Raw genomic sequence first — 141555 nt, 5'->3', positions numbered from 1 at the left:
TTGGGCTCAATAAAAGAAAAGTTTTATATTTTTAATTAATTGATGAATTATTCTAAAAATTGTTTATCAAACTGAATTTAAACTTAATATAAAAATTATATATATATATAGTTGCATAATATTTGAATCATCATTTTGTGAAATATTAATTTTTTTTAATTAACAGACTTACAAACCGTAATTAAATATTTTTTGGTCTAATCTTATACAAATTTATTGTATAGAATACCCCCACTTACATTATGGGGACGATTTAGATTAAATCATTTGTAATGATTATAAAGTGGGTCGTGGTCCAAAACAAACTTTGTATAGGATATCCCACTTACATGTCTCCACATGAACGATTTGGATCAAATGAGTTGTAACGATTATAAAGTGGGCGTGGTCCAGTCTTATACAAACTCATTGTATAGGATACCCCACTTACATGTCTTTACATGAACGATTTAGATCAAATTATGAACGTTATCTATATAAGGTAGACTCTTTATACAGACCATCCTCTTGTATCCTCTTGTATGATATATATATATATATATATATATATATATAGCCAAACTTGATTTAAAGCATCTCATCACGTCTCCAAGAACACCAAACTTGTGGTTACAAAAACATGAGAGCCCATCATTTCCTTCTCGTATGTTTCCCCGTCCATGGCCACATAAACCCATCCCTTGAGCTAGCCCATCGACTCGCGAACTTAGGCCATCACGTCACCTTCGCCACCACCGTCGCCGCAAATCGCCGCCTGACCAACACAACCACCCCGCATCCCTTACTCACCTTCGCCCCTTTCTCCGACGGCTGCGACCACGAAACCCTCAACCCCAACCGCACCTTCCCCCAATTATTCTCCGACTTCAAGCACCACGGCTCCCAATCCCTAACAAAACTCATCACTTCCCACAACGAACAAACCCCCTCGAATCCCTTCACCTTTGTCATCTATTCCCTTTTGTTCCATTGGGTGGCGGATGTCGCCGCCGCTCTCCACATCCCATCGGCGCTTCTCTTCGTCCAACCAGCAACACTCTTAGCTCTGTATTACCATTACTTCCATGGCTATGGCGATACCATTCCGAATCAAAAATTGCCGGGGTTGCCGTTGCTAACCGAGAAGGACATGCCGTCGTTCTTGTCCCCGACAAGCCCTCACTCTGCAATTCTCCCTTTTCTCAAACAACAAATCGAACTCCTCGACCAAAAAAGCCAATCCAAAGTACTCATAAACTCATTTGATGCACTGGAGGAACAAACCGTGAAGGCCATCGATGGGTTGAAAATGATACCAATTGGACCATTGATTTCAATTGGTAAATCAAATGGGAAAAACGGGTCCAACCCATTATTTGTAAGTGAAAATTACATGGAATGGTTGAATTCCAAGGCGAAATCGTCGGTGATTTATGTTTCATTTGGGTCAGTCTCGGTGTTGCAGAGTAAACAAGCAGAGGAAATCATGAAAGCTTTAAGTGGGTATACGTTTTTATGGGTAAAAATTGATGAAGAAGCACAAGAACAGGAGAATGGGAAAATCGTGCGATGGTGTCGTCAAGATGAAGTGTTGAATCATCCCTCGGTGGGTTGTTTTATGAGCCATTGTGGGTGGAATTCGACGATTGAAGGCATGGCGGTGGGGGTGCCGTTGGTGGCTTTTCCGCTGCAAATCGATCAAGCTACTAATGCGAAGCTCGTGGAAGATGTGTGGAAGATTGGGGTGAGAGTGGCGGCTAACTCGGAGGGGTTTGTTGAGGGGGAAGAGATTAGGCGGTGCTTGGACTTGATTATGGGGAGTGAAGCTAATGAACGAAGGGATGAGATTGTGGGAAATGCCAAGAAATGGAAGGATTTGGCTACGAAAGCCATTGCTCAACATGGTTCCTCCACCTTCAATCTCAAAGCTTTTGTTGAAGACATTGATAATAGTGATTGAAATGTCTCCAAATCTCTGTTATTACTATCTTTTTTTTATCATAAATGTTATTGCATAACAAATATTTTGATTTCCCAACTTTATATAGTAAGAAGTTTAATAATTATTCAGTGAAATATGACTAAAGTTTAATCTTTATTAATGTTCATCGTGTAAAAAAAAAAAAGAGAAAATATAAAATAAAATAAAGATTTTTTTTATTAGGTTATTGATATTATTTGTTAATTTAGTGGAAGATTATAAGTTTATGAGTGAGGAATACTATTTCGATCTGTATGAGACCGAAAAGCCCAAAACAAAGCCACCAGAGTTTATGTTTAAAGGAGACAATATCATACCATTATAGAGATCCGTGATTCATGCATATAATTAATTGTGATTTTTTAATAAGCACGAGGAAATATACATTATTGTTCGCTTTTATATTTTAGCATTTTTTTTAATAAAAAAGTTAATCCAATTGAATTATTAAAATTTAATTTCTCCCAACAAAGTATGGACATCTCATTGATGAGATTTGAATGAGGTATTAAATTTAGAGCTACCAATTGGGTCAGGTAGCTTCAAATTTAAGGCTATGGTTGATTATGAAATATGGATGCGTGTGTGGTCAATAATAGTTGAGTACACCAAAGGTCGACCCATGTGGGCCAACCTCATTTTTGCACATGAGGTTCGAGACTTTTTGGGATTAGGCTTTCCTTCGAGTTTTGGCTTTGACTTGGTCTAACAATTGCCCCACTCTCGATCTAAGTTTTACAAATCTAGTGTCGGGTTCTTCAATTAGCTGCTTAATCGTGTTGAGGGTTGTTGGGAGTGAGTCCCACGTTGGTTAATTTAGTGGAAGATCATGCGTTTATAAGTGAGGAATACTATCTCTTGGAGTTTTGGCCTTGATCTGGCCTAACAATTGCCTCACTCTCGATCTAGGTCCTACAAATCTAGTGTCGTATTCTTCAATTAGCTGCTTAATAGTGTTGAGGGTTGTTGGGAGTGAGTCCCACATTTGTTAATTTAGTGGAAGATCATGGGTTTATAAGTAAGGAATACTATCTCTTGGAGTTTTGGCCTAACAATTGTCTCACTCTCGATCTAGGTCCTACAAATCTAGTGTCGTATTCTTCAATTAGCTGCTTAATCGTGTTGAGGGTTGTTAGGAGTGAGTCCCGCGTTGGTTAATTTAGTGGAAGATTATGAGTTTATAAGTGAGGAATACTATCTCTTGGAGTTTTGGCCTTGATCTGGCCCTATCTAGTGTCGTGTTCTTCAATTAGCTGCTTAATCGTATTGAGGATTGTTGGGAGCGAGTCCCACCTTGGTTAATTTAGTGGAAGATCATGAGTTTATAAGTGAATAACACTATCTCCATTGATATGAGATGTTTTGAAAAAATTTAAAACAAAACCCGGAGAGCTTACTCTCAAAGGGAGATTCGTGATTCTTTAACCCAAATCAGTTGGGCTTGAGCACAGGCCTGGATTTCTTTATAAGCCCGGCCCAATAAAGGCATGGATTTATTTATATAGCCCGGCCCAATAACGAGTCATGAATTTCCCGCCAATTAAAGTAACGCAGCGAAGTTTCACCCTAAACTTCCCGCCATTTTCTCTTGTTCCCGCTCTCCCTCCTTCCCTCTCCAGTACGCTATCGTCGCCCATCGATTCCAAGTTTTCTCGGTAGAAACCTCCATGGAATCAAAGCTTCGTGCCATGGCTTCCAAACGTTCCTCCGTTGTTTATCAACCTCGAGCTCTACAAGCTGGATTCCTCCACTTACCTCGCAAAAAACCTAAGATGCTGCCGCTATCGCAGCTGAATGAACTTGCTTCGAAAGATGGGGATGGGGTTTCGGATTTTGTTGCGAAGGATCTACGTTTAAAGCGAGTATTCTCCCCCAATCTAGAGAATCGCTCCTCGGTGACATCCGGAGAGCTGATTAGCGACAAAGAAGGACCGATGACCGCGAATGGAACTTGTCTGAATGAAGATTGTGGAGTCGGTAAAATCTCCGAGATTACAGAGGTTCGGAACGAGAATTTTTGCAAGTCTAATCGGTACGCTGAATGCGATGAGGATCGGAAATGTAATGGGAAGAGTGAAGAACAGATTCATTCGACACCTCCTGATGTGGAGTTTCTAGCTGGGGGTTTTGTGGCGGCTTCTTCAAATGGATGTCCTCGATCAAGTAATGGAGGTGTCATAGGGGATAATTGTGCGAAAGCTGACTGTAGAATTGACTCTGTTACTAGAACTGGATCGGTAAATATCTCGTTAAGTTGAATATTTCACCATTGGCTGGATTTTATTTTCTTGTGCATTGATTTCTTGCAAATGTTGTCCTGTTGTCTCTTTGATAGGTGTCATGGGATTATAATTATAACTGTGTATACTAATGCCACTTGCATACTTATTGATATTCTCTTGTTTATGGTGGTCTAATTTGGGTCTTGTAATTATGAATCAGGTGCTCAAACCATGTTCTAAACGGAAGTTATTCAAAGCACCTGGCTCTATTGCCTACAAAAGAATGCTGCCTTTTTTGCTGGATAGCGATAAATGTAAGTTTTGTGCCCGCTATGTTCTTTACTGTCTATCCAGATTTGTTTTTAGGACTAACTTATTTTTAATGCTAATGTACTACAGTCACCCTACTAAGTGATCCATACTCAAAACGTGAGAACAATTTGGAGAAGAAGGAAAATATTGAATCTAATTTGTGTAATCCTGCCAATGGTTCATCTTTCGTTGATTCAGATACTTGTGTAAAGAATGCGGTTTTTGCCCCCGGGAATGCATGTAAGACTATGAAACTAAATTTACCACCTCCTGATAATGGTGATACTAAAAAGTTTCAGAATGGCAGTGATTTAAACAGTGACCCGACTTTAGTCGAAGAGGGTTCTTGTTTGAAAAAGGATAATGTAGTTTGTGCATCTTTTATTGACGAAAGACCGACAAAGTATGATACAGAGGATCGATCTTCTAAAGAACAATCCAAAACCTCCGGAATGGAGAGGCTTGATGGTGGGAATTATGCTATATCAGAAGCAGAAAACTTTAAGTCCCATGTTTCCGAGAAGTTGTGTAACAATATTTCTGAGGATGTCAATAGAGAAGATCATTTCAATGAAGAACTCAAGATGTCATTACTGGATTCTAACATCGGTTGTAACCCAGTGAAGGAAGAAAGAAGGGATGAAAAAGTGGGATGTACTCGAGGCGCAGACGAAAAACTTGGTAGTTCTACTGTTGGCGAAAACCATTGCAACATTGCTACAGAGAGTGACAAGAAATATGGCACCTATGTTAGAAATAAAATGGTGAGATACATTTAATGGTTTTACTTGTTTGCTCTTCTGCTACCTCTAAAAGTTCTGCATGATTACTTTTGGCGAGTGCACATTATTTATTATGAATGTTCTACAGCTTTGGGGAGTGACATCCAATTTGATCATCCAAATGTGGGGTTGTTTTATATTTTGTGTATTGCTACTAATACAATCAACAACTTATTAGGTTCGCAACCCACTTGTACAACTGAAGTTGAACTACAGCCAAGCTTCTGTTAGCTATCGAAGGATGCTTCCATTCCTTGAGGATCTTTTCAAAGATAATCCAGAGAACTGTACGCATCCACTCCCACCAATGATAATCTTCCTTCCATATAGCCATGCTTCTTGATGATGTTAAAGATTAGTTTTTATTTATTTATTTACATTTTCAGGTGCCTCGGGAAATATCGACTGTCCAAGACCAGAGAAAGAATTGCCAACTATGAATTTGGATCCACCGAGTTCAAATTCTCACAATTCCCAGGATAAATCAGAATTCTTGGTATCTTGCAACATGCCATGCGATGGAAATTCAGATGCTCTCTCAATGCCTCTGTCGAATAGTATTAACGACGTGGTTTGTGAAGCAGATGAAGTTTTAATGCCTGCTGGAGTCAATGATATACTTCTATCACCACCAATATCACCACCAAAATTACTGCTGCACTCTGATCAGGAGATGTTGGAGAAATGTAAATTGAAAATGGACACTCAATTAAATGATCAAGCATTCTCATCATCATATCTTGCTACGAGTTATGAGCCTCTGAGTGGAGAAGGATCCAGAATGACCGCCGAACAATCTCCAAATACTTCAGAAGACTGCACGAATTTTACAGAATATGTTTCTGATGGTACTAAACTCTCTGAGAGGAACAGCTTAAAACCTATAGAAGCATGTATTCTGCCAGAAAATCACATCAACGTTAGAAAGGGAATTCTTAAACGGAACCCACGAGGATGCAGAGGAATCTGCAATTGTTTGAACTGTTCCTCTTTTCGTCTCCATGCTGAAAGAGCATTTGAATTTTCTAGAAATCAACTCCAAGATGCTGAAGAAGTTGCTTCAGATTTGATGAAAGAATTGTTGCTTCTCCGTGGTGTCCTAGAAAAGTATGCTGATATTACAAAAGAAGGGGATGCTGGATATCATTCAAATAAGGTATGTGCATAAACTAGATATTGATCTTTCCTATGCCTTTTCTGTTAAACTTGGCTTGGTTTAAGCTATTTCTGTATGAACTAACCACAAAAAAATAAAAAAAATAAAAATAAAAATAAAAACCTTCTGCCGTGTTTTTGTATTACATGCTAATATTGATGGGCAGTCATTTTATTCCAAACTTCAGTATTTCATTTGAGCAATGGCGTGCTACTTTAATACGCACATTATATTGGCAAATATCATCTTAAGATAATAATTGATTCTATGCTCTATTTCACACTTCTACAGGTGAAAGAAGCTTGTAGGAAAGCATCTGAAGCAGAGCTAATTGCAAAAGACCGCCTTCTACAAATGAACTATGAACTTGGCATTCATTGCAGAATCACGGTACTCCATTTTAAAGTTGGAAGTTTTTCTCTCTTCAATGTCAATCCTTTAAAGATTATCTTTTGCTTTAGTCACTGAAAGCTCATTTATCTTCGACAGTGCTCCCAACGACCAAATGTTAGATTCTCTAGTGAAGTTGAGAGAATAGAGATTGAAGATGGCAAATAGACGAAGACGACGAAGACTCCGAATCTGGTTACCGTGATCATAGTTGCAGCCTTAGCTCTTCCGCTTATGTAAGGCTGGGATTTCATAGATGAAACGGATGGTCTTTCATTCCATTTGTGGGATGCTCAAGGCATTTGCATCACTTGGTGAAAGAGCTTCATTGTAGTCGACCTCGTGGGAAAACGTGGTAAGTTTTTTAGACTCCGAACGGTGTAGGTTATTGGGTGTAGCTGTATATAAACTCAACTTATGGGGATCTTCCCGTCGGCTAAAATGGATTATTATATGTTTGGAAGAGCTTAGTTGAATTGAAGAATGAGGGGTTTAATCATACAATCAGCCACTTCTTATTGAGCTGCAATTTGCTCGTCATGGATTGAACCCAAGATCAGTGCAGGTATCATCAACTGCGGGAGAGTTTGATATTTGGCCTTCATGTTCAAATTCGTTATTGTTCGAAGATGGGAATGGGCATCGGTATTCAATGCTCATGTTTGTTTCAAGGTGTTCTAAAATGATTGGATTTTCTCTTTTTCCTTCCTCTATTAATTTGTTTTTCATTTTTATTTGTAATTTTGTTTTGAATATACTTCATTAATTCAACCATTAATTGATCTTAGTTTACCAAAATTCATATTAATAATTATGTATTAAATATATATTTATTTCAGTTTATTAAATGAATGAATTACTTATTTATTAAAATTATTAATTAATTAGCCTATATAGATATATATATTTATTTATAACTATGTATAGATATTAAATACTATTAAATCAATTAAAAAAATTAAATTAGATTGATAAACGTGTATGATCGAGCCACTCTTTTATTATTAAACTATTAATGAATTATTTAAACTCGATTTATAGTTTAGTCTGGAAGTGTGTGAGAATATGTACTATCAATTTTGTAAAAGAGTCGAGTAAGTTGTAAGTAAATATATATATTTTTTTATTACATTCAACGTGTGGAATGAAAATTCAAACTTTGACTTGAAATTATATACTTTAATCGACAATCGATTAATGAAGAATAAAATAAAAGTAATTATCAAAAATACATTTATTAAAGTCGTAAATTAAAATAAACATTTTTTTTAAGTTTATAAATTGAAGGCATATTTAAATAAAAAATGAATAAATAATCGCAACCATTCAAATGGTTTAGATATCTCTTCGACTTAGTTTAGCCACTAAATTATATTTACGTTGACATATATATATTTTATAAATTGATACAAACTTCGGGTTTAATATTTATATCATAACATTATTTAAAAAAACAAAAATAGGATGAAAATTAATATATATTTTAATGAATAATAAAAATAATATTACAACTTCAAGAACTCTTCATAATTAATTTATTAATTATGACACACAATGAGACCATAGAACATGGGGTGCCCATAAGTTATGGGATTATTTAATATATATATATATATATATATAATTAATGGAAGGCAAATTAGGAAGCTTTTGAACCCAAAAAGAAGGGAACATTTAATTATTTAATTAATTAATTTTATCCCTTTAGAGTTGAAATCTATTTAAAGTAGACCATCAGCAAACCATGTTCCGTTTTTTTTTTCACTTTTAAACTCACTTTAATCTAAGGTTGAATAAGGGAGCCTCTCAGCGCTGCTGATATTCAAACCATCGAATCTAATACTATGCATTCGTGTCATTCGATACCTCTCAAGATTGAAAAACACGTACACTTGGTATTTTCATTCATAGCATCGAGATGCTACGGACAACATCTCGATGCTATTCCATGCTTTTTTAAATTATTCATGCGGCTAAGGGTAGAGTTAAGACACTAACCTTGTCGTCTCAGCACTCACCATCTCATTTGAAGAGATTTTGGGACTCATAAATATGGAGATCTTAACGGGAATGAAAAGCGACATGCAATATTAAATTTTTTTTCTCTTTCTTTTTACGTTATAGATCAGATTTTTCATTAAGTCAAAATTTCGTGGTAGAGTTGCTAGACTTCGTTCTTAGGAGATTAATGTAGCCAATTGACGTTCTAAACGCTGTCACGTATGCTTTTTTATTCTTACATATTAGTTTTCGCATTAGTTTTCATATGATATTTTTATAAAAACTTATAAAAAATAATTCTAAAAAAAATTAAATTTGTCAAAATTTAAGAATATGATTCAAACTTGTCTCAAATTTTAACTAAGAATATTATTTAAAAATATTCATATGAACAAAAATGTTAATGAATTTAATACAATATCAATGTCTTTAACTAATTTTAGAAAAGATATAAATATAACTATACAAAGATTAATAAATTAACGTATAAAAATCTATAACATGATCTTAAAAAGAAATTAAAGTTGTGTCAAATGACCCGACTAATCTAGATTACCCCATCCAAATCATAAACGTTAGATTGTTTAAATTTTTTTTTATTGGTATGAGTAGAATGTTGACATTTTTTTTGTTGAGTCAATTTGATCGGCTTGAAAATAAATTATAACTCAACTCTACTTTTAAGGTTGTTATAAAAAAATCCGGTTCAAATAATCATTTATTTGGTACTTCCGAAGGAGCAGGAACTGCCATTCTAACCCTTCTTGGGAGATTCCATTCGCAAACGCAAAGTTTATGGCTGACTGATATGGCTCATCATCATTTAGCTACCCAACCAAATTTACAATTCAATTCAACTCAAAAAACAGAGAGTTCATTAGATTGTGAACTCTAATGGGTCTGGTAGGGTCACCAACTCATTAACCGGTTTAAATGATCTTTTCATTAAAAAAAAAAAAACGAGCTTCAAATTCTGGAAAATAGTATATATAGCACTTAAAAAAAAGATTATTATAAATTTAAAGATAATTTTTTAGTATAGAAACTTATAAAATATACCCGACTAAATTAATAAAATATTTCTAAATTTAATATTAATATTTTTAATCTTATATATCACCTTCAATTTTTTTTTATAAAAATTAATAGTATGAATATTACTTTTGAAAATTTACCCACTATTCGGTCATATATAATAATAATTTTTTTAAAAGAATTAAAAATATTAATACTTTTTTTGAAAATTTGTATATATTTTTTAACCCGTTGAAAGTGGGGAAGTATTTTTAAAATAAAGTATTAACGGTTTACTTTCCAACTCTAATAATAGAGTTTAAAGGTATTTTTCTATTTTTTATTTTAAATTTAAGAATATATTTTTATTTTTACTTCTAAATTATTTATCTCTTATTAAAAGTAACATATATATATATATATATATATATATATATATATATGAATTGAATTAAAATAAAAAAAAGGGTAAATTATTGAGAATTATTAAAAAATAATATGGTTCACATGGATATGTAATTTGAGGGAAACCCCACAGTTCTCCTCTTTCATCCTTCTGAAACACTCCTTCCCCTCCATTGAATTAACTTCATCTTCAACCTCTCTCTCTCTCTCTCTCTCTCTCCTCTTTCTCTCTCATCCTCCAATGGGTTCTCTCAACCCTATCCTCTCTCTCTTCACCCTTACCCTCCTCCTCTTCGCCGCCGCCGTCGCCGCCGATGATGCCGCCGTCATCCAGAAGCTCGCGGCTGCAGTCTCCCCAACCCCCACCGGCTGGTCCACCAACACCCCATTCTGCAACTGGAAAGAGATACGCTGCGACTCCTCCAACCGTGTCACCTCCATTAACTTAGCCTCCAAGTCGCTCTCCGGCGTGCTCCCTTCCGATCTGAACTCCCTTTCTCAGCTCACTTCTCTATCTCTTCAACGCAACTCTTTCACCGGCCCTATCCCTTCCTTCGCCAATCTCTCTTTCCTCCAATCCCTTTACCTCGACAACAACAATTTCTCCTCTGTTTCTCCTGGCGCCTTCCAGGGCCTTACGAGCTTGCAAAATTTGAGCCTAAACCAGAATGTCGATCTTGCTCCTTGGTCGATTCCGACCGAGTTATCTCAGGCTTCTAGTTTGATCAATTTCTATGCCGGAAACGCCAAAATTGTTGGGTCTTTGCCGGATTTCTTCGATTCGTTCCCTAGTTTGCAGGAGCTTCGTCTTTCTTACAATAATCTTACAGGGGTTTTGCCCAAATCTCTCGGTGGATCTGTGATTACCAGTTTGTGGCTGAACAATCAGGATATTGGGTTGTCGGGTTCTATTGATTTGTTGTCATCCATGACTCAATTAACTCAGGTTTGGCTACAGAAGAACCAATTTACAGGGCAGATTCCGGATCTTTCTAAATGTGAAGGTTTGTTTGATCTTCAACTTCGTGATAATCAGCTTACTGGGGTTGTTCCTCCGTCACTTATGCAGCTTTCTAGCTTGAAAACCGTGAGTTTAGATAACAATATGCTTCAGGGGCCATTGCCTGTGTTTGATTCAAGTGTTGAGGCGGCTTTTAGTAGTGTGAATAGGTTCTGTAGGACTACGCCTGGACCGTGTGAGGCTCAGGTTTCTGTGCTGCTTGCGGTTGCTGGGGCTTTTGGGTACCCAATTTTGTTAGCTAATGCTTGGGAAGGGAATGATGCTTGCCATAATTGGAACTTTGTGGTTTGTACTGAAGGGAAGGTTACCAATGTTAACTTAAGGAAACAGCTCTTGGTGGGTGTGATCTCCCCTGCATTTGCTAACTTAACAAGTTTGAAGGATTTGTATTTGAATGACAATAGATTGACCGGCGAGATACCGGTGAGTTTAACGACGTTGCCGCAGCTTCAGAATCTCGACGTTTCGAACAACAATTTGAGCGGACAGGTACCCAAGTTTGCTGCATCAGTTAAGCTGAACACGAAGGGTAATCCATTGCTTGGGACTATCTTGAGCCCTGGAGGACATGATGGTGGAGCTGGTGGGAAGGTTGATTCCAATGGCACCACCACAGATGGGACAACGTCAGGATCTTCAAATGGTTCCTCTGTTTCAGCTGGTGTCATTGTTGGCGTTGTCGTTGCTGTCGTTGTTTTCGTCGCTGTCTTGTTGTTTGTTGTGTTCAAATGTTATGTAAGCAATAGGCATAAGAAGTTTGGGAAAGTGAATAATCCTGAAAATGGTAAGGAGATTGTGAAGAGTGATGCAGGGAGTGGGTTGAATGGCTATGCTGGTGTTCCAAGTGAGCTGCAAAGCCAGAGTAGCGAGGATTTCAGTAACGACATACACGTTTTCGAGGGGGGAAACGTAGCGATATCGATACAAGTTTTGAGGCAAGTTACAGACAATTTCAATGAGAGCAATGTGTTGGGAAGGGGAGGATTTGGCGTCGTTTACAAAGGCGAGCTGCACGATGGCACGAAAATTGCTGTGAAACGGATGGAATCGGGCGCAATGGGTACGAAAGGAATGACTGAGTTTCAAGCTGAAATTGCTGTGCTTACTAAAGTTAGGCATAGGCATTTGGTTGCCCTTTTGGGCTATTGTATCAATGGCAATGAGAGGCTATTGGTTTATGAGTATATGCCTCAAGGGACATTGACTCAACATTTGTTTGATTGGGAAGAGAATGGCTATCCATCGCTTACTTGGAAGCAGAGAATTACTATTGCATTGGATGTGGCTAGAGGAGTTGAGTATCTACATAGCTTAGCTCAACAAAGCTTCATTCATAGAGATTTGAAGCCTTCTAATATACTTCTTGGTGATGATATGAGAGCTAAGGTTGCTGATTTCGGGTTGGTTAGAAATGCGCCCGATGGGAAGTACTCCGTGGAGACTCGGTTGGCTGGAACGTTTGGCTATCTTGCTCCTGAATATGCAGGTAACTATGACCGTTTTGTTAGGAACCATGACTCTCCTGATTGGTATGATATTGTCCACTTTGAGCATAAGTTCTTATGCCTTTTATACCAACCCCTTAATTAGTCGATATGGGATTCCTCTCCTAACAATCCTCCCCTCGAACAAAGTACACCATAGAGCTTCAACGGAGGCCTATGGAGCCTTCGAACAGTCTCTTCTTAATCGAGACTTGACTCCTTCTTTGGAGCCCTCGAACAAAGTACACCCTTTGTTCGACTCTTTAGTCACTTTTGACTACACCTTCGAGGCTCACAACTTCTTTGTTCGATATTTGAGGATTCTGTTGACATGACTAAGTTAAGGGTATGACTCTGATACCATGTTAGGAACCATGACCTCTGTAATGGTATGATATTGTCTACTTTGAGCATAAGTTCTCGTGACTTTGCTTTTGGTTCCCACAAAAGGACTCGTACTAATAGAGAGGTATTCCTTACTTATAAATCCATGCTCAACCCCTTAATTAGCGGATGTAGCTTAAGATGTTGAGGTGATTTAGCATGGTTTCGACCAAATTGTTGCTACTTAGATTCATATGGTTCATAGGTATTGATGGTTAGTCTGTGTCTGGTAAGGATTTATGTTTCTTTCAATTTTGTCTTAACAGCGACGGGAAGGGTAACGACGAAAGTCGACGTATATGCATTTGGAGTAGTCTTGATGGAGATCATCACAGGTCGAAAAGCGTTAGACGACACAATGCCAGACGAGCAAGCTCATTTGGTGACATGGTTCCGTAGGGTCTTAAACAACAAAGACAACATTCCAAAGGCGATCGATCGAACTCTCAACCCAGACGAGGAGACCATGGAGAGCATATTCAAGGTGGCCGAGTTGGCAGGACATTGCACAGCTCGCGAGCCACACCAACGACCCGACATGGGGCACGCAGTCAACATCCTTGGCCCGCTTGTCGAACAATGGAAACCTACAAGCCAACACGAAGAAGAAACAGACGGGATCGATATGCACATGAGCCTACCTCAAGCGCTTCGAAGATGGCAAGCCAATGAAGGAACATCCACAATGTTCAGTGACATTTCATACTCACAGACCCAGACGAGCATCTCTTCAAAGCCTCCAGGATTTGCAGACACCTTTGACTCCATGAACTGCAGATGAAACAAGAACATGCTACTCATTTGTGTCTTTGTTTGCTTCATTCTTTCATTAATGCCTAACTTTGGAATTTTTGCTGCCTTCTTAAGCCATTTTAATTTGTATGATAACTATATATATATATAAATATACTCACCACTTCAATCAAATCATGAATTTAGTATCCAAATTTAGTGTCCATTCCTTAATTAGTTCTAATTAATAACATTATTAACTAAATGATTACGACTTAGATATTGTCCTAACCGTTGGATTATGTTAGATTTCTTTTTTTGATTTGGAATTTAGTTCAGTTTACGGTAACCTTTTTTGTAATGATTTAATCTTCTTGGAAATCTATGATTCCAGACCAAGACCAATCCATTTATTATGAGAAGTTGGTTCATGGGGCAGTCACACGGGCTTGGTCACTGTGACACCCTTTGTGAGGAGGCACTTCATAGAGTCTTTCTGTCCCGGTACATGTCTCAGTTGGTAGAGCAAATGACTGAAAATTTCAAAAATAGTTACAACCGAACTTCAGATTAAAAATATTTAACTTTGTAACTAACATAAATGTTTGAATTTTATGATATTTTAGTTATTAATATAATATGTCGGGTAAATAAGTTATTTTATTTTAATAAATAATTTAAGAAAACAACCAGACAACCTAACCCAACCCAAGATTAGGTTACATTTCTTTTTTGGTTTGGATTAGGTTGAATTTTTGGGAAGTCGAAAAATTCCGTTCAATTTGCTGTTTAAGATTGGGTAACCTGAAAATAGGGTTAGAATCCAACCCTGCTGTTAAAAAAAGATTAAGAATATTTAGCGTTTTTCACTACTAATGTATCTTATAAATAATTTAAAAAAACGACTGGACAACCTAATCTAACCTAACCCAACTCAAGATTGAGTTGAGTTGTAAACTCTACTCGGGTTGTTCGGATCACCAACAAACCATCTCGAAATTGAAGGAATTTGGACGAATGATTCTTCCAGGCTGTGAAAGATGAGAAAGTGAGGAAAACACTTCACATGTCATTTTCTTTTGTTTTGGGTATTCCAAAAGCTAAGTGTAAAATGAGTTGTAACAAAGCTGGAAGAAAGAGAGGGAATTTTTATAGCTTTTTTTGTATTTGGTGAAGCTTTGTGGGTCTCACTAAAGGGACTTTTAGTTGGATCATAATACTCACTTTTTTTCGCTATCAATTGCACATGGGCTTCTTCTTCTTTTGCAACCCCAACTCATTCGGTTCGATTCCGTCCCTTCTATGTTATACCTCTGTCAGACATGGTGCTGGTGTGCAAGCAAAACGCTATGACAGTTGTCAGTAAAACTCGTTAGGTAATTTAGAGAGGAAAGGACCGACGAATACATGTTTATTTTAAAATACTCTTGAAATTACAAACTCTAAATCGACTCTAATTTTTTTAAAAATAAAATTACGAATTAAAGTATTGTAGAAAAACTATGAAAATATGTAAAAAATTAGATATATGTTGATATTGTTGTGGCTGTATGGACTCTATTTTTTTGCGGATAGAGATGTTTTTGAGGTGGGAGGGATAGGTAGGATTTTTCATTTTTCAATTTTATTTTTCATCCCATAGAATTTCTCATTTATTTTTTTGCGGAAGTTAAGGTAGGAATATCGAGCATCTAACTTTAATTTAAATATTTTTTTTGGTATCTTTTTGCCTTATTCGAGACAGGTTTGTAACTGCCTTGAGCACGACGTTGAACTTTCCCTTTCGGGCTTCCCCTCAACAAAGCTTTAAAACGCATCTACGGGAAAGTTTCCACACCCTTGAGAGTGTTTTGTTCTCCTTCCCAACCAATGTGGGACATCACAATCCATCTCCCTTCGGAGTCTACCGTCATCGCTGGCACTCGTTGCTTTCTTCAATCGATGTGGGACCGCCACCAAATCCACCCCCTTTGGGGCCAGCGTCCTTACTAGGACATTGCCTCGTGTCTACCCCATTTGGGGAACAACCTCCTCACTGGTACATATCCCGGTGTTTGGCTCTGATACTATTTGTAATGGCCCACATCCACCCCTAGCAGATATTGTCATTTTTGAGCTTTCCCTCAAGACTTTAAAACTGGTCTGCTACGGGAAGGTTTCCCCACTTTTACAAAGCTGTTTTGTTCTCCTCCCCAACAAATATGGGACATCACAATTGGCACCTACCTGTTAAATAAACATCTTTAATTACCTAACATTTTTGTATCGAGCTGCCTATGATTTCCCGAACAATTGTTTTAAATATATAATGTTTACAAATATAAGAATTGTTTTAAAATAGGGAGAGAAAAAAAAGAGTAATATATGTTAAAGAATAATTCATTTAGTTCATAATTCAACTGCCACCCTCCATGTGCCCTCCTTTTTTTCTCACAAAATCATTTGATTACACAAAAGTTTGTTTCATTTATTATTATTTTTTTTGTTAACTTTTTTTCGGGCAAACGTCTAATCTAAAAAGGTGATTCGAGCCCATAATTTCTACTAATGGTAACGTTTTACGTTTTAAATTTGGATAAAGGAATATGATCGAGTGTTCTTATGATCTGGGGCTTCCACACCCTTATAACAAATGTTTTATTCCTTTCTTCAACCGCACGATGTCTTGTGGGGCCTATTGTCCTTACTGGCAAACCGCCCGATGTCTAACTCTAATACCATTTGTAACAACCTAAGCTCACCACTGGCATATACTGTCCACTTTGACACATTACGTACCGCCGTTAGCCTCATAATTTTAAAACGCATATGTGGGAGAGAGATTTCTGCACATTTATAAACAATTAAAGAATGTTTCGTTCAACTTTCAATCGACGTGAGATGGATTAAAACTCGAACTTTATCAACATTATTGCAATCTTGGTATGTGTAGGGTTAGTTGAGAGTGGTTGAATAGGCGAATTGGCAACGTGCAAGCAACAACTAAGAACTACTTTATTTATTCTCTTGCTTTCCTCTTTAATTGCCTCCATCAAAATCTCTCTTTTTTGGGATCTTCCTTCAAACTTAAGTCAATCAACCAATTGAGCACGGGCTGTAAAGAGAAACAAAACATTTCTTATAAGGGTATGAAAACTGTGAAGTTGACGGTGATATGTAACGGGTCAAAGTGGACAATGTCTGTTAACGATGGACTTGGGCTGTTACAAATAGTATCAGAGCTAGTCATTGGAAAATGTGAGACATTGGTCGGAGTAGGGCTAGACGCTTTTTAAGACTGTGAGGCTGATGACGATACATAATGGGAAAAAGTAGACAATATATGCTAGCGGTGGGCTTGAGTTGTTACAAATCAGAGCCAAACACCGAGCGGTGAGCCAATGAAGACGCTGGCCTCCAAGAGGGGGTGGATTGTGAGATCTCATATCGTTGGAGAGGGAAACGAAGCATTCCTTATATGGGTGTGGCAACCACTCCCTAGCAGACGCTGATGGTGATACGTAACAGGCCAAAGCAGACAATATGTGTTAGCGGTGGTCTTGGGCTGTTACAAATGTGAGATCACACATCGTTGGAGAGAGGAACGAAACATTCTTTATAAGAGTGTGGAAACCTCTCCCTAGCAGATGCGTTTTACAATCGTGAGACTGACGGTGATATGTAATAGGTCAAAACAGACAATATCTGTTAGCGGTGGGCTTGGACTGCTACAAATAGTATTAGAGTCGGTCACCGGACGATGCAAGGCACTAATCGGAGTAGGGCTAGACCTTTTCTATAGTAGATATGTTTTAAAATCGTGAGGCTAGCGGCGATACGTAACGAGGTAAAAGGGACAATATCTGCTAGTGATAAAATATCATCGACCCAATAATAAAAAAATACGAGGGTGGCCTCAATTTCATGTAGTTTTTATTGGGCCTTATATGGGCTTGGGATTGGTTAACTAACTTGGACCTAACCCTTGGGCTTAACCATATCTCTTTCACTTCTTCACTCCCACAACCTTGCTCCCAATGCAACTATAGGAACGTTGTTTTCCATACCCAAAAAGTTTTCACCATCCTTGTTTCCTACTTGTTCTTGAAAAAAATAATAAATGGCCATCGAGGTCACACTTAGCCACGAGTTTCTAACCGGGAAACCCGACGAGTGGTACCAACCAACCCCCAAGTTCCACCTAGTTTGCTAAACTAGGAAGCTGAAAACTCGAACGTTATGGCAACGGGTATATTATCTATCTTTGGATTCTGTTTATGAGTGTTGTTTGGTTCTCATTCTATGTCTTCGTTCTTATGTGAAAACCCTAAGCAATTGAATCTAAGAACCCTTAGGGATATGCAAACCCTCCCACATCAATATGATTTCGTTTCAGCCCAAATTATATGAAACTCTCGGGAATTTGATTTGACAAGCTTATTGAAGAACATAGCTTTAGATATAAAATATTTAAGAACCCTAAAATAATAAGGAATCACCCAAGTAAAAGTAAGATATTGATGGATAAGAATCACGGTGTTCCAAATGTTCCAACTGGACCTATTACACGATCCAAGGCGAAGAAGATTCAACAAACATTCATTCTTCATCTACAAAATTGGATCGGCTCGGTTCAACCATCATTTCTAAAATTAGAAGCTAACACGATCCAAGGCGAAGAAAATTCAACAAACATTCATTGTTCATCTACAAAATTGGATCGCCTCGGTTCAACCATCATTTCTAAAATTAGAAGCTGATACCATTGACGAAGGACAATTGAATATTTGCACGGTTGAAGTTGGAAAACTTTAAAATGTCAACAACAGGGTTTGAACCTACACGAGTACAAAATTGGATCGGCTCGGTTCAACCATCATTTCTAAATGTCAACAACAGGGTTTGAATCTACACGAGTACAAAATTGGATCGGCTCGGTTCAACTATAATTTCTATTAGAAGCTGATACGATTGATAAAAGACAATTGAATATTTGCACGGTTAAAGTTGGAAAACTTTAAAACGTCTCTTGTCGTGAGACTATAAATACCCACAATATGTTAGGAAAAATCAGATTGGTGAATGAATGAAATTGAGATCTCGAATTGAGACGTTTTCCTTAGAAATTCGATCATCAATTTTGCCATTTCTAAGTTTCAAGCCATTCTTGTGGTAGAATTGCATCTGAGCCATTCAATCAAGCCTTGATCAAGTTAGATTGTGGAGTGACTCAATTTAGAACAAAGTTCCAAATCTTGGTTGTAGATCTTGGAGTAATCTAATTATAGCATTGTCTCTTTGGTTCATCCAAATTTCGTATAAGTAGGTGTTAATTACTTTGATTCAACGATTTTTGCTAAAACAAAAGCTTGGATGGTTGAGCTGAGAATTAAGGTTGTCTTATCACTAATTGCCTTGATAATCAAATAGTTAAGGAACGAAAACTTATTTGATCATCGAAAAAAAAACTTAGCTCTATGCTAAAAGAAAACACAAACTTAAACCTTTTAACTCCGAGACATTAATGATCTCTTACATTCTAAATAAAGAAATTTATTATCTCAAATATTTAATGTTAGATGGGAAGGAAGCATATGTGGTAAAGAGTGTGAAAATCTCTCTCTAGTATACACATTTTAAAACCATGAGGCTGACGACGATACGTAGCGGGCCAAAACGAACATTATCGGCTAGCGGTGAGTTTGAGCTATCATTTAAATTCCAAACCTTTAATTCTCGAGTATTTAACATGTACCCATGAAACAATATCCGACGATACATTTTGAGTTAGGTAGACAAGATATTTGAAATAATGGAATTCTTTAAATAACATTAATCCAAACAACCTCAATTCTCAACAAAAAAAATTGCCAACACAATATGTTTTGCCTTAATTGTCTCATAAAATCTTCCATTTTTTTGGTAATTTTGTAAATATTGTAAATATGATCGAGTTTCAACCGTAAAATTATTGTCCGTAAATTGCTGAATGACATTATAATTAAATTACAAGTTTAGTCCGTGAAAAGATTTTGAAAAAAATTTAAAATTTAAATCTAATAAATTATTAAAATTACGAGGTTAACAAATCATTTAACCTATTCAATTCGGGTTCAGAAATGCTAATCCAACCTATAAGGGTTGGGTTGGTCCGGATTGTCAGGTTGAATGTACACCCTTAGTTTAAACTGAAAAAAATAAGAGTGCGTGGGAAGAGATTTCTCCCTATTTATCACCGCTCCTAAGCTTATCCCGCTCTGTCATAAACGAACACGATTCTCTACAATGTTATGATATTGTCAACTTTGAGCATAAGCTCTCATCGCTTTGCTTTGAGCTTCCCAAGAAGGCCTCGTACCAATGGGTTAGTATTCCTCACTTATAACCATTCCCTAAATTAGTGGAGGTACGACTTCCATCATCCAACAATTATTAGATTTATGAAAGAAAATAGGAATTATCCCTTAATTTTTTTTTTAAAACAAATATTTTTATAGAAAATATATATAAAAAAATAAAAAATATTTTGTTCCAAGAATTGAAATAAGACGACGGAAAAGCTTCCGGCACCCTGAAAAACATGATGTCACGTGAAAGCGACAGCATTTGGATTAACTTCCTTCACCTACCAATGTTCTTCCTACTTCTTCGGAGTCTTCAATGATCCAATTTTCCACAATCTGTTCGTCACCTCTCTCGGTTTTGTTCTCTCTCACTCTGTGTTTCCATATGTTGTTTTAGATATAAACACACCAGAGGAACGATCTCTGTTTTACTTCAATTTATCTTGTTTTCTGTGCCATTTGGATATTGATTATGGCTATGGCGCTTCCCTTTACCTCCAGTCAACTCTCATGGAGATCTCCCGACTGTTCCCAATCTCTCCCTTTCCTCTTCTCTCGTTATCGCCTCACTGGTCCGTATTTGCTTAAAAGTTGCGTTGGGAGTGGAGCTCGGCGTTCAGCAAACCGTGATTGTCGAGTTTTTTGCCAATCTAATGAGGTAATTTGTGAAGTACCTTATGGATGTATGGATTGAGATTTAGGTTAGTGAGAATTAGTTGTGATTGGATAGGTCTTTCCTTGAATTTTAAGCTTCAATTATATTTGTTTTTGGTCGTTGTAGCAAGAAATTTCTTACTCATTTTTCCATTTTTGCGCTATAATTTCCTTTTGTGTGCCTAATTAAAGATCCCATGGGTGTCAGTTCTTATTAATTCTGGTCTCTGTGGTGGGGTTAGTGATACGGGAACGACAAAGAACAAGCTGTATTTATTTCTTGGATTACTGGTAGAAAGGAGATCAATAATGTTCTTTACGGCCAAAAGTTGATTTCTACCTACTTTTGATGGTTTTCCATTTTGCTGAGGATCTTGAGTTGATTTAGGTATAGCAATTGAAAATGGTATTTGGAACGAAATTGCTTTAAATAACTGGCTGGAATAATGTTTATTCTATAATTGTAGTCTTTAAGTAACTTCTTGCAATACGTGTTGTACTCTATTATTCACCTAACCTATTAAGTTTGGTGGGACTTTTGAAGAGGTGTGAGATGTTGTTAGCCTGTTCAAACTAGAAGTCTAAGTTCTGAGGGTGTTTGCTTACACAGTCAATATGATCTTCTTCGCAAGAGGAATAGTGAGACTCAAAGATCATATTTGTATTAGCTTCTCCTTTGCCTCTGTTTTTTGGAATGCCCTTATCCAAGCTTTTGGTATAATTGAACGGGTTGATTTCAAATTTGGCTATCAAATGAAATTCGACATGGTTGTTCAAACAAAATTTTCAAATCGTATTTGAATTTTTTGATGTTTATTTTTCTGGCTTTCTCTCATTTCCTCTTCCCTGTCCTTTTCTCCCTCTCGCTCTGACTTCCCCATTTCAGCTTCTTGGCTTTCTTGTTCCACCTTCCATCCCCCTTCTCCTTCCTTCATCATTCTGATACAAATTTTTAGGTTATTCGTACAAAAACTCCCTTTTGGCAGGACCACCCCCATACCCAATAACATTACCATTAATCTTCACACTATGTTGGTGGTCCACCCTAACCAGAAGCAGGAAATTCCCTTTGGAATAATATGGTCAAAATCTTCCTTTGGATCACATGGCTGGACAGAAATTATCACATCATTGGAAAAGAGAGTATATAATTCTACTTACTTGATCTTATTTTGTCTACAGAAGTCACTTGGTGCAAACTTGGGATTTTTTTTGTAACTACTCTCTTTCTTATATTTTTACCAATTGGAAGGCTTTGTAACCCCAGTTACCCTTTCGCGTTAAGAATGGCATCGAGAAACACCTAATCAATCTTATCAAAGGCTTTTTTCAACATTGAGCTTAATGCCGACCTCTTTCCTCTTTTTCCTTTTCCATTATCAATGAGTTCACTGGCTACGAGAGATGCATCGAGAATTTCTCTGCCAGTAACAAAGCAGACTGATACTCAATGATGGTAGAGGGAAGGACCATCTTGAGTCTCTATGAGAGGACTGTTGGCATGATTTTGTACATACAAGATATAAGGTTAATGAGTTTGTAGCCCCCCACAGATTTTGCTTCCGTTTTCTTGGGTATAAGGAAATATGTATTTCGTTGAGACTTTCTTTGATGATGTCATTACGAAAAAGTCTTGGAAAATTCTTTTGATATCAGGCTTAAGAATGTTTCAAACCTTTTCATAGAACTCTGCCGTGAAGCCGTTCAGACCGGTGTCTTATTAGAGCCCAAATCTTTAACCTCTTGCCAAATTTCCTCTTCCGTGAATTCTTTCTCTAATTCCAATGCCTGTTGGTGGGAAATAGGATTCCAATTGAGAGGGGTAGGTAGGAGTCTGAGACCCATCCTTTTTAGTGTTTAGCTTTTCATAGAATTTGATGAACTCGCTTTCAATCTATTGGTCAGTAAGTACTCTTCTGCCTTATGTATTGAGAATTTCCATAATGGTGTTTTTTTTCCTTCTTCTGGCAGCAACAGTACGGTGGAAGAAACTGGAATTGGTATTCCTTTCATATAACCATTTCATCTTACAACTCTGTTTCCACATGATTTTCTCTTGGATGGTTAAAGTCGTCACTTGAGCCTTGATTGAATTTCTTCGAGTAACTTAAACCGTCTGTATATCCTGTTTCCTCAATCTCATCCAAAGCAGCCAACTCCCTCAGCTACTGTTCTTTCCGTGTAGAGATGGAGCCATTTGTCTTTTTGTTCCATATTTTAATAGTACCTTTTAAGGCTTTTAATTTCTCGATAAATCTGTGTCCAGGCCAGCCTCTTAAAGGAGAGTTGATTGGGATAGTGGTCAGAAGTGTCAAATCTCTTATTAACCCAAAAGTTTAACCTGATGGGTTATGATAAATTTAATGATATGTAAACACTCTATCACTCCTCATTCGTGGGCTGTGATACCATGTTAAATTACTAATTAAACCTAAAAACTTAAGCTGATGGGTTAATGATAAATTTAATATTATGTTTAACACACTAGAAGGAAATTACGTTTTCAAGCCTTTTCACCAATTCATTAGGAAATCTCAAATTGAAGGATTTGGGAGAGGTACTTTAAGTGCTTTTAGGATTTCCAAAATCATTTTTGCTTGTCTGACAATACACTGCAGAAATTTTAGAAGTGCTTTTTTATTGGCTAAAATCATTTTTCGTATCTCCCATTAATATACCTGGATGGACCCTCTGAAGTATAAATGCTTCTTTAAGAAGTTCTTATCGATAAAGTGCTTCACATAAAAAATCACAATTCTTTAAAGTCATTCTAAACTCACTTGCAGTTGATAGAAATCGGCTTCCACGCCCTTAGTGATGGATTATGTATTCGAACTTTCATTTACCAGTTATTGAAACTATTAATTCCCTATATGACATCAAATTTTCATGATGTTTTGCCGGAGGTATCATGAATATCAATGCTTTATCTTAATTCATTCTCCCATTCTTCTTCGCGTGCTAAGATGTTTGCATTTTGATGTTATTATGCTATTTTCTTTAAACTTATTGATTTTTTTTCCTCCATTATAATGTAGACAGAGACATTGCAGTTAAGGAGATATTCTCCACTCCTCGAAAGTTCTTTCGTGCCAGGTAATAGTGCAACAGTATCTGATGACTGGCAAGCAGTTCCTGATATTTGGAGGTCTTCAGCAGAGAGGTATGGCGATCGGGTAGCATTAGTGGATCCATACCATAATCCTGCTTCAAAAATGACTTATAAGGAGGTCAACTTTCTATATTTCATCCATTTTCTTTTTTCTTACGGAAAATATGATCCTAATATTTGTTCCTTCTTACTTATCAGTTAGTTGAACTTGATATCATACTGTGGCTAAAATTTAGGACCTGTTCCATATTTTCAATTCTGCCCCAATAATTTAAATATTATAGTGGATTGTTGCTGGGGACTTAAGTCCTATAGATTGATGGCTGACCATCTCGTAGTTTTCACTGGGATATGAAATTACTTGTACAATAGCCCAAAAACACCTTGGATTTTATTACGTCTGAACCTTTTTCTTTTAACGTCATAAGCAGAATGGAATTTATAGCAATGTTTTGTTTGGATTTGGAAGCTTAAGAAAGATGTTAGATACAGTTTGTCAGTTGGTTAAGCAGGAGTAGAGCATAAATATGAGGATAAATGTTACACCACCTTGGACTTCCTGACTTCTGAACCTTTTTCTTTTAATTATAAATTTGAAAATAATTAATTCTATCACCTTTTATGCAATGAATAAGCGGGTAATTATGGCTATGAGTGAATAATGCATTCATACCCTTTTGTTAGTTATGAATTATTTGCTTGTTATTCAGCAAGTACTAATTAATTTTAAGATAAAGTAATGACGCTGAGTTTATATTTTGTATTATTACTTTAGTGAATCACTTGTGTCATTTATTATTATTATTATTTTGGAGATGACCAATGTGATTTAAATCATGAAATAACCATTTTAGTACTTATTTTCAAGATATTTCAAACTTGAAATTGAATTTGTCTTGTAACCATATTTTTATAGAAGCATAGAATTCTAGCTTCCCCAACATTCCTCACATATACCATGGGTTAAACCCTAAAGTCTGCTTCAGTCAGTGATTATTATTATTTTTGTTTTAGCAGGGAACCAACACGCCATCTTGTTTCTTATATTACTTTTAAATCTAACATGTACAAATATTTTATCGTATTTACATTTTAATTTTTTTAATTTTCAGTTAGAACAAAGTATCTTGAATTTCTCTGAAGGCCTTAGAGCCATTGGAATAAAGCCAGATGAAAAGATTGCACTCTTTGCTGATAATTCATGTCGATGGCTTGTTGCTGATCAAGGTATGTTTTGATTATAAAGAGTTATATTTAATTTTATTGCCTTGATATGTCATTAGCTAGTATACTGTTACCCTTTATTCCTTATTTTCCTTTCATCCTCTAGATTGATATATTATGTTCTTCTCCGGCCAAGGAGATAAGAATTCTCATTGCTACAAGAGGGGACCAAACAGGGATTCATATCCTTGTTATGCAGTAGAAAGAATGTACATTATAAATTTTCATCATGAATAACTGTTCAAGCAAAAATTAGTGTCCTCAAGTTGAAACCAAACTGTTTTTGAAGTAATAATGGGAAACCTAAAATCGTGATTGATTTCAGTTATACTGGTGAGACACTTGATCTGCATTCAGTTGGTATGTATATGCTATTTATGGATTATGGTCCCTCATTAGATTTCTTGTTTCCTTTTAGGCTTAGATTTTGAAGATCTTTTGTAGTAATTCTTTAGGAAGTATTTTGTATTGCTGGAGATCCTTCTTTAATTGGATTTCCTTTTGTGGGCTTGGTTTTTTGTGTGCCCTAGTGTTCTTTTAATTTTCTCAATGAAAGTTGTCATGAATTTTATTTTTTTGAAAAACTCAGAGTAAAATGTGGGCAAAAGTCAAAATTGAAGTTTGTATATGTTTGAAGCGAGCGATAAGTTCATCTAAATTTTGTCAGGGAAGGTCACATTTGTTTCATAGAAAATGTTTCAATCATTTAGGATTTGAAAACTGTCTTATTGGTAGTTTAGCTTCTACACTTTTTCCTTATATTTTTTATCATTTGGATTCAGGTATTATGACAATGGGAGCAATTAATGTTGTTAGAGGTTCAAGATCATCTAGTGAGGAGCTGTTGCAAATATACAATCACTCTGAAAGGTTTGTTTGAAGCCTAATTCAGTCAAGAGTCAGAAGTATTTACATTATTCTATATACAGAGTCTGCTTTAGTTTGATCATTATTTTATATTAAAGACGTGGATGCCACACACATCAATTTCTAAAAAAATAGGGCAATGATACATAAAATTGGTTCCTATTTAGTTTGGTTAATTTTTCCTTTTTTCATTTCTTTACAAATTGCTTTACCATAGTCTTATGTTACTGAGACAGTAACGGTTTTAATGTCAACTATTTTTCCTTATAAACTATATCATATACATTAAATGATTCTACTTTTATTCTTCACAGTGTAGCATTAGTTGTGGACAACCCTGAATTGTTCAATCGAATTGTAGAAACATTCCATTTGAAGGCATCCATGAGATGTGTCATTCTTCTATGGGGAGAAAAATCTAGCCTGGCTCATGAGGGAATGGATGGCATTGCAGTTTTTGATTACAATGACATCGTGGATATGGGACAAAAGTGTCGTAAAGTTATGCTTGATTCTCATGATGCTAGTAAGTTGTTTAGCTTTTTGTCAAGAAATTCGGACTCAGAAATCATAGCAGGTTTTACTGTTTGATCTCTTTGAACTTAGTCCTGTTCATATTTTTAAGAATCTAAGATGACATCCCATCTCTCTATTTTGAGGCCTGAGGGTTTGTAATTTAAAGGTTAACAGACATCAAAAGAAGGGATCCTGGTGTAAACTTGAGCTAAAAGAGTATTATATCTACTTTGCATAAATTGTTTGGATGTCTTTAGAAAGACAAGATCTGGCCATCTTATTGTTCTCATTCTTGAAATCACTAGTTTAAACTTAGTGTTTTAAAATAACTAGGCATTTTTGTCCTTTAAAAACCTTATCAACATTTTGTGTAACTCTTTGGACAATCTAGTGTAGGTTCTAGTTGGCAGGAAAAAATAAATCGTTGGCAACCTATTAATGTTGTATCTTTCGGCCTCTACCTTTCTTTTCATTCAGTCGATCTACCAAGTGAACTTGAAATTTTCCCTCTATTTTTCTTGATAAATAGATTTAGTTTTCATGCCATCCAATCTGTTCAAAGTTGTCTAGGTAACAAGCTTGACAAAAACTTTATTATTTCTGTTTCTTTTTCCTTTCTGCGAAGGCTATCATTTTGCCATAATAAATCTAATCTTGCACATCTAAAATGCTCAAACTTTACTTGGTACTTGGTTACCTCCAAATCCCATTTCTCTATCTTTTAATTTTCTCATGGAACTGATCCACAGAGCAGCATTATACATATGAAGCTATCAGCTTGGATGATATTGCTACACTTGTATATACAAGTGGCACAACTGGAAACCCTAAAGGTGTCATGCTTACCCATCGAAATTTATTGCACCAGGTTTGTTTGATTACTCTCGTTCAGTTGTTTTTGTAGTACGAGGCTACTGGAACCATAATTCTCACTACATATTTGATGCTTTGTATTCATTAATCTGTTTATGAGTTTGGTGTTTATGTTTGATTGCCGCGTATTCTTATGTTTAGGCAGTTATGTCGGGGCTTATTAAAGTTCTAAAAGTCTTATTAAAGAATTTGTTTAATGATCTTTTAATATATTCTTTTTCATTAATCTATCTATGACTTATGTGTGTGTGTGTGAGATATTATATATTATAAAATTTCTGTTCTTTTAAAGTCCAATATTTTCTTACAATTGATTTCACTAAAATGTGATATCTTCTCAATGGCTGCTTTGTATGTCAAAACATTTTTCAGATAAAGAATTTGTGGGATGTAGTGCCTGCTAAAGTTGGGGATAAATTTCTAAGTATGCTTCCACCTTGGCATGCATACGAACGGGCTTGTGAATATTTCATATTTACATTTGGAGTGGAGCAAGCTTACACAACAATAAGAAACTTAAAGGTACCTTTCCACTGCTTAAGATTGTGTAACTGCCCGTGAGCTTTACAATGATCATTCTCTTGGGGATTTTGGTTGTTTAGTGAGAAAATATTGCTAAAAATTTAGATGTTTTGTTCCAGTAGAGGGGTGTTAAAAAGATTGTGGAAGAACTCGATCAACCCAATCTAACCTATACAATGTGGGTTGGGTTAGATTTAAATAAGTTAAAATTTTATGGGTTAGATTGGTTCATGGATTCGTTCAAATGAGTTTTTGTCGAACCGAATCATTCGTTCAAATGAGTTTTGGTTGAACCGAATCAACTCGAACTTGTTATTAACAATAATAAAAATTTCTTACGGCACAATTGTATACATATATTTATTTTAGTCGTTGCGTTTTGGTTCGGTTCTCCCTTTTTCCTTCATATTTTTGGGTTCAGTTTTAGTTTGGCACTCAAAGCACGCTGAATCGAACCAATTACATCCCTAACCATTTGACTTTTTATATTTTATTTTTGAAAATTGTGCTTGTTTCTTTACCATTTCCTTACCATGGTTTCATCTTTTAAGGAAAAATATTAGGATTCATAGTCAAATTCCAAAAACAATCACTTCTTAGAAATTACTTTTTTACTTTTCAATACTTCGGTTGGATTTTGAATCGTCCCTAAAAAGTGGATAACAAAACAAAAAATGCATAGGTGGAAATAATATTTATAAACTTACTTTTCGATACCCAAGAACTAAATGGTTATTATAGGACTTTTTTTGTTTATTTATTTTTATTTTTATTTTATGAGAAACATGCATTCCTTCAATTCATTGAAATGTAAAATTACAATTATACTGGAAATATGATTGTCTTTTTTTTTTAACTCCTCCCATTTGAGTTTGTTAGGACGATCTTCGTCAATATCAACCAGACTACTTGATTTCTGTTCCATTGGTGTACGAAACACTATACAGGTACTTGGGGTCTCTCTGCCTCGTTGATATATTTAATATTATTTTTCTTGGAATTGTAAATTAGAAGTTAAATGATTTTGTTGAATTGCTTGAACTTTTAGGGATCTTTAGTGCATATTCCAAAATAGTTTTAGGTTAAATTACAGCTTCAATCTTTCAAGTATCTAAACTTTCAGTTTGAGATTAATAGGTCCCAAAATATTTAAAATATCTAATAAGTCCCTTAAATTTAAATGTGTTTCAGATTGGGGTACCGGACGTATTTGACATTTGTAAAAATTAGTTGATCTATTAGATATAATTTTTTTTTTAATCTACTGGACCCTAATTAAAATTTTAGGCACCTAGTGGACACTATTGAAAGTTCAAAGACCTATTACACACTCTGCAGAATTCAGAGACTTCTGGGCACAAAATTGAAAGTTTAGACTCCTTTTTAAAGTTTATGGTCAAAATAGACTCAAACTTGAAAGTTCAAGGACTAAACTTATAATTCAACCATACTTTTATTATCTATTTTCCTCCTATTTTTATCATATGGTATTAAATTTCTATAATTAAAGGTGATTAATTTTAAGACATATCACATATATTAGCCCAAACAGATTACATAATCAGGGTTTTCCATACTCCAAATGTAATAGTAAAGAGCATTAATGGCTTTTCCCAAAAATGAAAAGTTTGAAACATCTCCATGAAATTTGTTTAATGACATTCTTTAAGATTTTGTCAGTAATACTGTCAAATGTAGGTGCTTATGAATCTCCCAAACTTTTAATTTCTTTTGATATCTCTTGCTTGTTAAAGCGTCACTTCATCTAGCCGTCTTTTATATACATCAAAGAAATATAATTAGTATTTCCTCTTCCATCTCCTTGTTCTTCACTCTACTAAACCCTTCTTTTATAGCTAACTCCAAAATGTCATTCATTCTTTTTTTTTTTTTTTTTTTTTACTAGACAAGCGAAAAAAGACGAGTTCTTATCTCCTCTTTTTACCCCATTAGGCTCTACTTTTGCACACGTCATATAGTTCTCTTTTTCCACTCTTTCCTTGGTTCTTTCTCCTCTTCTGTTAAAGGTCTCCTTTTCTTCCTTTAGGTCTAAGCTGTTTATATTTTCCTCTAGGCTTCCCTTCAAGAAAGAATACTGCCTTAGTTTTCTTGGCATTATGTTTTAATTTCTCCAAATTTCTTAGCTTTTTTATTAGAATATTTGGTCGAAGTACCCCTCATTTTTACGTTTCATGGAACTTGTTCCAAGTTGTTGGCTGTCTTGGCCATACGGTTATTAACATTCTCTTTCCATATATCCTACCCTTGTTGTCTTAGTTATATGTTCAGATGGCTCTTCATGGTTTTATGATCTCATGATTCTCCCAGCCATATGTCTGTGTGTATATACATGTATATTAATTATACTCTGCCTTTTTCCAGTGGAATTCAGAAGCAAATATCAGCAAGCTCAAATGCACGTAAGCTTCTTGTGCTTGCATTCATGAAGGTCAGCTTAGTTTATATGAAGCTGAAGAGGATCTACGAGGTTTGGGATTGGAACTTCTTTGCCATCAAACTGTTTTTAACTACATTCTTAATTCTTGTTCATACAAATCACTTTGGGAGGGGAAATCCTCTATTCTTTCAGGGGAAACCTTAGATATTCTATTAGGAACTCTCACGCTGACCCTCCGTTAACATTTCTATGAAATTAGCAATATTCCTAGAACTGGACTAAAACGTAAAATCTTGCTCTCATTATCAAATTAATTAGGGATGCATAGCAATTTTTCCAGATTTAAGTTGATTAGTGGTGTATTCACATCAACAAGTACTTGTGTAATCAAGGTTTCCATCTCTAAATTATGAGAACAGCATAATAGTTGGCTTTAGTTTATTTTCCTAATTCATTTCAATGTCAACGACCAGACAGTATGGGATATTCCGTTGTTACTTCTGCAAAATTGGATTTTATTTGCAGTTACTGTTACTTCTTTTTTTTCTTTTTTTTCCCCTTCTTCCTTTAATTTGATTTAGTTTCTTATTAAAAAAAAAAAAAAAAAAAAAAAAAAAAAAAAAAAAAAAAAAAAAANACAATTAAACAAGTGGATGAAGCTTCTCTTCTAGTGATTTTTTCTTTGTCTATTCTGACTAATCAAACTCAGTCTACTTATTACTTTTCCTTTCTATAGTTTCCTTATTGCGTACTAATTGTTCTTTTCACCTACATTTCCTTTTTCTTTTTCCTCTGTGGGTGTTTTCTGACAGTTTTAACGTCTTTATACACTCTTTATTTGGATATTTTTATGACATGATTTTTTTTTTGTCGCACATATTCCATTTATGATATATTTTATTCATAAAGTGATCAATCATGTCAAAAATGAAGAAGAAAACTACCCGTAATTGCTAGCATTCTAATTTACGTGCCTGACATGTCATGGACACAACTTTATGCTTCATAGACAAAATTTTCTTTAGAACAAGTTTTGGATCGACAGACTCAATCTGAGAAGATGGCTTTTTTCAGTTTGTATTATCTTATGAATATTGTCACCAAACATCTTATTTTTATTTGGGTACCTTGGAAACTGTTATANGGGGGGGGGGGGGGGGGGGGTGTTTGGGAACTTGGTGCTAATTTCTCCTCTAGCGACATTTTTTATTACGACCTATGGAGGTCTAATATGTAGTTACAGCACTCAGTTCACTCATGATTTTGACGCACTATATTTGCATGAACGATGTTCCCTCTGAAAAAAGAATTGCTTGAAAGAAATTCCATACAATAAGTGTGCCTAAAACATTTGAAAATCATTTTAATATACATTTAAGGACTGGACGTCTGTCTTTATTTAATACAATTAAACAAGTGGATGAAGCTTCTCTTCTAGTGATTTTTTCTTTGTCTATTCTGACTAATCAAACTCAGTCTACTTATTACTTTTCCTTTCTATAGTTTCCTTATTGCGTACTAATTGTTCTTTTCACTATATATATATATATATATATATATATATATATATATATAGGACATCTTGTCGTATTTCTCATTTTTTTTCTTCTTTCTTTAATTCGATTTAGTTTCTTATTTTAAAAAAAAATATATATATTCATTCTTACTGAGACCTAGTTACATATAATCTACTATTTTATGATTTCATGTTTTTCCCTCAGGGAACCTATCTAACAAGAAGCGAGGTTCAACCTTCTCATATTGTATCTGCATTGGACTGGTTATTTGCAAGAACGGCTGCTGCAATATTGTGGCCAATTCATATGCTGGCAAAAAAATTAGTCTATAGCAAAGTTCAATCTGCAATTGGCATATGGAAGGTCTTCTTCTTTCTTTGATTCAATAAATTCCTTATAACTTGCATGCATAACTTAATCGTTGTGTGTGTGTGTGTGGGGGGGGGNATTCATAAAGTGATCAATCATGTCAAAAATGAAGAAGAAAACTACCCGTAATTGCTAGCATTCTAATTTACGTGCCTGACATGTCATGGACACAACTTTATGCTTCATAGACAAAATTTTCTTTAGAACAAGTTTTGGATCGACAGACTCAATCTGAGAAGATGGCTTTTTTCAGTTTGTATTATCTTATGAATATTGTCACCAAACATCTTATTTTTATTTGGGTACCTTGGAAACTGTTATATTTGTTGACAAGGCTCTTGAGATTTGAAGGATAACTAACCTTCTCTAGAATCTGCAGGCAGGCATAAGTGGAGGGGGCAGTTTACCTTCACATGTTGATCTTTTTTTTGAGGTCAGATGCTTAAATACGTTTGATAATTATTATCAAATTTCTTTGCTTACAATTTATATGATCAAGCATTCTTTCAGGCAATTGGCATTACAGTGCAGAATGGTTATGGTTTAACAGAATGTTCTCCTGTAATTGCTGCTCGACGACCTACCTGCAATGTAAGAAACGTCAAAAAGTCAATCTCTATGGATGGATATCGTACTTCTGCATATTAATTTCATTTTATCTGGAACAATATACATTATAATATTCTAAGTAGCTTTCTAATTGGATGCCATCCTCGTATAAAACATACATATTTTAGTAAAATTTAGAGTGTGATGGCAATAGTTTGACAGAGTAATAACAAATTTTTTCCATGGAAATTTTGAGATTCCATACGAGCATCGTCTAACCGTTATAGATCATCTGCTGCTTGTATCTACTCTTCTTTGTTATGGATATAAATCAGTATCATATTGGGTTGAAGTGATGCCAACCCTTTAATATTAGCAACCATCGGTGGTCATTTCCCCTGTTTCATAGTTGGAAGCTGCCCTTGTAAATTTCAAACTAGCAGCTTTTATTGTTCTGGCTATGAAATGGCTTTAGAACATTGTAATGACCTTTCTACCTGTGGACTAGAATACAACATACAACTCTGATGTCTTTAAATCAATTCTTTAAGAAGGTATATTATGTACTTCTCGACTCCTGTGCTAAGATTAGTTTTGCTATTTGCTTCATTTTGTTTTCGAACTTTTCTACACCTATTGGCAGATTATATGACAATTATGCAGATTTTAACTTTTAAAGGTTCTTGGTTCGGTTGGACATCCAATTCGGCATACAGAGTTTAGGATTGTAGATATGGAAACAGGAGATGTTCTCCCACCTGGATCAAGAGGCATTGTTGAAGTTAAGGGACCTCAAGTGATGAAAGGTTACTATAAGGTATTTTCACGTCTGAATCACCTATAATGAACACTTCAAAATCCTTGTGTTGTAATGTTTTTCATTAATATCAAATTCATCCAATAATTATTAGATCCTACAACTATATATATACCATAAATGATCTCGTAGTTCAAAATTTTGATATTTCTTAAGAACTGTTATGTCGTGCAGCTCTATAGTTGAACTTCTCTTTTATGGAGATCACTTATATGCACATCTGTAATTATTTTTCCAGGAATATATAGGAGTAGGTGCTGTTATCTCCTGTATATGAATTAGTATAGTTTTACTTACTAATTATATTAATTAGTGTAAATATAAAATACAATCCTTAAGGCATTAAATTAACGACAAGAAAGAACTGGATATAATTATTATGTCCAGATTTTATCCGTAGTAAATTGCTAGGTCACATATGCTTTAACCCTCTCCCATCCAAAAATGAAGGGGAAAACACCCTTCCAGTACTGAATTTCCTTCTGTACGTGAAAAATATTGCTCATTAAGTTTTAAATTCACTAGACTAATTATAGTTTTAACAAATAATTTTCATTTGATTTGATATCAGAATTCATCTGCCACACAACAAGTCTTGCACGAAGAGGGTTGGTTTAGCACTGGGGATATCGGGTGGATTGCTCCTCACCATTCGATAGGCCGGAGTCGTCGTTGTGGAGGTGTAATTGTTCTTGATGGGCGGGCAAAAGATACTATAGTTCTCTTAACAGGTAAAAAGCTCATAAAGTGTATTAATCTTTGAGGAAGAAAAAATATTTCAGTTCTTTTGTCCCCTTCATGTATTTCAGAAGTCTAAGAGCTTTCTGTTAAGATATTTTATCTCATTGAAAACTCTGGTCAACAGTTTTATAACCATTTCAAATTTATCTTTCTTGGTGAAAATAGGTGAAAATGTTGAACCAACAGTGCTTGAGGAAGCTGCCATGAGAAGTAGTCTCATACAACAAATTGTGGTTATTGGCCAGGTGGAGTTATAACATCTCATGTCATATATCATATCCGTGTATTGACTAGTCTGCTTTCCTTGACTACTTTTTTTGTGAATTTCTTGTACCATTACTTTACATAATCCAGGATCAACGACGGCTAGGAGCGATTATAGTTCCGAATGAGGAAGAAGTATTATCTGCAGCAAGGAAATTGTCTGTTGCAGATTCAAGTACAGCTGATTTTAGCAATCAAACATTGAAAAATCTGATTTACAGTGAAGTGAGAAAATGGTGAGACTTCATTTCTTCCCTAAGTTATTAACGTTTCCTATTTTCATCTTATACCTGGTTAACAATAGCTACCCAATATTTGTGGGTTTTAAATGTAATGGGTTTGTAACAACTTAAGTCCACCGTTAGCAGATATTGTTCTTTTTAGGCTTTTCCTTTCGGACTTACCCTCCAGGTTTTTAAAACACGTATGCTAGGGAGAGGTTTTCACACCCTTATAAAGAATGCTCCGTTCCCTTTTGCAACTGATGTGGGATCTCACAATTCACCCCCCCTTCAGGACCTAGCGTCCTCATTGGCACTCGTTCATCTCTCTGATCGATGTGAGATCTCACAATTCACCCCCCTTCAAGGCCTAGCATCCTCACTGGCACACCGTCCGGTGTCAGGCTCTGATACCATTTGTAACAGCCCAAGCCCATTGCTAGCATATATTGTTCTCTTTGGGCTTTCCCTCCAAATTTTTAAAACGCGTCTGCTAGGTAAAGGTTTTCGCACCCTTAAAAAGAAGGCTTTGTTCCCCTCTCCAACTGATGTGGGATCTCACTGTGTCTGGAAATATACGTACCCATANAGTAGTCGAGGGGAAGGTTGTTGGTTCTTTTAGGTAGTTGTTCAACATTATATCTCATCATACGTACCCATATTTTTCCGCCGCGTCGTACATTTCATGTCGTTACCTTTTGTCCTATTCGATTTGTCTAGATGTGATCCAAGCAGGTCCAAGTGTTGAAACAACGTCTCCCAATACAAGATTTTAGTAAATAACCAAATATAACATTAACCATTCGCAAGTATATTCCCAATCAGAAGTATATTTGCTAAGAAGCACGTCAATGTAAACCTTATGTTTTTCAATTCCTATTCATATTTGTGATTTTCCCATGTTTATCATTAACCATTGACTAAGTTTTTAGTCTAGTTCTGAGAAGAACGAAAGATCATCGATAGCAATATAATATTTTGATTTCATGCAGGACTTCAGAATGTCCATTTCAAATTGGACCAATCCTCATTGTCAATGAACCATTCACAGTATGAAACTCTTGCTCACCATCATCATCTGATTTTGATATCTAAAAACTTGCACTTTTGCCAATCCTTTCATTGACTTCTAAATGTTTTGTATTGTAGATCGACAACGGTTTAATGACCCCTACAATGAAGGTTCGAAGAGACAAAGTTGCTGGTTATTACAAGAACGAAATTGAGAACCTTTTCAAGTAACTTGGGAGATTTTAAGTTAAGTCAAAGTTATGTTCATTTTCAGGTAAACAAAGCATAATAAATTTACAGGCAATAAGTTCTATTAGTCTCTGGCTTGGACAAAAGCTTTGAGATTATCCTGTTTATGAAACTCTTACCATTTTAACTCTTACATAAATCATTGGATTTCCTTTCTAAGTTTGTCACATGGAAAACGATCGACGAGAGGATGGCTTCTCTCTCACGGATAAATTACTTCTCTGCATTAATATTTTCCCGTAAAACCCGACATGTTCGATTTCCAACCACTTTTAAACGAGAAAAGAGAACTACCCTCTAAGCTTAAGTATTCCTCGATGACTTATAGGATACAAGTAACTCGAGGGACAGGCCAAAAGAATCTTGTTTAGGGGTGAATTAGATAACTCGTGATCTAGTGTTGGTGCTATGATTGCAATTAAGCCTATGGTGTGTTTAGTTTATGATTTGGTAATGTAATGTATTAAGAAACAATAAAAATAATAGATTCTTTTAGAAAAGTGTTTGGTTATGTTTCAATTTTTATTGATAAATGAGAATAAGATAATTGACTTTGTGAGTTTTCTTTCATGGAATTGGTTTTGGACCACCTAATCAACACTTAATTATATGGGTTTTCAAATTAAGTAATGTAATTTAATTTTCTTACAAGATTAGGTGAGGTGTCTAATCTAACCCGAACATTCATGGGAATATATAAATAGACAGTTATGCTTGTAGTTTTACTTCTATTAAAATTATATATATAGTTCATTTTTCATGTTTGTTTCAGTTTGGTTCCGTTCTTGAACTTTCAAGTTTGTGTCTATTTAGTCCTACTTTATAAAATGTTTAGTATGTTTTTAAGTGTTTACTTGTGTATAATAAGTGATACTTGAGGCGGTTCGGAATTTTAAAACGTATAGTTTGAGTTAGGGTTTTGTAAGCATGCCTAAAGTTGAGACGTTTCAAGATTAACCTAGATATTTCTAGTCGAATTAGGTCATCTAATTGACTTCTATTTGGTAAAAATGTTGGGCGCGTGCCAATTTTGTCTTAGACGGACTGATAGTCGTGTCATGTTCTAGGCTTGATTTCACCTACAACATTATTTTCGTCCCATTAAATTTTAATTAATTTTATAATATTAATTATACTACCATGAAATCAATTTTTTTTTAAAATGTTTTTTTGCTTCCACACTTTTTAAAGGTAACAATAATGGGTTGAAAGATGGGGCATTGATGGGAAAAGATATGGCCTTTGATGAACATAAAAGTTATTTTTGTGATTTTTGGGTGTTCAATTATTACCAATTTCTTTCACAAAATTAGAAACAAAATATTTTGTGCTTGAATTTTCAACCCACTACTCATTATAAACTATTGAATAATAACGCTAAAAAATAAAAAAAATAAAAAAAAAACTCATCTTTAAGATTTTGTCATTATCTAATTATTTTCAAATTGATTTATTCAACAATAAAAAAAATAATGATAGCGAAAAAGAAAAAAAAAAAACATATTTAACTATTTTTTTCCACCTAGTTATTGTCGAAATTAAAAAAAATGGTAAAAAAAAAAACATTTTATTCCGTTATATATCTTAAAATATAGAATTAATAATTAGATTAATTAAATTCTTAATTTTTCATAAATATTCTCGAGATTTCATTTTAAAATCAACCATATATAATTTTTCACATTTGTATAAAATTATTTAAATATATAAATTAACGTAATATTAGAAAAAAAATATTAAATTCAAAAAATAAATAGTGAATTTTCATTGAATTCTTATTGTTTTTTTTTTTTTTAATTTTATTTTCTCGACATATTTAGGGAGATTTCTTTTTAAATTACTAAATTCATTTAAGTAATTTAAATAAATGCTTTTTATTTATGTTTTTTTTAATAAAAAAACACTAAATTAAAATTGGTCAACAAAAAGTATTTTTTTTAATTATTAAAAAACAATAACAATAGATGACGTGTCTTAAAATAAATAAAGTCATCAACAACAACTCATCTCGATTGTGTCACGTGTCAGTCCCTGGACAATTGTATTTAATAATCTAAATAATTAGTAGCTTTTAGAGTCATAAATGTCTAAAATATACTTCAATTCTTTACACGTGGTTCACGCATATGCATATGGACTCACTAAACAAACTCATTAACCGACTCTTTAGGCTAGATTATGCACTAGTGCACAGTCATGTTATCGTAATCAACTGAAAGGAAAGGAACGCAAATAACATCGTGATGTACGCGTCTATACATAACTTTTCATTAGTCATCGGCTACGTGAGCTTGTGCTAGCCCATAATCAGACCTAGCGGGTACGTAAGCAAGCCCACCCAGTGATTCTACGAACACGTGCACGAACAACATATATAGAAGTACTATGCATCCAACCATACCTAGAAGCGAACAGTAAAATTCAAGGCTAGTCATAAATTAAGGTCTCGAAGGTCTTTTTGTATATTTTATGTTTTTTTTCTTTTCATTTCACAACTTTAGCAGTGCGGTCATTTACTGAGTATTTTTAAACACTCGTTCTTTTTCTAATAAAGAGAAAGGACCTCTAATCCATAGACGACTTATATTATGGAAACTATGACATTCATTTATACCGTTTTTCCACGTTGAATAATTTTTTCTGATATTTTTAAAACGACATATTAAGTTATTTGATTCATGATTTTTAAGACAGATCTAATTTGAATTTAGATTTACACAGATTGAATTCATCAAATCTTATATTAAAAATAAAACTATTTTTTAATTTGAAAAAGTGACCTTATGAAAATGAAATAAATGGAATGACACTTTAACTTTTATTAATTTGATACATTTTACGATTTTCTATTAAATTTTAAATTATATAAAATAATTTTTTTTTAATTTTTAAAAATTCTAAAATATTATTAAGGTTATATTTAATAATATAAAGTATACCGAATATATATTTACCAATAATATTATAGTGATGAACAAACCGTATAAATTATATATTCATAAATGATTAAATTTATCGAGTATAAACTTTTATTACGAACTATCCCATTTTGATCAATAATAGCCGACACACAGGTCCAATAATAAAAACATGGATGAAAAAACAGGATTTGAAAAAGTAGAAACCACTTTTGCAACTTTTGAGTGTCGATATTCTTATCGGTCTCTTTTAAATAAAAAATCAAATGAATTTTGTGGATTAATTTAATTATTAATTTATAATTTTAAGTGATAGAACTATAAATCAAATTTAAAATTTTTTAAAATAAAAACATAACCATTTTCCTTTAAAATGATAAAAGTAAATATATGATAATGACGTCATTAAAAATAAATAAATAAATAAATAACAGAAAGAATTCTATATTTTGATCAAACTTTATTTGATGTGTAAAGGCAATTAGATAAGTGCTTGAATTTGTGACGTGGCAGTCCAATCATGAGAAGGATTCCATTTAATAATCTAATTAATTATGTTTAAAAAAAAACTAATTTCCCTTTTGAGTTTTTTTCGATGTTTATTTGTTTTTATTTTATTTTATTCTTTGTCTACGTATCTACGAATAATTATTTTTTTATTTTTCTCGAGAAGGTTTCAACTCTCGAGTTAGTATATTTGAAGGAAAAGAAGGCAAATAGATTCATCGTTAAGTTGAAGATTGACGTTTGGGGCTTTTGTAGCTGCCCACATGCATACAAATTAAGTCATCGCTCTACCGATAGTAGAGTGGATAAATAAAGTTATAGGAGGACATAAAGGCACCGCGCTAAGCTAGGCTCCTCGTTTGATTAGAAGAGGAAGTTCGATCTGGTGGACCCAAGCTTAAAAAGATCCTAGCTTGGTCGTGGCTGCCTAAATAAGTTACTAGATAATAGATAGTTGCAACGACATTGTTAGGCACTGGGTGGGATAAACTATGGTAATAAGAAATCAACCCAAGGAAAAGTTCCGATAGCAAATGATAAGGAATCACTAAAAGTGCATACGGGCAAGAACGCTTTTTAGCTTGAATGATTCTAAACGACGTATAATTGCAAAGAAACTTAGCAAAAACAAAAATGCTCTTTTTACTGTATTTTCCAACTCTACTTTACTAGGATAACATACATGGTTTTGAATAATATTGTATAATAACCCAAAATCAATATCTGGAAAATAATGTTAAAGGGTATTAAACCCCGCAAGAGAAAATAGAATATCTGGAAAATGTTAATGGGTATTAAATGGGTTGTATGAAAATAATACTGTAACAAGTATATATAAATATTTCAAGATTTAACTTATGCAAAGACTCTAACGTTCACATGAAGTATAACACATGGATCAATATAAATTAGAGAAATAATTTTGTAGAAGTTCAAACTTGAAACTGATGTCTGGGCTCACATAGGTTGAAACTAACATCAGCCTGAGCTAATCAGGTAAGTGACCTTACTATCGGCATGGTTATATTTGATGTTGACACGTGCCCCGTGGTTCTGCACGTGTCATATATATTGATATGTATGAATTGTCTGTGCATTGATATGCTTCTTATATGTTATGTATATGTTATAATATGTGAATTGTATGATAATAATTACGGTACGATGTGTTCAAGGATATGTTTGAGATAGGATACGGGAAGGATGCACAAAACGAAATGTAACGATAGGAGTAAGATACGTTCATGAAACGTTAAAGTTATGTTACATACCGAAGTGCTATGGATAGGAGAGATTGATGAAAGAATATGGTTAGGATATGAGTAGAAAGGGATAGGTTTGTGATAGATTGATAGAACGATAGCGTTAGTATACGTTATTGTGATGATATGATTAAGGTACGTTCACGTACTGATATGACTGTGATAAGTATAAGAACTGATAAGTTAGGGAACGATATGACCACGAAGTGTTTACGATATAACATGTTTATGATACGATATATTATGATGTAATATGTTATGTTTAGATTGTTTTATGTGACAATTAAGGTATTTGTTGTATGAATTGCACGTTATGAAATGACATGTTAAAAGCATGGAGTGTTATGTTATATTTTCTAAATTGTATGTATACAAAATGTTATAAATGATATGATATCACGATAAATGAAATGAAATATAACCCCATTAGAATTATACATTACATGAGAGTTGAAAAATGAGAAAAGATGTTATATGAATGTAGGACGATAACGGGGTTATATTTAATAATGTCAAAAATGGAAAAATATTGAGAACTCATGCATTATTTTCATCACGATGGGCAGGGGTGCGATCATTTTGTTTTACATAATGTTGCCGTGGCGGTTACTAGTTCTAATGGGTGTGTGTAGAGTATATGATACACATCCAAGTTACCCGTTAGGACAATACCGTAGGAAAATAGATTGAAAGGATAGGTCATTGCATCTGGGATCCTCATAATGGGGTCATTATTGAGTATTTCTTTACATTTAACCCCTAACAGTCGGGTCATTGCAGAGTATTTCTTTACATTTAACCCCCCAACAGTGGGGTATTACTGAGTATTTCTTTACATTTAACCCCTAATAATGGGTCGTATTTCTTTACATTTAACCCCCAAAGTGGGGTTATAAATTAAGTCTTAGTGACAAAGTACATTATCTATCATTGGCCATCGTATTTGGGTATTTTTCAGTTAGCGTTCTCACATTTGCTCATTTCTTGTTAGATGAACACGACTCTCCACAATGGTATGATATTGTCCATTTTGAATATAATCTCTCATGATTTTGCTTTATATTTCTCCCAAAAGGCCTCGTACTAATAGAGATAGCATTCCTGGGTTATAAATCTTTCTAGTGTTTTAATAAAATAAAATTAAAAAAAAAAAATCTTCTATCTATAATTAAGATCAACCTCATCATTTCCGGATTTTTTTATTATTTTTTATAATTTTTTATAATTTATCCTTTTATTTTGGATTATCACGCAATATTTATTAAAAGAAAAATATTATGGATATATATCACCAACCAAATTTGGATCTCTATTATTATTATTATTACTAATATTATTATGTTACTTTTCAAAAAAGAAATTGACTTTCTTTCCTTCACTAAATAATCACATCCATTAAATTTAATTAATTCTTTACTTTATATACAAACTATTTAATAATCTTTATTAAAATCTATATAATTTTTTGTTCGTATTATTTAAGATTTAGAATAGAAAAAAATAAAATAAAAAAGAATGGAGAATAAAATTAATTATAATTTTTTTTATTTCTTTTGTATTAATGTGTAAATAAAAAATTAAATAAATAAAATGTCTTAATAAACTCAATAATATTACCAACATAATTTTTAAAAATTAAAATATAACCTTATTAATATCGAAAATTAGAGATTTGTGATGTGGTGGATTTTATATTTTATTAATAAAGTGATTGAGTTTCAATTATTAATTAATTAATTAATAGGAAGATTGTATATTTTAAGTCTATTAATTAATTAATTAATTATTAATTATATCCTTCCCAGGATTAGACTGCCACGTGATGAATTAAACCTCAAAGTCTGATTGCCTTTATTAATGGTCGCAACCTCATCATCTGATATAGCGATGTGGGAAGAAATTATTAAATAATAAAATAATAATAGGATTGTTCTTTACGACTTTTATTTATTTTGGATCACGGAGTTATCTTTCTCGATAATATATAATAATAATAATAATAATAATAATAATACGTTAAAAAATCATTTAAAAAAACCACCGCCGCATCCTCACAGACTGACACGAGTCATTCCATGATGTTGATGTCACCCAATATAAAGTTACTCCATTCAAACACACTTCTATAATTGAGCTGCCAAAAACGACAGTACACCTTGTTGATATAATTTTTTTTTCAAACTTCCCCTTTATTTCTTGTTGATGTGCGATTATCACTGTCATTCACTGTTGTTTTGGCAAAATTTGAGACTTGAAACGGTGTAATCGTAACTTAGAATAAAAATTTATATTACCACATTGTTTAGGTCATTACCATAGCGTTCAAGGTCCAAATTTAAAGGGTAGTTTTGAAACTTCTATAAAGAGTCAAGGGTAACGTTGGAATTTTCAAAAAAGTTATAGTATTTTTAAAATAATGACAAGATTGAAGGGTATTTTTTTTAGGTATAATTTAGCCTTATTTAATCGTTAAACTAATAAAAATAACCCTAAAGTTTCTATTTTATCTAAAAAAAATATTTCTCCACTTTTAAAAAGTTTAATAATATCCTTAATTTTTCTAGGAAAAGAAAACTATTAATGTTTTATTTAGTTTTAACATTTAATTTTTTTTTTATGAATACTAGGTTTAAAAAATATCCATAAGATTTTAAAAATAACATTAACATTCTTTACCTTTATAAAAAAAAAAAAATCTTACCGTCAATATTACTTATCAAAATTAAATGTTTTAATATTATTTATCAAATTTAATAAATAAAAAAAAAAAAAAAAAANTATATATATATATATATATATATATATATATTTATTTATTTATTTGTCTAAATCAAAAAATAAAAAGAAGAAAAAAACAATTTAAACTGATGAACCATCCAAAAAAGAAAAGGAAAATGCCAAAAATTGTAAGAACAGGGTAAGAAAATTCCACGTTATTATTTCCAAGAAATCGACAGCTCACACGCACGAATTTAGACACGTGTGGATGAGTTCAACCGTCGGATAATATTCAAATAAATTAATTTTAGGGCAAAATTATTGGATGTTTTTTTTTTTGTAAAATTATTTTTCAAAATTTAGAAATTAAAAGGATATGCTTTGGAACTACAAAAATAAAACAGATATCAATTTGAAGAAAAAAAAACAGTATTTTAGTAATAAAAAAAAAAAAAAAAAAGGAAACATCGAATTGNCCCTCCTGGACATATTTGGTTACTGCCATTTTTTGACATGCATATGGACCCAATATGTAATTTTATTCCAAATAAAATCTTAGCAAGAATATTAAATTCTAACCAATAATTACTTTATATATTAAAAAAAAACCAATATGTCCCTGAATATTTTTTTAATTATAAAACATATCTTCCATTTTTAATTTTTTTTTTCAAATTTAAAATATTTTCTATGAACAAATACATATTAACATTTTTATTTAAATATAAAATTACTTGTATATTTTAATTTAATTATATTTAATTATATTTGGAATAAGTTCAATTTTGGTGGGCATGCTTTATTTTTATCTTAAATTTGACTACTTTTAGTTTTTGCTTTTTTTTAGGAAGCATTTAATTATTTAATTTAAAAAGAAAAAATTGATATTTAAATGGAATAAAAAGAAATGTAATATCAAGATTTTCTTAGAAACCCATTTTCATAACCTATTTGATAATAATTTTAGATATTTTTGTTATATACTATTTTAGATTAATTATTATATGATATTTCCTTCAAATAAAAATGTTACTATATTCATATAACATTTCATTAATAGATTATTAAATTCACTGTTTAATATTATTTTTATGTTTTTGTTTCAAATATTATCTTACACTTATTTATTATTATTTTTTTTTTAGATTTCTCCATTTCAGATTTATTTTATTTTTTAAAAAATATAAATTATTCTCAAAATATTGTTAATTTATTCTTAACTATTTTTTTCTAATAATAATATTTAAATAAATAAAGAAAAGCTGTCGTTATTTATAGTGTCCGTTGTGAAGTCTGTGAAATTGCTATTTTATTTGCTATCCATATTTATCTGTGGTAAGAAAGCGATCGATTCTTGAAGGGAAGGAGCTATGGCGGATGAAGCAAGGAACGGGAATGGCCATGCCTGTTGCCGCCATGGACCGGGCTACGCCACTCCTCTCGAAGCCATGTTCGGTCCTCGAGAGACTTTGATCTACGTCACCGCCGTTTACACCGGTAACGTTCATCACCACCACCACTGGACTATCTTCATCTTTTTTTTTTTTTTTTTTTTTTTTTTTTTTTTTTTTTTTTTTTTTTTTTTTTNTTTATCGACAGTTTGATGGAGCTTTGGGAGTGTGTTTCGCCGATTTTGTAGCTTGATTTTGTTTCTTGATGTGTTTATGCAAAATGAGTTAGAGTTGATTCTGGATGAACTGTTTGATATCTGTTTGAGAAATTGTTTGAGTTGTACGAGAGGGAGAGAGATTAGAGAGATAGGAGAACTTTAGTGTTGGATTTTACTTGGATTAATGGTGGAACTATTTTGGATGTTTGTTCTGAATTGTTGTTTGTAAACAGGGACTGGGAGAAACAAGCCTGACTATCTGGCGACGGTGGATGTTGATCCTAATTCTCCTAATTATTCTAAAGTTATCCATCGATTACCTGTACCGTATCTTGGGGATGAATTGCATCATTCTGGGTGGAACTCTTGTAGCTCTTGTCATGGAGATCCTACTGCAGATCGCCGCTATTTGATCCTTCCGTCGCTTGTGTAAGATATCGAAGTTTTCTTTTGAACTTTAAAACGATTTCTCCTTTTATTTACAGACAATTTCTAGAAATTTTGAGACTGTCAAGTGTTTTTAACGAACAAGGATCTTCTAAACTGCTTTATCGCTTGAGTGCATGTGAACTTATTCTGTTTTTCTCATCAAACGTCCAAGTTCACGAGTGATTTTTGGATTGGCCTGGTCTGGGATATACTAGGAATTAGAAATTAAAGCGAGTGAAGAATCCAATTCTACTCTTCAACAACAGTTTAAATGTAATAGCATTTGTCTAGATGGTTTAATTTTCAACGAAGAGTAACTGGGAAGTTCATGATTTCAAAGATTGGCATCAGGTGTTTGTGTAAATTCATTGTTGGTTCTGTTCACTTGCAGATCGGGTCGCATATATGTGATTGACACGAAATCAAATCCCAGCGCTCCATCTTTGCACAAGGTTGTTGAACCTGAAGACATCATACAGAAAACTGGATTAGCTTTCCCTCACACGTCTCACTGCCTTGCTTCTGGTGATATAATGGTGTCATGTTTGGGAGACAAAGATGGAAACGCAGCAGGAAGTGGGTTCCTTCTTCTCGATTCAGAATTTAATGTTAAGGGAAGGTACTTGATATTTTGCTTATCCACAAAGAAATAGCTCTTTTTTGTTGAACCCTTTTTGTGGCTTGATTGATATATTGATGAGCCAATGATTTTCTTTCTTCTGTGTTTCACAATATGGTTAATCTACATGTTAATTTGTAAGTGCGGATAATGAAGATTTTAGGCATTGATGAATTCGAGGATTTCAGGCAACATATTTGATATTGGATCCACTTTGCCATTGCATTTTGGTTCAGTTTGCATAGCGTTTCTTGATCAATTTTTGCTTCACCAATTATAAACCAGGTGGGAAAAACCAGGGAATAGTCCCCTATTTGGATATGACTTTTGGTACCAACCACGGCACAAGACAATGGTTAGCTCATCATGGGGTGCTCCTTCTGCTTTCACAAAAGGTTTCAACCTTCAACACGTTGCCGATGGTCTGTACGGGAAACATCTTCATGTGTATAGTTGGCCCGATGGTGAGCTGAAACAAACATTGGATCTTGGAGACACTGGCCTTATACCCTTGGAAGTGAGTTTGTAATAACCTCTTAGATGCAGCCTCCTTTCTTACTGCTTATAACATTTTTCATTTGTCACTAATTGCTGTTGTGTGTGCCTATGTTTACACCAGACAAGATTCCTGCACGATCCTTCCAAAGATACAGGTTATGTTGGTTGTGCATTAACAAGTAATTTGGTGCGTTTTTACAAGAACCAAGACGATTCGTGGAGTCACGAGGTTTGGACAAAAATGAATTCCGGACCCATCTTTGTGCTTGTTCTACTTAGTTATATTCAAATATCTTCCAACTTCTAGACGACTCTGTTTGATGATTGTTTGGTTTTTACCTGTTCAGGTCTCCATTTCAGTAAAACCATTAAAGGTTCAAAATTGGATACTTCCTGAAATGCCAGGTCTCATTACTGATTTTCTCATCTCTCTTGATGATCGCTTTGTGTACTTTGTGAACTGGCTGCATGGAGATGTGAGACAGTATAACATTGAGGACCCTAAAAGTCCCAAGTTAGTGGGTCAAGTGTGGGTTGGTGGACTGATTCAAAAGGGAAATCCTGTGGTAGCTGAGGCAGAAGATGGAACAATATTCCAGTTTGATGTCCCTCAAATCCAGGTCTGCATTTCTACTATCAACTTATCGGTCTTTATAATTTTGAATATTATGACCAAACTTCGATCCTTCGACTTACTAACTGCTTTAGTGTTTGGGAAAATGCTAAATGAGTAAACCCACCGTTTCTTGTTAACTTAAGCTGTAACAGCCTAAGCTCACCGTTAGCAAATATTGTCCTCTTTGAGCTTTTCCTTTCGAGCTTTCTCTCAAGGTTTTTAAAATGCGTCTGCTAGAGAGAGGTTTCCACACCCTTACAAAGAATGTTTCTTTTCCGTCTCCAATCAATCTGGGATCTCACAATCCACCTCCCTCGAGGTCCAACGTCCTCGCTGGTACTCGTTCCTCTCAGCGTCCGTGGGATCTCACATAAGCTTTTCAATCCGACGAAAACTGAACACAATAAAATATCAAATTTCTTCTCATTACCATGTTAGTAGAGCACATGTGGGTTTCAAAAATCAAAGTAATACCCGAGTCTAAACTCGTTTTATGCATAAACTTCTACTCTAAACTCGTTTTATGCCTAAACTTCTACTCTAAACTCGTTTTATGCGTAAACTTCTACTCACTCTTAGACATGATCTGTGCCATGTCTGATTGAGACGGAAGGTGTTGTTAGTGTTCTTATGATTCATTGTGGGACATCACAAATAGACAAGTAGCTCGGTCCTTAAGACAACTAACGTTGGACGAAGTAGAGCTCATACATAGGACACTTGACATAGACAATTTGTAAGAGTTGTTGATATCTTGTAGCTTCCTTGGAATTTCAGGGACACCGTTTGAGAGGGGGACCTCAAATGATACAATTAAGTTTGGATGGGAAACGTCTTTATGTGACAAATTCCCTTTTCAGCCCATGGGATCGTCAGTTCTATCCTGAAATGGTGCAGAAAGGTTCCCATATGCTGCAGATTGATGTCGATACACACAAAGGTGGGCTCGCTGTTAACCCGAATTTCTTCGTGGACTTCGCGACCGAGCCCGATGGGCCTTCCTTGGCCCATGAGATGAGATATCCTGGAGGTGATTGCACTTCAGACATATGGATTTAACTTGAAGCCATGTCTGTTTAAGAAATTTCTCAATGACCAAAAACTTTGTGCTGGTAGTAGTGTTTCATAATATGGTCATAGTAGTGTTTCATAATATGACTGTAGCAGTCTTTCTATTAGTGATATTAATAAAATGTTGATGATGGAGTCTATATGCCTATATATTTCATATATTTTTAGGGGAACACGACTCTCCACAATAGTATGATATTGTCCCACTTTGAGTATAAGCTCTCGTGGTTTTGCTTTGGGTTTCCCCAAAAGGGTTCATACCAATACCAATGGAGAGAGTATTCCTTCGTTGTAAACCCATGATCATTCCCTAAGTTAGCCGACGTGGGACTTTCATCATCCAACAAAGTGAACTATTTTAGTAGTCCCTAAGTTAGCCGATATGAGACTTTCATCATCCAACAAAGTGAACTATTTTAGTAGACAATCGAAAAACATAAATTTGAAATCAAGGGTTTTAATAAAACGTCTTTAGACGTGTGTTTGTGTGTTGGTAGCAGATTGAAAAACATAAAATCGAAAGTATTATTATTATTATTATTATTTTATCGTAGATGCACTTCTGCCTTCGTAGAGTACATGTTTTACGTTGCATTATTATGGTGAAATGTCTCCAGATGTAATATAGGAAGCCAAGTAGTCATTAAATTTATGTCGTAATCTATTGTTCACATGTTTCCGATTCATGTTTCCGATTCAATTGACTTCTAAAATGTTTTCTTTCAAATGAGCTGCAAATCATTGTTTTCGCAGACATTTTATAAATACATGTTCTCTCAAAACTGACTCGAGGCTCGACCATGCATCAAGGTTCTTTGCAAAGTTCAATTTTTACACGACTGTCTTAGTCTAGGATTAGAACAAGTAGTGCATAATCGGTATCTCCTACCCAAAAGAATGTGATCGTGGCACCGAGTAGCAAAACATAGTGTTATTTGGAGGATTTTTCTTAATTGAAAAAAAAGAGTGCTAGTCTTTGTGGGTAGTGTCAAGCATGAATGTATTTTTCTAAAATTCTAGACTTATGTTTGCTTACGTCATTTTAACATAAACGAACGTTCCAAAAACGTGCATGTCTCAAATTCATATAGTTTTAAGAAAAACAATCAAATTTTATATGGGTACTTTTTTTCAAAAGTCGATCAAAAAATGCATTCTGTTCCATTAGAATATCGGTAAACTTCCATAATAACTTATTCAGTTTATACTTTAATCAAATAATTGTCTAAAAGATCGAGAATAAATAATTAGAGAATGTGGAAGTTAAAATAAAACGTGTCACTGTCTCCCATGACCATAAATTAATTATGTATTGAGAAAAATACCGGTAGGATTTCAATCTTAACCATATTTTTATGTGAATTAGGACCTAATTGAGAAAAATTAATATTTGTAGACACCCTATTCGTATAGGAACGCTACACCAAAGGGCACGCGTCAATCATGTAAGTCACCACACGGTATTTAGAAAGAAATACGGGTAGGATTCACTTGGAATGCATACATGCTTGTGAATTTACCTTAGGTGGTAGCTTTCCATGAATGACTTTAGGTAATTTGATTATTATGAGTACGAATGTAATATATGAAGCATTATGAGAATTATCTGAATGTTACAATTATGCTTTTAAGCTTTCGCTATAAAGGTATATGTTCAATTCATGCTGAAAGGCAGATGAGATTTTGTGAACCTTGCGCTTCGGGAGCTTGATGGATGTTATCGCCCTATTGAGCATGTATGTTTACTTTGCACGAATTACGTATGATAGTTGTGTGCACACTTAATTGATTTTCATGACTCACTGTTATGGTAAGCCTACGCAATTGTGGTTAGAGTGACAAGTCACTAAGTATAGACTTAACCATGATATACGAACTACCTCAGTAGTACTCATAGGGTGCAAGTTGTGTGAATGGTGTCATAGCTTCGTGGGGGACCAAGGGGTTCCTGATCAGGACCCGACTGCTTCTAGTCGTTTTAGCATAGAAAATGTGAGACCCACGTTGTACAGACCATTTAGTTGTATGAGATAAGGGAAGGGTAGCCCCTTCTCGATGAGGGGGACTATTGTGGACCTTTGTGGTTGCAGCTCACCTCTAAGTAAGATACCAAGTAGTCTCAAGAGCCATGTCGAGGTAGCTACTCATAGGTAACCAATCATACACAGTTTGGCAGAAGGGAACTCTTAGGATTTAAATGAAAGGGTGGAGAACCATAATAGCCCCAAGGGGATAAGATCATAACTAGATGTCCTACGACCAATGAGAAGCCCGTGGGTATCGGTTAAGCCTAAAATGCGATAAGAGTCTAAAAGTATGTAGCTTACTGAGTATAATTTTTATACTCATCCCTGTTTTCTTTCATTGTTTTAGGTATCTGAAGGCTCAGTTGAGGTGGAGGAGCGTTTGAGAGCTATGCGGTCACAAAAGGGGTCGTTCCATAGCGTCAATAAGTTTTTAGTAATTTTGGAGTCTTTTGTATTCGGTTTTATATTTGTACTTATGTAATATTTGAAACATTAAACTTCTCTCTCTTTTTGTTTTTATTTAATTTAATTTTTATCTTTTATTCTACCTTTCTTTTAATTTCTTTTTAAATTGCTCTCGCTTTCGTCTTTTTAGTTCCACTGCCTCACGACTACCGTCATCCCACTCCTGCCGTTTCTTTTTTAATTTGAACATAAAATTCAAATGCATATTTTGTCACAATTTAGTGCAACTTATTTTAGTTTGAATTAGTTATGGAATATATGATATTCGTAATCTTCCAGAATATATTAGTTAGGAAATATATTTTAGATATCGTAATCAGTTGAATTTGAATAGTAGTATATTTTATTTTATCATCAGTATTTAGTTAGTTTATATTTTCTTGGTAGATATTATTTAGTATCTTGTATCCTATTTAAAGGTGATGAATATCAATGAAGATTGAACATTCGATCCCAATTCTTTTTCTAATTCTTAAATCTGTATTCTTTCGTTGAGTAATAATATTTTCATATCTATGCACACTTAGGAGGGGTAGATATTGCGTCATATTTATTAGATAACATAAATTATAAAAAAATAATAATAAAAAAAGAATGAATTTGTTAGAAATTTATTAGATAAAAAGTAAACTTAAATAGGTTGGAATTTTAAGGACCTAACTCATGAACAAATGGAGCGTTTGGAGGAAATATGAACACAGATCTTAATTTATGGAGCACAATCCCAAATGAATCGATGGGTTTGATCCAATTTTCACTCCCAAATCTTCATTTCCATTGTTTTCATTGAAATCTCCAACATTTTTCTCAGTCTTTACTGGAGAATGTATACTTAAAGTCATCAGGATCATCAAATCCTTCACCAGGATCTCTCCCCTCCCTAATCTTCCTTCTAACATCTTCAACTCTTTCAAGAATTCCTTTAATGGCTAAATCAAATGCATCCTCAAAATCCCACGAACTCGATCTGGGATCTGCATAAACTATTCTTGGAATCATTCTTATGACCTCTTCTCTCATGGCGGATTCCCTGTCTTTCGAAATCCCTTTCAAAATCCCCTCAATACTCCCACTCCAGATCCTCGCATCCCTCACAGGTATATACACAGAATATGCTGTTTGGTTCTCAGGAAAATGCCATAAATATTGGGAATATGCAGTACCTGGATTGAAGAAAACTGGAATGCTGCATCCACCTAATATCGAATCGAATATTGATCTTCTGGTTTATGAATCTCCTGGAGGTTGCAAGCAGAAGATCGAGCTCTGAAATGCTTTCATGGTGGTGATAGGATCATCACAATTAACACCATTGGAACTGCAATCCATGAATTTACAGAGAGACGATTCTCGACATTGCTTGATTACCGTATCTCGAATGGAGTCTCTGAGACCCGGCCGTGGAGCGCCGATGAGGGTGAATAAATGACGGCGCCGTCTGGCTCTCATGAGATTCTGCAGTTCAACAACTTCACTCCGTTTGGATGGATGAAAATAAGTCGGCTACGGAATCGCAAAATCGTTTCTCCACGAACTCGCTTCAATAGAGAGCATCGTCATATTGTGAGATTCAGGCAAGAATCTGAGTATACTCCCCCAACCAGAAACTTCATCCGTTTTCCTTCTGAAATCCCAAGAAATTCTTCCTGCAACGAAGAAATGGTCCCTCCCAAACATCCTCTTCCACTCAGGTTTTTCAGAAATCAAACCAACAAAATCCCTAGCGGAAGAATCCCTAGCCGAGATATTCGGATTCCATAGGTGACGGCTGATATCGAGGCCAGCGTAAAACGGAATATAAATACCTGACGCCATAGCCGAATCGTTCGTCAAGCATTCGTACTGTTTGATTCTGTTGTGGAAAATGACCTCCAACAGAAACTGATTCGTCTTGAACAAACTACAGTTGAAGAAAACTCCTCGAGAATCTTCGATTTCCGGCCCGAGGCCAGAGTTCTGGAAATACGGACACATATCGGACTTATCGGTTCCTCTTGTAAGAGATTGGCAGTCTCTAATCAAATCGAGATTAAATCGACTCGGAATGTTGTGGATGAAGAAGTAGCGGCCAGAGCAAGGATTCTGGAGTGGTAATTTGTGGTGGAGAAGACAGAGGAAGCGATGAGGACGCCATTGTCGGAGGAAGGGAAAGTGGAGTAATCAAAACAGAGAAAAATCCAGATTAGGGCGAAGGAAGTGAAAATGGCGAAGCAGAAATCGGTGGAGCAAGTGGTTCTGAAGAGCTTCTCCTCCATATGGCTATGGCTGTACAGGGATCAGTGTGGCAGAGGGGTTATTGTAGGAGACGATCTGCATGGAGTACGACGCCATTGATTGGGTGCGAAGGAAAGAAACAAAGGAAATGGAAGTGCATTGATTATTGGGCGATAGATAGGGACGGGAAAATGATATTATGAGCGTTTTAATTTACCAGCGCAGACAAGTATGATTATTGGGTTTATAAGTGAGGAATACTTCATTTGTAATGGTCGAGATCCACCCGTAGCAGATATTGTCCTATTTACCTTTCCCTTTCGAGCTTCCCCTCCTCTTTGTCCTTTCCCTTTCGAGCTTCCCCTCATCTTTGGCCTTTCCCTTTCGAGCTTCCCTTTAGGCTTTAAAACACGTATGGTAGGGGAAGGTTTCCACACCCTTATAAAGGGTGATTTGTTCTCCTCCCCAACCAACGTGGGACATCACAATCCACCCCCCTTCGGGGTCCAGCGTCCGCTGGCACTCATTCCTTTATCCAATCGATGTGGGACCGCCCCCAAATCCACCCCCATTTAGGGCCCGACATCCTTATTAGCACACGCCTCGTGTCCATTGGTATGAGGCCTTTTGGGAAGCCTAAAGCAAAACCATGAAAGCTTATGCTCAAAGTGGACAATATCATATCATTGTGGAGAGTCGTGTTCGTCTAACAATGCTAACATGGTATCTGAGTCATGCGTTTAACTTATTCAGCTATATATAATCATTAATTATTAAACAAAGAAGTTGTGAGCATCGAAAACGTAGTCAAAAGTGACTCAAATAGAAGGAAGTCGAACTTCGATTAAGGGGAGGTTGTTCGAGGCCTCCATAAGGCTCGGAGGAGGCTCTATGGTGTATTTTGTTGAAGGAGAGGATTGTTGTGTTTAGAATCATTCAAACTTGACATATTCGATCTTCTTGTTGAGTGATTCGAATCTCAAACAAGTGTTGTTGCTTTAAGATATTCTATCAATAAATTAATTTGAATCGTACTTTCCCTTGAGACGACTCCTTATCAGATGGTGTCATCAGTAGTGTCAATCAAGCTCGATGGAATATAAGTGAGAGATGATATTGTACTGGTTTCCATGTGTCGGAGGTTTATGCCTCATATATGGTTGAATTATGACTTCATTGACAAAGTCCGCCAAATTGTAGTAGAAGCCAAGTAAATAGCTATAGTGAATTCAAGTGAACTCATTGTATAATTGAATAATTAACACCAAACTCACCATCCCATCGTGAGTTCAAGTGAGTCCAGTAAAACCAAACGTAAGACTCCTGATGACTCAAAGAACCAAACCGAGTCTTATACATGTTGAACAACCTATAACTGAAAAATCTAGATTATTTCGTATATACTAGTTTAATTATTTATGATTATTCCATTCAAGTCAATGAGAAGTCCAACTCAGCCAAGTATTAACCAATCAAAATAATTTACATCAAAATCCACAAAAAAAAAAAAAAAAAAAAAAAAAAAAAAAAAAAAAAAAAAANTCCGGCGAGCAGCAGCTGCCGGAGCTCCTCCACTGCCGGCAATCCCGGATCCGGGTCAGGATCCGCTCAAACTCCGAATACCCACAAGGAAAAGTAATCCCTTTCTTATGTTCAAACCCATATTCATCCTCTGCTTCCCTCAACAACTCAATGAAAAGCCTATGCTTGAAATACACCACCGGCACCAAAACCCGGCTGAATTCTCCTCCGCTTTCACCGACGTACACCGCCAGCTGTCCTTTCGGCACCGGGTTAGGCTTCTCCCGGACCGACTCAGCTCGTCGGAGGAAACTCAGCCGGTGGCTCCAGCTGAGAAGCCTCGACGACAACTTGGGCTCGAGCGATGAGTCCTCCTGGCTTAGCCTATAATATCGAGTCACCGGTCGGATATTTCCCCAGAGCCATCGAGAGAATAAAACGAGCCGCTTTCGAAGCTTGAAGCCTCGGAGCTTTCTCATGGTGAGAGAGAGAAGGAGATGAATTGGTGAAGGATCAAGCATAATGGAGAAGACTAAATACATCATTTAATTAATTAATTAATTTATTATTATTATTATTATTTTTTGTATTGTATTGTTCATAGTATAAATATAATTTTATGTAATATTTAATAATTTTCGAAAGGCCGTAGTACTTATTGTATACGGAATCGATTTATTTATTTATTTATTTTGGGTTGGCGATGACGTGGAAAATAATTTTTTATGCCTGCCATTCAACTCAAATATGAGGATAAGTTAAAAAAAAAAAAAAATAGTATTTTACCAAGTGGATCAAAGGTTTAGTTAGAGTTAGGAAAAGAACGAATTTAAAAATAACTCGAATCGATACTCTTAAATATTTTAATGATCAAAATATTTTAATGATCAAAGAAGACCTATAATTTTAAGTTAGAATATAAAATCTCGTCTCACAATGTCCCAAAATTTAAATATCTCGTCGAAACGAGCTACAATGATCAAATTGTCAAATAAAAAAAGGGACGATAAAGTAATATTATCTTCAATCGTTGAAGAACCTTATGAACTGACTAGAATAGATTAATTTAAACGGCAAAACGAATCAACAAAATTATCATTTGTCGAGAATTATTGGGAGTGAGTCGCACATTGGTTAATTTAGTGGAAGATCGTGGATTTATAAGTGGGGAATACTATCTTCATTGGTACGAGGCCTTTTGGGGAAGTACAATGTAACAACGAGAAAAAGAAAAAAAAGATTTGGAAACCGTCATGATTGAACTACCGAAAATGTGCACCTTTTTGGTATAAGTAGCGATATTTTCCATTCTTTTAAACCTTTCTTAGTCATCTTATCCTTAAAATTTCTCTCATTCAGATGTAGTTTCGGTTCATTCATGTAGTTCTCCTTTACGCGTGATATGAATCCAACAACTGATCACGTGCATGTACCCGAAGGACCGATTACAAGAAGCAAGGTTAAGAAGATTCAAGAGGCCTATACATTGCATCTTCAAAAGCTAGCTAGTGTACCGGTTGAAACAAAGACTTTTGAGCCCAAAAATCTTTATAGCATTAGCATATCAAATCAAGAAGATAATGGAGTGGCTGATATTGGAAAGTAATTAGAAGACTTGCCTTTGGTAGTTGAATTACCAATTAAGGAAATTATTAATGCCTTATTTGCTTCAATTTATATTTAATAGCATTTATTAATAGTTTGTATGAATTGCCTTATATTCTTCAATTTGTATTTAATAGCATTTATTAGCATTTATTAGTGGTTGGTGGCTGAACTTTATTTTGTTAGGGTTATCTTCTGGGCCTATTTAAAGGCATGTAATATTCATGTTTGAGGGATTTTGGTTGAATACAGAAAAAACCTTTGTGTTTTCTTGATACCCTTTTGGTGTTATTCTTTTTCAAATCTTGCTTTAGGTTTGATGTTTAAACCGATTCATTGAATTAGTTTTGATCAAGCTAATTCTGGAGTGAATTGTCTTGGTATCTAAGAGTGACCATCATAGATTCCAAGTTCGATCTAAGAGTCATTCATCTTCTAACCAGCTCTTGGTTGGAATCAATCTGTTAAGTTAGCTTTCTCTGTGAGCGTTTTGCAAGGATTCTAGAAGAACCTCTAGCTTTGCAAATTCCAGCATTGTTGGCGCTTATCAACGCGAGTGTTAGATCTTCGGTTGGCTTGCGTTAACTTAGCCTGGTTGATTCCCTCTTGTGATCAGCTCGTCAGGTTGGTAGCTTTGGCTTGATTGCTCAACCCGTTTTCCTCATCTCAGGCGGCTCGGTTGGAGCCTTGGGAGCACTTGAGTCGTTTTTCTGTAACTCTAACCTATGCCAAACAAGTAATTGATTTTACTGTTGGCTTGGATTAATTACTTGATTGTTGTTTGTACGACGCATGCCATGACAATTTCATTACTTTGAACTCATGACAATATCATGCCAGTAGTAACATCTCTATTTAATTAAAAAAAAAAATAGAATTGTTACAATTCAATAATGAACCGAACAGACTGAAACTATTTACTAATTGTTCTAAAGTATATAGGACAAACAAAGATATTTTAGCTCGTACTATTTAATCCAAGTTGGTAGGCCAAACGACGTATTTATTAATTTATAAGTCCAATGTGACATTATTATCCTAATAAATAAATAAATAAATAAATAAATAACTTCCTTCTTCCTCCTCTCAATAATTTTTTAAAAATATTTTCAACATTACCAATATTAATAATTATTCACTATTTAGTTTTAATAATATGTATATTTTTTTCTAATAACTTCCTAAATTTTATATATATAGAAAAAAAGAATCATAGATTTATTTAACATAAATTGAAACCCGAGAGATCGGTTAAACATTTTGAAAGCTCATGGACAAAATTGACACAAACCTGAAAGTTTAAGAGACTAAACTTGTAATTTAACTAAAAATTATTAAATTTAAGACAAACCAACCTGAGCTCAATGACAAAAGGTTGCTCGATCAGCTCTATATAGTATAAAGTAACGAAGAAAACGTACGGTGATAACTGTAGGGACAAAGAATAAGTAAACGTCCACGACTATATTGTCAAGTTTAATGATTATGGACCCCAAGAAAAGTGAAGTCCAAATTCTCGAACTAAAAATAAATTTATTATTATATTTTTAAACATACTAAACTATATCGAGAAGTTGATTTCTTAGCTTCGATTTTTCTCTTGTTCTATGAGATTTATGTTAAATTTTAACCAAAATTGTTCTATAAACTCGTCTTAAAAGGGGGCGAGAGACCATACAGGTTGACGTAGTAGCTAACCGGCACATGGATTCACTCCCTCAGGCTTAGAGTGACTTTACGACCCTATAGAAGGGTCCGTCATTTATCCTTCCACAGATGATGTTCGGACCAATAGATACCATTGGATATCGTTAAAGTAGCACCTCGATCCAAAACATGGATCATTTACTGTCTAGACAAAGCAAGTTACTTAAGTCAAAGTACAAAAAGGTTAGACAATCTGCACAGACTTCAGACTTCAAAGATAAGAATCAAACGAGAGAACTACTCAAAACTTCAACGTCTCCGAAGATGCTAGATAGCTTTAAAGATTAGGCCCGAACTTTCTAGAGCCCAAACAAAAGTTCCTGATGATCTACTGGGATAAAGCTGGCTCCGTTTTTCATTTCTTTTTCAGATAATTACTATTTTTTAAAATGTAATTAAGCTTTTGATGTCCATCCTTATCTCTTAATCTTGATTAAGAAAGGGTACCAAATGCAAAATTTCAACATTGTCCACATGTATGTTATCTTGTTTGTCGTTTAGCGCTACCCGTACAATTTGGAGCAAAAGTCCAAGCAACTTTGTTCATATGGGTAATGCTCATTACAATCTCCGTAAAAATAAATGAAAAATTTTACTGGGATAAGAATTGAAAAAATTGTCAAAGACAGGGACGAAAAAGGCTTTTCCTTTCACGCCTTACCTCATGACATCTCTATAAGTGATTGATAGCAAAATGAACATCGATTTAGAAACTTTAGTGGGCTCGGTTTAGGCAAAAGCTTTTACGTTAGGTTAGATGAATAGTGAGAAGATGAATCCGAATTGGTCAAATCATGGTAAATAATCATGATACACGTCATACTTCCATTATTATCATTTTTTAACTTCTTTATGAGACAGGTGTATGCATACATGTCGTCATTATTATCATATATAGTTCATCTATATCTTATAGGTATAATTGTGAACATGGCATCATAACATGCATGGCTGACATATTCGAAATACGTGTATCATATATCACTCATATCTTAACACATAGCTATAAATGCGTCGGCTAAAATATGAGTGTTCATATGACCCAATGATTTGAACAATTTAGTATCCAACTCAAAGAGTAATTTTTTTTTTCGAAGTGGGTTGAATTTTTAGAAAATCGAAAATTTTGGTTCGATTTATGAGTTTGACTTTTTTAATTGGACCAACCAACCAATTAAAATTTATAACAGACCCTAATTCTATTATAAGAATATTTAACATTTGTAACTGATGTTATAATTACTTGTGACTTGAGAAGGTTTGATATTTATATTTTATGAGATTTTAGTTATTAATGTGAAATATTTGTAGATATATATGATTTTTTTTAAATAATTTAAAAAAAAAATAAATAACTCAATGACGGGATTCAACCTAACCCTAAAAATAGAGGGTTGGGTTGAGTCATGAACCTTACTCTGGTCATCTCGAGCATGAGCCTGAAATTTTGGGCTAGTCCAATGTTTTTTTCCAACTCAACTTGTGTATACCATACACAAAAGTACTCGTATGAATATATGAGATTCGACATCGGTTGGAGAGGGGAACAAGACATTATTTATAAGGGTGTGGAAACCTCTCCCTAGCACATGCATTTTAAAAACCTTGAGAGGAAGCCCGAAAGAGATAGCTCAAAGAGGACTATATTTGCTAGCATTGGGTTTGGATCATTACAAATTGTATCAAACTCAAACATCGGACTGTGTGTCAGTGAGGATGCTAGACCCCAAAAGAGGTGGATTGCGAGATTCCACCTCTGTTGAAGAGAGGAGAGGACACTATCTACTAATGTCGGGCCGTTACATAACATATGTTTCCATAAAAGACCGAGAAAATTATAAAAGAAAAAAGAAATAGAAAATTGATAAACATGGTTTACTAAGTCCAAACATACTTAATGTTACTAGCTTATGCACGTGTCATGGTCTTTAATTGGGATGTCGTCGTCAACCGTTGTCTTTACATGAAAAATGTTGAGCACACGGCCTACCATAATGGTAAGTTATCCCATCATTCCTAACACAGTATTAGAGTCATGCCCTTAATTTAGTCATGTCAATAAGCCTTCAAATTTTGAACAAAAAAGTTGTAAGTCTCGAACGTGTAGTCAAAACAGATTAGAGATCGAGAAAAGTTCAAAAAACTCAATGAAAAACTTATTGGAAACGTAAAGTTTAGCGATGAATCAATTGTACCAATCCAAGATAAAAGATTTATCTTGTTCCCGTGCAAAAACGACGATTAGCATTTACTGGCCATTATAAAGGCCGGTAATTTGATTACTCTTTGATAACTTTCTAAATATGCTTCAGAAATCAAACATGTCATTTGATGTCTAATTTCTTCCCGAGAGTTTATATTCTTTCATCGTCTTTGTCTATTTGGTTCACGGAAGTAAGGTAGTAGCATTTCCTTGATATCAAGAGGGTTAGCGAGTGTGAAACGATCGAGGAGAACGAGAGTATAATACTGCTAGGATTATTTTATACTAAGCTTAGATATTGAACAAATCTATATTTTATCATTCGAAGTTCCATAAAAGAACGTAACAATCTTCACCCGATATATTGAGTTACTTCTCTCGTTGTCGATTGATTTTGATATAAAACCACATATTTATTTAATATGGAAGCACAGCCCACAAAAATCCAATGGTTCGGAATTTGGATCTGACCCAAGAATGGTAAACTCAAATAGGCCCGTTTTCCGTACTCAGAAGATAAGTAGACCTAAAAATCTTTATATTCTTATTATCCATCCATTACATATTTACAAAAATTGATTAAATCAATTAAAAATACTTTAAAAATATATATCTAACTTCCAAAATTTCAATAATATCATAAATTTTTTATTTAAAAAAAAAAACCTTATTAGTTTCAAAAAAAAAATTAATTAATATATTAATAGTTTTTCTCCCTTTTTAAATATTTTAGTAGATTTTTTTTTAATTAATTTACCTTTATTATTATTATTATGGATTTAAAGTTTTACATATAGTGCGTCAAGTTGCCGACGGGACTGAAAAAGTGGACCCCACACTCGAAGATTAAAAGCCATAAGCGATCGACACAAATTTTCACAGTCCGCTCCGCTCCACATTCTCCGACCACCAGATGGCCCTCCTTTCGCCGGAATGTTCACCTCCATTTCTGAAGGTTTTTGCGCTTCTACTAACCGTTACGGCGGCGGTGGCGGCGGCGCATTCGAAATGCGAAATCGAAGCGATCTTCAACTTCGGAGACTCCAACTCCGACACCGGCGGGTTCTGGGCGGCTTTCCCGGCGCAGTACGGACCTTACGGCATGACCTTCTTTAAGAAGCCCACCGGCCGCGCCACCGACGGAAGGCTCGTCCTCGATTTCTTAGGTAATTTTCTTTTCTTCCACCTCCGATTTTTGGATGTTTATTGTACTTTGTTTGAGCACCGACGATTTCAAATTTTATTTATTTTTTTATTTATTTTTATTGGTTATAGAAAATGACGTTTTAATTTTTTTTTAATAATTATTTAGTGGAATTTAGATGTTTGATTAAAAATGTAGAAATTTAATTTTCTTTTTACTAAATTAAAAAAAAAATACCTTTTATTTTGTCTAAAATAATATAGTTAAACTTTTTAAAAAATTCAAAAATAATTCAAAAATACTCTTTAATTATTAATAATAATTTTTAGAAGTTTCAATAATACATCAAAAAAAAAAAAATTGAAAAGTATTATTACCCTTATTTTTTTTTTAATGGAAATAGTTAATATTTTAATTTATTAATATTCAAAAGTGTATTTTTTTCGTCCTAATATTTTTATTAATTTAATCTTTTTTTTTTTTAATGAAATTGATTGATTTTATAGGTTATTTCAAATTTCTTTAATTTTTTTCAATGCAATTTTTTTTTTTTGTTAACGAACATGTATTTAATTCAACTTTAGATGTTCCACCTTTAGAATATAATATCTTATCTAGTTAGATCTTTTTGAAGGTTGAAATTCGAAATTCCCTGTGGAAATTTGATATGTCTCTTTATTTATCGAGCTTTTATGATGCAGTTAAATCTCTCCAGATGTTCGTTAATTATATCAAATATTAATAAATAAATAAAATTGTAAAAATATATGCAAATCGTAGAACTAAAAATACCAAATTTATTGGTCTATAACAAAATGTAAGGCTGAAGATTTGAATCTCTGACCTCTTTTATCTTATTTATGATATACATTTTACGTTTGCGTGGGTGCAGCTGAGTCAGTTGGAGTGCCATTTATAAGCCCATATCTGAAGTCAATAGGTTCAGATTTCAGACATGGAGCCAACTTTGCAACATTAGCTTCAACGGTGCTATTGCCAAACACCTCCTTGTTCGTCACTGGAATCAGCCCCTTTTCTTTGGCCATTCAGCTCAACCAAATGAAGGAGTTCAAGTTCAGAGTTGATGAACACTACTCTTCTTCCCATTCAAAAGGTCATCAATCTCTTCTAATTTTTTTGTTTCGGTTAACCACGCTATTTAAATGTTGATTAGATTTGACTAATACGAACTGATTTGGCACAACGTAGCACGTTGTCTCATTGTCACATCGTGTCAATTATCATTGTTGGTTTAGTAAGTCTACCACATTTTATTACGTAATAGCTCAACCCTACCGTTAGCAGTCCGCTTTGGCCTGTTACGTATCACTGTTAGCCTTACAGTCTTTCCATACCTTTAAGAAATGTTTTGTCCCCCACTCCATCTGTTGTGGAATCTCACAATCCACCCTCCCTGAAGGCTCAACATTCTAGCTGGCACAGTGTCTGTTGTTCGGCTTTGTTACCATTTGTAACCGCCCAAGCCCACCACTAGTAAATATTGTCCGTTTTGGCTTGTTATGTTTCACAGTTTTAAAACGCGTTTGTTAGGGAGAGATTTCCACACCCTTATAAGAAATGTTTCGTTCCCCTCTCCAACCGATGTGAGATCTCACATAGAATGTATTTTAAAGTTCAAAGACTACATGGATGAACCCGAGACCACATTCGAATGAGACTATAGTTAAGAAATGCTTAAAAGAATTATTAGCTACTACTTCTATGAATGAGATGCACTTTTCTTTTTGGTAGCTCAATCACAAAACCGTCAAAGTTAAAGCATAATTTTTATTATTCTAATACATAGTATGATGTTTGTGGTGTTCAGGATGGACACAACTTCCTCCACCCAAAATATTTGGAAAAGCTTTGTATACATTCTACATTGGTCAAAATGATTTCACCTCCAACTTAAAGGCCATTGGAATAGAAGGGGTTAACCAATATCTTCCTCAAGTTGTCTCCCAAATTGTTTATTCCATCATGGTTAGTATCTCCTTTCTTGTTTTTCGATTCTTTATACAATGCCATACCCTCTTTCCCATCATTTATAACTTATACGGTCCTTAAAACTACGAGAATTCAAATCTCTGACTGATAGGAGAGATTATTGATGTCTTGTTCCGTTTGAGTTGGGTTATAAACTAACGTAGGTTTGTAATTAGGAGCTATACAAGTTGGGAGGAAGGAGGTTTCTAGTGATGAACATGGCTCCGGTGGGGTGCTACCCTGCCCTTTTGGTGGAGCTTCCACACAAAAGCTCAGACCTTGACCAATATGGCTGCTTGATATCATACAACCAAGCTGTTAGAGACTACAATGCCATGCTTAAGAAACAGCTCAAACGGGCAAGAAAGGCTATCCCTAAAGCTTCACTCCTTTACTTTGACACTCACTCTGTCATGCTGCAGCTCTTCCAACGTCCCAAGTCTCATGGTATGTATGCATTGCTATTCCCTTCCTTTTCCCTCCTTACTTTTTGTGTTTTGCATTGGTTTTAGGGCACGTCTCCGTGTAGGATTCTACTTCAGTTGGGGAGGAGAACGAAGTATTATTTATAAGAATGTGGAAACCTCTCTCTAACCGACACGTTTTTAGGGGAAGTCCGAAAGGGAAAGCCTACGAAAGGAAAAGCCTAAAGAGAACATAAGCTTTTCCTTTCGGGATTCTCTAGCATACATTGTTCTCTTTGAACATTCCCTTGCGGGATTCTCCTTAAAGTTTTTAAAACACGTCTACTAGGGAGAGGTTTCCACACCCTTATAAAGAATGTTTCGTTCTCCTCCCCAACCGATAGGGGATCTCATAATCCACCCCTTTCGAGGGCCATCGTTCTCGTTGGTACTCGTTCCCTTTTCCAATCGATGTGGAATCCCCAATCTACCCCTCTTCGAGGTCCAGTGTCCTTGCTGGCACATCGGCTCATGTCCACCTTCTTTAGGGCTCAACCTCTTTGCTGGCACATCACCCGGTGTCTGGCTCTGATACTATTTGTAACCGTCCAAGCTCACCACGGCCAGATATTGTTTTCTTTAGGCTTTCCCTTTTGGAATTCTCATCAAGGTTTTTAAACGGGCTAGTGAGAAATTTCCACACCCTTATAAAAAAAATGTTTCGNCTGCCAGATATTGTTTTCTTTAGGCTTTCCCTTTTGGAATTCTCATCAAGGTTTTTAAACGTGCTAGTGAGAAATTTCCACACCCTTATAAAAAAAATGTTTCGTTCTTCCCAACCGATGTGGCATCTCACAAGTGGGCTTGAGCCATTACATCTCGACTCGTGCACAACATGTAGAGTTGCCGAGCGTTTGAAAAATAGAAGAAAATGACTTAGTACTTCCTTTAAAAGCATCCATTCTTAGAATTTCTCAAACGAGTTTTGATTATCAGAAATTTAAAAAAGTTATTGTAATTGATCCAATTTAAAAGAACTTTTAAGTCATTCACAAACACTTTAAAGTGCATGTCGAACACATACTTTTCGAGCTCGGTGCATATAGTATCATGTTTAATACCAAGGACTTTGCTTTGATTTGAATTGATATCTATCAGGTCTTAAATATGGTACCAAAGCTTGCTGTGGCCATGGTGGAGGGCCCTATAACTTCGACCCAAGACTTATCTGTGGAAATAAGAAGAAGATAAACGAGAAGTACTTAACAGCAACAGCTTGCTCTGATCCATATAACTATGTAAGCTTTGATGGAATCCATGCCACAGAAGCTGCAAACAAACATGTTACTTTGGCAATTCTCAATGGCTCTTATTCTGACCCTCCCTTTTCCCTTCAAAACCTCTGCAATTTCCGACCTCTTGATTGATCCGATCGTTCTTCAATAAAACCGTTCGATGTGAATAAAGATTTCTCTATTCCCATCGATCTCGAAATAAGATTTAACTATATGTAAAACGTTCATGATGTATACGGCTGGTTTCAATTATATCCCTTTTCACATATATCCCTGTTCACTCATCGTTCGTCTATATGAGATATCTAATGTTGGGTTCATGTGGATTACTAGTATTTTTCAATCTTCGTTGTACTCGTTTTTATTATATAGGAGAAGTCGAAAATAGATATGTCCATGGAGCAGGACGGGGGCAAAGAAGTCTTTCCCGTCCCCGTCCCCTCCTATTTCAATTCTCATTCCCCGTAGGGAATTCACGGTGATCGAATGCTCTGCAATGAACTTTTTTCCATCTTTTATATATATTTTTTTCAAATAACGTTAATGTTTAAGAATCATACATAATTGAAACTAGTCGTATACTTCATGGTTCGTTTGAACGTTCTTTATCGCTCTTCCTCATTCGGGTTTCTCTCCTCGTATATTAAAAATAGCAAAATGGGCTTCATGCATTGCCTGCAAAAGTAAGTAAGCTCCAAAACACTCACATCCATAGTTGGAAGCTAACATTTTCTTATGTTTGGCTGATTTCTTTATGCTACTGTCCTTAATTGACTTGACTTAACCTGCTGTGTTCTATCAAACTTTCCAAGTAAATCCACTCTGTTTTATATGATGAATTCAACTTCAACTTCCCAAACCGAAAAGAAATAGCAACCGTTCATCGTTTGAATCGAACACACCTTGATTTTCGATAACGATATGAAGAACATAAAGTCAAACAAATCGGTATAATTTAGTAGCTGAAATGATATGTAGCTATCAACACATCAAGAACAGATATACAAAGATAAAACTCTCCCGAAACGAATAGCTAAGCAACTGTTTATACCGATTCCCTAACCAAAAAGAAATAGCTAAGCAACTGTTCATCGTTCGAATCAAACACACCTCGATTTTCGATAACGATATGAAGAACAAAAATTCGAACAAATTGGTATAATTTAGTAGTTGAAACACTAATATGAATGATCTTATTGAAATGATGTGAAGCTATGAACACATATAAAACTCTCCCAAAACAAATAGCTAAGCAACTGTTTATATCGAGTCCCTAACCAAAAAGAAACAGCTAAGCAACTGTTCGTCGTTCGAATTGAACACACCTCGATTTTCAATACCTTCAGTTGCATCGAAACGATATGAAGAACAAAAAATCGAACAAATCAGTATAACTTAAGAATGATCTTATTGAAACGATGTGAAGCTATGAACACATCTGTTAGAACACATCAAGAACAGATGTACAAACATGAAAGAAATCAAGAATCATAGCTATCTTCAAGAGCAGGTTGTGTTCTTACCATTGAAGCAGAAGGCATTCTACTTTTTCCGATCCAAATAGTATCGAAACTCTCCCCAAATTCAGACTCTTTCTCCATATCCTTAAGGTTTTTCCTCCTCACAAACCTCAAAATTGCTACTAAAGCTAAACCCATCAAAGCTAACACAGCCAACCCACCTCCAAACCCAGCCACCCACCATGCCCACAACATGCCTTTCTTCTTCTTCTTCTCCTTTGGATTTGGAATGACAAGAGAAAAATAGCCATAATCAGTAGCAGAACACAAGCTTGGCCCTGTCATGTTCTTCAATTCAAAAGCCTCACCAGCTCCAAACCTCACACATTGTGGCTTAATCTCACCATTTTCTCCCAATTTTAGTTTAGGAAACATCACCAAAATGGGGTTTGTTCCTGTTATGCGTAGATGGAGCTTTTGGCTGCTAAATGTGCTTGAATTTGAAGAAGAATCATAAACAGTGAACCCAATTACAGGAGCAACAAGAGTATAACCAGGCAGTTTATAGAAATTTGATGACCAATTCCCCAAATTCTCAAAGATTATAGCTATTCTCTTTACACGAGGGATTGAAGTGATTCTTGGAGGAAAAGAAACCCATCTCAAATTTGCTCCTCTAACCCAAAAACTGCGACTCCTTAATCTAATATAAGAAACTTGAATCCCAGAAAAATTTGAAGGCAGAGTGATGTTATATAAAACCCCTGTTCTAGGCTTTGATTCAGAGTTATTGGCATATTTATGAACAAACCCACTAAAAGAATCGGCATCTTCATACGAGACAGAGCACGAAAACAACATCAATAACCAAAAAAACACCACCCAGAAGTTAGAATCATACCAGTTTTTCCTTAGCTCCATCACTGAGAAGAAGAAGCAAAACCCATGAATCAAATAAGGTGTTTCTTGAGAAGCAAGCCAGAATTTCTGGTTTCAACAACAAAAACGATGATGGGGTTGCGATGATTGAGAAACCCAAATAAACAAAAAATCGCCTCAATTGAGATATGGCCGTCGTGAGCCGCCGTGGACGGTGGTGGGTGTTGATTTAAAGAGCGCGGCGAAGGGGAGAACAATGATCAGAAGAGTTAATGATATTAAGAATCAAAACTAAATGGGATTTGAGAAGACCCCTTCGGCTTGTTGGTTGCATACTCTATGATTATGAGTTATGAGAAGAATCCATGTTAGCCTGGCACCCATTGGAAAGAAGAATTACACCTTTTGAGTTGTTTTTATGCTACTCTCTCTCTCTCCCAACTCACTTGGTTTTGGTCGAGCCAAAACAGAGAGGTCGCCCATTTTAAACCATTTTTTTTAAAGATACATTCAAGGGTTATTAAAGAATAGCTACAAATAAGACGGACTTAGAGAATCGTCGGTAGATATTTCGACCTTAATGACATTATCGCTATGTAAACCAAGTATTTTATGTTCAAGTGTATAACGACTTTTTTCGTTCAACAAAATCTAGACCAAAGAATCAAACATTTAATCGACGAATTACGTGTTCATTATCATTGAGTTATGTTAATTTTGACCATATTGATCAATTATTGACTTAAAAAAAATATATAATAAAACTTCCAATAGGGAAATGAAATAATATTTGACTCGAACAAAGTTATCAATGATTAAGTTACAATTATGAGTGGGGTTAGAGTCTTTGAATATAAAAAGAAAGATGGTTATGTCTTTAATATTAAATTAAGCATATTTGGTATAAGTAATTAATATTTTCATATATAAATTAAATAAATCTTAATTATATATATATATATATAAAACATGTTTTTTTTTAGTAAAATAAGTATGTTGAAATCTGAACGTTAAAAATTATTTAAAAAATTGATAGTTACTATTTATACCAACCACGTGCAATTTTTTATTTTATTTTTTATTGAACTCTTAAGAATTTTTCTGTGGGTGAGGACAAAACATGTTAAAATGACACGTGTTGGTCTGGAGAGATAATTTTCACTCTTAAAAATACTAACGTGACCATGTCGTTGAAGAATGTCGGAGTCATTAGATACAGAATATTATATAAATATAGGCGGATAATTAAATATTTGCGATATATATAATTGATTATTGTTTAATTGTTAGGTTTTGCTTTACATCATAAAATTGTTTTATTGAATCAATAAACGACATCAACTAACCCTAAAAACCTATTTATATTCTAATGGCAACCCATTAAATTATTGACATAAATTATCTTTATCTACCTAATAATCTCATTATATATATATATATATATATAAAGAAAATAAATAAATTACCTCATAATATTTTATGGTTGAATTTTCCCATATGGGAAAGTGCTATAAAATAGTATAATTTAAATAAAATACTATAAAAAATAATTATTATTAATCTCATAAAGTAAATTAGTTAATATATTCATATTAATTAACAATTTTATTATCATAAGTTTTATTACAATTTACATTTTTTTTAAAATAATCATTTTAATAATATATGAATATTGTAGAGTTTGTGATTAATGGAAATTCTTTTTTTAATGCGTTCGTTTTTAATAAACAAACTCGAAAGTGTACTTTGCCTCAACTACTACTATCATCGGTTCCTAATCCATTAATTCCTTCCTTTTTAGAGTCATTTAACAGCTTAAGCACACTGTTGTTTGGCCTAGTACGTATTGTCGTCAGCCTCACGGTTTTAAAATGCATATGATAGGGAGAGGTTTTCACAACGGATGTGGGATATCACGATATTAGAGTCCAAGTCCACTGCTAACAGATATTGTTCGTTTTAGCCCGTTATGTATCGTCGTCAACCTCGAGGTTTTAAAACGCATCTGTTAGGGAGAGGTTTCCACACTCTTGTAAAGAACGTTTTGTTCTCCTCTCAACCAATATGGGATCTTACAAGTTGTTTATTGTAAGTGATTTGAACTTGTCCTTCCCCGTTCCATCCTCTTTAAGACATAGTCAAGCGATTTAATCACAGTTCAGATTTCTTGTTGTCATTAATTCTATCGAGACAAGAATAACTCTCATCTATTTAAATTGTCCGATGTGGTTTGAAGCCACATCGTTGACGTATAGGTATTGGGTTAGGTAGATAGTATGACTCAAATAAAACCAAATAAACACCGTCGTTGGGCCGAGCATGCCCAATCAACATTTGATCATCGTGTCGAATCATTAAAAAAAAAACTATAGTGCAATAATAATATAATTTTTTGTATTTAACAATCGTTTAAGGCCCACGAAATAAAATAATGCAACAATTAAGTATGTGTCTTAGTGTTAACAAAGATAGGAGTAGGTACATCAATAATGTTAGAAAAATTTTCATCTTATCATCATATCACGTCATATTTAAAAATTTATATAATGTCAATAACTTCTTAAAATTGTATTCAAAGTTCATTAATTTAATGCTCGAGTAAACAAGAGCTAAATGAATGAATTGAGACCACAGCTCAAAACAATCTTAACAATATAAAATTATCATTAAAAAAGTGTGACATCCGGTGAACTTTTCTAAAAAACATGTGAGTGAAAACAAAACATACTATAAATCGGGTTGGATAGAGTAGATAATATAATCATGATGCTGGAAAGATGTCACCATCAAATACTAAATTGAATCCAGATTTCAAATCTTAACATTGGGACATGGACGTTATATTTAATGCAATTAAAACGTATCAACATTTTTCATCAATAACTCTCAACTTTGTATTTTATTTCAAAAATAACTCTCTCAACTTTCAAAATTTTCATTAATATCCTTAAACTTTAGAAAAAAAAAATAATACCCTTATAAGAAATTATTAGTTCCTCGAACTTTAAAAAAAAATGCTCTTATGGTATAAATACTCTTCCTAGTAGACGCGTGTTTTTTAATTAAAAAAATGTGAGACTAATGACAATACATAACAAGCTCAAGAGAAGTAGATTGTGAGATCCCCATATCAACCCATTATAAGATCTCACAACTGTAGAGGAAAATGAAGCATTCTTTACCCGGGTGTATAAACAAAATAATAAGATCCCATTGAGAGATCCCCATTTCAACTCGTTGTGAGATCACATCTGTAGAGGAAAATGAAGCATTCTTTACGAGGGTGTATAAACGAAATAATTGCAATACGTAACACGCGAAAGCGAACCATATTTACTTTTATAATAGTAATAATAAATAAATAAATAAGGAGGTCAAAGTAAATAAAAATAAAGTGGTATTGGTCAAAATAGTTGGATAATTACACAACTATCAATACCACATGCCACTGTGTTTTATCCCTCTTTTTAACATATAAAAGTGGGGCGAAGCAAAGAAGGGTCTCATACATTACATACATACATACTTCTTTATCCAATTTAGTGAGAACTTTTCTCATTGCTTCACCTTCAAACGTAATAGAATTGAACATAAAAACTGAAACCTAAATTTCTATTCTCCTAACCATAAATAAAACAGCTATAAGAACTACACAGACAGTGTCAGCATGAAGCAAAGGAGGTCATGACTTGATGGTAAGCTCTGCTCTGAGGTGAAGGACGCCATTTATGAAGTAAATGCTATCTTCAGCCGTGAAGGAAGTCCATGGTATACCGAACAAGTTCCGGTACCCGACAGCTTTTCCGCCTGTGAACGTGTAGTTACCCTTATATTTACTGAGGAACTCTTCGCTCGGCTTCGATCTTGCTGAAAACTCGTAGTCCACCGCAAAAGTCACAGACCCTTTCTCCTGCATCCCCAAGAACAATCCAAAACAATGGAAGGAGCTCTGTTGGTCCATGTTGCAATGAGCAGACAAGAAGAATCCTTGCCCTCCCAAATGAAATGCTTGTGAATAAATTCGTCCAGATGGGAACAAGCTTATACATTCTTCTCTTTTCAAGTCCAGAAATATTACACACTGCTGTCGAGGAAGTTCTAATTCGATGATCTTAACTGGCCGATACTTGTAGGTCCTCTCGATGAAGGGATGGCTCGTGGAAGTAGAGTCGTCGGTAATTAAGGCTCGTTGTCTGTGGGGGAAGTCAGCTTTGAAAAAGAGTGCTTCAAGCACGAGTTTGGAAGCAGCCTCGTGATCAAAGTCGATACATGTCAATACCTTCTTAAGCTTCCGGCAGGACATGTAAGGAAAGCGAATGAATCGAGCAAGACGAACACCGAGGACTTCTTGCCGCTCCTCTAACGAAGGATAATGGAACCTCGCCCACTTCAAAACAAAGTCAAATACTGCATCCTCTGATGCTACTAGAAGATCATTACTAGATAATATTGCCTCTATCCCAGAAAGGGGAAACTGCAATATATCTTCTTGGTACCTGACATATGCACATAATGGTGTCATTTTATCCGTTTTCATGCATGTCTTATCCATCTTATTTGATTACCTATGCAGCTCATGAAGCGACTTATTTTAAGTTCTGACAGTAACAACATCAGCTTGTATATTTACCAAAACCCAAAATATTTAGATGCAGGTGCAGCATACATGAAACGTCAAAAGAAGGCATAAAGAATACGGTTTCAAGCTATACTGATAGCCCAACTAATTTAACACCGACTCCTTCAGCATACATGAAAGATCAAAAGAAGGCATAAAGAGTACGATTTCAAGCTATACTGATAGTCCGACTAATTTAACATCGACTCCTTCAGCATACATGAAACATCAAAAGAAGGCATAAAGAGTACGATTTCAAGTTATGTTGATAGCCAGACTAATTTAACATCGACTCCTTCAGCATACATGAAACATCAAAAGAAGGCATAAAGAGTACGATTTCAAGTTATGTTGATAGCCAGACTAATTTAACATCGACTCCTTCAGCATACATGAAACATCAAAAGAAGGCATAAAGAGTACGATTTCAAGTTATGTTGATAGCCAGACTAATTTAACATCGACTCCTTCAGCATACATGAAACATCAAAAGAAGGCATAAAGAGTACGATTTCAAGTTATACTGATAGCCAGACTAATTTAAGATCGACTCTTTAAGCATACATGAAACATCAAAAGAATGTCAAGAATAGAGAGAAAACTAGAAAGATCAGAAGAATTGAGAGAAATCTCACACTCTATTGAAGAATGAAAGTGGTTACGGACTACACTAAAAACAAATCTGGTATGACTCAATCAAATCTAATTTAAATAACTAAATCAAATCTAAATCAAATAACAAAACCTAACAATTCCTCCTTTAAACGGAACACAAATAGCAATCAATTTATATCTACGTCAGAACAGACTTCCAATAGTCTTCTTTCCATTTTACTCCAACCTTCTTTCCACCCTCAGGTAACTCCATCAATTCCCATGTGTCATTTCTGTTTATTGCTTCCATTTCCAGATCCATGGCTTGCCTCCATTTCTCACTTTTCAATGCGTCTTCAAAGTTTACAGGATCAGTAGTGGTAAACATGGCCAAGTGAGCTTCATTATCTTCTTCAGAAAGATCTTCTCCTCTTGCATAGTCTTTCATCCAGACGGGTGGTCTCCTATTCCTCCCCTTATTCGAGCTAGGAGAGTTTGCTTCCGCCGGAGAAGGAGAGCTTGCTTCAGCCAAAGAGCCAGAGGAAATATTTTCCTCTGCAGCATCTATATCAGATTTGCTCCCTTCTTCATTTTCATCAAACACATTTGTTGTCTCCTCTTGATCACCCCATTCCAAATCGCACATAATGGATTCTTCATAGGTCTTATCCCAGTCCCAACTCTTATCTTCCTCGAATACAACATCCCTATTTATTATGATCCTTTGTGAAGTTGGATCATAGGGTCGGTAAGCCTTTGACTCTTCACTAACTCCCAGCAAAACACAACTCAAACTCTTATCATCCTGCTTAGTTATTTTACGGTCAGGCACATGAACATGAGAGATACATCCAAAAAATCTAAAATGTTCAACTAAAGGTTTGACTCCACTCCAAGCTTCTTCTGGAGTTTTATTTTTTACAGCCAATGTTGGACTTCAATTCAGTACATGCACAGTCCAGTTGACTGCTTCAGACCAGAAACTTTTCGGAATTTTCTTTTCTAAAATCATACTACGAACCATATTCATAATAGTTCTATTTTTTCGTTCCACAATTCCGTTCTGTTGTGGTGTGTATGCAGCTGTCAGTTGTCTTTGTATACCATTTACATCACAAAAATTGGTGAATTCTTGTGATGTAAACTCTCTTCCTCGATCCGTTCATAAGGCTTTAATAAATGAGTTGTTTCCTTCTCAACATGAATCTTAAAGTTTTTAAATATAGCAAAGGCTTCTGATTTTTCTATTAAGAAATAAACCCATGTTTTTCTGCTGAAGTCCTCTGTGAAAGTAATCAAGTACCTTTTATTGCTGTTTGAGATGAGTTTGATCGGTCCACAAATATCAGCATGCACCAATTGGAGAATTTGTGAAGCTCGCCATGTGCTCCTTTTTGGAAACGAGTGTCTTTTGTTGTTTATCCAACAGACAATTTTTATACAGTCTCATTGGAGACTTGAGCTGTTGTAAACCATCCACCATCTTCTTTTGCTGAAGAGTCTTTAATCCCTTACAGCTCAAATGTCTGTACCTATAGTGCCAAAGTTGCTCAATATCTTCTGTGATTATATTGAAACAAGTGGATGCACTCTGTGATTATATTGAAACAAGTGGATGCTACAAGCTGAGATATAGCATGCAGTACGAACATTCGATTCAAAGACATCTTTGTCTCCATGATTAAGTCTCTCTCGGGATGAAGCACCTTGCACGTTCCATTTTTATGCATGTTCCATTTTGAAACAAAATGCTAAGCCCCCTTTGCTTGCAATTTCCCAATACTCAGCAGATTGTTCTTNCTGCTTAGTTATTTTACGGTCAGGCACATGAACATGAGAGATACATCCAAAAAATCTAAAATGTTCAACTAAAGGTTTGACTCCACTCCAAGCTTCTTCTGGAGTTTTATTTTTTACAGCCAATGTTGGNCGCTATGGCCCTATTGAAGGTTTGTCTGCCTCGTCCCCTTCCTCTTGCCTCTAAAACTTCCACGACCTTGACTCCTTCCTCCAGATTNAATCTAAAATGTTCAACTAAAGGTTTGACTCCACTCCAAGCTTCTTCTGGAGTTTTATTTTTTACAGCCAATGTTGGACTTCAATTCAGTACATGCACAGTCCAGTTGACTGCTTCANCATCAACATGAGAACTCATGCGTTGTTCATGCACAAACAGGCTGCTTTGCAACTCATCGATGGTTAAGATGGTTGTATCCTTGGACTCCTCAATGGAACACNCACAATTCCGTTCTGTTGTGGTGTGTATGCAGCTGTCAGTTGTCTTTGTATACCATTTACATCACAAAAATTGGTGAATTCTTGTGATGTAAACTCTCTTCCTCGATCCGTTCATAAGGCTTTAATAAATGAGTTGTTTCCTTCTCAACATGAATCTTAAAGTTTTTAAATATAGCAAAGGCTTCTGATTTTTCTATTAAGAAATAAACCCATGTNCGCACCATTTAGTTTCATCTTGTTGGCTATGCTAAGGGTTCGAGCAAAATACTCATTTACAAATTCTCCAGCCTCATGTGAAGCATTTCAAACTCATTCCGAAGAGCTTGCAAATGTGCATGCTTTACCCGTGTCGAACTTTGGTATTTCTGCTTTATAGAATCCCATATGTTCTTTGTTGTATCCTTGTTGAGGATTNCCTCTGTGAAAGTAATCAAGTACCTTTTATTGCTGTTTGAGATGAGTTTGATCGGTCCACAAATATCAGCATGCACCAATTGGAGAATTTGTGAAGCTCGCCATGTGCTCCTTTTTGGAAACGAGTGTCTTTTGTTGTTTATCCAACAGACAATTTTTATACAGTCTCATTGGAGACTTGAGCTGTTGTAAACCATCCACCATCTTCTTTTGCTGAAGAGTCTTTAATCCCTTACAGCTCAAATGTCTGTACCTATAGTGCCAAAGTTGCTCAATATCTTCTGTGATTATATTGAAACAAGTGGATGCACTCTGTGATTATATTGAAACAAGTGGATGCTACAAGCTGAGATATAGCATGCAGTACGAACATTCGATTCAAAGACATCTTTGTCTCCATGATTAAGTCTCTCTCGGGATGAAGCACCTTGCACGTTCCATTTTTATGCATGTTCCATTTTGAAACAAAATGCTAAGCCCCCTTTGCTTGCAATTTCCCAATACTCAGCAGATTGTTCTTCAGCTCTGGCACATAGAACACTCCTGTGATTATCTGTATGATTCCATTCACTTGCAGCCGTACATTACCCTTTCCCATTACAACCATGCTTGAGTTGTTGCCCAGCTTCACTGAATCTCTGAAACTTCCATCAAAATCTGAAAAATATTCCTCTTCCCACACATATGATTGCTACATCCCGAGTCAAGGAACCACATATCTTCTCTGTTGGTCTTATTCATATTCACGTAAGCTATCAGCAACATCTCTTCTTGAGTCTCTGCATAGTTTGCCTCCTTCTCCTTGCTTTGACATTCCCATTGAAAATGTCCTAGCTTGTGACAATTATAGCACTCCGCTATGGCCCTATTGAAGGTTTGTCTGCCTCGTCCCCTTCCTCTTGCCTCTAAAACTTCCACGACCTTGACTCCTTCCTCCAGATTGTTCACCATGAGTGATCTTCAAAGCGTGTTCTTCATCAACATGAGAACTCATGCGTTGTTCATGCACAAACAGGCTGCTTTGCAACTCATCGATGGTTAAGATGGTTGTATCCTTGGACTCCTCAATGGAACACACAATATAATCAAACTTGGGAGTCGTAGATCTCAAAATCTTTTCAACTACTTCAACATCTCCTTTGTTCGCACCATTTAGTTTCATCTTGTTGGCTATGCTAAGGGTTCGAGCAAAATACTCATTTACAAATTCTCCAGCCTCATGTGAAGCATTTCAAACTCATTCCGAAGAGCTTGCAAATGTGCATGCTTTACCCGTGTCGAACTTTGGTATTTCTGCTTTATAGAATCCCATATGTTCTTTGTTGTATCCTTGTTGAGGATTGTCTCCAAGATCGAACGATGTAATGCTTGAAATAGATAATTCTTTGCTTTCAAATCTTTCCTTTTAATCTTCAACGTGCTTCTTCTGAGCATATGTGAAAACGATGTCTTCTGTTGCTACAGAAATCTCATTCTCCACCAAACCCCAGTACTCCTTTGAACGCAAAAAATTTTCCATGAGCATCGCCCAATGATCATAGTACCCATCAAATTTCGGAATTACAGGCTACACAAATGAACTCTCCATCGACATACTTTTATTATGACACAAGTAGAAGACTACTGCTCCTAGTTTTAACTTGGCTAAGTTTAGGGCATGGCTCTGATACCAAATGTTTTAACTTGGCTACGTTTAGGGCATGGCTCTGATACCAAATGTTTTAACTTGGCTACGTTTAGGGCATGGCTCTGATACCAAATGTTTTAACTTGGCTACGTTTAGGGCATGGCTCTGATACCAAATGTTTTAACTTGGCTACGTTTAGGGCATGACTCTAATACCAAATGTTTTAACTCGGCTAAGTTTAGGGCATGGCTCTGATATCAAATGTTAAGAATAGAGAAAACTGAAAAGATCAAAAGAATTGGGAGACACTCAATGAAGTTGGCTATTACACTTAAAACTATTACACATAAAAACAAATTTGGTATGAATAAATCAAATTTAATTCAAATAACTAAATCAAATCTAATCCAAATAACTAAATCAAATCTAAATCAAATAACAAAACACCTAACAAAGAAGGCATAAAGAGTACGGTTTCAAGCTATACTAATAGCTTATCTAATTTAAGATCGACTCCTTCAGCATGCATGAAACTCCCAATGTCTCAAGTTGGCTTCTTCAAATCGACTCCTCTGGTATCCCGACTTATTTAAACATCCGATATAATATTTTAAGTTACATTACAAGATCCGTCTCTAAACTTTCATGTTAGGTTCCTTAAATTTCAGAAGTGTCCAATAGGTCCTACACTTTTAACTTTAAGTCTAATAGATCCGTCTTTCCTTCTATATTCAATCTAAGGCCTACCACGATACACCTGTTTCACAATGTCGGATCTTGAGTGAGGGAAGCCGAAGCATTGGTCAAGAGAGAGAAAGAAGAGAAACTATAAATGCTTTCATTACTTACACTTAACCAGATACACCTTTTTTTTCCTACCAGTTTCACCGTGGTGACCAAGGACAGACAAAACTCATGAATGCTTTCATTACTTACAGATACATCACGAGAGGTCGACCAGGCGTTGGCGGTACTAGGATGGGAGGATTGAATAAAGGTTTCTTCACTTTTCACAAAGTATTAACATTCATTTTTATAAAATAAAATACACAGTTAAAATTTAACATTTTCCAATTCACAAAGAAGACTATAACAAGATCGACCAAAGGAACGTTGAAGTCATAATTTTCATACTTTCTTCCATTCAGATCAAAATAATAGATTATAGAGAATAAAATACGAAGAAAAATACAAAAACTATAATATGTGATCTTCATGAGAAATGTGAACTTACTTGATTAAGTCTTTATAACGACCAGCAAGGTACTGTTTCGCTGCATCGGTCAGTGATTGGACGGCTTCAGCCATTAAAACACTGGAAGGAAGATCCAAATAGAGCAATGCAGACTCAGGTGTCATAGGCAAAAGTCGCAATTCTCTGCTGCAATACCTCATGCATGAAGAAACCTCATATTTATCAGCAGCCATTAGCACGTCCAATAAAGCAGGAGCTTTGGTAACAGACAAGCTATTGCAGTACATAAAGTTCAACAACTCCATCAGAGCAGCTTCCTCTGTTCCAAGTAAAAAGACATCATACAGCAAGTCATCTTTCTCTTTATAACACAACCAAAACATAATCATTCAACGGTTTTCGTTCGGAAAGAAATTTTATAAGTTATTTCTTACCAGAGGCACTGATCCGCAAGGTCACAAGTCGTTGGTCGGATTCTTTCATACCATTTGAGAACAACTAGAAGTTTATAAGATAGTGAGAAAAGGAAATATCTTGGGATTTTTGTGCATGATTGTCATGAAACAAGGTCAATAAAGACGATTAACATTTACCTTATAGAAGAACGGGCTTTTGGCCGCCAAAATAGGAGAGCTAATATGCAAGGTCTTCACCCTCGTCACGGTAGACGAATCCAAATTTAAATCATTGCCATTGGCAGCTTCATCACCTGCAAAAACGCCTCCATGTATCAACAAAACCCTGATCATATCAACTTTTGATTCGACCAAAGAAATTCTTATTAGACTTTCTGTTACCTGATAGTGATTCTTCAATCATTGCCACAGGTCCCTCATCTGGATTCTCTAAGGACAAGACCTCGACCATATCAGGATCATCACAGGTTAAAACTTGCTGCTGTGGGCATTTACCGAGATCGAGAACTAAGTGAAAAAACGTAAAGGAATTACTTATTCTGGTCGATTTTTCCACGCACGAAACAGTCAAAAGAGAAGTTCCACCATCAATGCATCAAGAAAGTAAGTGATCCCACTAACATATTGGAAGAAAATGAAAATGTTCCACACTGAAAGTATAAATTGATCTCTCGATACTCCAATATTTCATACCAAGAAAGAAAATTTGTAGAAAAGCTCCAGATTTACCATACGCAGCTGCAATTCAAGTAACATATTCCCCGAACTTTTTTTATATGTTCTTTCAGGAAAGATCGACCATGATAACCCTTTAACATCAACCTTTTAATATTAGAAACCCTGTATGAAACTTTGTAAAGTATGAACAAAATTAAGAAATAAATTGCTAAAAAATTCCAACATGAGTGTTCTATACACAAGAATATAAAACAGAGAAAATGGAGCTTGGTAGAATCTGGAATCCATCCAAAGTACAGAAGCCTATGATTAAAAATTAAGAACGTAAACTTCAAATCGAACATTTCCCCTTTCGTTTCCTCAGCTTGACGTGCCTTGAAGCAAACTCATACAATCTATTCTGAATTCTAAAAGTAATTTTCTATGAATTCAAGGCCCAGAGACAAAAAGAACATCAGCAAACTCAAGATGGATTTGAGCTAGTAGTAGAAACGGCCCTGAAACCGAAAATTATTTTTGGAAAAGGAAAAAAAATCTTCGAATTCTGTCAGGTTCTTCGTAAACCAGAATCGCTGATGAAGCTAGCTACACTAATCCAACAAAAAAATCTAACTCGTCTAAATGTAGAAAGAAGAAGAAAAGAATGATTCTGAGAAACGAAAAGGAGAAAAAACACAGTTGAGTAGAACTCACAATTTTCCGTTTTCCTTTCTTCTTTCCTCCTCTTTCGGCGAGCCCAATCAAGGACGCTACTACGGCCAGCAAAATCCGGCTCAGTTTCATCGGAGCCTCCAACGATCTCAATCCTTAGCAAGCGATCAGAAAAGTTACTGTCGTCAAAAGCGAAACCAAAATCAGAATCCGGCGACGAAGTGGAAGCAGCGAGCACATAATCCGAGTCAATCGCGGCTCTGGGATCGAACAAATCAGTGTTGAAATCTTTCATATTTGGGAACAGAAACACAGCTGCAATTGAAGAAAGATCTTGGTGTTGAAGCCCCTAAAACCCTCAGCAAATCGGCCAAAAAGGTAAAAAGAAAATCAGAAATTAAGGTAGAAGATGGAGAATTTATAGATTGCAAGAGAAGAAGAAGATTGTTGGTTGGATTCAAAATCAAAATCAAAATCAAAATCAAAATCGAAATCGAAATCAAAATCAAAATCAAAATCAAAATCCTTCGTTTCCATATCTGCAGAATTGAGTTGGTTAATTTTGTCTTTATACTCGTCAATCATACTAACAAAATCTTAGCTCATTAACTTAAACTATATATTTAAATGGTCAATTTTTATTCTTTTTCAATATTATTCTTTTTATTTTTTAATTGTTAAATTCAAATGAACTCAAATAATTTAAATTGTTCTTCAAATAATAACCCTACAAATTTGCAAATTCTAGTGAAGAAAATGTATTTCATCTCTTTCTCAAAATTATAGTTTATTTTCGAAATTTTCATTATTTTTTTAATATATAGATTTTTTTTTTTCTTTACAAAAAAAAATATATATATATATGAGATAAAATTAAACATACTTTCTAAAATTCAAATCATTTCCTCACCGTTGTTCGTATAAAAATTCTCTACCCACTCTATCCGACCCTAATTCAGTCTAATCCCGACCAACTAATTTTATTAATGTGTTATTGGATGAAATCCTATTCTTTGTAAATCGAACCACATTAATAACCACAAAAATTAAACATTAATTTTTTTTTTTTTTTTGTAAGAAGTGAATTATAATCCTACAAAAATTAATTATACCCACTTTCGAGGGGAAAGTTTTCAATTTATACTAAACTTTAAATTTTTTGTCCATACCTTAAAAAAAATCTCCAACGAGCAGTGTTATTTTTGGGTTATAAGATATAATTGAAACATACTTTAAAATTCATAACCAAGTCTAGGAGAGAAACAATGAAGAGTATACCTTAAAACTCATAACCGAGTCTAAGTCGATAGAGAGGAAGAGAGAAGCAACTAAGAGAATGGCCATTGAAACATACCCTAAAATTCATAACCCGAGTCTCCAAGTCAAGAAAGAGGGAGAGAGAAGCAATGAACAGAATGACCATTGAACCATACTCTAAAATTCATAACCGAGTCCAAGTCAAGAGAGGTAGAGAGAACAGAATGGTCATCGAAACATACTCTAAAATTCATAACTGAGTCCAAGTCGAGAGAGAGGGAGAGAAACAATGAACAAAATGGTCATAGAAACATATCCTAAAATTCATAACCGAGTCTAAGTCGATAAAACTCTTCCGAACATAAACCATCCAAATTTACCCACTTCCAAAGAGTATTAGATTTACATTTAGAAGTGAAATGGCATACAAAAACAACATAATATAATACATGTGAGTGAACAACATACAATGGCAGCAGTCGGTCAAGAACAATGTAGAACAATAATTTTTTAACACAACAAAAAAGATGTTAAAAATGAAATGAATTTAAGATTAGACTCTACTTTTTTCACTAACCTTCCAATTTCCATCACAAAATAGCTTCTGTACCCATTGTTGTGGTTGAATTTTCCATCTCTGGTGGAGGCTTTACATACTTTCCTATAACCTTTTGGTGTCTCCTATGTCTCATTCTGTCTAGCTTAGCTTTACTCTTTTGCTTTCTGTTCTCTTTCTGTCGATATCGTAAATTCTTCTCTCTCTCGTACATGCCTTCCCAAAACACTTCGCCTGTCGATGGCCACAACCACCGTCTCGTGGGGTGGTCGGTATCTGCTTCCTCTCCTAACTCCTCGTCCATGTTCTTTATCATGCCGTATGAAAACCATTTGATCCACATTTTGCCTCTCCGTGTGTCGAACTTGTGTTGCTCTTGCATTGCGCCGGTTTCGGGGTTCATGTACACCATACGCCTTGCACTGTGATATGCCCAAACGTTTACGAGGAGCTCGAGTAGCCGGGAGTAGCAGTGCTTGTCCTGTAAATAAAAGTACAGTTCAACTCTAGCAATTACAATGAAATGCTCATAGTTCCATGTTGACATCTAAAAGGACGAGGGGCGTTACTTTGGACAAACTCAAATAACACCGTCCACTTGTCCGGTGTTCGTCGTACATTTGCGCATCTAAGGCATCAACGAACATTCTGCAGACAAAAGAAATGAATGAACTAAAGCCATGGTGCAGTGAAGATAGGAGAATGATCTCTTACAAACCTTGAAAACATGACAAATTCGAGAAAAGATCCGGTTGGTAGAACCCAGCTCTGCATAGAGGACCATGTATAGCCATCTGCAGGCATGGGCGGTAAAAACTCGAGATCACTTTTTATACCATACATCGTCTTCAATGACTCGGAGAACGCGAACCTATAAACAAAAAGGGCATAGGCAACGAATTGATATCAGAAGATTGTATAAAGAGAGTTCAGATGTTTCAGTACAAAAACTTGAGCATGAATTTTCAGGTCTTACTTGCAATTTCCAGCATTTATCGAATCACAAAATGACCAAAAATCAAGCTGTAGCGGGTTTCTTGGATCCGAGTCCATCCGCACCCAAAAGTAGAGTGCATCTCCATATCGTCGCGTCTCAATTGCATCTAATAATGCAGTTTCAGCGATTTTTGACAGCGATGCCTATTCAACCACACCATTGGTTAGACAAAAGCGCCTTGCTTTTCTTTGTCAAAATATTGTTCTACCATCCAGAAAGATGTCGAGGATTGTTGGGAGAGAGTACCACATATGATAATTAAAAGGATGATTGTGGGTTTATAAGTAAGGAATAGATAAAAGGCCTTTTGGGAAAACGAAAAGCTCAAAGTGGACAATATCATACCATTGTAGAGATCCGTAATTCCTAACATGGTATCAGAGCCGCCATGGCTGAACTAAGTCATGTCAAGAAAATCCTTAAATATCGAACAAAGAAGTTGTGAGCCTCGAAGATGTAGTCAAAAGTGACTCAAGTGTCGAACAAAAGGTGTACTTTGTTCGAAGGCTCCAAAGAAGGAGTCGAGCCTAGATTAAGGAGAGGCTGTTCGAGGGCTCCATAGGCCTCGGGGGAGGCTTTATAATGTACTTTGTTCGAGGGGAGGATTGTCGAGGATTGTTGGGAGGGAGTCCCACGTTGGCTAATTTAGGGAATGATCATGGGTTTATAAGTAAGGAATACATCTCCATTGGTATGAGACCTTTTGGGCAAACCCAAAGCAAAGCCGTGAGAGCTTATGCTCAAAGTGGACAATATCATACCATTGTGGAGATCCATGGTTCTTAACAGGGTCGTGGTTCCTAACAAAAGATTGCAAGGAACGAGGAAGGAGGATTTGCCTTGCCCCACGCTCACACAGAAACAAACAATGGAAGGTATCTGCTGATTAGTTTTGTAATATCTTATAGAACAGTCTGAACATTCACTTCTTTTGTGTAAATAATCTATCTAAAGCTCATGCAACACCAGCTATGTTCCTTAGTTTCAGTAGAAGAAAACTATAAATGTAAAAGTGAGTTCAAGAAATAAAACTTCAGAAAAAACATGGACAGAGCGATGTCACATACATTCCTGGCAGTGGCTCTCCAAGATTGAAAACCGATCCAAGCATTCTTGTGTATGCGGTCGACCCGGTTAGCAATTGCAAAGAAGGCTCCATATTCACCGAGTACATTTCGGTAGTAAGGGTTACTGAGAAGTGGAAGCCGTGACGGTGCATCAACATCATCAGTTCCAGGTCGCCTGCCTTTACTCGACTGCAGGAATAACATTTAACATCTACATTAAGATGGTAACTGACATCAACTTTTGATGGGAAATGAAAATGTTCTTTCATCAAGCATATTTTCTTTGGTAAAGAAATATTTCACTAAAGAAGAAACATGAAAACTACTCATTTTTCTTTTTTTTTCATTTTTTGAATAAGAAACGACTTTTCATTGGTTGATGAAAAGATATAAAAATTTCGAAGAACACGAACTCCAGGTCAGCAACTTCCGAACTAACATTAGTTGAAAGCGGGAAACAATTACAAAACTCTCAAGCTAAGACACTCCATCTTGAGGAATCGTCCAGAATACTTCAAAACAACATTCAGAGATTATAAACAAAGGATTAACAGACACTCCTGTATTGCATCTAAATTTTAGAATATCAAATTTAAAGAAGCCTGAAAACAATACTAACCTCCAATACAATTATCTAAATTAGTTAAGTATCAACAACGAACCTTGCAAACAATTGAAGTTAAGCAGTGTAACAGCCCAAGTCCAAGCCCACCGTTAGTAGATAATGTCTTTTGGGCTTTCTCTTTTGGGCTTCACCTCAAGGTTTTAAAACACGTCTGCTAGGGAGAGGTTTCCAGAGCCTTATAAGGAATACTTCGTTCCCCTCTTCAACTGAGGTGGGATCTCACAATTCACCCACTTGGGGGTCAGTGTTCTTGCTGGCACACCACCCGATGTCTAGCTCTGATACCATTTGTAACAACCTAAACCTACTACTAGCAGATATTGTCCTCTTTGGGCTTTCCCTTCTAGGCTTTCCCTTAAGATTTTAAAATGCGTATGCTAGGGAGAGGTTTCCACACCTTTATAAGGAATACTTCGTTCCCCTCTTCAGCTGATGTGGGATCTCACAATCCACCCTTTAGGGGCCCAGCGTCCTTGCTGGCACACTGTTATGGTCTCTAGCTCTGATACCATTTATAACAGCTCAAGCCTACCGCTAGCCGATATTGTTCTCTTTGGACTTTCCCTTCTGGGTTTCCCCTCAAGGTTTTAAACACGTCTGCTAGGGAGAGTCTTTCACACTCTTATAAGGAATGTTTTGTTTCCCTCTCCAATCGACGTGAGATCTCACAAGCAGAATTGACATTATTAATTCACATATATGAATATCATTGAAGTTAAAAAATAAAAATAAAAAAACCATTATAATGATCGCATAATTCAGAAAAGCACATGGTTGTCATAGGATGATATTTAAAGAAAAAGTCTTTCAACCTCAAGTTTGCACACGGAAAACAAAAAAATAACAAAAATTTTGCGCAACCTACCAGCCCGATTCCACGATAAAGAGAATATCGGTGCAGGAAAGGCCAAACTCCTTCCCCAAAGTAAGGTTCATAGATGCATAATGGTTGTCCAGTCCTTTCAAGCTCCCCTTCATCCCTCTCATGCAAATCATTCTTAGACCTATCAGCCCTCTTAGCACTTCGATACACCTCCTCCCACGTGCTATGAGGTTGTTCGGTTCTATCTTTTATCTGTCAAATTCAAGTATCAATGAATATTGAAGAAATACAAAATCAATATAAATCATAGAAAACCAAAGATGAACAGCTTATAATCTCACCTCTTCTTCCTCTCTTCTTCTTTTGATATTAGACATCACTGTTTGTTTTTCCTCCTCCCATATATCATATACAAATGACTCATTAAAAGCAATAGGATTACCAGGCTTCCCCTTTTTAGTTTGGTTCCAATGCTTTTCAAATTCATCTAAAATTGTGTAACTTTTTTTGTTTCTGTGCAGGATGGCCAAATTTGATACCCCTTCAAATAACTGCCACTGCCATTTTTCTTTCGGTTTGGAAGGGATTTCGGCGACTTCCTTAGCTGGTGCAGCTTCTGATGGAAGCTTAAGAACAACATCAAGTAGTGAGGCATATCCGACAACAGTTTCTGAAACCATCAAGTTTTTCACGGTGCCTCGTCCAGTTGAAGCAATGCTACGAGCAAGTGGCGATACTCTCCCTTTCGAGATCACTTCCAAAATAATTTGGGAAAGTACATTGAAATTTCCCGTGGGAAACAAATAGCCGTTTACCCTGTCATCAACCTAGTTGTTATTGCCAATGCAGTCAGTAGTTTGCCCAGGATTTGTACGTACGTAAGTATATATGTATGAATGTATGTACGTACGTACGTACGTGTGTATGAAGTACAAAGAAGAGACCACACAGAAAAGACTTCAATCAACTCAAAGACTGCCAAAAGGGAAAACAAGGAACTCTGGAAATACCCCCTAAGCAATTGTAATTTGAGAGCTCGTTTCCAGTCTCATTTGGCTTCGTTTTTTTTGGGGAATATCTGATCGTCCCTTTCCGTTGCATATTCGTTCTTACTTACGAATTCTTTCTTATTTGTGAAAGGAATTAAACAATGTCTGAAAACAAATGTATGACGTGTTCAAACTGTTGAGAATATGAATAAGCATCATCCTGTCTACGACACGCTACCGAAAAGTAGGAAGATAAGAAATGAGAAACGTACGTGTTTCCTAATATTGGCAAGATCCGGGGCGATGATTGGTTTTCCCATGCTCATGGCTTTTACCAAAACCTGTGGAAAAGATTGCTCTTCCAAAAAAGAACCATATATAACAAGGTCAGCCATACTTAGAGCATTGTCTGAATCTGCATTGACAGGAACATGCTTCACAACACTCCTTGGATATTCCAGTTTCTGAGCAATCGCCTGCGGAAAATCGGATGACTCAATAAAAGCTAGCAATTCATTAACGAAAAAAGTAAACCAAAGCAGACACGCACCTCGACAGCCATCGTGTAGTTGCTATTTGAATTCCCACTTAGAACAAATATCTTGAGATGAGAATTGGAATGCTCATCCAAAGAAAATTTGTGAAGTAGTGGCAACATGGCCTGCAACATCATTGTATGTTCTAGCCACATGCCCCTATACAAAAATTGGCTTCCAACAATGGCAATAACCAAGTCGTCATTTGCATAGCCCATTTTTGCACGCGGATTATCAGCATCGGAGGTGATATCAATTTCTGCTTCCAATGCTTCGGCAGGAAAGCTCGGAATCACGAAGAAATTCCCACTATCAAATGCAGAATAGATCATCTGTGGTAATTATACATATAACAAAACCAATTAATAAGAAGGGACAACTTCCTTACTTCACAGGTTACAATAAAGTTATAAACTTACAAAGGTTGCAGAAAACCTTAACAGAAATATCAACTAGCCATTACCGGCATGACATAATTGGGAAAGACAACAACAGTTGAATGGTTGAATACTCTCTCCCAATCATTTAGAAGATCAAATAACCCATTTGAAGCGTAGTTTCGAGAGCGTAAGCCGAGGGTTTCTTCATGGATGGTCCAGATGAGTGGTAAGGATTTGAAAGGTTCCTGCAGGAAGCTGTAACAAGCAACAAAACTTATTGAATTTGGCAAATTTCCATAAGTTCGCTATTAGTACGAGATAAGATGGATCGGTTCGTGGAATAAGAACACAAAACTAACTGCAAAAAAGTTATTTGCATAACGTCTTACCAGGAAAAGACGTCTTTCACTCCAAGAGAGTGCATAAGTATGCCATCATAGCTGGAAATAACATCATAAACATAATTAGAAACAATACGTAACTTAGTTAATCGAATGCTGTAGAAATAAAGGTCATAGGGTCAAAACACTGTGACGAGTAGCGTTAACATACTTTAGCCAATCAACCATGACCTCGGTCTCATCACAGGTTTGAATTAGAGTAACTGGGACTCCCATGTGCCTCCAAGCATCATTCACTGGTCCACCCTGAAGAGAATAAACCTGTAAAGCAAAAACTTAAGATATCAAATTATATGCTTGTCTAGATAATCTCCTCGACAGATATCATGTAAAAATAAACACAGCAAGATTAAGCTGCTGAACTTAGTTCTCGACTTCTACTTACACCGAAAGGTGTATCGAATATATAACATTGAAGAAAATGAACATGATTATTATGAGGAAAAGATGTAGTTTCAAATATATAACTATGAAGAGCGTAACGAGCATTCCAAGATATAGCAATGAAGGGAGTATCAAAGTAAAGATTGATGAAGTAAATGGAAAGCCCCTTCCCAAAACTAAGTTTTTAGTTCTGAAAAGAAGAAAAATATTTCAGTCCACATCCTGCAACAAGGAGTAGCCAACAATTATACAGCTGTCGTCGTTCTATATCCTTTCCTTGAACATATTTGAAATAGGAAATTCCAGAATACAGCATGTTGTATGCTTACTGTAACGGCTCAAGCCCACCGTTAGCAGATATTGACCTCTTTAGGCTTTCCCTTTCAGGCTTCCCCTCAAGATTTTTAAAACACGTCTACTAAGGAGAGGTTTCCACACCCTTATAAAGAATGTTTCGTTCTCCTCCCTGATGTGGGATCTCACAATCCACCCCCTTCAGGGCCCAACGTCCTTGCTGGCACACCGCCTCGCGTCCACCCTCTTTTGGAACTCAACTTCCTTGTTGGCACATCGCCCAATGTCTAGCTCTGATACCATTTGTAACGGCTCAAACCCACCGCTAGCAAATATTGTTCTCTTTGGGACTCAGCTTCCTCGTTGGCACATCGCTCAATGTCTAGCTCTGATACCATTTGTAACGGCTCAAACCCACCGCTAGCAAATATTGTTCTCTTTGGGCTTTCCTTTTCAGGCTTTCCCTCAAAAATTTTAAAACGCGTCTACTAGGGAGAGGTTTCCACACCCTTATAAAGAATATTTTGTTCTCTTCCCCAACCAATGTGGAATCTCACAATCCACCCCCTTCAGGGCCCAGCGTCCTTATTGGCACACCGCCTCATGTCCACCCTCCTTCAAGGCTCAGCCTCCTCACTAGCACATCGCTCGGTGTCTAGCACTAATGCCATTTGTAACGACCCAAGCCCACCACTAGGAGATATTGTCCTCCTAGGACTTTCCCTTTCGAACTTCCCCTCAAGGTTTCTAAAACACATCTGCTAGTAAGAGGTTTCCACGCCCTTATAAAGAATGTTTCGTTCTTTCATTCTCCTCCTCAACCGATGTAGGATCTCACACATACACCTTCCCTCAAACATCCCCACAAATCCCCCAAAAAATAAACTGCATAACAGAAGTTGAGAGTAAAAAAGGCTATATGTAAAAACTCTTGCATTCAGTGAATTACCTGAATTGCATATCCTATCTCTTGCAGAGCAGATGCAATGGTTACCATTAGAACTTGGTAAGAATCAACCAACAGATCTGAAAACACCTTCAAAGACAAAATGACAATAAAAGAAATTTCAATGTTCAACAACATCAGACATCACAGAGCTCAAAGATTTGAACCAATTCCTGAATATTTCTAAGATTGTGGTAGCAAACTTACCATAGCAAGCTGAGGTTTCCTATACCCAAAACGATTAATAGTTCTATTGAAAGATGAAAAACCCCCTTCTCTTGCCTCTTTCTTAAGCTTCTCCAAAAGCTTCGACGGCTCAAATCGAATATCCTCCCCAAATTCCAACATACCCAACTCCTTCAAGAACTCCAAATCCCCTAAACTTTTCTCCACATCTTTAAAGGCAATGTCAGACTTCTCCATGACTGATCCAGGCAAGAACATTTGAAAAAGAACCACGAAGAACAAGAACACACCCACAGTACAAATCCATTGCAAGTAATCAATCTTTTGAAAAAGCAAAAACCGAGAAAATCTCGATCTGGGTCTCTGTAGAAATGGGTACCTTTCGCCTCTGCTAATCGATGAAGAACGAAGAAGCGGGTCTCTCTTCAATGGATATCCATTCTCCAGAGAACCCATTTGCTTCAACTCAACATCCCAAGATCAATCGCATCAAACAACACCAATTTTCACAGCAATAACTTGGGAATTTTAGACTCAGAATCAAAAACAAAAAATGACCCACTAATCGCCGACAAGAGCTGAACTGGGGTGCGATAGATTTAGCAGAGTAGAGGAGGCAGTAAATTCAGAGCAAAAAAAACTAGAAGGATGGTTGTGAGCTGAGTAAAAATTGGTTAAGTTAGAGAGCGAGGTTTGAGAAAAGACGTTGACGTGGATATAGGCATCGTCGTGTAGCGTCAAAGTTCATCTCCAAATGGGTCTCAATTATCAAAGATTTTCAAAGATTTTAATGGCGATGGTGGGATTTGCCAAATAAAGGGGGCTTCCTATTGTATTTTTAATTGTGATTAAGTAAAACAAATGTGAATCATTTGAACTAACGTTCTAAAATTAAAAGATTCTGTTTCAATACTCCATTTTTAGATCCTGTTCAACTTACGCATCAACATTCCTCAAGTATGATATCATAATTCAACTCATGAAAGCATATTTTTGGATAAGAATTCATTTAAATCAATCCATATTGGATTAAAAAAGGTGAACGGGATCATAAATTTCTAATCGAAATCGTAGTTCAACTTATCGTTTACTTGAGATTTGAATATAAATAACAATTATTTGTTCCTCGCAATTTATTTCTAAGGATCGATGTAGTCTAAATTATTCATACAAATTCAAATAGTTGCTACTTTGTCATCATGGTCCTGACATTCCTATGCATCTCCCGCAATATGGTAGCATTATTTACTACTTGCTTCTAAGAATGAAGATTATCCTCACTCACATGCATCTTAGGAATAAACTAGATTTGGTACTTGATGCTCCGACATTCCCCTACATCCCCTGTGACATGGTCACATTACTAACTTCTTGCTACTACGAGTAGAGATTATCCTCATAAACCAATACAAGTCATTCCAGCATGTTTTGTCCACGTCACATGCATCCTAGAAAAATTTCTAGTAAGTCACTCAACATAGAATTGATCCAAACGAAGCACGCATGACTATGGAGTTTCTATGATTATAGTATTTCTTAGACATTTTATCCCCGAGATTACTCCCGATCTCATTTCATTTATGTACGCCTCTTTTACTCAAGTGTCACTAAAAGACATTCAATTTATACATATATATTATTTCTCATCTATATTTGCATGAATGTTATATCATTTATATATATTTTTTGTGGTTGGATATATCTAATTATGACTACTGATATACAAAATGTTTATATATTTAATTTGATATATGATGGTGTGAAAAAAAAATCAAGAATGGCACTTTGTTTAATGTTCTTAAATACCAAAAATTACGGTCGTTAAAATAATGCCCCAACCGAACCCACGAACACTGTGTAAGCATAGTATGTATATCATTGATTAACATGTAAAATCGACACACTTTATATACCAAACTCACATGTAACATGGACTTCTTTTCACAATAAGTATAAAAGAAGCAACTTTTTAAACTCACACGTCTTTCACGTGGAAACAAAAAAAAAATATATTTTTTAATTATTTTTTTTATGAGTGAAATAAACAAAAATGGACTTATTTAAATGAGTAAAATTTTAGGTGGATTTGGTTGGAAGATGAGATTAAATCCAGCTGGAACCTGTGGCTTCAAACACTTCTTTTTATTCTAATTAATCAATGAAATTTCATTTTCCATTTTTGTTTTATGTAATTAAATATTGTTGAAAGCTAATAATAAACGCGTAAATAATTAAATATACAAATAGTACGCCGTCGAGTACTTGACGTATTCATAGTAGCCAACTTGACCTTAATTCGAGTGTCAAAGCATATATTATCGATCAAGCGTCACAAAACATATACCCTCGAACAAGAGATCAGATGTTCGAATTCGAGATAGATCGAATTATTCGATTGAAACTAAATGTTCAATGAATGACGATGATAATCTTATTATGTTATAACAAATTATGAACGAAATATAGCTCCAACCGAAGGGTGATGAACAATAATAGAGCGCCTTCAGCTGCAGTTAGATGATTATCTTTTCCACCAATTGAATCACTATGAAAGCAAACAGCAAAAAGCAAAACTATACTCTCGAGCAAGAGATCAAACGTTCGATGTTCAACGAATGACGATGATAGTAACAAATTGTGAACGAAATATAGCTCCAACCGAAGGTTGATGAACAATAATAGAGCGCCTTCCGCTGAAGTTAGACATGTGTTTCGGCTGACAGAACTGTGCTAGGAAGAAGGAAAATTGAACTAAATGTTGCTCAGGCTACACAGTTCTGAAAGAGTGTACCTTGTGATGCAGGAAGAACACTGATAACGCCTAATAATTTCTCATATTCGACCAAGAGGGGACTCAAGAGTATGATCATCCACATACCACAGGTTGAATTCCCTGAAGCGTTTGATCTTCTTCTCAAAGCCTGTGATGTAATTATTGTGTATTATAACATGCATTCCTTTGGTTTCCTGAACCCATGACTGGTTTTTGAAGTATAGTCCACCTGTTGGGAATGCTGGCTGTGGCAGCAGGTATAGATCCACCTGTATATCATCATTGTAGCCATTTTTAGGCAGTTTCTCTTTATAAGAAAATCTAATATACACATATGGTGTAACATTTGGAGAGGGGAACGATGTATTATTTATAAGAGTGTGGAAACCTCTCCCTAACAGATTCATTTTAAAAACTTTGAGGGGAAGCCCGTAAGGGAAAGCTCAAAGAAGACACAATCTGCTAGCGGTGGGCTTGGGCCGTTACAAATGGTATCAGAGCCAGACACCGAGTGTCAGCGAGGACGCTAGGCCCCGAAGGAGGTGGATTGTGAGATTCCACATCGATCGAAGAGAGGAACGAGTGCCAGCGTAGATGCTGGGCCCGAAGGGGAGTGGAATTTGAGATCCCACATCGGTTGGAAAGAGGAATGAAGCATTATTTATAAGGTTGTGGAAACCTCTCCCTAGCAAATGCATTTTAAAAACCTTGAAGGGAAGTTCGAAAGGGAAAGTCCAAAGAAGATAATATTTGCTAGAGGTGGGCTTAGGCTGTTACATATAGTCTCTCGTCTCGTTGACAACAAATTGAAGGATTATTCCCACATTTATGGACTGGTTAAGATATTAAAACCAAGTGATAGAGCCTTGTATGAACAAACGACTGGTTCAATAAGTTCAAGCAGCTTGGTGAATCGTTAGCTCATAGGAAAATTTGATTCTGGTAGTAGACTACTAAAAGGAAGAAACAATATGGTTGGATAACACTGTTGTTCATGCAGCAAACAACGAACTCTCCAAAAATTATCTAAAAGATTTTTTCTCATTGAATATTCTTTTGTCTTTTTTCTAACCACGTTAACCAAAAGGAAGCCTTTGCCCTCAGAAGTTGAAGTCACAAGAATTTCTTGGATTTTTTAAAGGACAACCTTTTACGAAAATGGGAAGCAAACTTGTCAATCTGTGAGGAAGGAGATGCCAAGAATATGCAATAACAAGGAGCAAATAAGACCAGCATAAGAGGATGAGAGGAATAAGTGATTTTGAGTATCCAAATTCTGTTTCACTCACACATCATGGGTATTAATGCTGCCAAGAGCAGGCTCTCACAAGAAAATTTTAACATTTTTGGAGTACTAAAGAGAGTTTTCCATGCCAAATGGAATAGGAGGAGGGATTATACACCCCACCTTAATGAACAATGAGTACAAAAAGAGAGTGATATTAGACTTTAGCCTTTAATCTTTTATCTTTTAAGCAACCGAACTTTCATTAACAAGTGAAGGGATATACGAGGGCATTCAGAAAAACACAGCCCATATGAAAAAATAACCTATAAAAAGGCTTTCCAATAAGAAAAAGAATAACACCTAACCGATAATTACAAAAGGACTTAGGTACCACTGCCTATAAGAAAGAATTAAACCTTATGTTATCCCAAAAAAACATCCCAAGACCGACCGACCCCTCTAAAGTTCTACAAATTCTTTGTCCTTTAGCCAAATTAATTTGTCCAGATCATCTTACAAAGAAAAGGAAGAGAGCCTCAAGGAGAAGACTTATTCTTGGATTTCCAAGGTTCAAAGTGTCTGATGATTATTTATTTTTATTTTTTTTGAGAGGAGAAACAAATTTCATTGAGAAATAAAATTGAGGGAGTTAATAGACCCCAACCAGAAAAAGGTGCATTACATGAAAGATCATCCATTAGAAACTAAAGAAGAAAGACTATAATTGTTAAAAGGGTGGTGTTGACATTTACACCAACAAAGAGCATTAAAGAGAAGTGATGTCTAATGACAAAAATTTGTATCTCTATGACTCTATCAGTTCTGACTGCAACTTTAGTCGTCTTTGAAAGTTTTTGAGATAGATTTCCAGGGCCAATTTGAAGAATGTGAAGATCTTAGTGGCAGGTAAAAAAAAAAATTTGAAGAGTGACATGAAAGAGTTCAAAAACTTATATTATGTAGACAAGTATTGTTACAAGGTGAAAGATTAAGACCAAAAAAGTATTGTTAAAAGGTGAAAGATTAAGACCAACAGGAATTGTAAATTAAAAAGCTTATTTAAAAACTACAAGGCAAACATATGGGACTTGGCTTTAGAAGACTCTGTTTGGAAGCTTAAATTCAGGAATGAGACTCAGCTTTCTAACTTACTCTCCAACTCTCATCCTTCGTATAGCCCCAACAAGATGGTAGGCCACTGGAATCGTTTCATTTTTTCACCGTGCATTTCACTCTTTATGGACATTGTCAAAAATATTATCGTGGAGAATCCCCCGATATAAATTAATGTGGTATGGCTAATACCTAAGAAAGTCGGGTTTTCTTCTTGTGGAAGCTCAGTTATGAAAGCATAACCTATAACGATGCGATAAAAAATGGCTTCCTACATGCTACTCCCTTTCTCTGGTTTTTTTTTTCTTTGCAAGAAAGATGCAAAGCTCCAAGGCCATATCCTTTGAACTGTTCTTTTGCTGGTAATTTCTGAGTTTCATTCTCTTAGCTTACAATTGACAGGAGGCGTCTCCACTAGATATCAACAAGCTCTTTCTATGCTATGTTTTTGGGCCACCTTTTAGAAGGGAAAAAATAGTCTTTTGACTCCAATTCAGTAAAGCATTCTTTTGGCATCTTTGGCTTGAAAAGGCAATAGTATCTTCGATGATGGAGCAAAATCTTTCCTTCATACTCTATTGTAAGTATCATACTTTGTAACCTTTCGCTATGTTAATGAAAAGTTTTGTTACCCAGAAAAAAAATACAATCTTTTGATAAATTTCGTATACATTTTCCTTTCTTGTACCTGCATGGCATAATTTTTTGCTCCTTTCGATGTTCTTTTTTTCCTTTGTTTTTAAACTTAATCATTACGATATGGGATCCTAGCAACTCAATTAAGATGTGATAGTGAGAACTAGAAGACTAGAAAAACAAACCTCTCCAGCAGTTTTATTTAGTGCCCAGTTGAAAGCAGGTTGATCATTTGCTTTCTTTGCTTTGGACCATGGCTGAGCTTTAAGTTCCTCAATCCACCTCCTCATGACAAGTTTTGCTTTATCGGTGGGGCGTAGGAAAATCATGCAGCTGCATATGTAAGTGCGGCCCTTTTTCCCTGGAGGTGGCAAATCATGAGAGTGGTGCGGAGGCTTTACCTGTTACGAGGTGAGAACAAATTCAGAAAGGAGTGAGTTTGGTGTATGTTAATGAACAAGGATGCAAGCACTTCTCATCAAATGTTAAGATGTGAGTTTAGTGTCACCATGCTTTTCAAGTTCCCATAATATTAAGCAAGACATCTATAAGTACCACATGTTCCAGTCAAATTGATAGAATGATCAAAGAAATGAGCAAACATACAAATTTTTAACTAAGAAGCTAAAATTCTCCAACATTTTTCATTTAAATTTCCCAAACTTATATGAACATTTGCTTCTTACTCAAAGAATAAAAGATAATAAATTAGAGACTATATGCAAGGAAACTGTAAGCAATCCATTTCCACAACATTGCACCCGGAGAGGAGGGGGTGAGGGTTGGAAGTTATTGTACATACTGCAGCCATGTCATCTGTGAAGTACACATCATGATTCCCTTGCAGATAAGGAAATGGATCAGCCAGCCATACCATATCAACATCATTGTACATAACATTATAACCAAGCTCCAAAATGTGCAGTAGGTGTTGTGGTCTTCGAGATGTGAAGTTGAAGAATCCCTGAAATGTGAAGGCAAGCGTTTTCATTTCATGTAGGCAGTGAATTTGGCTAAGGATAATCATATATGCCTGAGGCCTGAGCCTGAGAAGGGAAAAGTTAAATTAGAAGGAGAAAGGAAAAGGGGGGTTATGGCAAGCAAACTGAGTGAACATGCTCAATGGCCTAAGAACACGTCAATAAAAAATTTCTTGAGTTCTATAAAATGCTTCATACAGAAGAGAGCAAAGAGAGAGATCTTGCTGATGACTTGAGAGTCAAATTAGTAAATGTGGGAAGGAGAAATACAATCGAGGCTTCTGTACTTCAAGTAGTAAATATCAGTACGAGAGCGACGTCAATTAATGTCAATTGTAATTGAAGGCATAATATGAATGTCCTCGAGTAGCTCTAACGATAATTGTATTGCTAAGACCGGATATGAAAATTATGCAACAAGATTAAGTTTCGAAAACACATCCAAGTATGAAAATGTTTATAACTAGTGCTGCATTAACAAAACGCCTTCGCACAGGCAATGTTAAATGGGATGAGTTAATTAACAGAGAAGCAACAAACAACAACAATATGTTTATATAAGCAATCAAATTTATCATTTCGAACAGAAAGGATAAATCTAAACCGATAACAATGAAATNTCGAGTAGCTCTAACGATAATTGTATTGCTAAGACCGGATATGAAAATTATGCAACAAGATTAAGTTTCGAAAACACATCCAAGTATGAAAATGTTTATAACTAGTGCTGCATTAACAAAACGCCTTCGCACAGGCAATGTTAAATGGGATGAGTTAATTAACAGAGAAGCAACAAACAACAACAATATGTTTATATAAGCAATCAAATTTATCATTTCGAACAGAAAGGATAAATCTAAACCGATAACAATGAAATTTAACAGTCAACTAACCACACCTGAGAACCAAATTTATGAGCTGTTTGAGCATCAGGAACTGGTGGGACGAGCACGGCATGCCCTGGCCACCGTTCATTCACCTTATAGAGTGTTGCATAGTCCTCAGCAATAACAAGAACTTTCTCATGGTGCTTCTGCCGAGTAACACTAATCAACCAATTATTGAGAAAGGGTAAGTAAGGTTGGCTCACAGCGCAAACAATCACTGTCCCATTCCGCGCAACATACGATGCAGCGTCAGCCAACGAGTAATCTCGCCATTTCGTGTTTGAGATCTTTGAGCTTGAGAAAATAGTTTCTTGTATATTCATCCATGGGAAGAAGACTCCAAGAATCACAACAAGAGAAAGCAGAGCAAGCAGGTTCATAGGGCTGAATATGGAAAACGACCTCTCAGAACTCGAGGAAGAACGAGGAGAAAGAGGGTACGGATTTTCAAGTGAGCTGTAAGTGGATCTTTGGTGCAAGATGGACGACATTTTCGTGCATGAAAAATCACAGAACGAGGAAGATGAGAACTACCCACGAATCATTCGTTCAAGAAACAAATTGCAAAATCAGAACTCCCAATGCCAGATTCCAGGTGAAGAAACCAATTAAAAAGCCTATCTAAACGACTACGACGAGATGCCACACTTTCAGTGCCTATAATCAGATCAACACCATTGGCAATGGCACACAAATCAGCTGAATTTTAACAATAGGAGAATGCAACGGATGCATTCCAATTCAACAATGTGATCTGAAATTGGTTGAGCATGATTCAGAATATGAATTCATAGACAAAAATTAACGAAAAGAAAATGAACGATAAATCAATATTTCTGAGAGAATTACCTTCTCGCCAGAAATCGAGGCTCTGCGGATTGTTGAAGACTGGAAGGGAGTATGATCATGAAGAACAAGGAGTGAAAGTGAGGATCTGAGAAGGAGAGCAACGGGAGCAGGCGGTAGCGGGTTATTTTCTGATTTATTTATTAATTTAAGTATTTTTAAATTTTATTTATTTATTATTTTTCACATTTATTAATATTTCTATAAAATTGACATTTTAAACTTTATTTTTACCCATCAAAATTTAACGTGACATCTTAGTAATATTTTTTTACCCATTAATTTAGTGATATGATGATTTTTATACATTCAATGACTTTAATTTCTCAAGAGATGTACGTTCATAATCATAGCCTTTCCACCATACGTTATAAGATATTTCTTTTTCATGGTGTTTCTTATAAAAATGTCCACGATAATCTTTGCATTCAACGCACGTGTGAACGAACACACTTCTCTTGATAGCCACTGGGCAAATCCCTAGTAGTCATCCTCCTCACTCGATCATCCACGTTTTCCACAATGGTGACTCCTTTCAGCCACCTACGATCAAGAGCAATAGTAGACACGATAATAGTGAAAACTCATATCAATTGACGGTTCAAATTCATTTTCTTTGAACATCAAACGATAACAAAAAAAAATAAAAAACAAGAAAAATCATCTTACCTCTAGCTTATCCTCAATACCGATGTTACGACAAGTAATTGCATTCGATTGTTACAAATATTGAGATCTCGTATACTTTTTTACGACAATAACGTTGGATAATGAAAGTCCCACATCGGCTAGTTTAGGGATTGATCATGAGTTTATAAGTGAGGAATACTATCTTTATTGGTATAAGACAGCCATAAGATTTTAGGCTGAAAGTGAACAACATTCTGGACAGTCGTGTTTATCCAAAAAATAAATTTAATAAAAGTCATTCGAACAAAATGTTATAGAAGTTAATTATTATTATTATTATTATTGTTTTCGAGAGAAGGAATAGTACGAACTTTGGAACTTGTCTTTTCAAACATCCAAAAGAGTGTTCAAATCATGTATTGTAACGATAATAATATTCTTTTAGGATTCCCAAACCATATAATAACCTCGAATAAGAATTACTATAATATTCTTGAAGATATAGAAGGATATCGACCACGTAAGAAACTTTCTCCCGTTGAAATTAAGACCATGCATATATATATATAAAAAAAAAATTAATGACTTCTTCAAGAAAATATAATTTTAATATAGATAAGAGAGTTGTACAAGTATTAGGCACGAGTTGAGTTAGGTAATTTTCGAATTGGTTAAGTTGGTGACTCGAGCAACTCGAATGGAGTTCAATTAATGAACTGACCTAAATTTTTTATTTCCCAAAAATTGAACCCGACCCAAATTGAACCCAACTTTTATGATTTGGGTTGGGTAGTTTGGTCAACTTCAGTCATATGAACTCTTTTATAAACTTGTTTTTTTTCTCTTAAAAAAATGGAGATGCAAGGTTACCCCTGTACCTCTCACATGCAAAACGAGCGCTCTACCATTTAAGCTACATCCCAATATTGATAATAGGATGAAGAGTACCAATCCCTACAATCTATATATATATATATATATATATAAGAAGTGTTCGTTGAATTAAGTTAATTTTTTCAACCCATAAAACGGTAATTAATATATTGAACTCAAATTAACTCAACCATTTGTTTGAAATAAATTGATTCAAACTGTTCGAGTCATTTATTAAAAAAAAAATTAATAAAAATAAAATATTAGTTAATAAAATATATCTTTATTTATTTTCAAATATTTAATTAAAATTTAACCCTCAATTTCAATATATATTTTCTAAAACTAATCTATCAAATAATTACAAATTATTTTAGGGTGGTTAGGGAATAAATCATTAAAAAATAATTATAAAATTAATTAAAAATAAATTATAGATTAAATTAATATTAAATTTAGATTATATTATTCGGGTCATCGAATTTTTCGAACCTTTCTAATTTGCTTTGTATCCCTCAATTTCGAATCATTTAAGTTCAAATATACTATTTTTTCGACTAATATAATAAATTAATTTAAATTTAACAAAGAAATTGAAAATAAAGGGCAATAATTTTGAATTTTTCATCATAGGTCCAGCTGTATATTTGAAGAGGAGGCAAAGGCACTCCATTCATTATTTTATTGTTAGGTCCCTTTACTTCTGTTTATTACCCTGTTGGCCCCATTTCAAAAGCCACGTGAGTCCCATCACCTTTCCCTAGATTTTCTCCTTTTTTCCCTTTATCCAACTAAAAAAAAAAAAAAAAATTAAATAGATATATTTCAATTATGCCCATTTTCATTTTTTTTTTTGTTTTTTTCCTTAATATTTTTTTTAATTTTAAAACGACTCTTAATTTTTTTTTTAATTTAACGGGATTCAATTATTCTCTTAAACTTAATTGAACGGGATTCAATTATTCTCTTAAACTTTATGACTATTTATTTTTAAAATAGTAGTAAAAGTCAACATGACTTTATCGCTCGATTTTATGTGAAAATAAAAATGTAAGAGTGACGTGACAACAAAAGCTATATATGGTTTCTGTCTCGTAGTCAATTGATGAAAATTAAGATTAAGACGTATGAATGAAGAAGAAAAAAAAAGACAGTCAAAGAAACACGAGTCAATGGAAGCTACAAAGAACGAAAAATTTCTTACGTTTCTTTATCATGTAATCTTTTTATTTGTTGTTTTTTTTTTACAGTTTCCTCTCACAAATATATTCATTTTGTGAAGCTTTCCCTCTCGACTAATCTTGACCCATCTCCCATTTGACTTTTATCGAACATATTTCTCTCAAATCTCGCGCTTCCACAACCTCTCTTAAAGACGTATTCTTTTGTAAAGTCTTCTATTTCAACTCATTTAGTCGTTCTACCATCCATGAAATTGTTGACTTTTTTCTAGTGTTGCATGATTGTTCTTACAATGTTGGCTTCTCCGACCATTTCAATTAATAATTAACGAAAATTTATTCCCTCTTTATCTTCATTAGAAACTAATAAATGGAATAGTGGTTCGAATCAATTTTTAAAATTAATAGGTTAAAATAAAATTTCATAATTAAAATATAATTATTCTAAAGTAAAAATATGATTGAAACTTATCGTGTATTGTTAAGAATGACAAATAGAATTAAGATCGAAGACGTGTATTCTCGTTATATTCACAAACTCTAAATATGATACAAGCTAGCAACTAATACGTGTAAATAAGAAAAATATAAACTAATTAAATACTGAGAATAAAATAAAATATTAAATTTAAACGTTAATTTTTTTTAAAATATCGGATAAATTAAAAATATTATAATTTTTTTAAACAAAATTTAAAAATACATTTGTCCAAGAATATTAATTTAGTAATATATATATATATCTATATATATATATATATATAAATAGATAGAGAAAGGAAAGTAAAATAAATAAATAAACTTAATATTATTTTTTTAAATAAAAGGAAAAGAATTAAACGGGCATCCAACAAAATAAACAAATAAATAAAGGAATTTAAAAACAATTGGGAAAGACAAAAAAAATAACAGCTGGAAATGACAGGCACCTCCGTCAAAAATATCTCTCAAAATATTAATTTTTTAAATTTTAAAAACAAAATATCAACTACCCAAAAATTAAAAATAAATAAATAAATAATCGCGTGTCGTTTTTCCACCGTAATATTCTCTGTCCTCGCATCTCAGCCGTCCATTCTTTTAATGACTTTACCTTGACGTGGTCGCCTCCTCACCGGTCACCGCGCCTGACAGTCCACGCTACGGAGAACCCACCGACTCTCTCATTATCATTTATTTTATTTTTTTAATTACGCTTAGAAATTAAAAGTCTAAATTACATATTTAATTCAATAATTTAAACGTGTTAATTATTTCAAATAAGAAAATTATAATGCTATAATATACCTACTTATATAAGGTACATTTAATTTAAATCTAATATTTAAAGCCTATTTTACTTTATTAGTTGAATAATATGACAGGCAATAAATGAAAATAGTACAATTTTTTTTTTTTTTGTATATATATATATATATTGGATATGTCGATAAGTACTATGATGGGTAGACAATAAAAAAAAATATATTAACTTAATTATTATATAGTTAATAAGTATGTCATACCATAATTATTATTATTGCCATATAAAAAATAATTTAATTAATATAGTTTACTTTAATAAAAATATTTTTAAAACTTTTTTAAAAAAAATTAAGGTTTAGGAATATATATTTTTTAAAATTAATTTAGGAGGTGAGGGATTAACATAGGATAATAAAATATTTTTATTTTAAAAAGAATAAAAAAATGAGGATATTTTAGTGACCCTCAGGTGAGGATAAGACGGACCGATTCAGATGCGGGGGAAACGGTACGGCGTGTAATGCCTATGCGCATGTTGTTTTGCACCGTCTTCTTCGCTGTTAACAATCACGACTCAGCCGTCCATTCTTTTAATGACTTTACCTTGACGTGGTCGTCTCCTCACCGGTCACCGCGCCTGCCAGTCCACGTTACGGAGAACCCACCGACTCTCTTATTATCATTTATTTTATTTTTTTAATTACGCTTAAAAATTAAAAGTCTAAATTACATATTTAATACAATAAATTAAACGTGTTAATTATTTCAAATAAGAAAATTATAATGCTATAATATACCTACTTATATAAGGTACATTTAATTTAAATCTAATATTTAAAGCCTATTTTACTTTATTAGTTGAATAATATGACAGGCAATAAATGAAAATAGTACAATTTTTTTTTTTTTTGTATATATATATATATATTGGATATGTCGATAAGTACTATGATGGGTAGACAATAAAAAAAAATATATTAACTTAATTATTATATAGTTAATAAGTATGTCATACCATAATTATTATTATTGCCATATAAAAAATAATTTAATTAATATAGTTTACTTTAATAAAAATATTTTTAAAACTTTTTTAAAAAAAATTAAGGTTTAGGAATATATATTTTTTAAAATTAATTTAGGAGGTGAGGGATTAACATAGGATAATAAAATATTTTTATTTTAAAAAGAATAAAAAAATGAGGATATTTTAGTGACCCTCAGGTGAGGATAAGACGGACCGATTCAGATGCGGGGGAAACGGTACGGCGTGTAATGCCTATGCGCATGTTGTTTTGCACCGTCTTCTTCGCTGTTAACAATCACGACCTCTCGTTCTTCTCTACGCCTCCATTTCAATCCGCTTTTTCTTTCTATATTATAATCTCCTAAATGCATCATGCAATTCAGAAGAAGGGGTTCATAGATTCTTGAATTGTGAAATCGTTCGAACCCGGTTTCCCCCTCTTCTCCAAACTGTGGGTTGCATTTTTCTTGGCAACCCCACAAAAAACAAGGAACAAACGTTTCGTATGGGCTTGAAGAAGGCTTTCTTGGATTGATTCTGTTCTGGGTTTTTCTTGTTTTTTCGATCCCCTTTTCCTACTTGCTGCCATTGCCGATTTTTGAGCGTCTGGTTCGGATATGGAGGCTGAGAAGAAGTACATTACCTCTGAGGAGCTTCTCAAGCACAACAAACCTGGAGATCTGTGGATCTCTATTCAGGGTAAGATCTATAATGTCACAGATTGGGCTAAAGAACATCCTGGTGGTGATACGCCGTTTCTGAACTTGACGGGTCATGATGTTACCGATGCGTTCATTGCTTATCATCCTGGCACTGCGTGGGCGTATTTGGACCGGTTATTCACTGGATTTCATCTCGAGGATTTTCACGTCTCGGAGGTTTCTAAGGATTACAGACGGCTTGCTTCTGAATTTTCGAGACAAGGTTTGTTCGAGAAGAAAGGGCATGTCACTATGTATTCTCTGATTTCTGTTGCTATTATGCTCTTTCTTGTGGTTTATGGGGTTGTGAAATCTGAGAGTGTTTTGGTTCATTTGGGTTCTGCTATGATTTTGGGTATGCTTTGGATTCAAAGTGCTTATGTGGGTCACGATTCTGGACATTCTACTGTAATGTCGAGCCGTGGATTTAACAAATTAGCTCAAATTCTGTCTGGGAATTGCTTGACTGGGATTAGTATAGCCTGGTGGAAATGGACTCATAATGCTCATCATATCTCTTGTAATAGCCTTGATCATGATCCAGATCTTCAACATATCCCTGTTTTTGCTGTTTCTACTAGTTTCTTCAAGTCCTTGACATCCCATTTCTATGGTAGAACGTTGAAATTCGATTCCCTGGCTAGATTCTTCATCAGCTACCAGCATTTCACGTTTTACCCTGTGATGTGTGTAGCTAGAGTGAATCTCTTCGTGCAGACATTATTGCTGTTGTTTTCCACTAGAAAAGTCCCTGATAGAGCATTGAACATAATGGGTATTCTTGTGTTCTGGACATGGTTTCCTCTCCTGGTTTCATACCTCCCCAACTGGCCTGAAAGGGTCATGTTTGTTCTTGCAAGCTTCGCTGTTACATCACTACAACACATCCAATTCTGCCTTAACCATTTCTCTGCTAATGTTTATGTTGGGAAACCCATTGGGAATGACTGGTTTGAGAAGCAAACAAAAGGGACTTTGGATATCTCTTGTTCTTCATGGATGGATTGGTTTTTTGGTGGATTACAGTTTCAGCTTGAACATCATTTGTTTCCAAGGATGCCCAGATGCCAATTGAGGAAAATCTCTCCAATTGTTGTGGAGCTTTGCAAGAAACATAATCTTCCTTACAGAAGCTTGTCATTTTGGGATGCCAATGTCCGCACCATTAATACTCTTAGAACAGCTGCTTTGCAGGCTCGTGACTTGACCAATCCTGTTCCTCAGAACTTGCTTTGGGAAGCTGTGAACACCCATGGATGAACACATGAGGTCAGATCTTTCATAGTTTGTTAATAATATGGTAGCAGCTTCATTTTTCGCGTTTGGTTCTTCAATTCTAGTGGTTTTCTTATATGATTGTTATGAATTTGGCTTGAATTCTGTGTGTTCTGATGCTCTGAATCGATTGAAAAATGGTGTTTATAAAGTCCAATCCATTTCTTGTTCTGGGTTTCTTTAGAATCTTCAACAATGGCGGTTCTGAGGTTCTTGTTCATAAAGAGGAAGGGGGAATATGCCATTTTTGAAGCTGTGATTGTGACACATTTGGTGGACCTTTGTGATTACGAATCTTTTTCCTTTTTTCCTTATGTCTCGTTGCTTTGTTGAGATCTTATGGCCCTACTACACATGGCCAACTCATTGCCTTACTCTGGCTTGTCTAAGCTCTGTCTTACCTGTCCCCTTCTTCTCTTCTTTTTAGGTCACCTCTCGGGTCGTGTAGAGAACGTGTTGAGGTTGATTCGGTTCGGTTCGGTTCAAGTAAACTATTAGGGTAAACATGTTTTCGCCCATTTTGACTTGGAACTTTCGATTTCGATTATGTTTTGTAGGTATGTTTTGAGTTGTTTCGGAGATTCGACTCGAAACCGTCTGTTTGATCGATGATACATGTTTAGCTCGGTTGAAAAGAAAGATTATGAGCATTTTAATAGTATTTTGAAGTTTACGGGTATTTTTTTTATTTTATTTAAAATTAAAGGGTATTATTGAAATTTTTAATTTTTAATTTTTTTAAATATGATATTTTTATTAATCTAGCTTTATATTTATTATAGTCAATGAAAGTGGGCTATGCCCATATATATCTTTAATACACTTTATATTAGGTATATCACTTCCTTTTTAAAGAATTTTGGCAAATGAGTTAAATATAAATAGGAAAAATATATACGACATCGTGTAACTGGTTACCAAATATTTTTTCGAATCCGTTTTTTTGAGAACCTCTATGTCCCGAGACACTTCTATGCAAACAACAATGTGAATGAATAATAGTAGTGTACGAGTCAAAATTGAGAGGCCCGTTTCAACAAAGTTGTATCGATACCAAAAGAGAAACATACTTACGAAGTTGAAAAGGGTGGGTGATGATGCGAAGATCGAAGGCACAACCATGAAGATGATACTCGAAGCGATGTAAGATGAACTCGGATGCGTTGAAGCACTATCACATGGTGGAGTGAAGCCAAATGTGATAGATGCCTTTGTATGATGAAACTAGAAGTCGTGCACTTAAGACGAAGCTAGTGGGGGTCGAGCGCGTGAGTTACTAAAATTGAAGGACAATTCTTCTCGATATAGGTTTAAATGTATTTTGTGAGAGATAGACGACCTTGGCTCAACTTTTATAACCGATGATTAGAGTTTTTTTTTTTCTTTTTCCATTTTTTTTTAATTATTGACTATTACGAAGTATATTATGATAGACCTAAAATAAAATTTATCACTTACATAATTGATATATCAATATCATTTAGTCGTTAACATACTTCATATTATATAAAAATCACATAATATATATAAATAACACACTTAAAGATCATGTACAAATAATAACATAAAGAACCTATAGTATATAGATAAGACCAGATATTTTATTCTAGTTACATTAATACGACCCACTTTGTAATAGTTAAAAATCATATTTTTAAATGTTAATGACAGGATATTTGGGTAAAATAAGTTTATAGATAATCCGGAGATTGGATTAAACTTGCAACAACCCAAGTCTACCGCTAGCAAGATATTTGAGTTTTTCCTTTTTCGACTTTTTTCAAAGGATTTAAAACGCGTATGGTAGGGAGAGGTTTCTACACCCTTATAAAAAAAAAATGCTTCGTTCCCATCTCCAACCGATGAGAGATCTCACAATCCACCTCCCTTCGGGGCCAGCGTCCTCGTTGGCACTCGTCCCCCTCTCCAATTGACGTGGGATCTCACAATCAATCCCATTCGAGGCCCAGCGTCCTTGCTATGCTAGCACTCATTTCTTTCTTTGATCGATTTGATCGAGGTGAGATCTCACAAAAACTATACAGTATAAATTAAAATTTTTAATAACATATGAGTTCAATTGAAAATCTTTAAACCATAAGGATAAAATTAAAAATAAACCCGAACCATAAGGACAAATAATAATAATAATAATAATAACATAAAATCATAAGGACAAATTAATACTCTGTAAAACTATAATGACTAATTTTGTAATTTTTAACTTACGAACTAACGAGACGGATAAGTATTACGCTAAGTGACAAACGACCCGTCGTGATTTTTAAGATATACTTATGTCTTATTTACTAAACTATGTTTCGAGTAATTTTTTTTATTTATTAATTGTATAGGATGTATGATTTATTATGCAAGTATCGACATGTCGTCTGGTATAAACCGACAGAATATTGCACTGGACGACGCACAATGCATAAAGTCTTAAACGAAAAATCGTCTCTTTACTCTCAAATTAATTCTCTTCTCTCCATTTCTTATACCAAAAATACATTTCGTCTTCGCCTCACCAACTGACAGACTCAGATCTGCAAGATTCAGTTCCTTCCGTTTCTCCATCTGATTTCTTCTCCAGCTCTTGCAGAAATTTGGTGCAAATTCCTTCTATTTCCATCGTTCTTAGCACCTTACGGTGCTCGTGTACTGGAATTTAGGAGCCATTTTGGGTCTCTGGGGTTCTGGTGTATGAATGATGTGGAGCTCGATAGCTAATTTGAAAGAGAATCTGAATAAGATAGCTCTCGATGTGCATCACGACGATGATGAAGAGGAATTTGCGATCTATGGCTCCAATGGAGGGGATGTTGATGTTTCGGTATCTGATCGGAGGAACTCGCATAGCTTTGCTCATTCGAATCCGGTGACGCGGTCCCCGATTGCCAATGGGATTGAGGATGCTCATCATCCTGAGGTGCATTATTGTTTATGGACTTGGTTTCTTGTTATAGCTGAATTGTGGGGAGGTGATGATGCATTTTGATTTTTAGGGGTTTATGAGCACGTTATTGTGAATTGGTTCGGTTTAGTTTATTTTGTAATTTCAATGAGATTATAACTCAATTAGGTTATATGACAGGGAAGAATAGAGGGTTTGGTTTCAGGAAGGGAGTGTTTGGTTACAAATCGAGAACACCTTTGTTAGCTGATTGCTATACTGATGTTTGATTCCGTTCGAACATTCATTTTAATTAAGGTCTGAGGTTTAAAGGATTAAGGCGTGGTGCACGGCATTAGATGTAATAATTTATAATAGCCACTGGTTCTACAGTTTGTTTTTGTCGAAGATATTTTTACAGTTTGTTTCTTCACTGTTCCTTTGTGTCTAAGGCTTGAAATTTTATTTTTGAGAAGTTGGGGAGTGTGACTTGCTTTCCTTGGAGGATCGAAGATTGACTCTACGAAAATCTTAACGATTAGAATTTAAAGGCCACAGCTAGGATTTTGGGAAGCTGCGTTACTAGAGCTCTATTGTGGCATATTTGGCTGGAAAGAAATCTGTATCTTTTCAATATAAATCTCTTAATTTTGATTTTTTTGTCACCTTGTACAAAATAAGGTTTCTTGGTAGGCCTCTATAACAACCCAAGTCCACCGCTAGCAGATATTGTCCTCTTTAGGCTTTCCCTTCCGCACTTTCACTCAAAGCTTTCAAAACGCGTCTGCTAGGGAGAGGTTTCCACACCCTTATAAAGAATGCTTCGTTCTCCTCTCCACCCAATGTGGGCTCTCACAATCTACCCCCTTCGGGGCCCAGCGTCCTCACTGACACTCGTTCCCTTCTCCAATCGATATGGGACTCCCATGTTGGCACACCACCTTGTATCCACCCCCTTTGGGGCTCAGTCTCCTTGCTAGCACATCGTCCGGTGTCTGGATTTGATACCATTTGTAACAACCCGAGTCCACTTTTAGCAGATATTGTCCACTTTGGGCTTTCCTTTCAGGCTTCCNATCGATATGGGACTCCCATGTTGGCACACCACCTTGTATCCACCTCCTTTGGGGCTCAGTCTCCTTGCTAGCACATCGTCCGGTGTCTGGATTTGATACCATTTGTAACAACCCGAGTCCACTGTTAGCAGATATTGTCCACTTTGGGCTTTCCTTTCAGGCTTCCCATCAAGGCCGATATGGGATCTCACAACCTCTTTACATTCTAAATTCTTTTGTAACTTACAGCCTACTGATGATNTGGGGGATCTCACAACCTCCTTACATTCTAAATTCTTTTGTAACTTACAGCCTACTGATGATTATCAGCAATTGGAAATTGCTTATTCGGAGTTTTCTAGGGGAGGGGGTTTGCTTTACCCAGCCCTTAGGCTGAAAAGAGGCTGGAGGCTTTTCCCTCGTGGAAAAGGAAGATATGCTTTGATAAAAGCATCTTTAATAAGGTTTTGTATATTATGATTATTGAAGACCTCGAACAATAATTGCCAGTATGTGAAGCATTTTTGTTATTGCTATTAATTGTGTTTTCATACACTGCTTGGAATTTCCAGATTGTGGTCTGGGAGTGGTGTGCCCGTTCAGAGTTCTAATGCTTATTTTCTTTCATTTTAAGAGCTCTTTCTCCCTCCAGAATAAAAGAGGATGAAATTTTAGAAGCTCTTGAAATTGTAAAGGGCTGCTAGTTTTGTTTGTTGTTTTTCTGTTTTTTTTTTTTTTTTTTTTTTTTTTTTTTTTTTTTTTTTTTTTTTTTTTTTTTTTTTTTTTTTTTNTCTAGTTTGGTTGGTTTGAAACTCATAGCATATATCCAGGTTCATATATAGCGCTTCTGTTTGTCATTATTTGACTGGCTTATATCTTTGTGTTTCTTTTCTTTTGAGTTTCCTTTGAACTGGTTAACTTAAATCTTGTACGGTGTTTTTCATTATTGTGCTTGTAGATTGAACAATACAAAACAGAAATTAAGAGGCTTCAGGAATCTGAGAGGGATATTAAGTCATTATCGATGAATTATGCAGCTCTGCTAAAGGAAAAAGAGGTATTCTAGTTGCTCCTTGGAGTTTTTTACCTTTGCACTCACTGTTCTATTTCCCTGTTGTATATAGCCATATCCAGTGATTTCTGAGTAATTTGTTTGTAGTAGTATCTATTAGTTGCTGTCGATGGTTTTTTACTTTAATAGTTTGCATTCTTCTATAATGATGGTTGCTATTGATTAGTGAAAATGAATAAGATTGTTTTGCCCTTCCAGTGTTCACAAAATTAAAATTGCAATTTGGTTATTCGCCGAATCTATATACTTCAATGAATCGGAAAACATACAAGAAAATTCTAATTGCATACCAAACAAACCTTTATTGTTATTTCCTGTGTCATATTCCTTTGGCAGGAGCTAATCTTACGATTGAACAAGGAAAATGGCTCGCTAAAACAGAGTTTGGAAGGCACAAATACATCAACAAATTCACCTAGAGCTGAAAGTTCCAAATCACCATCAAATGGAACTAATGAAATGAAGGTAATTATTGGAACGCGGATGAAAACTTATGAGCTTGATAGATTACTATATGTGGGGCTGGTTTTTATTTTATTTTGTGGTTGTGTGTCAGAATTATCACATTTTTGTCAATNTTTTTATTTTATATTTTGTGGTTGTGTGTCAGAATTATCACATTTTTGTCAATGACATTACAATGTTATTCCAGCCCCGGCTTTTGCTTTAATACCTCATGCTGCATGGAAAAATGTTAAAGATGTTATTCCAGTCCCTGCTTGTAAGTGGTTTGTTTGTAGGCTTATATTTCTGNGCCCCGGCTTTTGCTTTAATACCTCATGCTGCATGGAAAAATGTTAAAGATGTTATTCCTGTCCCTGCTTGTAAGTGGTTTGTTTGTAGGCTTATATTTCTGTAGTTGTAATGTAGAGTTACAGCTTGAAATGCAGGTTTCAAAAGTTTTGGTTTGGGAAATCTGTGGGAAGGATTGGGATTGGGGTAGTAAGTTTAGGTAGTTTTCTTTGGATAAGCTGGCTCGACAAAAATGATAAATTTTTCACTAGGAAGGGAAGAAAACTACACTTATCTTTTTGATATTGTTTTGTATACAACAGCCACTTGGTGCAAGCTTGACAAATCTTTTTTGTAATTGCTTCATTAGTATTTTCATTCGTGCTAATTAGAAGGGTTTCTAGCCTCCATTAGCATTTTGTATATTTCATTACCGAATGAAATCTGTTTCTCTTTAAAAAAGAAAGTCTTGGTAACATTGAGACCTATGGGTATGCCCAACAAACTTGAGGCTTGGCAAGCCCGGGAGCAAGCATGTTTTCATCTTAAGCCAAACCCACCTAAAAAACCTTCTAGGGACTTGGACAGGAGGACACATCGGCACTTATTATTTATTTATTTTACGTGTTAGTGGTTGATGTATTCAAAAGCTTGTTGGAAAAAGGTATGAAAGAGGATTGTTTACGAGACCTTATGATTGGAATTTATTACATACACTTAAACCACCTACAATTTGCATATGAGACTCCTTTTCTTGGCTAATGATCATGACAACTAATCAACTTAAAGGAGATGTCAAGCTGTTTTAAGTCCTCTTTGTCTCAAGATCAATCTACCTAACTTGTCTGGTCCTAATGTGAATGGCGGGGAGGTGAAGGCCCTTGCTGCTTTGTGAGGTTGTGATGGATCTTGGCCTCTTTCTTGCCTTGCAATGCTGTTGGGCGGGGAGAATAAGTGATTTGGAGTTTTAGGAGCTCATCAAAGATAAGGTCACTAGAAATTTAGCAAATTGGAAGAACTTATACCTTCAAGAGATGCAAGGTTGTCTCTAGCAAATTGATTTCTTTAAAAAATCTCCCTTCACTGTACATTCATCTTCAAATGTTCAAAACAGACAATCAAGAAGCTGGAGGAAGTGTACAGTACAGAGACTTTATTTTGGCGAGGAGGTAAGGGAGCCACTAACCTCATCAAGAGGATCCTTTAAATTTATCAGGCCATGGATCAATATCGCAAGGCCTAAGTGTTCCTCCAAGGTTGACAAACGTTATAAACCAGTAGTTCGTAGGGAGAAATTCTCTTCTAGGAATATCCTTGGCTCATGAGTGCTCCTCTTTGGTTTGCCTTGCCTAGAATATAGTGGCTAATTCCAGGATTTCAGTTATATCTGGAGTTGTATCTAGTGCTAGTCTGATGCTTAAAGGGATTGAGGCCTAAAATTTAGAAGAAACCTCTTTGATGCATAAGTGGAGGAGGGGGCCTTGTTATCTTCTTTCATAGCAACCTTTTCTCCGTACAATATAGAAGTCTTAAGAGCTTGGTCCCTTGAAAGGTGTGTCATTTTCACCGTTAGATCTTTGATCCTCAATATTGTCAACCAGAATGAATGCCTCAACCCCAAAGAAGGTCTTTTTTTATAACGGAAAAATAAAAAGAAATGATGCCCCAATCCGTAGGAGTTGCATACGGCTTCTCCAATTGGACAAAAGAGAATCAAAGTTATAAGAATGAAAAAGAGATGAGAGTTTACCCCAAGATATTGCTAGGAAGATAATATGTCAAAAAAACCTATCNATAGTTTACACCAAGATATTGCTAGGAAGATAATATGTCAAAAAAACCTATCAAAAGATGGATCTTTGTTAGTGAAGACATGATGATTCCTCCCAATCCAAATCAACCATAAGAAATCTTTATTGATATGCATCCAAGAAGCATTTTCTCATCTACGAATGGATGACCACCAAAATTAAGAGAGAGAAGGCTGGGTTTTGGTTTAGGAATATTTTACATTTCCCCGTGATGTTATTTTTTGACTACTATATATATATTTTTTTTTTCCTTTTTAAAATGATTATCATGATATCATGGCGACCTATCACGTTATTGTAGTTTTCTGGATACTTCTTTGTTTTTTGTTTTATCTATATTTCGATCATTTTGCAGGGGAGCGATCAATCACCTACCCGACTGCTTAGGGGGAAGACCCGGCGTAATGGTATTGTGTCTAAGCAGGATGGAATTGCTAATGGAGCTTCACACTCTGGAAAACTTGATTACCAGAGTAAGATGGTACCAGAACATTCAACTTCACAGGTAAATGATACGGTTATGGAACTCTTTACTCCCTGTTACAGAGAAACATTTCTACCAATTTATGCAGGCAAAATTTAATAAATTAACAATCTTAAATAATTTTTGGATTTTTAATCGTCATATAATAATCTTAAATTAACGGTGATGAGCTGGCCTTTGGTCAAGAAAGGGGGCAAGCTAGATGCTTTCAATGTCATGTAATTAAATTTACAGTCATAAAATATAAATAAATTTTCATAAGCCTAATGTTGTTAGGTTAAATAGCAATCTTCCAAATATAATCAAGGTAACTGAGGTTGAAATAGAGTAGATGCTGCAATTAACTCAATGTACTCAAATATGCATATTACCGAAAATAGGGCATGATTCTATTTGCTTTGAAAATAACCTTGTAAGAAAAATCTTGGAAAATTGATTAGAATTTGAATTATGATTGAAATTCTTTTGTAATTATACTTCTTCTTTTTTTTTTTATTTTTTTTTATTTATTTTTTTTTTTTTTTAATTAAAGGTAATTAGAGAAGCTTTTCGTGATCCCTTGGCTTTGGTTGTTTTTTATCCTTGTGTTGTATGTTTTTGTCATCTAAAGAAGTAATACGGCTCAGTTCTTAGTAAAAATCATTTTTCTATATTGTTTTATGTACAAGGCTCTTTGCTTCAAGTATAAGCTTAGGTACTAGACTTAAGTAGTTGTGGTTCGAGAAAGGATCGTTGGCTGTCTCAATATTTCTTTGTTTCTCTCTTATTCTTATTAGTCTATAACATCATGCAAGGATCTTTGTTAGGCTTGAACCACTTTATAACGAAGAAGAGAAAGGTCAAGGGTTTGAAATGCTACATTAGCTCAGGACAGTCTAGGGATAAAGGAGCTNGTTTGAAATGCTACATTAGCTCAGGACAGTCTAGGGATAAAGGAGCTATAGATGGGTACATCCGAGATCTATTTGGAGAGTGTGGATCACAACAAGGGTATTGTGTTAAAAAAAAAAAGCATTATATATCCGAACCTAATTGTAGTAATTTAATTATTGGGATAGAAGAGGTTCAGTTGTACGTAGAACCAAAAATCCACAGCAAAGAGGCTGGTTTCCACTTTCATAGATGGAGAATTTTTTTCTTTTGCAAAATGGATGGCTTCTATAGTTAGTGTAGAGAAGGAGAGGAAAAAAATGGGTNTTTTTTGAAAAAGGGATGCTTCTATAGTTAGTGTAGAGAAGGAGAGGAAAAAAATGGGTTGGAATACTGTGCTTCGGTACCTTCCAAAATCCAGAAGATGATCAAGGGGCTATTTAGTACTACTGTTAAGCTGGGAGCACTTGGACGTAAATGGAGAAAGTTCCATGGGTCTAAATTGTCAAATTGGTGGAGGTGAAGTAGGCAGAAATGTTACGAAGAAACTGTCAAAAGGGAGGTACAAAGCCAATTTGGAATCCGGCAACAAAGAAATGGGGTTGCACTAGAGAAGGGCTTGGTGTACGAGTGTTGGAGGTATGANATGAAGAAACTGTCAAAAGGGAGGAACAAAGCCAATTTGGAAGCAGGCAACAAAGAAATGGGGTGCACTAGAGAAGGGCTTGGTGTACGAGTGTTGGAGGTATGAAGAGTTGGGGGGAGAGATTCGTAGCTCGTGCAAATAATTAGGGTTAGGAAAATTTTGAGGTTTGGTGCTGGGCATGATAAGTTTTGCTCGAGCCTTTTTTCTGGAGAAAAAACAAGAAAAAGGAAAATCAAGCAGTTGTCCATATTTATGGGCCTGGGGGGCACGATCTAACTGAAATATCTAATCTAATCTGCTGGTGTGGGACTGTTCAGGTACTTTTTAGCAACACCTCAATTAATAATTACGAGAGGGGCTCACAGCCAAGTAGAGGGAATTGGGTAGAGAAAAAAAGAACGGAGAACTATGATTTTCTATTGATTTATTCCATTTGAACTTTTGAACCTGAACCTGCAAAACCAATGGGCATCAATCAAAACTTCATCAATTGACCAAAACTTGGAGACAAGAAATGTTTCAAGGGAAAAGCAGTCTTAGTAGTAATTTTAGAATGAATGTTAGAAATATGATAGACAGAAGCCTCCAATACCTTTTACATATGCTGGGAGAGGCGTATAAAGAAGACAGAAGGGTGTGTGATGGAGAGCGAGTTAGTTAGTGATATGAAATAAGGTGTCTTAATCATGCCACAAAGATTTCATAGTGGATGGCAAGATTGTATCATACACGTTTGGATTTAGGGAGACTTCATTATATTTTTCAATTTTAGAGTATTATTTTTAAGATTTTAAGTTACAATTAATTAGTGGTCATTATGGTATTGATGGGCATGAGAGGCATAACCTTTCGGTTGACCATAGGGTACTCTAAGGTTTGTACTCAAGGCTATAAATAGTCATTCATGTTGTTGCTTTAGCCGGAGGTTTTGAATATTAAAATGAAAGTTGCATATTCTTAAGCCATGAGTTTGTTCTTTTGCATTTTTTGTGGTTAGATTTGCATGCTAGAGTCATTGAAGTAGTCTTGATCAAGCTTTCTTATGGAGTGATTTGAATCATGAGTTTAGAAACGAGATTTTTTACTCTTGATCTTTGTCATCAAGATAATCCGTTATAAAACATTTCTTGGGTTGATTTCTTATCGTTTTTGGGGTTCTTGGATAATTTAGACCTAAAGATCTTGTTCTTCAATAAGGTTGGTACATTAAATCCCAGAGTTTCGTAACAGTTAGGGTCAGGGAGCAGAGGAATATTTTGTTATTGTATGGGGGCCCCCAGCATAGTATATGTTAGGAGTGTGGAGATTATCTCAGGTATTTTGTATTATGGGAGACTATAGACCTCTCAGTTATCTTTGTTTTCTATGTTTTCCTCTCTTATCTTATAGTATACCCTCAAAAGACTTGCTCTCGATTGTTATATCAGAATACCATTAGGATATTAGAAGCATACTAGCGGAGGTTATTTGTTGGGGGGTTCGTTAGTTGCAAATAAAGTGAGTGGGTTTGAGGAATTTGTGGTAGGCGTATATTGGGATTATTATAGGAAGAAATTTGGTCTTCTTGAACGTTTAACACCTTTTTGATTTTTCTCTTCCAGTAAAATCAATAGCATGTTTCTATTGATACCCTAAAATTTCTGGTTTAATAGTTTTTTTTGCTAGTGTCTGTTTACCATCACAATAGCATATTCCTAATGTTTTTTAATTTGTAAAAAACCAATCACTTATTTGAATTTACTTAGTTTTATTTGTTAATGATAAATGAACTTGACAAACAGATATATGAATTCCTTCTAGGAGCTTACAGATTTTCAAGAAGGGAATATTGGATCACTGCAAGATGTGCAAACTACTCTTGAGATGAAACAGTTAAGGAAGGAACTTCAACAAGAAAGGGATCAGTTGGCAGATGTGCAATTAAGATTACGAGGTCACATTTTTCTCCTTAAAGATNAATATACTCCTATTTATTTCAATTTCTTCTTCCTTCATTGACTCCGATAATGGATATTGATCTCAGTCTATCTCTCTCCCTTACAGAGGAGCAAAAATTGAACAAAAAGTTCCAGGAGGAGTTGAACTCTCTACATATGAACAAGGACAAAGTAAGTTTGAAATTTAAATATTAATTATGAGTTTACTTGGAGCTGAAGTTTCAAACTGAATATACCTTATGCGCAAGTTATTATTTTTTTGATTTCATGTTTTCTGTTAATTGTCTTTTAAGTTTGTTTACTTTGTCTTTCCTCTGTAAATTGTTATTTTCTCTTTTGTAAGGATCCGAAAGTGCCATGCATTCCTGAATATCTAAGAGAATTATTGACCACGTTACTCACTCTTTGGTTGGCAAATATCAATCTATTCCAACTTTTGATTGTGTCAATTAAAACTTCAAACTAACAGTTGTATTAGTTTAGATCCTAAACTTCCATTAGTTAATCAATTTTGACCATTTGTCAGTGATTTGTAGCTCTTTTGAATTAATTCCATTTTAAATCAACTTTAGTCATCGAGATAAAATTATTCTTTTGCAAAAGTCTCATCGAAGTAGGAGAAAAAAAAAAAACCAAGTAATTCTTTCTAAATAAGTACAGAAACATAGAAGAAGCTGAGCAAATAAAAAGTTGATCCTCACATTTCCCTCTGTTATATATATCAATTCTGCACTTAAGGAAGTCTTATACTTGTATGGAAGTAATGCATTAACGGTTTTAAAATCTAATTTTATAGAGGGTTTAAGTTGATTCACTCACGAAAGTTTAGGGTCTAAATTGTATAATTGTTAGCTTGAGGTTTTAATTCATACAACCCACAAAGTTAAGGGTACAATCTCATTGATTTATGAAATTTACAAAAGGATGGAAAATTCATGATTAAATTAAAAGGCTATCCAGATTTATTAAAAGGGAAGCATAGCTATAAGAAGAGAAGAGATTAGACAATTTACACTGAGATACAATATATTTATTAACAAGATCAAAGACCTTATTGAAAGATTATTCTGTCATTGAAGATCCTATTCCTTTCTTTCCAGAGTAGCCAAAAAAAGTCCATAGAGATGCTAATCCAAATCAAAGTTTTTTCTGTTTATGAAAGTGAGCCCCACGAGAAGATGATAGAAGTCTTCAACATGAAAAGGAAAAACCTCTGACCAGCCAAACTTTACCAACATTTTGTCTCAAAAAACCCGAGTGAAGGGGCAATGAAGCAAGATGTGGCTTTGAGATTCATTTGCAGCCTTACACAAGGAGCACCAACTGGGGAAGATGGCCATATGGGGCAAGCATTTCTGTAAGAGGTCCAAAGTATTAACGTCTGATGTGGGACTTCCCACAAAAGGAATTTTATCTTCTCTAGATAGCGTCCCTTCCAAATAGTTTCAGCCAACAGAGAATCATATAAGGTTGATGAAGAGATCATATCCTGCAAAAGAGATTTCGTAGTGGGAAATCCATTAGTGGTTTGAGACCACATCCACCAGTCAACCCTTCTAAATAGGGTTGCTGAAGCAAATAAATCAATTCGGCCCATTCAATAGCTTCAGCATCCTTGAGGTTCCTACCCAAATGAAATTCCAGAAGCTATCCTTGGGGTGACATGACTCCTTGACGGTGGCAGTTTTCTGTTGAGACGTCTATATTGGAGAGGAGAACAACTAGCCAAGGCCCCTCTTGAAAGCCACTGATAATTCCAAAATGAATATGAGCCCCATCACTCACTAGAATTCAAATACACCTAGTAATGAGGGCGCTGCTGCCTTTTAATGAGGTGCCGTTGCCTTTTAATGACTTGGCATGGCCCTTCTGCTTAGAGTTGAGATGAAAGAGAGGGATGGTCATATTTATAAAAATAAGCCTTCTCCAGAGAGTCTCCCTCTCATGATTATACCGCCATCCACTTAGAACGCAATGCTCTATTCTTGTCTTTTGGGGAATAACCCTTCCCACTTTGTTCAATGGGGAAGAGAAATTTTCTCCATTAGACTAGGTGGATGCCCGACCCATCTGACCCTACTCTCCAAATAAAATTCCTGCAATGCCTTTCCACTTCTTGAGCCACCTTACTAGGAAAATTGATAAGGGGAAGGTAGTGTGTTGGAAGATTGGAGAGGGTGGCTTTCTTCTTCTTGAGCCACCTTATAACGAAAAGGTAGTATGTTGGAAGATTGGAGAGGGTGGCTTGAAGGAGCATAAGCCTCCCTCCTTTGGATATAAATCAGGAGACCTAGGAAGATCATCTTCTCCCGATCTTTTATATCATTGGGGCTCAAAAAGCCAAAAAATTGGGGGAGATGTTGAGGGGGAGTCCCAGGTACGGACTTAGCCAAGTCCCAACTGTACATTCAAACCGACAAGCAAGAGCCTCAATTAGAGAGAACATTGATGCCCAAAATTTAAGAATTGTGGAGATTAATGTTTAGACCCAATACCCTTTCAAAATAATCAACAACTTCGAACAGGTTGTTCAAGGAGTTGTCAATCAAAGGGGAGAACGAAATGGTGTGATAGGTCTTGTCCAACAATTTTATCAGATGGCAAGGTACCAATAAATATTAGAGAGTTTCCTATCTCTCCTAATTCTCAAAGAGAATGCTTAAAAAGGATGNTTCATCATCAGATGGCAAGGTACCAATAAATATTAGAGAGTTTCCTATCTCTCCTAATTCTCAAAGAGAATGCTTAAAAAGGATGCAAAAAGATACTCTACTTAGCAAGACAACCAGCTAAATATCCAACTTCTCTAGCCCATTCTAACTAACAAAATACCGTGAGCCACACTTCACGCGTACATGTTTTCCATCTCTCACTACTTTCCTTCCCTTCCTACGTGTATACACTTCTACAATCAGGGGCCTATCATGGTGCCATTGGAAAAATAGATATGGTTGATGCTCACCTTCCCATTTCTCACGTGCTTCAATTTGACCTAAAGATTCAGCCTGTGTGAGTAGTGACTTAGGCTATCCATTACAAGAATGAAGAAAGCAAGGGTACAAAGGGTCACCCTGGGAGACCTCTAGTACAGATCCTCTCCCTAAATGGACCATTAGTGATGATAGCGAATTTACCAATGAGATGCACTTCAATCCACTATCCCGATTTTTGACCAAAACCCTTTGGAGCGAGGATGTTGTTGAGGAACCCCCGATCATCCTTGTCGAATGTCTTTTTCACATCAAGTTTAATGTTCGACCCCTTCCTCTTTTTTCCTTTTCCTTTCATCAATGAATTTGTTGGCCTTGTGTGAGGCATTGAGGATTTGTCTTCCTTAGGCTGTTTGATAGTCAATGATACTTTGGGGGAAAATGGTTTTGAGTAGCTTGGAGAGAACACAAGCCACAATCTTGTAAAGATAAGCGGTGAGGCTAATAGGCTGAAATTCGGCTATCATGCAAGTATCCACTTTCTTGGAATAAGAGAAATGTAAGTCTCGTTAAGTCTGGCTTTGATAATTCCATTCCAAAGAAATCTTGGAACACTCTCATAATGTTACTCCCTTGTTCTTCCTACGGCTAACTCATAGAACATCCTTGTTACGCTCTGCTGTCTATTTGCGAGAGCAAAAAGAACTATTGTGTTGTGAATCACAGCTTCACAATGCATTTTTGTTCTTTTGTAGGCACTAATGAAAGTACTAGGAATCTAGGGCTATCTTCTTAGATTTTGTTATGATGTAATGTGCCTTTAGAGCATAGGTGCACCTAGCATTCACTTGGCTGCGTGAATGCCTAGTATCACCAATACATGGTTTGCACAACACACCTGAAGTCAACTGTTTAAACCAGGATGTGTCTTCCGGCTATTCTAGGGTTAGAGGATGAATTGGAGAGCTGTGTCATTGTTGCAGAGTTGATTATGTTACTTTCTTGTCACTCTTTACTGGAGGTCAGTTCATTCCTTTGAATATGTCTACATATGCATGTTTGTTAGTAACTGTACCCAATATGCCCTTATTTTTGTTTGCTTATTAACATTTTACCTTTTCTTAAGCAGGCATCGTTGGAGATGAGCAACATTATAAGAGAATTGAATGAGAAGAAATTAGAAGTAAAGCAATTGCAAGTTGAGTTGAACAGAAGAGAGAATATGAAGTCCGATGATAATGTGGAGGGATTGAAGAGATTAATTACAAAATTGGAGAAAGAAAAAAGTACTCTTGAGGTCGCTAAATTATTCTTAGTTTTTGGTTGCAATAAGTGAGAAATGTGTTTCATATTTATAAAAATTTCTGTGTTCTCATTGTCTAATATTGGCTGCTTCTCATGTACAGATGGGAAAAAAGGAACTTGAAGATACATTGGAAAAATGCCGAACATCTTCAAGTGTTGAAGCCCAATCAAGTTCTTTGGAAATGGTGAATAGGCATCTAAGTGGTTCAAACGAGGTAATTCTGATCACAATCTGGAATACCGATTTTGTTTACCAGCTGTTCAGATTGTTTGATTTCTCATGAAATCACTGCAGATGTGGTTTGCCTTTATGCCCTATATGTGTTAAAAAATTCTTGCGTATACTGGTTAAATGCATTGATAATGGCGTTAATGAATTGTAGGTTGACTTCCCTTTTCTTTTTTTTTCTTTACTTCTTTTACATAGAAATTAGGTCTATCTGGAATTTCCCCTGGAAAAGAAGATATGGATCTATCATTGCAAAAATTAAAGAAAGATCTGAAGGAAATGCAGCAGGAGAGAGACAAAGCTGTGCATGAACTATCACGTCTCAAGCAGCATTTATTGGAAAAGGTTTCCTGTCTTAACCTCGTGGGCTTGATACTTCACACTAGAGTTTGGCCATTTATTAACCTCTGAAGTTGCATGATGTAATTTATCATATGAAGTGCATATTTATCAAGCTTATGACCTATATTCTTTACTAGTTAATACCATACTGTCAATGAAGGCGGGTGAAATTTTTTTAGTTTACGTAAATTTTCCTAATTAAATCTATGATATGGTTATGAATTTGGACTTCTAGATGCAGAAATACACTATTAATCCTTTTCTGTTCGTTCAAGAAGTGGGATGATATAGGATCTAATTGAAGTCAGTGCATAGAAGCACAAACTATCTCCTCTATTTTATTTTATTTTNTGCTTCAATTTGACCTAAAGATTCAGCCTGTGTGAGTAGTGACTTAGGCTATCCATTACAAGAATGAAGAAAGCAAGGGTACAAAGGGTCACCCTGGGAGACCTCTAGTACAGATCCTCTCCCTAAATGGACCATTATTGATGATAGCGAATTTACCAATGAGACGCACTTCAATCCACTATCCCGATTTTTGACCAAAACCCTTTGNAGTGATGATAGCGAATTTACCAATGAGATGCACTTCAATCCACTATCCCGATTTTTGACCAAAACCCTTTGGAGCGAGGATGTTGTTGAGGAACCCCCGATCATCCTTGTCGAATGTCTTTTTCACATCAAGTTTAATGTTCGACCCCTTCCTCTTTTTTCCTTTTCCTTTCATCAATGAATTTGTTGGCCTTGTGTGAGGCATTGAGGATTTGTCTTCCTTAGGCTGTTTGATAGTCAATGATACTTTGGGGGAAAATGGTTTTGAGTAGCTTGGAGAGAACACAAGCCACAATCTTGTAAAGATAAGCGGTGAGGCTAATAGGCTGAAATTCGGCTATCATGCAAGTATCCACTTTCTTGGAATAAGAGAAATGTAAGTCTCGTTAAGTCTGGCTTTGATAATTCCATTCCAAAGAAATCTTGGAACACTCTCATAATGTTACTCCCTTGTTCTTCCTACGGCTAACTCATAGAACATCCTTGTTACGCTCTGCTGTCTATTTGCGAGAGCAAAAAGAACTATTGTGTTGTGAATCACAGCTTCACAATGCATTTTTGTTCTTTTGTAGGCACTAATGAAAGTACTAGGAATCTAGGGCTATCTTCTTAGATTTTGTTATGATGTAATGTGCCTTTAGAGCATAGGTGCACCTAGCATTCACTTGGCTGCGTGAATGCCTAGTATCACCAATACATGGTTTGCACAACACACCTGAAGTCAACTGTTTAAACCAGGATGTGTCTTCCGGCTATTCTAGGGTTAGAGGATGAATTGGAGAGCTGTGTCATTGTTGCAGAGTTGATTATGTTACTTTCTTGTCACTCTTTACTGGAGGTCAGTTCATTCCTTTGAATATGTCTACATATGCATGTTTGTTAGTAACTGTACCCANTTCCGGCTATTCTAGGGTTAGAGGATGAATTGGAGAGCTGTGTCATTGTTGCAGAGTTGATTATGTTACTTTCTTGTCACTCTTTACTGGATGTCAGTTCATTCCTTTGAATATGTCTACATATGCATGTTTGTTAGTAACTGTACCCAATATGCCCTTATTTTTGTTTGCTTATTAACATTTTACCTTTTCTTAAGCAGGCATCGTTGGAGATGAGCAACATTATAAGAGAATTGAATGAGAAGAAATTAGAAGTAAAGCAATTGCAAGTTGAGTTGAACAGAAGAGAGAATATGAAGTCCGATGATAATGTGGAGGGATTGAAGAGATTAATTACAAAATTGGAGAAAGAAAAAAGTACTCTTGAGGTCGCTAAATTATTTTTAGTTTTTGGTTGCAATAAGTGAGAAATGTGTTTTATATTTATAAAAATTTCTGTGTTCTCATTGTCTAATATTGGCTGCTTCTCATGTACAGATGGGAAAAAAGGAACTTGAAGATACATTGGAAAAATGCCGAACATCTTCAAGTGTTGAAGCCCAATCAAGTTCTTTGGAAATGGTGAATAGGCATCTAAGTGGTTCAAACGAGGTAATTCTGATCACAATCTGGAATACCGATTTTGTTTACCAGCTGTTCAGATTGTTTGATTTCTCATGAAATCACTGCAGATGTGGTTTGCCTTTATGCCCTATATGTGTTAAAAAATTCTTGCGTATACTGGTTAAATGCATTGATAATGGCGTTAATGAATTGTAGGTTGACTTCCCTTTTCTTTTTTTTTCTTTACTTCTTTTACATAGAAATTAGGTCTATCTGGAATTTCCNTCTTAGTTTTTGGTTGCAATAAGTGAGAAATGTGTTTCATATTTATAAAAATTTCTGTGTTCTCATTGTCTAATATTGGCTGCTTCTCATGTACAGATGGGAAAAAAGGAACTTGAAGATACATTGGAAAAATGCCGAACATCTTCAAGTGTTGAAGCCCAATCAAGTTCTTTGGAAATGGTGAATAGGCATCTAAGTGGTTCAAACGAGGTAATTCTGATCACAATCTGGAATACCGATTTTGTTTACCAGCTGTTCAGATTGTTTGATTTCTCATGAAATCACTGCAGATGTGGTTTGCCTTTATGCCCTATATGTGTTAAAAAATTCTTGCGTATACTGGTTAAATGCATTGATAATGGCGTTAATGAATTGTAGGTTGACTTCCCTTTTCTTTTTTTTTCTTTACTTCTTTTACATAGAAATTAGGTCTATCTGGAATTTCCCCTGGAAAAGAAGATATGGATCTATCATTGCAAAAATTAAAGAAAGATCTGAAGGAAATGCAGCAGGAGAGAGACAAAGCTGTGCATGAACTATCACGTCTCAAGCAGCATTTATTGGAAAAGGTTTCCTGTCTTAACCTCGTGGGCTTGATACTTCACACTAGAGTTTGGCCATTTATTAACCTCTGAAGTTGCATGATGTAATTTATCATATGAAGTGCATATTTATCAAGCTTATGACCTATATTCTTTACTAGTTAATACCATACTGTCAATGAAGGCGGGTGAAATTTTTTTAGTTTACGTAAATTTTCCTAATTAAATCTATGATATGGTTATGAATTTGGACTTCTAGATGCAGAAATACACTATTAATCCTTTTCTGTTCGTTCAAGAAGTGGGATGATATAGGATCTGATTGAAGTCAGTGCATAGAAGCACAAACTATCTCCTCTATTTTATTTTATTTTTTTTAGTGGAAATCTGAAATCTTGTCCTGATTCAAAACTTCTTGGAAGAACTAGTTGTTTGCGTTCAAATGTGACTGCTTATAGTCCCTTAATGGAGATCTTGATTGTATTTAGTGATCATTATAATTCAGACTGATGTTTGTCAACTGTTTAAATTAAATATGATTGTTGGTGCTTCAATGTTTCTGCTTATATTCTTTTCGTTGCAAGGGTTCTTGCAAACCTTTGGATCTTCTGTGTGCTAGTGTTTTTCTTTAGAACCTACTGTAGCTGAGTAGTCTTTCATTTCTGGAATTCTGTCAAGGAATCTGAGGAATCAGAAAAGATGGATGAAGATAGCAGAATAATTGAAGAACTTCGGCATGATAATGAATATCAAAGGGGCCAGATATTGCATTTAGAGAAGGCATTGAATCAGGCAATTGCAACTCAGAAGGAGCTTGAGATGTACGGTAAAAATGAACTCCAGAAATCCAAGGAAATTATTGAAGAGCTTAACAGAAAACTTGCAAACTATACGAGTATTATAGATTCCAAGAACGTTGAACTGTTGAATCTTCAAACTGCACTCGGCCAGTACTACGCAGAAATTGAAGCCAAGGTAAAGAAAAATGAAATTTTATTTAAGTTTGTAATAATATATAGAATATGCAATGAGTATCTAAGCATGCCATTTTTTGATTGTGTTATTATCTTATACATACTTTGAACTATAGGAACACTTGGAGAGTGACTTGGCTCGGGAAAGAGAAGGAGAAGCTAAATTGTCTCAAATGCTAAAAGTACGCTGTTCTGACTGTCAATCTATACATACTTCTATGAATAACATGCCTTAGCTCTTGGTTTCTTAAGTGGAGTGTGTCTTCCTTTTTTTTCTGTTTATAGGAACATTATAGGGGTCGAACAAGTTGGGTTGGGATGCAATCTTGGTCCCTGTAGAGATCTTTAATCTCTATTCTAAACCCATGTCCTGGTTTTGGAGAATCTCCAAATAGGGATTGGATTCCCGCCAAAAAAAAAAAAAACAAAAAATGGTCTTTATTTTTAGTTCTAATATGAACTAAAGATAATGTCTCAGATTTAGTTAGTTCTCACTTATCAACTTAACATTTTCATACTCTTTGTGAGTATCTAGACTTTCAGAATTATCATCTATCACATCTGATTTTTATGGGCTTCTTTGAATTAAGGATTCACATTGCTTTCGTAGTTTGCTGATGAGATTTGACCACTTAAATTGTACAATTAATGCTTATCACTTCTTCTCCTTTGGGTTTTCTCGTTATTGCTTAATACTTTGTTTCATTACCCAGGATGCCAACCAAAGAGAAGATGCATTAAAGAAGGAGAAGGAAGAAATTTTGTCAAAGCTTTCACTTTCTGAACGAGCATTGGGAGAATGGAAAAGCAGAGTAAATAAACTTGAGGAAGATAATTCTAAGCTACGCCGTGCTCTTGATCAGAGTATGACAAGGCTGAATAGGATGTCGGTGGATTCAGATTTCCTTGTTGATAGGTAAATCTTCATAAATATCTTTGATTGGGAATTTACACCCCTGCTCGTTTCTCCCAGCACTTACATTGCATGCTAATAGTCTTCTACTACATGCCTTTTGTTTTTTTGTTTTGTTTTAGAAAAAAGAGGAACATAATTTTTCATTGACAAGTGATATGTGAAAAGTTATTCCAGCCTTAACCATGAAGAACAATGACTATGTTCCTACTGAAAATTTTGTGCTTCAAACTTTAGCCTTGTTGAAAATTTNCCCCCAAAAAAAAAAAAAAACAAAAAATGGTCTTTATTTTTAGTTCTAATATGAACTAAAGATAATGTCTCAGATTTAGTTAGTTCTCACTTATCAACTTAACATTTTCATACTCTTTGTGAGTATCTAGACTTTCAGAATTATCATCTATCACATCTGATTTTTATGGGCTTCTTTGAATTAAGGATTCACATTGCTTTCGTAGTTTGCTGATGAGATTTGACCACTTAAATTGTACAATNGACTTCTTTGAATTAAGGATTCACATTGCTCTCGTAGTTTGCTGATGAGATTTGACCACTTAAATTGTACAATTAATGCTTATCACTTCTTCTCCTTTGGGTTTTCTCGTTATTGCTTAATACTTTGTTTCATTACCCAGGATGCCAACCAAAGAGAAGATGCATTAAAGAAGGAGAAGGAAGAAATTTTGTCAAAGCTTTCACTTTCTGAACGAGCATTGGGAGAATGGAAAAGCAGAGTAAATAAACTTGAGGAAGATAATTCTAAGCTACGCCGTGCTCTTGATCAGAGTATGACAAGGCTGAATAGGATGTCGGTGGATTCAGATTTCCTTGTTGATAGGTAAATCTTCATAAATATCTTTGATTGGGAATTTACACCCCTGCTCGTTTCTCCCAGCACTTACATTGCATGCTAATAGTCTTCTACTACATGCCTTTTGTTTTTTTGTTTTGTTTTAGAAAAAAGAGGAACATAATTTTTCATTGACAAGTGATATGTGAAAAGTTATTCCAGCCTTAACCATGAAGAACAATGACTATGTTCCTACTGAAAATTTTGTGCTTCAAACTTTAGCCTTGTTGAAAATTTTGTTGTTTCTTTTTAACTAAATGCTCCAAAGAATTGACATGATAGCTATAGCATTGATCCGCGAAATCTTTGCTTTCCACTTAAAATGTGCACACAATAATTGTTACAAATTACCGTCTGCGGAGCAATGTGGGTCCCCGAAGCTGAAAATTTGTATCAAAGAGACCCATATCGTCTTGATAAAGGAACACCAGGAGTCGATGATACATTCCTTTGAAAGGAGAACACCTTGATAATTTTAAGGCATATTGTCTAGGTACTAATACATCAGCTGCATTAAGACCATGAAGACGAATGTGTCCACAGGGTACTTGCCTTTTCAAATTGCCAAGAAGAGATGTTGTTACGTTTCACAAAGACAAGCTACCAACCATTGTTAGGTTGACTAGCCACTATTGTCCCTTCAAATTGAAACTTTGGCTATCTATATTTTCTTTACTCATTTGAAGAATTACGTACTTCATGAACACCTTCTCCTCACATCTGATTCTGGCCTTCAAGCAATACTTTTCAATTTTGTTTTTCCTGTGCNATTAATGCTTATCACTTCTTCTCCTTTGGGTTTTCTCGTTATTGCTTAATACTTTGTTTCATTACCCAGGATGCCAACCAAAGAGAAGATGCATTAAAGAAGGAGAAGGAAGAAATTTTGTCAAAGCTTTCACTTTCTGAACGAGCATTGGGAGAATGGAAAAGCAGAGTAAATAAACTTGAGGAAGATAATTCTAAGCTACGCCGTGCTCTTGATCAGAGTATGACAAGGCTGAATAGGATGTCGGTGGATTCAGATTTCCTTGTTGATAGGTAAATCTTCATAAATATCTTTGATTGGGAATTTACACCCCTGCTCGTTTCTCCCAGCACTTACATTGCATGCTAATAGTCTTCTACTACATGCCTTTTGTTTTTTTGTTTTGTTTTAGAAAAAAGAGGAACATAATTTTTCATTGACAAGTGATATGTGAAAAGTTATTCCAGCCTTAACCATGAAGAACAATGACTATGTTCCTACTGAAAATTTTGTGCTTCAAACTTTAGCCTTGTTGAAAATTTTGGAGTTGTAATACTGATAATTGTTGGGGGGTTGTGGCAGGCGTATCGTGATCAAATTACTGGTGACGTACTTCCAGAAAAACCACAGCAAAGAGGTACTTGTTTCTTTTAATCAACGTATTCATTATATAAGATTCGTGTTTTGTCCGACGCATTTACTACGCCTGCAGACATGTGAACATTATATGAATATGTCCTTTTAGAGTAGGCAACTTTACTTGGTTCTTAGTTGGAATGAAATTAGAATGGATCTTATTTTGACTATAATCAAGATCGTAATTGAAAGTTATTGCACTATTTGGTACAATAATGAAAAGAATGTTGGAGGCTTTAAAGTAATTAATTCTTTTGTGTAGAAGACATCTCTATAATCACTTTCAGGAAGGGTTTTCCATGAAAGGAATTTGCACTTTTTGGGGTATTTATCCTTCCATACACCATAAGGAAGTGTTCAATGAGGCTAGAAAATGGCCCACTTAGCCTTTCTCTTTTTCCCTTTCTAAAAATTTTCATCTAATCAGTTCTTGTGCATTGCTTATGCAGGTTTTGGATCTTATGGTCCGTATGCTTGGATTTTCTGAAGATGACAAGATGAGGATAGGAGCTGCTAAACAAGGTCCAAGCAAGGGTGTTGTACGTGGAGTTTTGGGCCTTCCTGGACGCCTGGTCGGTGGGATTTTGGGAGGAAGCTCAGCGGAGACGCCGGCTAATATGGCCTCTGATAACCAGGTACACAACTATTTTGGTCAAATATTTGCAATATCTATTTTGGTCAAATATAGGGATTTTTAGTGGGTTTTTGTTTGTTTTTAGTCTAGAAGGATGATTTTCTTCTGGTAAATCCTATTTTTGTCCTAGTTATGGGTTTCTGAAAGTTTCAAAATACAATTTAGTCTCCTGATCTGATTCAAAACCCACTGTAGTCGGCGTATATGGTTTCGAACATGCTCACATCATTTCGTTAATATACATATTCCCCGTCGTGCTATTATCTATCCAACAAAATATGGTAGAACAATGCAAGGGACTGAACTGATTACTTATTTTATTTTATTTCTTGAGAGTTCAAAGACTAATCATTTTCATACAAGAATTTGAACCTAACTTTTATCTATATGTACTGGGATTTCTACCAAATGTTGTACCATTTTATCTTTTTGTGAGTAAAAGTAGAAGTCTCTGTTCTAAGCATGGATTTCCGTTTACAGTCCTTTGCAGATCTATGGGTTGACTTTCTTCTCAAGGAGAATGAAGAAAGAGAGAAGAGAGAAGCCAAGGAAAGCCTCAAGCTTCAGGAAGAATCGCAACTTAACGGTCCAAATGTTGGCAGTATCGATCCCGGAACGAGGGCAACTGGTTCGACATCTGAATCTTCAAGAACAGGTTTTCCTTCACATCATCATCATCATCATCATCATCAATCGACTCACCTTCCTTTTGGTGGCGATTTTCGCCTTTCAAGACACCACTCTGAATCTGAATTCTCAACAGTTCCTCTCACATCAACAACTGAGAACACTCATTATAGTTCAAGACCGCTCCCAAAATACTAAGATCTTCTTCATCGGATTTTGTAATTAATAGAAAACTACAGATTATTGTTTGTTAATGAACTACTACTATAAAAGCCATGTAATGTTCAATTAATTCATTTACTTGGAGTGGTTGGTTAGTGTTGTTCAGCTCACCTGGTGTAATTGTTTGAAAGAGCTATAAATTTCTCAGCTGATTTCATCTTCTGGGTAAAGATTTGGAATAAATACGACGTTTCGATTCGATTTGTTTCGATATTCTTGCTGCATCATCTACAAAATCAGGACTCTAGACCACTGCTCATTTCATTTTTCAAAATTGATGAACCCTTTTTTGAGTCAAAACTTAGGCCCCATTCAACTACTTAGAAACCATATTTCATGCATATAATTAAACCATTTCGTTCCCACTTATCTAACCTAAGAATCAACATAAATACAATATGAACAGCTTGACTTCTTTTTCTACTCTCTCTTTATTAGTGCATTTACAACCACAATATCCCAACCAAAAATTCATNATGTTGTACCATTTTATCTTTTTGTGAGTAAAAGTAGAAGTCTCTGTTCTAAGCATGGATTTTCGTTTACAGTCCTTTGCAGATCTATGGGTTGACTTTCTTCTCAAGGAGAATGAAGAAAGAGAGAAGAGAGAAGCCAAGGAAAGCCTCAAGCTTCAGGAAGAATCGCAACTTAACGGTCCAAATGTTGGCAGTATCGATCCCGGAACGAGGGCAACTGGTTCGACATCTGAATCTTCAAGAACAGGTTTTCCTTCACATCATCATCATCATCATCATCATCAATCGACTCACCTTCCTTTTGGTGGCGATTTTCGCCTTTCAAGACACCACTCTGAATCTGAATTCTCAACAGTTCCTCTCACATCAACAACTGAGAACACTCATTATAGTTCAAGACCGCTCCCAAAATACTAAGATCTTCTTCATCGGATTTTGTAATTAATAGAAAACTACAGATTATTGTTTGTTAATGAACTACTACTATAAAAGCCATGTAATGTTCAATTAATTCATTTACTTGGAGTGGTTGGTTAGTGTTGTTCAGCTCACCTGGTGTAATTGTTTGAAAGAGCTATAAATTTCTCAGCTGATTTCATCTTCTGGGTAAAGATTTGGAATAAATACGACGTTTCGATTCGATTTGTTTCGATATTCTTGCTGCATCATCTACAAAATCAGGACTCTAGACCACTGCTCATTTCATTTTTCAAAATTGATGAACCCTTTTTTGAGTCAAAACTTAGGCCCCATTCAACTACTTAGAAACCATATTTCATGCATATAATTAAACCATTTCGTTCCCACTTATCTAACCTAAGAATCAACATAAATACAATATGAACAGCTTGACTTCTTTTTCTACTCTCTCTTTATTAGTGCATTTACAACCACAATATCCCAACCAAAAATTCATGCCTGCCTTTGCTTGCCTTCAAAATTCAACATTCTTCAATGCCTTCAAATTTTGGGCACTACCCCAAACCTTTGCCTTATAAACTCCATCACTTGAACAAAATCCCATAACCCCTAAATTTTTCTCCTCCCGTAACCATGGCGGATAAGGACCAAGCTCGACCTCTCGCCCCAGCTACTGACTGCCGTCCGAGCAACGACGACTACCAAGAAAAATTGCATCTAAAGAGAAAAAGAAGGTTCATAAAACTCTTCTGTTTCATAATTGGCCTTCTCGTAATTCTATCGGTAGTAGTCATCCTCATCTTGATATTCACTCTATTTCAAGTCAAGGATCCCATTATTCAAATGAACAAGATTTCAATCACAAAACTCGAGTTGATCAACGGTATCATACCAAAGCCAGGATCCAACGTGTCATTGACAGCTGACGTGTCAGTAAAAAATCCTAACATGGCGTCGTTCAAGTACAGTAACACGACGACAACTCTATACATTAACGAGACAGTGATAGGGGAAGCTCGAGGGCCGCCGGGGCAAGCCAAGGCACGACGAACGGTGCGAATGAACCTTACTATCAACATCGTCGTTGACCAACTCTTGTTGAACCTTAATAGCGACATGAGCTCAGGGAAGCTAAGATTGAGAAGCTTTTCGAGAGTTCCGGGGAGGGTGAAACTATTACATATTATAAGGAGAAATATTATTGTCAAAATGAACTGTACGTCCACGATCAATATCTTCAACAAATCGATTGAAGATCAAGATTGCAAGAGGAAGGTGAAGATATAGACTTTAATTTAGTGTGGCCACGATGACAAAATTTTAATCTTTCATAGATAGTCTTACACTTGAATGGGTTGGATATTTAAATTTTTGAGATTTTTTNTATTATATAGTTTATACATATAAAATATTTTAAGTGGGTTGAAGTAAATAATACAAATATATCCTAAAAAAATAATATTATTTTATATAAAAAAGTATAATTATAATAAATTCAAATTTCAATATAATAAAATAATTATTTATTATACTACTCGTAATAATGATATAAATACATTAATAATTGAGTCGTTCCGAAAATAAAATAAGAATGTAATCTTACCTCATCCCGTTTAGTTAATAGAGATAACTCTCTTGACTTAGATCTTCTATTTCTCGTATCAGTGGGTTATATATATATATATATTTATTTATTTATTTATTTATTGATGGGTATAAAACTTATTTTTTTAATTACAACAAATATGTGGGATAATTTGACCTAAACAAAATTTTGATAACTCTCGGAGAAATTAAGATCCAAGAGAAGACGGAAACGAAAATTTTGAAAGTTTCATGATCGTAAAAAATTTCCCACTCTTTCCCGCTCTGTAAAAATGTTTCTCTTCCTCCCTCTCCAAAATTTCCCTCCAATCCATCTTCCATAACCAAGCGCATGCAGAAATCGAATCCATCAGATTCATCTTTCAACAATCTACAGAAAATAATCAATGGACAATGGTTGCGGCATTTCCAAAACCATTTGTTCAATCTGCTACGAGGATCTTAAGCCTATTGTTGAGGATCTTCAATCCATCTCCATCTGTGGCCATGTCTTCCACGAGCTCTGGTGAGTAATCCTTCGTTGATTTTTGTGTCGAGTTGATATTGTTTTTTTCTTTTATTCGTGTGGAATATGGAAGTGATGTAAATTTGTAATTGGAGCTCTTTAGTTTACAGCAGTGGTTTGAGTATTGTTCGAATGGGAAGAAGAAGTACAGTTGTCCTATGTGCAAGCAGAACTGTGTGGCCAAAGATGTCGCGCGGCTGTATTTTCAGTCTGTTGGGGATGCGAATGATTCGATGCTTGCTAAGAAACCGGCCGATTGGGTTGAGAAAGATCCGGAGTTGTTGAGAAGTGAGGTCAGGAGGCTGGAAATGAAGGTCACGGTGCTTAATTCCACAATGGAGACTCAGGGGAAGGATCTCAAAGAACTCATTGAGGAGGTATTTCTCCTTGGTTGTTGGGAAAACTAGAACAAACAGATATTTAATATTGAATTACTGGGTGTTTAATTTGCAAACAACTTATGAAATTTGAAGAGTCTCTAGAAAGGTTTAAATCTTCGTGTGGTCTTTGGCCTTGATTCTTTCCATACGAATGATAGAATTTTGGCTTATAATTGATCGTCTCTTTATCCCTTTCGCTTATAATTGCTGTGGTGGGATGATTTTACCTCTCTATGTTGGAACATTTTGATTGAAAAGTAATTGGGACCTTTCAAGATAGCTACACAAAATGGGTGTCCCTTTCGTAGTTCAATATTTTTTGATAGGTTCTACTGGAGCTTGTTTGATAAGAGTTTTTTGTAACTATTCTTCTTATATCATAAGATAGCAATTAGGGAGTGTTTGGTATTTCTTAGTTGCTTTGGGGCTTTGGTGATGTCTCATTCCAATGTCCCTTCTAGCTTTGTTTAATTAATCTTTCCTATGAAAATTGACAATGTACTTGGTTGCTGAAGCAAAGATTTTTTTTAAGTGGTTTTTCTTCTACATTTTTGTTTATTTTAATAATTCATATGTTTTTAAAGATGATGGTTGTTTGTTTCTTGTGAGTACTTAGCAGAGAAGCTTCACTTCACTACAACTAGTATTTATTGGTTTCCTTATGTCCTAAACAACTCAAGACGTTCATTAATGATTTTCTTCTGAACATCAAAATTTCAATTCTTCAGCTTCTAGATAAAGCTCCATCTGCTATTATTTTCTCATGTTGAGTATTGATGAGTGCATGTATACACGTGGTTCTTAATCAGATTGTCTTGTTTCAGCTTCAATTTTGCCAGGATGAAGTGAAGAAGGAAGTGGGCTTGAGGAATGAAGCCATGAAACAAAAAACTTCAATGTCTCAATTGCTTAACTTAAAATCTGAGGTCAACAATCCCTTTTAAGTTTATATGTTTTCTTTTTCTTGCAACTTTTTACTTCCTTAATGGACTGATTATGTTATGCATTCATGATGGTTGGCTGCTGATCTGGTATAGGAACTCGAAAAATCAACAGTTGAGTGCAAAAGGTTGAACGAAAGAAGTATGGCTTTGGCTAAAGAACTTGCAGCTTTCAAGTTGTAAGTGGGATTTTGTTGTTCAGGAAAATAAAAAGAAAAGCTTTTGTTCCCTTTGGTGTGTTTCGCTTATAACGGTGTTGTCATCTGTATTGCAGAGTATCTGAAGTGGATCTTGATGAAGAGGAGGTTCGTAAGCTTTCTTCATTGGGTAGTGGAGCAGACAATAAAGATACAATCGACATTCTAAGGAAATCATTGGTCCTGCGAAATAGGTAAATTATCTCAAATGACACCAATGTAATCTAAAACAATGATAGAGTGTAGCTTTTCGCAATTGTGTTATTTAGTGTCGTTCAAGTATAAACTAATGATTCTTGAAGATCAGACCACTACTGAGAATATGTTTGTATTTCGTCTGGCTCTAATTCTTCGTTTTCGTTATTCGACAAAATCTTAATTTTCCATAGGAGTTATAAAGAGCTGATGGCAAAGTGCAATCTTCTTGGAAGGGGAGAGGCTCGCTATTGTAAGAAACTTGAGAAGGCAAAAGAGAAAATAAATAAGCTAAAGGTGAGCTCATAACAAAAAAATCTCCTTATTTGATTCATTGTTTCTGATTTAATCGTATGATTATTATCAGGTAAGGGTCCAAGAACTAGAGAAATCCATTGAAGATAAAGATAATGAAGCTCTGAGAGGCTTGAAAGAGGCTAAAAAATCAGGCGTTCAAGGTAGTGTGTGTTGTAAATGTAACACGGTAGCAGCAAAAAATAAGCTCGCTGCTTCACCAGATGCTTCAGGTTCAACTGCAAGCCAGATGAACGAACCATTATCTTCTAGAAAAGGGAAAAATTGTGACTTTGCAAGTGATGTTCATATCACCGATTTGACCTTGGTAGATTCAGCTAAGAGCATGTGCTCCTCAATGAATAAGAAATCTTCAGATTTTTCTCAAATTAAGGAAGCCAATTTAGATTCTAATATAGAACGCCAAGTAAGTGAGGAAGAAGCAGATCAAAGATCTTACCATCCTCAGTTGACCGGTTGCAATTTAGTCCGAAAAAAGGCAGCAGAAAGAACAACCAACCTAGTGAATACTATACCTCCAACAGCTACAGTCAATAATACAAGCACGACTGCTGTTCCAGGGGATGAATGCATGCCTTTAGTGATTGAAGACACTGCAGAATTTGAACCTGTGCTTAACATTAGACGAGAATCCTCTAGCCACTTATCACATAACAAACCAGGTAATGGTACACTTTTAAGCGGAGTTTCGAAACACATACTTGGTTTCTTTGTTTTGCCAGTAAAGCAATTGATACTGACAACTTGAGGTATAACACGACGTCAGGTATAAGTTTTTCTGGTGGCATACTTGGCCCTGATGGATCAAATAGGTTCTTGGGTAAATGGTGCAAACGTGGTCTGACCAATGGGGGTGCAATGCCAGGTTCACGTTCTGGTGATCTGATTGCAGTTGGCGCTGATGGGAGAGGTGGACAAATTAAAGTCCTGAGATCTCAACATGAATCCTCACGGGTATGTTTATGAATTTATTTCCTCTCCTGTTATTATCTCAAACATATGGGGTTGGGTGTTAAATATTAATATAATTAAATTTAGGCTAAATTATAACAATACTCTTGTACTTTACAAACGATATGTCACTTTTAAAAATTTATTAATACCTTTAATCATTCAAAAATTCAAAACTTAAATAGAAATGGTTAGTACTTTGTTTTTAAAATATCTCTCAACTTTCAAATTTTTTATTAATGCACTTAAATTTTTAAACAAAATAGAAAAATATCCTTATCACTAGTACACAAACAGAAACCAAAGAATGTTAATAAATGTCCTTATAGTTAATATACGAACAAAAATTGTTTATCTACAACGAATTTTCTCTCTCCCCTGCTTCAATCTTAACATTTCCCTATTTTCTTTTTTCTTTTCCAATCTTTTTTAATACATTCTTACTCCCCTTCCATTTTCCAACCTCTAAAACTAGATCCTTCAATCAAGATATATAAGCTAGAGAAAGAAGAAAGGAGAACAATGAAACCACAAAGAGATCATAGGACTTCAAATGTTTTCACAAAATTGTACATTAGTAGTCGAGTGTGAGTTAATATGTTTAAATTTAATACACAAAAGGAGAGACATGTTGAGAATTAAGCCATGGACAACCAAGGGAGGGAAAAAAAAAAAAAAAAAAAAAAATGTGCATTATCTAAGTTGTAGTGATGAATATTTTGTTGATTTTTATTTTTTGCAGTTTAAATCAATCTATTTGTTATGTTATGGTTAGTTAAGGAGGCTTCTCATGATCAAGGATAATATTTTTTTGTCGGCACTTTTTGAATTTAATTTAGCAGTTCATTGTTTTATTAAGTTTTNAATGTTGTTTTATTTATTTATTTATTATTATTATTATTTTATCTAAGTTGTAGTGATGAATATTTTGTTGATTTTTATTTTTTGCAGTTTAAATCAATCTATTTGTTATGTTATGGTTAGTTAAGGAGGCTTCTCATGATCAAGGATAATATTTTTTTGTCGGCACTTTTTGAATTTAATTTAGCAGTTCATTGTTTTATTAAGTTTTGATGGAAGATTTTGATTTTGAGAGTTTGTGAGACTTTATACTTGAAGTTTTAGGTCTTGTTTAGTAGAAAAAGTTGATGTAAGAATTGAACAAATGAGGTAAAAATTAGAGTGTTTTTATGAAAACTTGAAGAAGTGAGAAAAAAAAGATGAAAAATCAGAAAATATTAGGTCATAAATTGAAATAGAGAGTGAAAGTAGGAGTGTTGTAATTTAACATAGTATTGGAGTAGGAGATCTTATGCTGTTAAATCATTTTGAATATTAATTTCTACTTGTTGGGCCTTTAATAAATTAAGTCCATGAGAGAATGTCGAACTATAGATATATTTAAATTTATTGCAATCTATAGCTAAATTTTTTGGGTTAGGTGGATTTAACATTTCTTTCATTCATTTTCATTCTTCTTGGACGTTGGATCATTCATTCATAACGTTAAAGTTTCCAGTTGAACTTAAAGTTTCCAGTTGAACTTTTGTAATTCAGTAGTGCTCCTTTTAGTTCATGAGAGAATGTCGAACTATAGATATATTTAAATTTATTGCAATCTATAGCTAATTTTTTTGGGTTAGGTGGATTTAACATTTCTTTCATTCATTTTCATTCTTCTTGGATGTTGGATCATTCATTCATAACGTTAAAGTTTCCAGTTGAACTTTTGTAATTCAGTAGTGCTCCTTTTAGTTCACCTTCTGCATTCTTCATACTTTGATAACGTACTGATCTTATAATTGAAAGCTCCAAGTTTCCCATTATAGCTTGCAACAAATTCTCTCTGAACATGCTATTGTATGTAAATTTGTGCAGATCGACACGGTTTCAGCAGGGGCAAAGAGGCACAAGAACGGAGTAAAAGATGTTAATATGCGAATAGAACACTTCTTTTCAAGGACTTAGTCACTAGACAGCACTAGATAGCTTCTTTTCTAGGTGTAAAATTTGTCATTTTTCGTAACATATAGTAGAAGGTAAAGAAGTGATTAGGCATGATCTGTTTTCTTTGCAGAATTTTTTGGTTTCATTCTCTTATTCCTTTTGGAGAATAGAGTTATTGGCAACTGGAAAGAGGATTCTTTTTTNCCACTTTCTGGGTTCATCCTGTAAATATGACCTTGAATCCCTCTAAACGCCTACTTGGATGTGCCTTGATGTCTAATGAAATAACTTGGCCAATTGCTTAGAGAATGTTTGACTAATGAGCTTGTTTTTGTTTCTTTTTAGTTTTTGTTACGAAAATTAAAGATATTTAATCACCCACATTGTTTTGTTATGGATTCGAATATTAAACCGTTGATTATTTATACGTTCAAGTGACTTAGACAGGTGCCAAAGAACGTTGGGCATTGTTTATGTGTATGTGTATGTATATATATATATATTTTGGAATCTATAAAAGTTGCTTTTTTAGCCCATAAAGTGATAGATTGAACTATCGACTCTTAAGATGATAATTAATGTCTTATTCACTCAACTACAATTGATTTTAGTTGTATCATAATAATCAAGTGTCCAACTATACACGTCAATCCTATTTATTTATTTATTATTATCATTATCATTGCTGAGTAAAGATGAAGCAGACTCCCTAATCAATCGATCTTTTCCGCTCCATAATTATTGTATTAAATAAAAGAAAGTAATTTTTAAACCTTTAAATATCGAATTTTAAAATAAATGTAACTAAGTTAAAAAGGTTCCATTTTATGGTCCAAGGTTTTAACTTTGAAGTCATATGCCCATGACACCTCCTAGTCTTGTGAAGATCTTTTTTTTATAAATAATTTATTACTTTTTAACATTTAATTTGTTATATTTTTATTTATTTAATTTTATTATTTCATCTTTTTCTCCTATTATTTGACATTCTATTTAACTTTTATTATAATCCACTTAAGAGAAATTGGTAATTATATATATATTTTTTAATAATTTCAATGATGGTCAAGTCAAATTTAATCTGAATTAAATAATAAAATGGGTTGATTCAAAGACCTAATTTCACGTCGAATTTAATATAATTTGGCCCGTTTTGATTAATCTAGATTCTAGATAGTAAGGCGTTGAGATTATTTAAATATAATTATGTATTTTAGTTTATTTTTTTAAAATGTTTTCTTACCTTAAAATACTATTTAAAAAAATATTACTGTCTACTCAATAATAATAATTAATGATTAAATGTTAGAAAAAAAAAAAAAAAAGAAAGAAAAAAAGAAATAAATAAATGACAAAATTAGGATTTGGAGTCTTCATAATATGACTTTGATAAGAGAATGGATATCTCGAAAGTTCCACACACAGATCGATATGATAAAGTAGTATAATTTATAAAAATTATTATTTTTTCATTAAAATATAGCTATTATAATTACGGGTATAAAAAAAAATTTGATGACCTGTACAACCCAATCAAGTCGATTTGAATTGAGTCATGCATTTAATTTGATTGAGTTAAATTCAAATAAATAAAAAATTTATACTATTTATTGTTAATTTCTATGATATAATTATAAGTATTTTAATATTTAAAAGTTACATTTCCAAAATATTATTAAAATTGAGTTGTAAATTTTAATTCAATGATTATAAACTAACATTTTATTTTTATTAAAGACAAAGTTTGAATAAACAACTTTGAACTGAATCGATCCAAAAAATTAATGGTTGGATTGAGTTGAGTTGATTGTCTTATAATAATTGAAAAATTTACAGTCATGTTCGAGTTGGGTCTAAGAAAATGTCCAACCTGATCCAGCTCAACATCGGAAACACACTCCTAATTATGAAGACTAAACAAATATTTAGAATCTAAAAGACCTTGAAAAAGTCAAATATTGTCACATCTAGAGTATTAAAACATTCAAATCTATTTTTTATTCACTATTTGCACGATTGGGAGTTTGAACCATCAAGTTTTTAGAAAAGACTCGACAATTTTTTAGTTTATAATACTATCAATCTCTATTAGAATGATCACTGTTATTCTATTATGTTTGATCCTTAGTTGAACGGGATTTGATTCCCGTAATATAATACAATGATTATCTTAGATACAAATAGTTTTCTTTGTGTTAAAGTATTCGAGTTTCTTCTCCCAAATAGATTCTGGTCCAGTCTTTCTAACTATTGTGATTTGGTTAGAATCTCACGACAGGTGCATTCCATAACCGTTGAGAATGATAGGACGATATATACTGTTTGACTTCCTTGTCATTCTATAATCTTGTCTGTGCCAATGCATGAGAATCCTTACGTTCTAGGCGTTGTTTGGTGTCGTGATATAGTTTATTTAGTTAGATGACATAATCATAGAAATTAATTCTTTCATATACTCGTTAGATGTGTGAAATAGGTTTAGATGTATGATAATCAACAGTATTTTCATGTCTATAGCGTTTGTCAGACTCGGAGATATAAGACTATCTATTTTTTTTTACTACCCCTTTTGTCAGACTCGAAGATGTGCTTCTCTTTTCATTAGATTTCTCATTGGGTACGGAGCGTAACTGAATTTGTCATTTTATTGTCAGTAAACGCTTGTATCATAGGATTTTATAGAGTATCATCGTGTGCTATCGTCTATTATATTTGACAGAAGCACGATTTTCACGTTCACTAGATTTCTCACGTGATTAGGTCCCACGTGGTGATTTATGACGTGATTAGGTCTCATATTATATTTATAATTAAATTAATCTTTTTTATTTGACAATTACCAAACAAAACCGCCGTATGTCTCTCGTAATTGTGAGTGTCATAAAATTCTATTGATACACGTTTTTGACTTTCTTGTCTACTGCCCGCAACCTCTATGTCCTGCCCGAAAGCGACATCTTTCTTCCTCTTTCTGCCTCCTTGTCTGCTGCCCGCCAATGCTGAAGCTGACCGGCATTAAATTTGATCCTCTAGTTTCTTCTATTATGGACACGTGACTGATTCTCATGAAAAAAGAAAAAGAAAAAGGATTTTCTGTCTCCAACAATTCAAATTACTTTATGATTTGTGTTTTGTGTTTGATTCTAATTTAACGTTGTTTGTCGGTTTAATAAAAATTGACAACTGTCTATCGTGTGGGTTTACGTTTTTTTTAAAGAACTCCATATCTAAAGATAATCGTTCTTGTAAGGTAAACAATCACTAATTCAGATAAGTTCTATTTAATGTTTTATCGAATCGATTTACAAACATGCATCGTTATAAGTAAAATCATTGCATCGAACAGATGCTATGCAACACTACTAGCGTTGAGATTAATATAAGAAGCAGAACTATACAAGAATATACACTTCTGCACGAGATAGATAGCTAAGTCATATTTAAAGATTGATTGAGTTCATGAACATACGTAGAGATGCCTTTAGGATTCTCTATGCTCATTCCCCTCTCTTATTTCGATTTCTATTCCTATAAAATTCTTATTTTTTTTTTGGAGATCGAAACAAGGATTCTTGTGTGGAAAATTCACAGTGATCAAGTTCTTTGCTGAAAGTTTATATATATATATATATAATTTTTATGCCAACTCTTCGTTTAAACGAGCATTTCTCGTATGGCTCTAGACTAGTCCTATCCCAAATGTGAAATAGGTATCTCTCGTCATATGAAGTAGGTAGATCATACCTAGAAACTCGAAACTCGAGACAATAAACATTTGCATCTCATTCGAGGTCATGTGCAACCTTTTTCAAGAACAAAAATAATAAGAAAAAAGGATTTTTTTAAAAAAAAATAAATATAATTTTTTGGTTTTTTCAATTAGGGTTTGAACAAGAGTTGTGGTTATGAAATAGAGTTGCAAAAAGTCAAAGAAGGATGAGGTGGACAGAATATTTAGGCGAAATAATGGAAAAAAAAGACACCAAAAAGCCAAACAGCGGATCCACGTGGGCAGCTGAAAGAATTTTAAGTGAGTTGACCAATTTTTATTTAGTCAAAATAGACAATTGTGTTGAACTTTGTCTCCTTTCATCATTAATTTCCAACACAACATTTATTCCACAAAAGATTGTCTCCTACAAAGAGAATACATTTTGTATTGCAAATGGATAAGAACAAAGAAAAATGGAAGAAAACTACAAAAACATTTTTAATTTTTTGAATCTCAATTTTATTTTTCTACTTAATTCAAAATATAGTAAGATCAATTATATTCAAAATTAATAGCAAACAAACGTGTTAACTACCACATGGTAGAAACAGTGAGGGATGAAACATTTCTTATAAGGGTGTGAAAATCTCTCTCTAGTAG

At 35.1% G+C, this 141555-nt stretch overlaps 15 protein-coding genes and 1 pseudogene across 21 annotated transcripts; 10 read left to right on the top strand and 6 right to left on the bottom strand.

The window, feature by feature from the left end:
* Positions 1–561: 561 nt before the first annotated feature.
* Positions 562–2055, top strand: LOC111807670 (crocetin glucosyltransferase, chloroplastic-like). Its single transcript, XM_023693488.1, has one exon. The coding sequence runs from the start codon at positions 620–622 to the stop codon at positions 1937–1939; it is 1320 nt and encodes a 439-aa protein (XP_023549256.1). The 5' UTR covers positions 562–619; the 3' UTR covers positions 1940–2055.
* Positions 2056–3522: 1467 nt separating this feature from the next.
* On the top strand, positions 3523–7521 carry LOC111806447. Of its 2 annotated transcripts, XR_002816810.1 has the most exons (8): positions 3523–4197; positions 4403–4496; positions 4582–5258; positions 5455–5563; positions 5663–6432; positions 6724–6822; positions 6922–7177; positions 7287–7521. XR_002816810.1 is itself a non-coding variant. In XM_023691762.1 (7 exons), exons 1-7 carry the CDS (start codon positions 3628–3630, stop codon positions 6988–6990), a joined length of 2388 nt encoding a protein of 795 aa, XP_023547530.1. In that variant the 5' UTR covers positions 3523–3627; the 3' UTR covers positions 6991–7521. The 2 variants fall into 2 exon arrangements, 1 of the variants encoding a protein (XP_023547530.1); XM_023691762.1 differs by having other exon boundaries at positions 6922–7521.
* Positions 7522–10350: 2829 nt separating this feature from the next.
* LOC111807379 (receptor-like kinase TMK4) lies at positions 10351–14058 on the top strand. The gene is made up of 2 exons (XM_023693085.1): positions 10351–12749; positions 13398–14058. The coding sequence occupies exons 1-2, from the start codon at positions 10484–10486 to the stop codon at positions 13910–13912; spliced, it is 2781 nt and encodes a 926-aa protein (XP_023548853.1). The 5' UTR covers positions 10351–10483; the 3' UTR covers positions 13913–14058.
* Positions 14059–20398: 6340 nt separating this feature from the next.
* On the top strand, positions 20399–36249 carry LOC111807312 (probable acyl-activating enzyme 16, chloroplastic). Of its 3 annotated transcripts, none has more exons than XM_023692977.1 (18): positions 20399–20844; positions 23879–24070; positions 25065–25179; positions 25959–26046; positions 26358–26569; positions 27309–27427; positions 27805–27954; positions 28834–28901; positions 30337–30442; positions 32074–32232; positions 32618–32671; positions 32749–32829; positions 33467–33604; positions 34176–34335; positions 34511–34590; positions 34700–34845; positions 35823–35880; positions 35980–36249. In XM_023692977.1, exons 1-18 carry the CDS (start codon positions 20659–20661, stop codon positions 36070–36072), a joined length of 2205 nt encoding a protein of 734 aa, XP_023548745.1. In that variant the 5' UTR covers positions 20399–20658; the 3' UTR covers positions 36073–36249. The 3 variants fall into 3 exon arrangements, with proteins under 3 accessions (XP_023548745.1, XP_023548747.1, XP_023548746.1); XM_023692979.1 differs by lacking the exon at positions 20399–20844 and adding an exon at positions 22057–22367; XM_023692978.1 differs by lacking the exon at positions 20399–20844 and adding an exon at positions 23431–23746.
* An 8549-nt stretch (positions 36250–44798) lies between these two features.
* Positions 44799–48485, top strand: LOC111807118 (selenium-binding protein 2-like). Its single transcript, XM_023692696.1, has 7 exons — positions 44799–44992; positions 45338–45533; positions 45925–46152; positions 46438–46669; positions 46772–46879; positions 46998–47270; positions 48044–48485. The coding sequence occupies exons 1-7, from the start codon at positions 44866–44868 to the stop codon at positions 48323–48325; spliced, it is 1446 nt and encodes a 481-aa protein (XP_023548464.1). The 5' UTR covers positions 44799–44865; the 3' UTR covers positions 48326–48485.
* Positions 48486–51490: 3005 nt separating this feature from the next.
* LOC111807406 lies at positions 51491–53155 on the bottom strand (annotated as a pseudogene).
* A 967-nt stretch (positions 53156–54122) lies between these two features.
* LOC111807011 (auxin-responsive protein SAUR36-like) lies at positions 54123–55070 on the bottom strand. The gene is made up of 2 exons (XM_023692575.1): positions 54592–55070; positions 54123–54261 (listed from the first exon to the last, which is right to left on the bottom strand). Exons 1-2 carry the CDS (start codon positions 55041–55043, stop codon positions 54123–54125), a joined length of 591 nt encoding a protein of 196 aa, XP_023548343.1. The 5' UTR covers positions 55044–55070.
* A 5825-nt stretch (positions 55071–60895) lies between these two features.
* On the top strand, positions 60896–65233 carry LOC111807366 (GDSL esterase/lipase At4g01130). The gene is made up of 5 exons (XM_023693064.1): positions 60896–61245; positions 62116–62337; positions 63052–63209; positions 63389–63659; positions 64775–65233. Exons 1-5 carry the CDS (start codon positions 60993–60995, stop codon positions 65041–65043), a joined length of 1173 nt encoding a protein of 390 aa, XP_023548832.1. The 5' UTR covers positions 60896–60992; the 3' UTR covers positions 65044–65233.
* An 808-nt stretch (positions 65234–66041) lies between these two features.
* Positions 66042–67710, bottom strand: LOC111807367. The gene has a single exon (XM_023693065.1). The coding sequence runs from the start codon at positions 67290–67292 to the stop codon at positions 66393–66395; it is 900 nt and encodes a 299-aa protein (XP_023548833.1). The 5' UTR covers positions 67293–67710; the 3' UTR covers positions 66042–66392.
* Positions 67711–70604: 2894 nt separating this feature from the next.
* On the bottom strand, positions 70605–80267 carry LOC111807365 (BTB/POZ domain-containing protein POB1-like). Its single transcript, XM_023693062.1, has 6 exons — positions 79724–80267; positions 78734–78859; positions 78530–78645; positions 78371–78434; positions 77976–78255; positions 70605–71746 (listed from the first exon to the last, which is right to left on the bottom strand). The coding sequence occupies exons 1-6, from the start codon at positions 79974–79976 to the stop codon at positions 70933–70935; spliced, it is 1653 nt and encodes a 550-aa protein (XP_023548830.1). The 5' UTR covers positions 79977–80267; the 3' UTR covers positions 70605–70932.
* Positions 80268–81243: 976 nt separating this feature from the next.
* Positions 81244–89874, bottom strand: LOC111807364. Its single transcript, XM_023693061.1, has 14 exons — positions 89144–89874; positions 88940–89026; positions 87464–87573; positions 87301–87351; positions 86995–87166; positions 86546–86863; positions 86268–86471; positions 85348–85833; positions 85049–85258; positions 83559–83747; positions 82471–82634; positions 82213–82365; positions 82064–82142; positions 81244–81975 (listed from the first exon to the last, which is right to left on the bottom strand). Exons 1-14 carry the CDS (start codon positions 89576–89578, stop codon positions 81529–81531), a joined length of 3105 nt encoding a protein of 1034 aa, XP_023548829.1. The 5' UTR covers positions 89579–89874; the 3' UTR covers positions 81244–81528.
* Positions 89875–91670: 1796 nt separating this feature from the next.
* On the bottom strand, positions 91671–97694 carry LOC111807804 (UDP-D-xylose:L-fucose alpha-1,3-D-xylosyltransferase MGP4-like). 2 transcript variants are annotated; one of them, XM_023693675.1, is made up of 6 exons: positions 97589–97694; positions 96751–97493; positions 95675–95836; positions 95058–95273; positions 91914–92164; positions 91671–91815 (listed from the first exon to the last, which is right to left on the bottom strand). In XM_023693675.1, the coding sequence occupies exons 2-5, from the start codon at positions 97228–97230 to the stop codon at positions 91955–91957; spliced, it is 1068 nt and encodes a 355-aa protein (XP_023549443.1). In that variant the 5' UTR covers positions 97231–97493; positions 97589–97694; the 3' UTR covers positions 91671–91815; positions 91914–91954. The 2 variants fall into 2 exon arrangements, with proteins under 2 accessions (XP_023549443.1, XP_023549442.1); XM_023693674.1 differs by having other exon boundaries at positions 91671–92164.
* A 5074-nt stretch (positions 97695–102768) lies between these two features.
* On the top strand, positions 102769–105196 carry LOC111807163 (delta(8)-fatty-acid desaturase 2-like). Its single transcript, XM_023692753.1, has 2 exons — positions 102769–104511; positions 104945–105196. Exon 1 carries the CDS (start codon positions 103159–103161, stop codon positions 104500–104502), a length of 1344 nt encoding a protein of 447 aa, XP_023548521.1. The 5' UTR covers positions 102769–103158; the 3' UTR covers positions 104503–104511; positions 104945–105196.
* Positions 105197–107001: 1805 nt separating this feature from the next.
* Positions 107002–129450, top strand: LOC111806831 (golgin candidate 4-like). Its single transcript, XM_023692323.1, has 15 exons — positions 107002–107446; positions 109424–109522; positions 109874–110002; positions 112436–112585; positions 115881–116013; positions 116124–116188; positions 120077–120244; positions 120354–120467; positions 120680–120826; positions 124326–124622; positions 124738–124803; positions 125335–125537; positions 127715–127769; positions 128218–128403; positions 128883–129450. Exons 1-15 carry the CDS (start codon positions 107225–107227, stop codon positions 129225–129227), a joined length of 2379 nt encoding a protein of 792 aa, XP_023548091.1. The 5' UTR covers positions 107002–107224; the 3' UTR covers positions 129228–129450.
* Positions 129451–130780: 1330 nt separating this feature from the next.
* LOC111807010 lies at positions 130781–131434 on the top strand. Its single transcript, XM_023692574.1, has one exon. It carries the CDS (start codon positions 130781–130783, stop codon positions 131432–131434), a length of 654 nt encoding a protein of 217 aa, XP_023548342.1.
* Positions 131435–131909: 475 nt separating this feature from the next.
* On the top strand, positions 131910–137384 carry LOC111806541. Of its 3 annotated transcripts, none has more exons than XM_023691901.1 (9): positions 131910–132257; positions 132361–132634; positions 133462–133563; positions 133675–133757; positions 133853–133969; positions 134165–134267; positions 134338–134947; positions 135052–135239; positions 137115–137384. In XM_023691901.1, the coding sequence occupies exons 1-9, from the start codon at positions 132139–132141 to the stop codon at positions 137202–137204; spliced, it is 1686 nt and encodes a 561-aa protein (XP_023547669.1). In that variant the 5' UTR covers positions 131910–132138; the 3' UTR covers positions 137205–137384. The 3 variants fall into 3 exon arrangements, with proteins under 3 accessions (XP_023547669.1, XP_023547670.1, XP_023547671.1); XM_023691902.1 differs by having other exon boundaries at positions 132166–132257; positions 132368–132634; XM_023691903.1 differs by having other exon boundaries at positions 132188–132257; positions 132371–132634.
* Positions 137385–141555: the final 4171 nt, after the last annotated feature.

Source organism: Cucurbita pepo, chromosome LG12 (assembly GCF_002806865.2).
Source record: "Cucurbita pepo subsp. pepo cultivar mu-cu-16 chromosome LG12, ASM280686v2, whole genome shotgun sequence".
Lineage (NCBI taxonomy): Eukaryota > Viridiplantae > Streptophyta > Magnoliopsida > Cucurbitales > Cucurbitaceae > Cucurbita > Cucurbita pepo.
Note: the sequence above shows the minus strand (reverse complement) of the source record. Positions and strands in the feature narration are given on the sequence as shown.

What these genes read in the sequence shown, in the direction of transcription:
- LOC111807670 (XM_023693488.1), top strand. Translation starts at nt 620, where the DNA reads ATGAGAGCCCATCATTTCCTTCTCGTATGTTTCCCCGTCCATGGCCAC.
- LOC111806447 (XM_023691762.1), top strand. Translation starts at nt 3,628, where the DNA reads ATGGAATCAAAGCTTCGTGCCATGGCTTCCAAACGTTCCTCCGTTGTT. An exon ending in CCTATGTTAGAAATAAAATG is followed by an intron (nt 5,259 to 5,454) that starts GTGAGATACATT and finishes ACAACTTATTAG; the next exon opens with GTTCGCAACCCACTTGTACA. An exon ending in GCATTCATTGCAGAATCACG is followed by an intron (nt 6,823 to 6,921) that starts GTACTCCATTTT and finishes TATCTTCGACAG; the next exon opens with TGCTCCCAACGACCAAATGT.
- LOC111807379 (XM_023693085.1), top strand. Translation starts at nt 10,484, where the DNA reads ATGGGTTCTCTCAACCCTATCCTCTCTCTCTTCACCCTTACCCTCCTC. An exon ending in TCTTGCTCCTGAATATGCAG is followed by an intron (nt 12,750 to 13,397) that starts GTAACTATGACC and finishes TTGTCTTAACAG; the next exon opens with CGACGGGAAGGGTAACGACG.
- LOC111807312 (XM_023692977.1), top strand. Translation starts at nt 20,659, where the DNA reads ATGGCTATGGCGCTTCCCTTTACCTCCAGTCAACTCTCATGGAGATCT. An exon ending in ATATACAATCACTCTGAAAG is followed by an intron (nt 26,047 to 26,357) that starts GTTTGTTTGAAG and finishes TATTCTTCACAG; the next exon opens with TGTAGCATTAGTTGTGGACA. An exon ending in TACTATAGTTCTCTTAACAG is followed by an intron (nt 34,336 to 34,510) that starts GTAAAAAGCTCA and finishes TGGTGAAAATAG; the next exon opens with GTGAAAATGTTGAACCAACA.
- LOC111807118 (XM_023692696.1), top strand. Translation starts at nt 44,866, where the DNA reads ATGGCGGATGAAGCAAGGAACGGGAATGGCCATGCCTGTTGCCGCCAT. An exon ending in CGTCACCGCCGTTTACACCG is followed by an intron (nt 44,993 to 45,337) that starts GTAACGTTCATC and finishes GTTTGTAAACAG; the next exon opens with GGACTGGGAGAAACAAGCCT. An exon ending in ACGATTCGTGGAGTCACGAG is followed by an intron (nt 46,880 to 46,997) that starts GTTTGGACAAAA and finishes TTACCTGTTCAG; the next exon opens with GTCTCCATTTCAGTAAAACC.
- LOC111807011 (XM_023692575.1), bottom strand. Translation starts at nt 55,043, where the DNA reads ATGAGAAAGCTCCGAGGCTTCAAGCTTCGAAAGCGGCTCGTTTTATTC.
- LOC111807366 (XM_023693064.1), top strand. Translation starts at nt 60,993, where the DNA reads ATGGCCCTCCTTTCGCCGGAATGTTCACCTCCATTTCTGAAGGTTTTT. An exon ending in GCTCGTCCTCGATTTCTTAG is followed by an intron (nt 61,246 to 62,115) that starts GTAATTTTCTTT and finishes GCGTGGGTGCAG; the next exon opens with CTGAGTCAGTTGGAGTGCCA. An exon ending in CCAACGTCCCAAGTCTCATG is followed by an intron (nt 63,660 to 64,774) that starts GTATGTATGCAT and finishes GATATCTATCAG; the next exon opens with GTCTTAAATATGGTACCAAA.
- LOC111807367 (XM_023693065.1), bottom strand. Translation starts at nt 67,292, where the DNA reads ATGGAGCTAAGGAAAAACTGGTATGATTCTAACTTCTGGGTGGTGTTT.
- LOC111807365 (XM_023693062.1), bottom strand. Translation starts at nt 79,976, where the DNA reads ATGAAAGATTTCAACACTGATTTGTTCGATCCCAGAGCCGCGATTGAC. An exon ending in GATTGAAGAATCACTATCAG is followed by an intron (nt 78,646 to 78,733) that starts GTAACAGAAAGT and finishes GCGTTTTTGCAG; the next exon opens with GTGATGAAGCTGCCAATGGC. An exon ending in AAAGCCCGTTCTTCTATAAG is followed by an intron (nt 78,435 to 78,529) that starts GTAAATGTTAAT and finishes ATAAACTTCTAG; the next exon opens with TTGTTCTCAAATGGTATGAA.
- LOC111807364 (XM_023693061.1), bottom strand. Translation starts at nt 89,578, where the DNA reads ATGGGTTCTCTGGAGAATGGATATCCATTGAAGAGAGACCCGCTTCTT. An exon ending in ACTACACGATGGCTGTCGAG is followed by an intron (nt 86,472 to 86,545) that starts GTGCGTGTCTGC and finishes GATTTTCCGCAG; the next exon opens with GCGATTGCTCAGAAACTGGA. An exon ending in GAATTTGTCATGTTTTCAAG is followed by an intron (nt 82,143 to 82,212) that starts GTTTGTAAGAGA and finishes TTTTGTCTGCAG; the next exon opens with AATGTTCGTTGATGCCTTAG.
- LOC111807804 (XM_023693674.1), bottom strand. Translation starts at nt 97,230, where the DNA reads ATGTCGTCCATCTTGCACCAAAGATCCACTTACAGCTCACTTGAAAAT. An exon ending in CTCATAAATTTGGTTCTCAG is followed by an intron (nt 95,837 to 96,750) that starts GTGTGGTTAGTT and finishes TTCACATTTCAG; the next exon opens with GGATTCTTCAACTTCACATC. An exon ending in TAAATAAAACTGCTGGAGAG is followed by an intron (nt 92,165 to 95,057) that starts GTTTGTTTTTCT and finishes GATGATATACAG; the next exon opens with GTGGATCTATACCTGCTGCC.
- LOC111807163 (XM_023692753.1), top strand. Translation starts at nt 103,159, where the DNA reads ATGGAGGCTGAGAAGAAGTACATTACCTCTGAGGAGCTTCTCAAGCAC.
- LOC111806831 (XM_023692323.1), top strand. Translation starts at nt 107,225, where the DNA reads ATGATGTGGAGCTCGATAGCTAATTTGAAAGAGAATCTGAATAAGATA. An exon ending in TCAGATTTCCTTGTTGATAG is followed by an intron (nt 125,538 to 127,714) that starts GTAAATCTTCAT and finishes GGGTTGTGGCAG; the next exon opens with GCGTATCGTGATCAAATTAC. An exon ending in ATATGGCCTCTGATAACCAG is followed by an intron (nt 128,404 to 128,882) that starts GTACACAACTAT and finishes TTCCGTTTACAG; the next exon opens with TCCTTTGCAGATCTATGGGT.
- LOC111807010 (XM_023692574.1), top strand. Translation starts at nt 130,781, where the DNA reads ATGGCGGATAAGGACCAAGCTCGACCTCTCGCCCCAGCTACTGACTGC.
- LOC111806541 (XM_023691901.1), top strand. Translation starts at nt 132,139, where the DNA reads ATGGACAATGGTTGCGGCATTTCCAAAACCATTTGTTCAATCTGCTAC. An exon ending in TGCTTAACTTAAAATCTGAG is followed by an intron (nt 133,564 to 133,674) that starts GTCAACAATCCC and finishes GATCTGGTATAG; the next exon opens with GAACTCGAAAAATCAACAGT. An exon ending in TCATTGGTCCTGCGAAATAG is followed by an intron (nt 133,970 to 134,164) that starts GTAAATTATCTC and finishes AATTTTCCATAG; the next exon opens with GAGTTATAAAGAGCTGATGG.